Source organism: Orcinus orca, chromosome 3, assembly GCF_937001465.1.
Source record: "Orcinus orca chromosome 3, mOrcOrc1.1, whole genome shotgun sequence".
In the NCBI taxonomy this organism is placed as follows: domain Eukaryota; kingdom Metazoa; phylum Chordata; class Mammalia; order Artiodactyla; family Delphinidae; genus Orcinus; species Orcinus orca.
The window spans coordinates 2,293,239-2,400,758 of NC_064561.1; the positions used below are offsets into that span (position 1 = coordinate 2,293,239).

At 54.8% G+C, this 107,520-nt stretch overlaps 2 protein-coding genes and 2 long non-coding RNA genes across 21 annotated transcripts; 2 read left to right on the forward strand and 2 right to left on the reverse strand.

Annotated features, from left to right (window-relative positions):
* Positions 1–21,071: 21,071 nt before the first annotated feature.
* LOC125963879 (uncharacterized) lies at positions 21,072–27,703 on the forward strand. The gene is made up of 3 exons (XR_007476301.1): positions 21,072–21,140; positions 21,304–21,413; positions 27,228–27,703. It is a non-coding gene; the product is annotated as an uncharacterized LOC125963879 (long non-coding RNA).
* Positions 27,704–28,267: 564 nt separating this feature from the next.
* On the reverse strand, positions 28,268–78,289 carry CELF5 (CUGBP Elav-like family member 5). 10 transcript variants are annotated; one of them, XM_012539319.3, is made up of 13 exons: positions 77,933–78,289; positions 59,339–59,421; positions 45,701–45,752; positions 43,731–43,859; positions 42,173–42,252; positions 40,376–40,522; positions 39,477–39,618; positions 39,246–39,392; positions 37,679–37,741; positions 36,946–37,029; positions 34,201–34,344; positions 31,504–31,669; positions 28,268–30,161 (listed from the first exon to the last, which is right to left on the reverse strand). In XM_012539319.3, the coding sequence occupies exons 1-12, from the start codon at positions 78,189–78,191 to the stop codon at positions 31,542–31,544; spliced, it is 1,458 nt and encodes a 485-aa protein (XP_012394773.1). In that variant the 5' UTR covers positions 78,192–78,289; the 3' UTR covers positions 28,268–30,161; positions 31,504–31,541. The 10 variants fall into 10 exon arrangements, with proteins under 10 accessions (XP_012394773.1, XP_004286358.1, XP_033273428.1 ...); XM_004286310.4 differs by having other exon boundaries at positions 28,268–31,669; XM_033417537.2 differs by having other exon boundaries at positions 28,268–31,669; positions 45,704–45,752; positions 77,933–78,261.
* On the forward strand, positions 48,655–50,602 carry LOC125963878 (uncharacterized). Its single transcript, XR_007476300.1, has 3 exons — positions 48,655–48,910; positions 49,026–49,133; positions 50,447–50,602. It is a non-coding gene; the product is annotated as an uncharacterized LOC125963878 (long non-coding RNA).
* Positions 78,290–85,524: 7,235 nt separating the features above from the next.
* NCLN (nicalin) lies at positions 85,525–104,377 on the reverse strand. Of its 9 annotated transcripts, XR_004480286.2 has the most exons (17): positions 103,774–104,075; positions 98,450–98,640; positions 98,184–98,328; positions 97,280–97,372; positions 96,452–96,546; positions 95,545–95,625; positions 94,059–94,162; positions 92,954–93,042; positions 92,732–92,871; positions 92,311–92,489; positions 91,382–91,469; positions 91,269–91,307; positions 91,021–91,184; positions 90,079–90,132; positions 89,906–89,984; positions 86,854–86,991; positions 85,525–85,715 (listed from the first exon to the last, which is right to left on the reverse strand). XR_004480286.2 is itself a non-coding variant. In XM_033417536.2 (16 exons), exons 1-16 carry the CDS (start codon positions 103,955–103,957, stop codon positions 89,736–89,738), a joined length of 1,779 nt encoding a protein of 592 aa, XP_033273427.1. In that variant the 5' UTR covers positions 103,958–104,074; the 3' UTR covers positions 88,276–89,735. The 9 variants fall into 9 exon arrangements, 8 of the variants coding, with proteins under 8 accessions (XP_033273427.1, XP_033273426.1, XP_004286357.1 ...); XM_033417536.2 differs by lacking the exons at positions 85,525–85,715; positions 86,854–86,991 and adding an exon at positions 88,276–89,792 and having other exon boundaries at positions 91,021–91,181; positions 103,774–104,074; XM_033417535.2 differs by lacking the exons at positions 85,525–85,715; positions 86,854–86,991 and adding an exon at positions 88,276–89,792 and having other exon boundaries at positions 103,774–104,073.
* Positions 104,378–107,520: the final 3,143 nt, after the last annotated feature.

A 107,520-nucleotide genomic window follows, 5' to 3' on the forward strand; every position in this document is an offset into this window, starting at 1 on the left:
CCATGAGAAAACTCAGACTGGTTCCCTGGTTGATGTCACCTGCAGATGGATGCCCCCCAGATTAAAGACCTAAATGTGAAAGAAAAAACGGGAACATTGATAGAAGAACATGTAGGAAAAGAACTTTAGGACCTGGGGGTGAGAAAGAACTTCTTAAACAAAGCCTCAGAAACACAAGCCAGAAGGCAGAGGATGTGTGAATTCCATGACATTAAGATTAAAGATTTCTGTCCAGTCAAGGACACTAGGAACAGAGTGAATAGAGAGATGATGGGACAGGAGGAGAAATGGCAGGGCCAATACCTGGAGTATACAAGGAACTCCTACCCAGGGCTGCTGTATTGCATATTGCAGGGGAAGTCATTCTCACTCTAGTCTAATTGAGTTCTAAGACAACCCAGTGGGAATGTTTGCCCTGGAGGTGTGCAATACAGTGGCCCTGCTCCTCAAAACCATTACAAAATGATGACGCCCCTAGAGCAAAGTGGACAACGTGTGTGAACAGGTGACTTTCAGAGGGAAGCAGAAGTGGTCAACCCAGGAGCAATGCAGAGTAGCACAGCTGTATCACTTTATACCTGTCTGAGAGACAAAATGAGAAAGACGGATGATGCTGAGGGTTGCTGGGAACCCACCTGTGTGTGTGTGTGTGTGTGTGTGTGTGTGTGTGTGTGTGTGTGTGGACTGCGGCAGCCCCCTGGGAAGCATCCTGTCACTATCAGTTGACACAGGTAGGTACACACCTAACAGCAATGCTGCATCTATTCACCAGAAGGCACATATAGGAACGGCCATAGCAGCTTCACTCATAAAAACCCCAAAATAGAAACAACCAGAATGCCCATCCTTACTAGGACAGATGAAAAAAGTGAGGTATGTTCATACAATGGAATATTATACAGTAAGGAGAAAGAACCATCCACATTTATAACAGGGTACTACGAGTCAAATTGTATCCTCCCCAAATGCGTACACGGGAGTCCTAAAACCCAGGACCTCAGAATGTGACGGTACTTGGAGATGGGACCTTTACAGAGGTGATCAAGCTAAAAATGAGGTCATTAGGGTGGGCCTTAATCCAATAATGCCTGGTGTCCTTCTAAAAAGGGGAAATTTGGGCAGAGATGTGCACCCAGGGAGAGGCCGTGTGAACATGAAGACAGATGTCTACAAGCCAAGGAGGGGGATGTGGAACAGATTCTTCGACGTGGCCTCAGAAAGAACCAGCCCTGCGGACACCTTGATTTTGGACTTCTAGCCTCTAGAGCTGTGAGACAGCAAATTTCTGTGGCTCGAGACACCTGATTTGTGACATTTCTAACAGCCCCAGGAAATTAAGACATGGGTGTTGGCACGCTGTGGCCTATGGATCAAATTCAGCCTGGGATGGTTACATTTTGTGATCCCTCGTCTAAATGTTGCTGTGCAAGGATTGTGCAGATGCCGTTCACATTTGCATCAGTTGACTTTAAGTGAAGGACATGGCCCTCCAGGATGTGGGTGGGCCGCGTCAAATCAGTCGAAGGACTTAACTGCAAACACTGAGGTTTCCTGGTGAAGGAAGGAATTCTGCCTCGAAACTGTAACACAGAAGTCCTGCCTGAGTCTCCAGCCTGCCTGGCCTACAGATTTCAGGCTCAAGGCTGCAACACTGCCTCATAACTGAATTTCCAGCATGCTGGCCTACCTTACAAATTTCAGACTTGCCAGCTCCCACATGGCATGAGACAACTCCTTAAAATAATTATCTTTATTTCTACATCTATCTGTCTATGTCTATACACACACACACACCCTATTGGTTCTGCTTCTCTGGAGAGCCCTGACCAATACACAGCCCATCCCTGGCTATTATAAATAAAGTTTTATTGGCACACAGCCACACAGTCACTCATGCATCATCTTTCCAGGCATATTACCTATACATGCAACCTAACAAAATACATTTTCAATGACACATAGATGTAAAAAAGACACACGTTGAACACTTGAGACGTTTGCCTATGGAGGGACAGTAATAGGAAAAAAGGATAGAAATACAGAGGTAAATAAAACAAAACAAAAAAGGTGGGAAACAGAAAGGAAACCTTCAGTAACGTGCCAACGTGTATCAAAGCGTTAAGGCGGGTCTCCCGGTCATGTGCTGCCCTCTCGCGGGACCCATAAGCATTGCAGCCTTTATCACTTGGTTTCTCCTAAGAGATGGTTGCCCATCAACAGCCAAAGCAGCTTGTTAAGGACTGAAGTCAACTGCATGGATGCACACTTTTTAAAAAAAAAAAATTGTGGTAAAAGATGTATAACATAAAGTTTAACATGCTAACCATTTTTAAGTGCACAGCTCAGTGGCATTAAGCACATTCACATTGTCGTACAACCATCCCCACCACCCATCTCCAGAACTTTCTCATCCTCCCAAACTGAAACTCTGTTCCCTTTAAACACTGACGTCCCATCCTTCACCCCAGCCCCTGGTCCCCACCATCTACTTCCTGTCTCTATGGATTTGACTCCTCTAGGGACCTCACGTGAGTGGAATCAGACACTTTGTCCTTTTGCGTCTGGCTTTTTTCATTCACTATGATGTCTTCAAGGTTCATCCATGTTGGAGAGCATGTCAGAATTTCCTTCCTTTTTAAGACTGAATAATATATTTCATCATATGGGTGGACCACATTTTGTTTATCCATCATCTGTCGACGGACACTTGGGTTGCTTCCACCTTTTGGCTGTTGTGAATAATGCTGCTATGAACATGGGGTGTGCAAATAGTTCTTTGTGACTCTGCTTTTGATTCAGATGGGGATGCACCCAGGAGCGGAATTGCTGGGTCATATGGTGATTCTGTGTTTAAGTTTTTGAGGAACCACCATCCTGTTCTCTGCTGACCACGGTTTGTATAAATTAGTCTTCTCTTGAGGCTAATTTTGGTTGTTACCAGTGTTTGTTACCACAAACAATATGGTGCCAAATACCTTCACACACGTATCTCTGCAGACATGGAGGATATATTGCAAGAATTGGAAATGTGGTGTTGAAAGGTGTTTGCCGGGTTGGGGGGAAAGGTAAATTATGAGTTTGTGATTAACATATACACACTACAGGGACTTCCCTGGTGGTGCAGTGGTTAAGACTCTGCACTCCCAATGCAGGGGGCCCGGGTTTGATCCCTGGCCAGGAAACTAGATTCCACATGTGTGCCGCAACTAAGAGTTCGCACGTCGTAACTGAGGAGTTGGCGAGCCACAACTAAGGAGTCCGCCTGCTGCAACTAAGAAATCCGCCTGCTGCAACTAAGACCTGGTGCAACCAAATAAATAAATATTTTTTTAAAACCATATACACACTACTATGTATAAAATAGATAACCAACAAGGACCTACTGGATAGCACAGGGAACTAGACTCAATATTTTGTAATAACCTACAAGGAAAAAGAATCCGCAAAGGCCGCAGAGCAGCTAAGCCCGTGCACCACAACTACTGAGCCTGTGCTCTAGAGATGGCGAGCCACAACTACTGAGCCTGGGTGCCTAGAGCCCGTGCTCTGCAGTAAGATAAGCCAACCTCAAGGAGAAGCCTGAGCACCACAACTAGAGAAAGCCTTTGCACGGCAATGAAGACCCAACGCAGCCAAAAATAAATAAGTAAAATAAATTTAAAAAAAAAGAATCTGCAAAAGAATATATACATAACTGAATCACTTTGCTGTACACCTGAAACGAACACGACATTGTAAATCAACTATACTTCAATTAGAAAGAAATTTTTTTAAAGATGTTTGCACTTTAAACTTTGGCAGATGCTATAATACCAAATTGCCTCTAAAAAATGTATGTTCTCCCAAGTAATACACAAAAGAGCTTGCTTCCTTATTGACGTTTTGGGCTGGAGCATTCTTTGCTGGGGGAGGGGCAGGCATCCTGTGCATTGTCGGGTGTTGAACCCCATCCCCTGACCTCCTCCCGCTAGATCCTAGTAGCCTCCTCCCCTTAGTCATGACAATCAAAAATGTCTTAAGACATCGCAGAGTATCCTCTGGGGTCAAAATCACTCCTGGTTGAGAACCAGTGCCCCATGGCTTACAATGCAGCATACAAGAAAACTTTAGCTTTTTAGCAATCCAAACGATAGAAATCCCATTGTAGCTTTATTGTGAATGTCTCACCCTATAAGGTCAAACATCTTTTCACAGATTTTGAATCCATTTTTATTTCTTTCAGGTCTTTTCTGGGATGGTCCGTTCATATCCTTTGCATCTTTTTTCAGTTGGTCTTTTCTTGTTGATTTGTAGGCACTCTTTACATATTTGTTGTCTGGCAAAAATCTTTTGCAAGTATGTGCAAATATTTCTCTCACATTTGTTGTTGATTTTGGGGCCTTTTTGCCCTCCATGAAATTTTATTTTTTATGTAATAAAACATAACATTTCTTTTATGACTTCAGGGGACTTTGTGCTTGCTTAGAAAGGCCTTTCCACTCTGATCCTATAAACAGTTTCTCCCATATTTTCTTCTAGTACTTTTGTGTTTTAATTTTTTTATGGCTTCACTGTTGACCCATTTGTAATGGATATTGCTGAAAGATATAGTATAGGGAGGCAATTTAAGTTTTCTTCTCCGAGGCTTAAAAAATTGTCCTGCCCCCTCACAGGAGCCACCTGAAAGAGCTCCAATGTCAAAGCCAAAAAAATCAAAGCAAAAAAATGAATAATGCAGTACCAGATGATAAACTAGAACCTAACATTAACATGTCATCAGTCCATACTGATCATAATAAACGAATTAATAAATAAATAAATGGAGGAGACGAGAACAATCTCCCTTGCAGAAGAATTTTACATAATTCATGTAGCTATTCCTCCCTCCTGGAGGCGAGTCTAGGGGTGCTAGACTTAGTGACTGGCTTCCAAAGAAAAAAGCACGAAAAGGGGACAAGCGTAGCCTCACAGTGGGGAAAGCTGGTGGACCATCATAACCACGTGATCAAGGTTGACCTCAGGGTATAAACAGAATGAAAAGACAACCTATAGACTGGGAGAAAATATTTGCAAATGATGCGACCAACAAGGGCTTAATTTCCAAGATATACAAACGGCTCATACAACTCAATATCAAAAAAAAAAAGATGCTCAACATTGCTAATTATTAGAGAAATGCAAATCAAAACTACAATGAGGTATCACTTCACACTGGTCAGAATGGCCATCATCAAAAAGTCTACAAATAATAAATGCTGGAGAGGGTGTGGAGAAAAGGGAACCCTCCTACACTGTTGGTGGGAACGTAAGTTGGTGCAGCTGCTATGGAAAATGGGATGGAGGTTCCTTAAAAAGCTAAAAATAGAGTTGCCATGTGATCCAGCAATCCCACTCCTGGGCATATATCCGGAGAAAACTCTAATTAAAAAAGACACATGCACCCCAGTGTTCATAGCAGTACTATTTACAATAGTCAAGACATGGAAACAACCTAAATGTCAATTGACAGAGGAATGGATAAAGAAGGTGTGGTATATATAGACAATGGAATATTACTCAGCCATAAAATAATGAAATAATGCCATTTACAGCAACATGGATGGACCTAGAGATTATCATACTAAGTGAAGTAAGTCAGACAAAGACAGCTATCATATGATATCACATATATGTGGAATCTAAAAAATAATACAAATGAACTTGTTTACAAAACAGAAACAGACTCACAGACATAGAAAACAAACTTATGGTTACCAAAGGGGAAAGGCGAGGGGAGGGATAAATTACGAGTATGGGATTAACAGATACACACTACTATATATGAAATCGATAAACAACAAGGATTTACTGTATAGCACAGGGAACTATATTCAATACCCTGTAATAACCTATAATGAAAGAGAATCTGAAAAAGAATATATGAATAAATATGTAACTGAATCACTTTGCTGTACACCTGAAACTAACACAATATTGTAAATCAAACTACTGTTCAATTTTTTAAAAAAGGTTACCCTCAGGGTGATGTCGTGTGCACGTCAGGGACCCCTGATGGGGTGTAATGAGAAGGGCATTTCACCTCTGTGTCTTCCTCCCCAAAACCCCGGTCTAATCATGAGAAAATATGCAAGAAACCCGGATCAGGGAATGTTCTCAGGATGCCAGCCAGTCCTCCTCGACACAGTCAAGGTCATGATAAACAAGAAAGGACGGAGAAATTATCATAGCCCAGGGAGCCTAAGGAGGCATGATGACTAAACGCCATGTGGGATCCTGGAGCAAAAAGAGGGCATTAATAGAAAAAATGGTAAAACTCAGGTAGTGATGTTAAAAGACGGAGTTTACTTAATACTACTGCCCTGATGTTAATTTCTTTGTTGTGACAAATGTACAGCTGTTAAGAAAGATTTTCCCATCAGCGCAGTCGGGTGAGGGTACATGGGAATTCTCTGTTACCTTTGTGACTTTTCTCTAAAACTATACCAAAATAAATTTTGGAGTTTTTTTTCCTTAAAGCTGTCCTTCGATCAAAATTTATCGAAGAATCCGTCATTTCTCCACCAATTGGAAAAGTCCCCCAATATATCGAGGTCTATTTCTGCCCTCTGGATTTGTCTTATCTCGTATGTAACTGAATCTTAAAAACGGAAAGTAAAAAAAAAAAAAAGAGTGGCATCTTTTAAAATCATCATCAAGTCAGCCAGAGCAGGGCGAATAAAGGTGCTGAGCTTTGAGAGATGGGAGTTTGTGACTGCGCTGTCATGCACATTATTTGTGTGATGTTTATCTACTCGTTTGTTCATTTTTCAATAAACATTTATTCGGCACCTCCTGTGTGCCATGTCCTATGTGGAGCGCTGGGGACCCAGAGAAGGCCAGGGCAGAAATCCCTGCTCTCATTTGTGGTCCAGTGGGAGATACAGAATTACACAGAATATAATTGCAACTTGTGCTTGTTGCATTCAGGAGAAGAATGGGGGAGGGGTAAGGACAGAACAGCAGAAAGACCGGCTTTAGTTGGGAAGGGGGGGCTGTCCGAGGGCCATTTGGGCTGAGAACTGAAGAATGAGACAAAGCCAGTTTGGCCAAAGGATATGGAAGAGCATCTCGAGTGGAAGGCACAGCCTGTGCAAAGGCCCTGGGGCAGCACCGTGCCTGGTGTGTTGCAGGAACAGTGAGGAGGCCCGTGTGTCTGGAGCAGAGTGAGTGAGGGGGAGAGAGGGAGGAGGGAGGGCAGGGAGGGGACGGGGCGGGTCGTGCAGGGCCTTGTGGGCGGTGGGGAGGACTTGGGCTTTTACCCCAGGGAGGTGGGAGCCCTGGAGGGCTGTGGGCAGAGGAGGGAGGAGGACCTGCCTCGGGTGCTCACCTGCACCCTCTGGTGGTCCTTATGGGGAGGACAGACTGTGGAGACTAGGGTGGGAGCTGGGGGAATCAGGGCAGAAGGGATTGTCCTGGTCCAGGCACAACACAATGACGGTATCAGGTTAGTTTATCTAACTGTGGGCCTCAGTGACCCCATCCCTAAAATGGGATTGCCCAGCACATAGTAAATGTTCAGTAATTACCAGTTTGCCCTGAATAGCTCACTGAATCCTCCCAACAGTTCTATGAGGAAGGGGTTATTATCATCCCTGTTTTACAGATGAGGAAAATGAGGCACAGAGAGAGAAAGTGACTTACCCAAGGACACACAGCTGGTGAGTGGCAAAGTGAAGTTCTTGCTCTTAACATTATACATACAGGTGAGCAGGGCAGAGAGTAAATGATTGGAGGAGTTGATCTGGTCTGGGGAGGGCTTCCAGGAGGTGGTGCCATTGGGCCTGAGACTTAAAAGATGAGCTGAAACTACCAGGCACCCCCGCAGGAGGGATTGCAGGGCAGAGGCCCTGAGGGAGGACCCACCAGAATGCGGGGCCCAGGCTGGTCCATACCTAGAGCCCAGCACCATCTTTTTCCTGGATTCCCATCACGACCACCGTATGGCCCTTCCCCTCTCCCGGCAGCACTGTTTCCAGGGACCACCCCCTCCCTCTCCCTTTCAGATTGGGTGGCTCGGCGCTGATGCCCACCCCCAGCCACCTCCAGCTGGTAACAATCCCCAGAAAGGGGTCATTAAGTGGCCCAGCTGAGGCCGCCAATAACCAGCACACAGACACTATTTTAATTTTCCACTGATTTGTCTGCGGTGGGGCCCCCCAGAGCTGAGCCATGTGTGTGTGGAGAGGAGTATCTAGCCCCACAGCTGTCTGTGGAGAGTGAGGACAGAGGAGAGGATGTGGGGGGGCCTCACTGCGAGAGAGTTATGGGGCAACTGACATGGTTTCTGCCCCCCCCCCCCCCCCGCAAATCTCACTGGCCTGGCCCTCACCAGGCTGTGCTGGGCCCTTTTTCCTTCACACTCAGGGTAGCCACTTCTGTCTTCAGCCTCCACCCACCCATCTGTCCATTTATCCATCCAATCGTCCATATGTTCACCCACCCATCCCTCCACCCGTCTATCCATCCATCCACAATCCATCCATCCGTCCACCCACCCACCTATCCATCCACCCATCCACCCATCCAGCCATCCAACCACCCACCCACCCATCCATCCACAATCCATCCACCCATCCACCCATCCAGCCATCCAACCACCCACCCACCCATCCATCCACAATCCATCCATCCACCCACCCACCCACCTATCCATCCACCCATCCACCCATCCAGCCATCCATCCACCCACCCACCCATCCATCCACAAGCCATCCACCCATCTACCCACCCACTCGTCCATCCCTCTATCCTTCTATCTATCCCTCCCTGACCCTCTGTCCCTCCCTCCCATGGATAAGCAGTTACTGATCACGTGAGATGTACCATGCACCACTTTAGGCCCCAGTGGTTTTCTCCACACCTTACTCAGCATCCCCCCCAGGACATCCCCTAGGATCCCTAGACTCAGCCTCTTCCTGCCCCTCCCCCACCCCATGTCCCCACCTCGGGGACGATTTCACCGTCGCTCACCGCCCCCGAGGCTGGGATCGCAGCATCGGCCTCCCCTCCTCCCCTTTCCCTCTCCGCAGCCTGTGGGTCTTCACGTTCTGCCCATTCTCCCCCTCGGGCCTCTCCCCCATCCATCCTCAGGTCTCCTTTTCTACCATCTGGATCACCGTTTCACTCTCCTCCCAGCCCCCGTTCCCAATCCCACAGCTGCCTGAGATCTGGCCATGCCCCTCCCTACTCATTCACCCAGCATGGCTCCCTGCTGCCCGGGAGGGAAGGCCCAGCTCCCACCAGGGTCTGGCTTCACACTTCTCTCTCGCCTCCCTCTGCTACCTCACTCACCTCCTCCTGCCTTTAGCTCTGTCACACTCAGCACATTCCCACCGCCACACCTGTGTCTGCACAGTTCCTTCTGCCAGGAATGCCCTCACCACCGTCTCTCTGAGCTGAAAGCCTTAGCACCCCCAGGCTTGGCTGAAATGCCTCTTCCTCCAGGGAGCCCCGCCCCGGCCCCCGGCCAGGGCCCTCTCCCTGCTCCCTGAGTTTCCATCCAAAGACCAGGCACCGCCACCCTGTCTTTGGCTCTAGGCCTCGGGCTCTCGGAGCCTCTCAAGGCCACCAGGGGCGAAGGTGGACTGAAGCACCCTGTCATCAGCTTGTGTGGGGCTGGGGTGTGACACCCACTACCTGAGTGAAGTGACCTCCCCAGATAGCAGCCTCTCATGGATGACAGACAGAGGCTGGTCCTGAGGGTAAGCTCTTAACCACCGCATTATCCTGTCACGTCCCTTCGTCCTCATGCAGTGACCGTCCCTCTCCGAGCCTGTATCCCCATCTGTAAGATGGTGATCATGGCAGTTCCTTCTTCATAGGCTTGTTGGGAGGACTCCAAATGGCTATTATCTTGAGCTCTCGGCTCAGCACTGCAAATTTACAGTAGTTTGCTGTGTGACCTTGGGGAAAGTACTGTCCCTCTCTGAGCCATGGCTTTTCCTTCTCTTGACTTCTAGAATGAGCAGCAGCCCAGCTCTACCCTGCTCTTGGAGGGGCAGCCTCAGGAGCCCCCAGGGGAGGCTCTGAACACCCCATGTTTGCCTGCCCAGGAGAAGAAAGGATGGAAGAGAGGAAGGACTTCCAGAAGGTAGGAAAGTGCTGGGACCTGGAGCCGGGGTGGGGTGGGGAGCTGATGGGTGTGGTCAGGTACTGGTTGTGCCTCCGTTTCTCCGTCTGTAAAGTGGGGGGGCATGATGGTGACCCCTTCAGCCCTCTGTGCTGCCTGGGCCCCCCCCCTCCCTGGCCCTGCTTTCTGTGTCTCCCCAACTTTCTTCTCCGGGGTTCCCCGCCCTTCCCCTCCTCACCGCCGACATTCCCGGCCCGGGCGCTCTGGGAAACATTCCGTGGTTTGCAGCAGACTGTCCGGCTCCTCGGTCCCTCAGATGTGGGCAGAGTGGGCGGCGGCCGGGCGGGCGCGGGCCGGGGGCTGGGGAGACTATGTGCCCCCCAAATCCTACCCCAGCGCCGGGCACACGGCGGGGGAGGCAGCGGGTGGCACTCACAGACAGGCAGAGGGACCCCCTCGGCAGATGGGGGAGGCCCTCTCCTGCTCACAGCCCTCCCAGGGCTCCCTAGTGCCCCTGGAATAAAACCCCAAGTCCTCCCCACAAGCCCACAAGGCCCTGCACGACCTACCCCATCCCCTCCCTGCCCTCCCCTCCTCCCTCTCTCCCCCTCGCTCACTCTGCTCCAGACACACGGGCCTCCTGTCTGTTATTCCAACACGCCAGGCCCAGTCCTGCCCCAGGACCTTTGCACAGGCTGTGCTCACCACCTCCAGTCCTTTGGTCCCTGAGATTACTCAGGCTGCAACTCAGAGAGGCCTTCCCTGCCCACCCGGCTTCCTCCTCAGGCCCATTACCCGCCCCTTTAATGTCTTTGCAGACTTCCTCCCAATTTGGAATTCTCTCACGCATTTATTCATTTTCTCTCTAACTCCCTAACCCCCGACTGGACCATGAGCCCAAGAAGGGCAGGGCTGGGTCAGCCTAGCTCACAGCTGACATGTAATAGGCACTCGCTGAATAGGTGGAGTGGCCACGGAAGTTCTCCTGGAATCTAACCACAATCTCTCCTGCTCTAGCTGTGTGAGTATCACACAGTTCCTGACCTGGGCACAGCCCTTAACAGTTTGCCAGACACCTCCATGGTCATTGGCTCACTGGATTATCCCACAAAGACCCTGTAGGAGAAGAGGTTTTATTCTTCACGCACCCCTCCCCCATTTTACAGATGAGGAAACTGAGGCACCAAGAAGTGAGAGAATTTGCTCTTTGCACGAATGAACAGACACTGAATGAATGTAGCTGCATTATGACTTTGGAGGGCCCGATGCATTTGGCCTTCCTCCCTAAATAATAAAATTATTAAATATTATGTTTTCTGCTTGCGTTGGTATACATGTCAACCTAATTCAGGCTAGATGCATTGCTATATATTCATTATTATCACATTTTGCGTTCTTCTGGTTGTAAAATAAATAAATAAATAAATTTAAATATTTCTGAGGGCACTGAAAGTCCCATGGACCCTGGGCGCCGTGCCTCCAATGGCTGCAGGAGATGGGAGTCTGCCTGGGATTTGGAGGCTGAGGCTGGAATCTTTGGCCCCTACTCACACTTCCCTGTCCAGCCCCACATTTTGAATGCTGCCTGGGGGTCGCTCACTCACCTAGGGATCTTTGCTGCTCTGAGCATAAAGAGACCTTTTTAGAATGGCCTGGTCCTCTCTACTTCAAAGGATGGAATTCCCACCAAGCGGGGCTTGGATGCCTCCTGTGACGGTTGCCTCATTACCTTTCAGCCAGGGGGGTGATAGTCCTTACCAACGTTGAACTGACCCCTGCGGAGGCTGAGCTCTGCCCTCTGGGGTTGCACAGACCACATCCCCAGCTCCCACATCAGCTTCCTGTGCCCAAGGGCAGCCCCACCTGGGGACATTTGAGAACTGTCTGGCTGGGTCTGGCTGTTTCAGCTCTTGTGTTGGGGGCTCCATGTGGGTGGGGCTGGGGCTGATCTTCTGTGGGGGGGCCCAGATGACCCAGCTTGGGACTGAGCCCAGAGCAAGGTGATGACTTTAACCAAATTTTAACCAAATTTGCCCAGGCATCTTTTTAGGGCTGAAGCCCTGAATCTCTCAATCTTTCTCCACAGGCTGCTGAACCCCATCCTCTTTCCTCTTCTGGATATACCGCAGTTTGACACCTGTCCTTAGCTGATTAGTGGATCCATAACCTCCTCTGTACTGGGGCTTCTACCTCTCTTGATAAGACCTCAAGTTTGCACAGAACAATTCTCCTTGTCACAGACTGCTTGACATTCCCAGGACCCTGGAGAAAGGTGATGCGGAATCACTCTCTCACCTCTGACCTCTAGCCCCAGGCCTCTTCTCCAGTTCTCAGCTCTGCCCTCCACTTGCCCTGTGACTTTAAGCAAATCACGCCATTATCTGAGCTTCCAATTTAATCATCAGGTTCTTGCCTTTCTTCATCGGAAACCCACCCACTTCCCTCCACCCCCAGGCCCCCATCATGGCTGGCCTGGATGCTGCCCTGGCCTCCCCTTGGTACCAGCTGCCACGTCAGCCTCAGACTATCCCTTCTCCCCACAGAAGCCCAAGGGAGCTTTAAAGAATGTAAAGCAGGCCCCGCCCCTCCTCTGCCCACAGCCCTCCAGCATTCCCACCTCCCTCAGGGTAAAAGCCTGAGTCCTCCCCATGGCCCACACGGGCCTGCACGACCCTGCCCCGTGTCCCCTCCCTGCCCTCCCCTCCTCCCTCTCCCCCCCTCGCTCACTCTGCTCCAGACACACAGGCCTCCTGGCTGTTCCTCGAACACGCCAGGCCCCATCCTGCCCCAGGACCTTTGCATGGGCTGCGCCTTCTGGGGACGCTCTTCCCCCTTCTCTTCTAATGAATTCTGTCATCCATCTGCCAGGTCTCAGATGAGATGTCACCTCCTCAGTGAAGCCCTCCTAGATTGCCCAGCCTAACTCAAAGACCCCAGCTCCTTAGAACCCCTTCCACAATCATAATTAAGTCCGATTTTGTGCACTGATACTTTTATTTTCCGTCTCCCTCACTGCAACATCAGCCCCAAGAGGACCGTGGTCTTTGTCTGGGTCACTGCTGTGTCCTCAGCAGGAGAACAGGACTGGAGACACAGCAGGTGTTTAATCAATGTTGGCTAAATGAGGAATGAAAAATGAAACCAATGCGCGACGCTACTCAGGGATGTGGGAACATCTCTGTCCTCATGGACCCCAAAACCTTGATACTCTATAACTCCCGCTTCACCCAACCCACCTGAGTCACCTGAACCCCAGGGGCAGCAGTAATGAGGGGTCGTGGGAGGTCTTCCACCCAAGGCCCAGCTCTCCTCGGAGAACACTTGCTGAGAAGCCTGAGACGTCTAGGCCCCAAACCCATTTCCCTGATAGGGGAACCTGAGGAACACAGAGGGCGAGCCACTGGCCCAAGGTCACACAGCACACCCAGGTTCAGACCTAGAACTGGATAGGTAGGTAGAAGATTTCAGAGTTCCACTTTGGGCGGCAGGCCAGCTCCTGGAGGGACAGAGGGATGGATGGACGGCGGGGCAGACAATGGTGCACAGGCTTGTGGCTTCATACTGGCTGGAGAGCCTCAGACAGCAAACACCCAGCCCCCAGGTGCCACAGCCTGCCTTGCCCCAGAATGTCTTCTCTCCCATCAGCTGGGTCCCGACTCAGGGAACATGGCCATCCCCCTCGAAGCTTCCAGAAGGGTGCCCAGTCTTAAGGGTGGATGCTACAGGGCGCCCATTCCCTCCCCAGGGTCTGGGGGCACAGAAATGGGCAGAGATGTGGCCAGAGTCCCACAGCAGCTCAGTCTCCCGTCTCCTGTCTGTTAACCTGAGCCCCCCACCCAGCGTCCCTAGCCCCCAGACCTCGCTCTACTCAGAACTTCCTATCGTAGGCCCTGGGGCAACGGAGTCATGGCTACTGCAAGGTTTCAGATCCAGCTAACATACTGCAAACCTTCCCAGAGGACGGCCAGCCTCGGCACCCTCCTGGCCAGAGACACCGGCACATTCGGACTCTTAACCGCCTCTGGGCAGCCCTGGCCACGCTTCCAGGTGGGAGACTCCGGAATGGCTTTCTCTCCATTGTCTGGCCTTGGTTTCCTCGCTCCTGACCACCTCTCCTCCATTTCCAACTGCCCAGGGAGGGGTCACTGCTGCCGCCAACCACGTCTGAACCCCCTTCACAAATGTCCAAGCGTCCCCGAATCCGAGAGGCCAGAGAACGGGGCGAGAAGCCCTTTGGCTCCCCGCTGTCCCCTCCTGCCCCCCAAGACTTCCACCCGAGGCGCACCCGGCACTGGTGGGTGCCTTCGCACTCACCATCCACCACATCTTGGCCGTCATGTCGTAGCAGAGCTGCCATTTGACCGAGGTCTCGCCCGGCTTGCTGGACACCAGGGGCCCGGGCACCTCCATTCTTGGAAGGAGGCAAGGGCAGCCCGAGCTGCCTCACTCGGTCAGGAGCACAGGCTGGGCCGGCCGCCTAGGGTGCAGGTCCAGGGTCCAGACTTCCATAGCCCCGAGCGAGGGGCTTTCTCTGGGGGAGTCGGAAGAAGGTGCCGGGGACTCTCAGAGCTGGAGATCACAGGCTTGAGAGAGAGGGGGAGGGATGCAGATGCATTGGTCTGAAACACACCAGGCCGGTCTCTTGCAAGTGGCCACCCACAGCCCAAGGAGGCCGTCGCAGGCCGTGGAGTGTGTGTGTGTGTGTGTGTGTGTGTGTGTGTGTGTGTGTGTGAGAGAGAGCGGCCGGTACGTGGATTTGTGAATGAGCCTCTGATTGGGAATACCCCCCTCCCACCCCCGGAAGGCGTGTGGCTCGTCCTCCCCTTCCCCTGCTGATTCGCCTTCCCATCAACTCCATCAGGGAAAAAAGCTCGGGGGCCGGAGGGAGTTGGGGTGCGTGCAGCGGGGGGCCTCGACCCTCCCTCCCTCCTTCCCACCCACCCCTGTCTTGGATGCTGGCTGGGGAGGTGCCCAGGCCCCGAGGCCTCATTAACTCCAGGCGGGGCCCTGAAGCCAAGGCACAGCAGATGGTACGTTTTGAGAGGTGGGGAGAGAGGCACTCTCGGTGTACAAAGAGGGTGGCATCCGAGGGCCCTGGATTGTTGAGTCCTGGCTGTGTGATCTCGGACCAGTCCCTGGGCCTCTCTGGGCTTCACTCTCCCTGTCTTGAAGATGTCAGCTGACCACTGAGGACGTGGTACGGGTGGGGATGGGGGATGAGACAAAATGCAGACGTGCAGAGAAGGGGGTGGGATCATCATCTCACTTTTTTCCTTCCTTCTCCCAATTTCTGAGCAGAAGCAAGTCAGGCGGATTCTTTTGATCTCATCATCTAATGGTTGTTGTGCATTTATGGAGCGCCGAGGGTGTGCCTAAGCTCGATGAGAAGGGGCTGGTCCCTGCTCTGTGTGGGCTGATGCCCTGGCCCGACACTGGCAGTAGGAGAGACTGAAGGTGGACAGCAGGAAGGACCCCCTGGCCTGGCCAGGAGCTGCTGGGAGCTCTGATGTGGCAGCAGCGAGGTCTGGCCGGAGAGCGTGTGGCATCTGGTTTTCCACTGGGCTTTAAGCCTGCCAATTAGGAGTGGACAGAGGGAATGGGAGATGGTGGCAGTAGGACTGGACATGAATGGGGACCAAAGCTGACCCCTGTGGCATCGGGAGTGAGCACAGTGGCACGCTGGGAATGGCTGCCCCAGGCCCGCCCCTTCTGCTCTGCCACCAACCTGGGAGATTCTTCCTAAAACATGGCTCTGACGGGTTCTCTTTCCTGCCTACCACCCTCCATGCTCCCCAGGCCCCCACTGAGACTGGGCCTGGCTTCCTCCTGGTCCCCTCTGTCCGGCACACCCTTCCTCCTTTCGTCACCTGCGGACTCCTATGCATCCTTCAAAACCAGCCCAATATTCCCCACCTGTCCCTGAGGGTGAGAGATAGAGTCAGACAGAGATAAAGAGCAACAGAGACACTAAGAGAGAGAGACAGAGATGGAGAGACAGAGTGAGTGAGAGAGACAGAGAGACACCCAGCCGTGCCCTGTCCACCGTCTGGGCTACGCGTACACGCTCTTACCTCCCACCCTGAGAGGCTTGGACTATCAGCCACCGTTTTTTTTTTTAATACCTATTTATTTATTTGGCTGAGCCAGGTCTTAGTTGCTGCACGCGGGATCTTTGTTGCAACGTGCGGGATCTCTAGTTGCTGCATGCGAGATCTAGTTCCATGACCAGGGATCAAACCCGGGGCCCTCTGCACTGGGAGGGCGGAGTCTTAACCACTGGACCACCAGGGAAGTCCCTCAGCCACCTTTTTCTTGTTGGAAAGACATTGTGCAACCCATACCCTCTGGCCCTAGGTTCCAACCCTGAGCACACGGGACTGAGAGTTTCTGTGTCTGGCCTGGGGACTCCCAGAGGACAGGACCTGGGTCTGAGCCCTAGCTGGGACTCCCACACACAACAGGCTCCACAGATCCCTGACCAAGTGCAAGGGTGTGGATCCGATTTGATTATTCAGATCACTGTTATTAACAGCAACTGTTTCTTGACCACCTACTACAAGCCAGAAGCCGTGTAAGGTCAGTACAGACAGGAAAACGGAGGCTCCGAGAAGTTTAGTCACGAACCCAGGGACACACAGCAAGTAGAACTCACTTCTGTGATTTGGGGGGGATGCCGAACACCTACCCAGCTTCCACCCTCGCCTCCTTCGGGTCTCAGCTCAGATGACACCTCCTGAGGCGCCCGCCCAGCCCCCTGCTTAATAGTGCTTGCCACCACGCACATGCAGCCCCCTCCCAGCTTTATTTCCCTTAATCACTTTACTTATTGATTGTCTGTGGCCCCCAGCTGGAGGGGGGGGGATGTCAGCTTTTGTCTGTCTTCTTCACGGCTTTGGCCACAGTGTCCGGAACAGTGCCTGGCACAGAGTAGGCTCTCGGTAATCTATTTGTTGAAATGAATGAATGAGCGGGTCAGGGTTTTGCAAACATTGGCATTTCCTGTTGACTCTCCCCAAAGGCATTTTCCTCTTGGCACAAAAGCTGCAGGCCTGGCAAGGGGGGTGGGGAGGGGCAAGGGGCCGGGCATGGCTCTTGTGGCCCCAAGCGGGGCCACGCCTCGGCCAGCTTGCCCAGCTGAGGCCGGCAGGGCCCAGCCCAGCGGACGCGGTTCACCCACACGGAGGCCCCCGCCCCGTAACTATAATTTGCCTTAGTACCTTGTGATCGTAGGAGACCGTTGCCCCCACAGAGGTGCAGTGGGGGTCAGCCATTCAGACAGTGGGTCAGAGCCCCGTGGCGGAAGGCAGATGTAGGAGGTGGCTTTCAAACAGGAAGGGCGAGGGAAGGAGACTTCACAGGGAGAGCCAGGGAGAAACAGAGGGGCTGAGACAAAGAGAGACACAGAGAGACAGACAGAGAGACAGAACAAGAAAGGCCTAGAGACCCAGCCATGCCCTGTGCGACAGGGGAGCTGGTGAGGCTGCTGGGCACCCCTCCCCCCCCCACATCCGGTCGAGGGGCCTGACTCGTCAGCTATATCTCCATTCAAGGAAACTGAGACCCCTGCGGGCCAGCTGGATGCCCAAACCCTCAGTGGCAGCTGAGCTGGACCAGGGCCCAGTGAGGGTCCCCCCAGCACCTCCCCCACTTCCCACCCCCCAATCCCAGGGCCACTCTGAACCTCAGTTTCCCCAGATGCCAAAAGAGGAGGTTAGGTAGGAAAGCCCCCCTCAACCTCCTGCCACTCACAGACCACCCACCCCCTTTTGTCTGTGTCCGAGTATTACCGAACATTTTCCTTTCCATCCGACCATTTCTAGAAAAAGACTTGGATGTGTTTAAAGAGAAAAGTACAACTCACCACTACAGGCTGCCACCAGTCAAGGTCAGCTGAAAAGATAAATACAATAAAAATCCTCCCCAGTCCTGTCCAACTCTAAGCAGAAAACAAGCCTGAAGCCTGTTCTGTCTTTCCTAAAAAGATGATCAAGCATTAAAGAGGTGTTGTAGACGGGCTGGGAGCCCCCAAAGGCCATAGGACAAGATCAAATGATCTAACAAATGTGTAACTGGAATCTCAGAAGGACAAGGAAAAGTGGGCAGAAGGATATTTTGAGAGAGAATGGCCCAGCATTGGAAGCTCAGAGTCCTAACCACTGGACCACCAGGGGATTCCCTCAATTGACTTAAAAGAGAGAGAGAGAGAGAGAGAATGGCCCAATAATTTTCCAAAATTTAAGACACCGAATCACAGTTCCAAGAAGCTCAGAAAATACCAAATGGAATAAATATTCCCACAAATACATAGCCAGACATGTCATACTCAAAACGCAGAAATTTGAAAATGAAGAGAAAATTCTTGAAGGCAGCTGAGGAGAAAAAGACACATGGCTTACAGAGGGGCAAAGACAAGAATGATCACAGACTTAATTGTGAAAAAAAAAGGATGTCTTTAAAGTGCTGATAGCAAAAGACTGTCCACCCAGAAGCTTATACCCAGTGAAAATATCATTTGAATATGGAGGAGAAACAAAGGCTTTTCCAGCAAACAAAAGCTGAGGAAATTCATGATTAGCAAGACACCCATTTTAAATACAAAGACATAGATAAGACTAAAAGGACGGGGGAAATATACCAAGAAAATAGTCATTTAAAATATACTGGGGGGCTTCCCTGGTGGCGCAGTGGTTAAGAACCCGCCTGCCAATGCAGGGGACACGGGTTCGAGCCCTGTTTCGGGAAGATCTCACACGTCACGGAGCAACTAAACCCGTGCGCCACAACTACTGAGCCCGTGTGCCACAACTACTGAAGCCTGCGCGCCTAGAGCCCGTGCTCCGCAACAAGAGAAGCCACTGCAATGAGAAGCCTGCGCACTGCAACGAAGAGTAGCCCCCGCTCACCGAAACTAGAGGAAGCCCGCGCGCAGCCAAAAATAAAATAAATAAATAAATAAAATTTTAAAAGCAGACATCATAGCAAGGGACGTATATGATAAAAGGGCCAATTTACCCATCTTGAATGTGTATGCATCTCACCACATACAACCAGCAAACAATCCAACAATATACAGTCAAGACGCACAAAACAAAAACTGATAAAGATGAAAGGAAAAGTGACAGATCTACAATTATACTTGGAGACTTCAAACTATGCTCTCAGCAGTTGGTGGAAAAAGTAGACAGAAAATCTGCAAAGAACTAGAAGACCTTGATAACATTATCAACCAACTTGAAATGGCATTTCTAGAACACTCCACCCAACAACAGCAGAATATACATCCTTTTCAAGTTAACATGGGACCTTCAACAAGATAGACCATATTCTTTAATCATACGCACCAAGGTAGGTCATAAAATGAACCTTAAATTTAAGAAAAGTCAAATCATCCAAAGTATGTAACAAAATTAAACTATATATCAGTAACTATGTGAAAAAAAATCAGAAAGCTAAGTGAAAAAAATCTCCAAAGATTTGGAGATTAAACCATAAACTTCTTACTAACCTATATGGAAGAGCCATGAGAAAATACTTTTTATTCAATGAAAATGAAAATCAAAATTTGTGAGATGTAGCTAAAACAGTGCTTAGGAGAAAAATCATAGCATTAAATGCTTATATTATAAATTATATGAATGTACTTAATGTCATTGAGCTGTACTCCTAAAATGGTTAAAATGGTAAATTTTATGCTACATGTATTTAACTACAATTGGAAAAACCACAAGGGAGGAAAAAGTAACCTAACCGTGGGAGTGACGCCATCACCTTCGCATATTCCATTGGTTAGAGCAAGTCGCAGGCCCCTCCCACACTCAAGGGGAGGGTGTGACTCCCCAGTCTGGGCGCGGGGCAGATACGGAAGCTCTTTTCTCTGCACCGGACAGACCTTCCCAGCTCAGGACCTTTTTACCCGACCTCCAGCCCTGCACAATCTCTCCATCAGGTTTCCAGCTGGATTTCATCCTCCTACCATCGCACGACGTGACGCTCGCTCATGCCTTTCCTGTAGCCAAGAGTGCCCTCCTCTGGCTCTTGACCTTCATCCCTGTCTTTCCAGGCCCCACTCAAATGCCACCTCCCCCTGGAAACCTTCCATTACCACCAGAGGCCTTGACCTGGGGTTTGCTCAGGCATATTTCTTTCTTTGACTCTCAATTTCCCCATCTGTACAATGGATCCAATGATGTCCTCTTCGCGGCTTTGCTGTGAGGTCCCAATGCAATGTCACATGTCTCCAAGCCAGGGTTCTGGGCATGGGACATTCCTTCCTTCTTTCCTTCCTTCCTCAGACTTTTATTGAGCACCTGCTGTATGCCAGGTCCTGTACTGAGCTCTGGGGGACATAGCACAATCAAGGCAGACCCCAGATTCTCCCAAGGGGAATTCTGGGGGGCCCTGGCCTCATCTAAGCCACACCATTGCCCGCCTGGGAGCCGGCACAAGCCTCCTCTATTTACATAGTGGGCAGTTTGCTCTTCACACAACAGCCAGAGGGAAACCAGAAGATGCAGATGTGATTGTCTCACCTCTGCCTCCTATAAAACACTCCATGGCTCCCTATTGCCTTTGGGATAGAGACCAATATCTCTACCAGGTCTACAGGGCCTGTGATGCCTGAAAGTTAGCCCCCTGCTAACTTATCCCACCCCCACTCGCTGTGAGTGGAAAGGAGGTGATATCCAGGGAAAAGAGGGTTCTAGGCAAAGGGCTCAGCCAGTGCAAAGACTGAGGCAGAGCCATGCCTGGCATGGTGGAAGATCAGAGAAGAGGACAGTGTGTCTGGGGCAGAGTGAGCGAGGCGGAGAGAGGGAGGAGGGGAGGGCAGGGAGGGGACGGGGCAGGCCGTGCAGGGCCTTGTGGGCCGCGGGAAGGACTTGGGCTTTTACCCCCAGGGAGGTGGGACCCTGGAGGGCTGTGGGCAGAGGAGAGGCAGGGCGTGACTCAGGTGCTCACATGCGCCCCCTGGTGGCTGCTTCGGGGAGGACAGACGGGGGGGCGCCGGTGAGGACTGGAGCCGAGGGCCTGGATGGAGGGGACTGAGCTGGTCCAGGTGGGAGATCCTAGGGCTGCGTCAAGGGGAGGCAGAGGTGGGGGGAGAAGTGCGCAGATTTAAGATAGACTTTTGAAGGCAGAGGCGACAGGACTTCCTAATAGATTGGTTATGGAGTGAGCAAGCAAGAAGTCAAGGATAACATCAAGATATCTGTCCCCAGCACCTGGAAGGATGGAACTGCCATCTGCAGACATGGAGACGACGTGGGAGCAGCAGGGCTGGGGACCAGGAACAGTTTCGACCTAATGAACATCCGCCTGGAGATGTCAGGTGGATTCATAGATCTGGGGGGCTGGGCTCCTTTGAGGCTTGGATAGGGGGGCAGACAGGCAGAGAGAGTAGGCCCTTGTTCCCGTGGGCTGGCTGAGGGCCTAGGGCTCTTTTTGGACCCTGTCCCCAGAGCCCTCTACACACCCGCACACCCACCCACTCAGGGCCCGCTGTCTGGGCCCTGGAGCTGTCCGCGACCCCCGGTGCTGAAGCTCCAGCTCCAGGCAAGAACCCGGCGCTGGACAAGTGCCTGGCAGGGAGTGCGCGCGCCAAACGCATCCCTGACTTCACCCACGAAAGCAACACTCTTTCGGTGCTATTAGTCTGAGTTGGTTTCTATGCCTCGCACATCCCAACCTGTATTGTACAGACCCCCAAAGAGACGCAGGTGTGTGTCGCTCTAAATCTATTCCAGACTCCCTACTCTGTAGGAGGTTACTGCGCCTTTAAGTATCACTGACTGCGTCACTCCTGACGTCACAATCACCCAGGCTCCAAAGACAGGCCTGAGTTCAGGCTGTGGATTGGCTGATGGACTAATGAATATGTAGATAACCTCCACCTCTACCTCGTTCTGGTAGGCTCAGGAAAGAGGGGGCGGAGAGGAGGCGGGTCTAGGGCGGGGCGATGCGCTGGGGGCGTGGTCAGGGGGTGTTTGGGTGCGTTTTGTTCCCGGCTGTGTCTCCAGTAACTACCTACAGCAGCGCCCGGCAAACCGCAGGCGCTCAGTAAATGCCTGTTGACGTTCGAATCCAGTAGGAGTGATGTCCGAGAGTTCACGTTTCTGATTCGGGAGATCCTGTGTTGCCTTCTCTCAATGTTATATTATAATGACAACGGCTGTTATTCGTGTGCATTAATCTTCTTGATCGTATCAACAATCCTGGATGGTGCATAGTATTTTACAGATGAGGAAACTGAGGCTTGGAAAGAGAATGAGGTTGTTCAAGGGCACGCACACCTTGAATAGCTCAGCAAAAACTGAGGACCCAGATGTGAGCATGCCGGTCTCTGTCCTCGTGGCCCTCACGTCCGTCCAGTGACACCCTGTTTGACCACCACGTGCCCTGCTTGCATCCTCTGTGTAGCTTTGAGGCCAACCAGGCTGAAGGGCTCCCTGTTCTGTCACTAGGGCCCGGGTCATTCCCAACTCTACACCTTGGCCAGTACTGTTCCCTGTGCTCGGAAGATTACCTGTGCCTCCACCCCAACCCAGCGCCTCAGAACTCCAGGGTAGGAGGGTTTCCCGGCGTGGGAAACCGCACGTGCAATGGCCCGGCAGCTGGACCACATTCAATCCGGAGAGAGGAGGGGGCAGTAGGGAGGTGGGGCTGATCCCACAGGCTTTAAGGGACGGGCTAAGAAATTTGGGAAAGGTAGCTTTTATGTCCCAGGAGAGAGCCCAGGGATCTCCTCACCACCTCATCCAGCCCCCAGCGCGCGCGCGGCACACGTTGGGTGCTCAATATATGCTTGTGGCATTTCAAGTGAAGGCTCCAGTACTACTGAACGAAGGCGTGAGTCTCTGCTGCCCCCTGCTGGTGGCCAGCAGCGAAGCCTCTGGAAAGTGAATTTTCCGCGGGATTGATTTATTTTGACACTTCTGTAGTGCTTACTCTGGGCTTTGTAAATATTAACTCGTTCATCCCCACAACAGCCCTCAGAAGCGTGCCCGATTAGACTCATTTTCCAGAGGTGGGGGGGGACTGAGCTGAAGAGAGATCGGTCACTGGTCTCATAAATGTCATAACTGGGATTCAAACCGTGGGCGGTCTCCAGACTTAAGCTCAAGCTTCCAGACTTAAGCACTATGAGTTTAGGACATTTAGCGAGCAGATACTATGTGCTTGGCTCTAGGGAATAGAAGAGTAAATAAAACAGGACAGGCACCGATGACCTGCTATTTTAGTTACTGTAGCTTTATAATGGGTCTTACTGTTGTATAGGGTAGTGTGGCGCAGAGGTCCAGTGGGCAGGCTCTGCAACCAGCCACCCAACCTCTCTGTATTTCCATTATCTATCTGTGAACTAGATCCGACCACCTGGGGTTGCTGCGGTGATTAAATGAGTTAATCCTAATAACTAAAGCACTGGGAATAGTGCCTGGCACATAGTATATGCTCAATAAACAGTCATTCATTTTGGTACATTCCAGCCTTGCTTCGCTTACAATTCAATTATGCACATGAACTTGAGAATAGGTTTATCCACTTCCAAGGAAACTATTGCAAGGATCTGAACTGTGATGATGTTCAAGGTTCATCAGGGAGAGAACTGATCCTTTAAGATCGTGAGTTGCCCTGGGTACCTCCGTCATCCACTTCACCACTTGTCTGTTTTTTGGTTTTTTGTTTGTTGGTTGTTTTTTTAAAAAATGTATATCAGTAAAATGTTACCATTTTCTCTCTGCAGATTTTTCTGAGGTTTATTCCACGTACTTTGTAGTTTCTGTCGTTGTAGTTGATGAGGTTTTGCTGATGTGTTAGTTACCATTGCTGCATGATGAATTACCTTAAAACTTTGTGGCTTAAAACATTTATTATCTCAGTTTCAGAAATCTGGGGTGCTCAGCTGGGTCCTCTGCTTCAGGGTCTCCCACAGGCGGCAATCAAGGTGTTGTGCTGGGCTGGGGTCTCATCTGAAGGCTCGACTGAGGCAGGATCTGCTTCCAAGCCTATGTGGTTGCTGGTAGACTTCAGTTCCTCACTGGCTGTTGCCTGGAGGCTGCCCCACCCCATTCCTTGCTCTGAGGGTCTCTCCGAAGGGCAGTGGAGCAGTTGAGTTACATGTAGGTACTTTCCCCCAAATAACTCTCACACCTGTCTTTCCCATTCTTTCATCTTTTAAAAAAAAGTATTTAAACCTAATTATTAATTTCCTGAAAAATAAATATATTCACCTTGTAAAGACTGCAGCTGAGGTTCAACTCTGCTTAATCTTGGCCTCTAATTCTTCACTCCCCCCAAAGCCACCCCGTCGTCATTTTGGTGAATACACTTCTAGCCTTTTCTTTTTTTAAAATAAATTTATTTATTTACTTATTTAGTTTTGGCTGAATTAGGTCTTCATTGCTGTGTGCGGGCTTTCTCTAGTTGAGGCGAGCAGGGGCTACTCTTTGTTGTGGTGCGTGGGCTTCTCATTGCAGTGGCTTCTCTTGTTGTGGAGCACAGGCTCTAGGCACACGGGTTTCAGTAGTTGTGGCACATGGGCTCAGTAGTTATGGCACACGGGCTTATTTGTTCTGTGGCATGTGGGATCTTCCCGGACCAGGGCTTGAACCCGTTTCTCCTGCATTGGCACACGGATTCTTAACAACTGCACCACCAGGGAAGTCCACGTCTAGCCTTTCCTTCTCATTCTTTTTTTTTTTTTTAAGATTTTTTTTTTGATGTGGACCATTTTTAAAGTCTTTATTGAAATGGCTACAATATTGCTTCTGTTTTATGCTTTGGTTCCCTGCCCATGAGGGATGTGGGATCTCAGCTCCCTAACCAGGGATTAAACCCGCACGCCCTGCATTGGAAGGCGAAGTCTCAACCACTGGACCACCAGGGAAGTCCCATCTTCTCATTCTTACAATCATATACACGTCCTCAGAGAGAATGTTTTAAATATATGTATTCTTCTTTCTCTCTCTCTAGTTCTCTCACCACCACCACCACCCCCACATTGGATCACACTCTCTCTGGAGGAAGCCAGCTGCCACGTCATGAGCAGCCCTATGGCGAGGTCCACGTGGTGAGGAACTGAGGCCTCCGGCCAACAGCCATGGGAGGGAACCAGCTTGGAAGCAGCTCCTCCAGCCCCAGTCGAGCCTTCAGACGAGGCAGCCCTGGCTGATGTCTTGACTGTGACCTCCTGAGGGACCCTGAGCCAGAACCCCTCAGCTAATTTACTCCTGGATTCCTGACCCATAGAAACTGGGTGAAATAATAGATGTGTAGTGTTTTAAGCAGCTAAATTTTGGGGTGGGGGGTTAATTTGTTATGCAGCAACAGCTAACTGATATGCCCTGGGTGTCACTTAGCCTATTCCCCCTGTATGAACACCTACATGACAGCCTGGGCTCAGCCATCCCAAGCACAACCCTATTCTTCTCAGGTAGAATCTGTTTTGCACGGGTGCACATTCTAAATGTTTAATGACTCTGAGTTAAATTTATTTATGTACTTTTTTTTTTTTCATGCGCTGCAAGGCTTGAGGGATCTTAGTTCCCCAACCAGGGATCAAACCCAGGCCCCAGCAGTGAAAGCGCCAAGTCCTAACCACTGGACCGCCAGGGAATTCCCTGACTTTGAGTTAAATTTAAAAGCTTAAATTGGACTATCGCAAATAACAACTTGAATAACAATACATTCAAATTGAAGCCACCACACAGGACAGGGAATTGGGATAGTATAGTGGTTAAGAGACCAGCCTGAGAGCCTGGGTTCAATTACTGCTGTGCAGCCTCGGGGAGGTCACTTAACCTCTCTGGGCTTCAGTTTACTGGCTCATAAAGTGGGGCCATTAATAGGACATACCTCACAAGGCTGTGGCAGGTTGAGTTATGTCGTGTAAAATGTTGAGGCTAGTGTTGTCCGAGAGAACTTCCCAAGTGATGGATGTGTGACTCCTGAGCCCTTGAAATGTGGCTTAGTGTGACTGAGGAAGTGAAGTAATAATTTGATAAATGGATTGAAACGTAAATAGCCACAGGTGGCTAGTAGCTACTATATTGGATGACACAGGCTTGAAACAATGCTTGGCAAATAGTAAGTGCTTAATAAATGCTTGGTAGGAATATTATTCTGCCCATGTTCTCCAGAGTGCCAATTTACACCCCACCAGCAGCACAGAGGTCACCCAGGTATCCTCCTAACACCCCAACCTGATCACACCTCTCCCTTGCTCAAAATCCTCTGTAGCTCCGAACTGACATCAAGATAATGTCCCAGGGACTTCCCTGGCGGTCCAGTGGTTAGGGCTCCACGCTTCCACTGCAGGGGGCACGGGTTCGATCCTTGGCCAGGGAACTAAGATCCCGCATGCCACGTGGCACGGCCAAATAAAATAAAATAAAATAAAAATTCTCCCAGATTTGCTGGTCTCATTGTGATTACAACTTTTAGCGTACTTGAGAATTACTTTCTCTTGTGGGGATAGGGTACTTTTGATTTTTTGTCCCAAAGTACTTTCTCCTTGATTGAAACCTTGGGTGGGCGGGGACAAGGTCCGGCACACAGAAGGTGCTCAGTCGCAAAAGAACCTCTGTAACCCAGCCCCTGTCATCTCTGCATCCATCTCTTCACCCAGTGCTGTGGTCTTAGCCAATGATCCAATGACCACAACATGCCAAGCCTCTGAGCCTTTGCCCAGGCTGTTCCTTCCACCTGGAAAACCCTTCCAGGTGGACTCAGACTCACCTTTCCAGCTCCCACTCCAGATGGGCCTTGTTCTCTCTGCTGGAGCTGGAGCAAAGCACTTCCTGTCTCTGAGCCTCAGTCTCCTCAACTGTAAAATGGGATGAGTCCTTGGTAAGATTAAAAGACATCGTTTCTGCAAAGCCCCTGGCAGGATATTAAGTAGCTCATTAAATCGAGTGGTTAGTACCCCTCCCATGAATTTGGAAAGGCTCAGCTTTGGTGTGGCCATCCCCCCTACTCACACCCCTACTCCAGGATTTTACCCTGGAGCCCACGGTTCCCCGTCCCAGCTCTCAGGAATTTTTTTCTTTAGGACCTTTGAGGCTTTCACTGGGGTGGGGCAGGGGCCTCAAACTGCTCTGTTTTTTCAGCCAAAGCCACATCATCTCTTAGATCTTATCTCCTCCAGGTCTCACCTCTTTGGTACATTTCTGGGTCCTTGACTGTGTCAGGTCCAATGCGGGGATTTCTCCCTCAACATTCCAACTCAAATCTATTGTGTAACAAGTATTGGTGAGGATGCGCAGAAACAGGAACTCTCACGTGTTGCTGGTGGGAACACAGTTACCAGGACCCAGCAATTCCACTCCTAGGTATGTACCTGAGAGAACTGAAACGGATGTTCAGACAGAAACATGCACACGAATAATTACAGCAGCATGATTCACAATGGCCAAAAGGTGGAACCAAGGGCCCACACACTGGAACATCACTCAGCCATGAAAAGGAGAGAAGCCCTGACAGTCGCTACAACGTGGATGGACCCTGAGAACACAATGCTCAGTGAGAGAAGCCAGATACAGAAGGACACACAGGGTGTGATTCCACCGATGGGAAACGTCCAGAACAGGCCAATCTGCAGAGACAGAGAGTGGATTCATGGTTGTCAGGGGCTGGGGGAGGGGAACGGGGCGGGGGTGAGTGCTCATGGGGACGGAGCTTCTTTTTGAGGTGATGAAAACCTTCTGGAACTAGATAGGGGTGATGGTTGCACAACCTTGTGAATGTACTTAATACACTGAATTGTACACTTCGAAATGGTAAAAATGGTGAAATTTATGTTGCATGAATTTTTACCCCAATTGCAAAAATGTGTAATGAATAGTGAGTGTCCTTGAGGGCAGAGCCCAGAACCATCTGGTCACTGCTGCGTCCCTGGTGGCCAGCACAGGGTCAGGCACTCAGTAGCCGTTCAATAAACGTTTGTTGAATGAATGAATGAATGTGTGAATCAACAAACACAGGCACCGGCTCTTCTTGAAAAAGAACACTCCATTTCTTCAATGTCTGGATGAATCCGTCCGAATCCTGGCCATGGGAATGTCAGACCCTTTTCCTCCCGCACCCCTTCACTCTAAATCCGATTTATCTCTAGCCCAGGCACCCGATCTAGCCAGATGTACTTCGTCTTTTTCGACAAGAGAGGGCAAATGAGGGAGGACCCAGTCCTTTAGCAAGTAAAATTTTTATTAAATAAACTTTCAGTTTCTCCAGACCAAAGAGAGGCGTTTTGGACATGAAGATGAAGTCTGCAGCTTCTCACCTGAAACACGCCACAGTGACAGGGACCTCGAGATTCAAACCAAGTCAACCCAAAGTTCCCTCCAAGTCTTTTTCTCCTCTTTCTTTCTCTCTCTGTGTGCGTGTGTGTGTGGCGCGGTTTGTCTCCAAAAGTCGGTTTGCAAGTTGAAACTTCATGAAATTACTTGTAGCAGAAATAAAGTACATCGTACAAATCACGTAGGTCTTTGATGTGGAGTATAAAAATGGTATTTACAGCCGGTAAACATGGACCAGAGGACACACGCCACTGCACGCCAGCACGCACTCCTAAGCAGGCCTGGCGGGGGCTGGGCGGGACAGACACGGCCGAGGCCCCGCCACCCCTGAGCACACGCGCACGCACACGCAGACGCACAGGACACAGGCGCACTAGACAGGGTCTCGGAACAATTATCAAACTCTGGAATATCGAAACAGGTTGGTCAGAAGATATTTTTTCTTTTTCTTTTTTTTTTTCTTTTTTCTTTTTTTTTTTTGCTATTTCTTTTTTCTTTTTTTTCTGGGTCGGTCAACACATTTTGGTAGAAACAAAAGGGAATGCTTTGTTTTTCTTTTCAAAAAATTTTTTTTTCTTGAGTTTATGAAGTTCACTGGTGCCTCGTCTGGCGCGAGGCCCCACCGGATGTCCAAAAAACAAAAAACAAAAACAAAAAAAACCCGAACTTGACTCTGTGCTTCAAGGGGGGTTTTCACGGTTTGGGTAGCTATACAGAGGCACCCCACAGGATTTCCCTCCCCACCCCAACTAGGAAACAAAAATCCACTGTCGTTTGATTTTCCCCCCCATTTCTTTTCTTCTTTGTACCTGCTCAGAAAGATTAAAAAAACAAAAAAAACTTTGTAGAGGTATCTCCGGTGAAGGGATGCTGAGCCCGTGCAAGCTGGGCTTGTCCAGTGCACGTGGCGATCTTGGTCATGAGATTGTGAATTCCAGGCTGGTGATCCAAAGGCAGGGAGGGTGGCCGCCTACCCTTGGGAAGGGGCTCCAGGGGTGGGGGGCTCCCCCGACCCTGTCTGTCCCCGACGGAAAGCTAAGGGCTACTGGTCACATGAGTAAGGCTATGACTGGGGAGGGGAGAGGGTGGGAGAGGCCAAGGGGTCTGTTTTGTGCCTACAACTGGGGAAGGCAGGGCCCTGGAACGAAGGGGATGGGGGTTCCAGAAGCTGCAGCTAGGACCAGGGACACTGAAGCCGGCTGAGCCCACAGGCTCGCGAGAATCGTCGATGGCGGGGGGAGGGGGGTGTCAAAAGTCCTGGAGGTATATCGCGTTGGCTGATGATTCCCAGTGCTTGGCCAGCGCCCTGGTCTGACATGACAGCGGGAGGTGGGGGACACTGGGCTGCCCCGCCAGCCTCAGCCCTTCTGAGCGTCCCTGCTGAGTGACCGGCCCAGGGTCACCTTCTCTTGGATGGAAGGAAGTCGGAAAAGTTTGGTCCCTTGATCTATACTCAAAAAATATATATACTGTCTATAGCTCTATATATATATGCATATATATATATAGGAAAAGTTGCGATTTCATTTGGGGAAGCCACAAAGGTTGTGTGTGTGGGAGGAAGGTGGGAGCGAGGAAATCTCCCAGGAGGGGGCAGTGAACCCCTTGGCCCCCAACTCAGGAGTCCCCCGCAGACCATGAAGCCCCCTCCCCATTCCATGTGGCCTTGGGCAGCGTTTCACATTATGGGGAGGGGGTCGGGGGGAAGGGGGGGGCTGGTGTCCAAACTCAGTTGTAATTTACGTAAAAGTCCTGGATCGGTTGGAAGTGGGAAGGCCCCTCACCTGGCGGAGAAGGGAGGGGCGTTAGGGCGCGGCGCTGGGAGCGGGAGAGTCACGTCGGCCGACGACATCACCTCCCACCCACCCCCTGCCCTGGCCAGGCTGGGGTCTGGGAACCAAGGGCCCCCACCTTTGCAGAAAGAGTCCATTTCGGGGTCTGGAGGCTGACACACCCGGCTTGGAAGGGACCGAGGGTCGCCAAGCCCGTGTCCTCATCCGGCCACTGGGGACAAACATTTCTTTCTGCCTCCTCTTCCCAGCTCCCTGCCCCTGAAGCTCCACGAAGCGGTTCCCCGCCCCCATTTCTGTTCGTTCGTGGTGCTGGAAACAGTGTCTGGCGCACAGTAGGTGCTTAGTGAGGATTTGCTGTCAGCATGTTCAAAGCACGCCGAAATCCTGTTGTTGGCTTCTGGTGGCGGATTTCCGCGAGCGCGCCCCCGACGACCCACGACCCGGTGACTGAACACCCTCGAATCTGTGGGTGCTGCCCCGGCAGGGTCTGGGAGCGGCCCCTCACTGAGCACCTGCTTCGCACCAGACCCCAGAGGAGCCTCTGTGATGATGATGGTGACGGCGGTTAAGAGGAAAATATCAAAACGACTTATCCAGAGCTTTCCAGGTGGCTGGTCCTGGGCTCAGCCGGGAAAACACCGAGTGCCCCGTGAATCCGCCCCGCGACCCCTGGAAGAGGCCACAGGCACGGGCCCATTTCACAGATGAGGCTTGCCAAGGCTTGGGCTCACTTATAAGTTTCCCCATTGGCCCCTGAGGCTCACGGCTCATTCCCCAAAGAAGCGATGAGTTGACAGAGGTGTTCACTCTGATGGCACAAACACTCTTGGGGATTTGCTCATCTGTTCGAGGGGATTTCCGACACACACACCCCGCCGCATGCTGTCGGGTGGGGCAAATATTCCACTCTCCCATCAACCCACTGGGTATGAATTATGCCAAATGAAGAGCTCCCAGAGGGGCCCAGCTGAGAGAACAGATTCTTAGGACAGGACAGCAACACCTCCCCAGAGCCCGCCCCCACCCCAGACCAAGCCCCATCTCTCAGGTGAACTTTTTTTCATCCTTCAAAGCCTTCTCCAGGAAGGATTCCCTAACTACCCTCCCCAACCCCATCCTACTGCTCCGGTTCCAGCCCTGACCACGGGGGTGGGGGGTGGGGGGGGATTGGGGGTGTCTTCGTCCAGCTCTGTCCCCGTCAACCAAACCTGGGGGCTCCTTGTAGCCTCTTGCAGCATCCCCCCAGCCTCGGGAGGGTTTGGAGAATGAGGAGGGGGTGCGGACAAGACCGGGGTGGGGGCGGGAGCAGGGGCGGGGCCGCCTGGCGGCTCACCTGGGCCAAGCCCGCAGCCTCGGGGCGCTGTGGGCCGGTCAGTAGGGGTGTCCCGGATCTTTGGGCCGCTTCAGCTGCACTTTGAGCCTCTTCATGCCGATCTGAAAGCCGTTCATGGCCTGGATGGCGGTCTGCGCGCTGGCCGGGTTGTCAAAGCTCACGAAGCCTGCGGAGACCGGGGTGGACCCACTATGGAGGGCAACGCGGGCGTCCTCTGCTCGCTCCAGCGCTGCAGCCCTGGCTGCCCGGCTCGCGGGGTCCTGGGGGCGGCGGTGTGCGCTCGCAGGGGCAGACGGCCCAGGGAGGCGGGAGGGCTTCGCAGAGCACACACAGCAGCCCTGGCCTGGTTCTGACACGCGCTGGGCTTGCGCGCCTGCGGGACGGGGCGCTCGATCCTTACCTGGGCTCTGCTCTGCTGAGACTTCCCAACTGACGTGGGGGACAGGCTGGGTCTCTAGGGGCCCCGGGAGGGCCATGTTCTCCCTCCCCAGACCCCATGCCTGCCTCCTTCGAAGCTCTGGATGCCCACCCTGTGCCTCCTCTGAGATCTCTATCCATCTGGGGTCTTGTCTGCCCATGTGACTGTGTCTGTCTGTCTGTCCTTGTCTCTCTGTTTCTCTGTTTCTCTGTGTCTCTGTGTCTTTGTGTGTGTGTGTGTGTGTGTGTGTGTGTGTGTGTGTGTGTCTTTGTGTTTCTTCTCTCTGTTCCTCCCTTTCTGTCTCTTCTCTTTTGGTCTCTGTCTCTCTTTCCAGTCCCATTTCTCTGTTTCTCTCTGTCTTTGTGTGTGTGTGTGTGTGTCTTTGTGTTTCTTATCTCTGTTCCTCCCTTTCTGTCTCTTCTCTTTTGGTCTCTGTCTCTCTTTCCAGTCCCAGACCCCCCCTCACCCTGGGCCATCAGAAACACTCCAGCATCCCCCCACCCCCGCCTTAAGCTTCCACCAGCATGACACCCTCCACCTGGCCCTACTCCTGCCCCTCACATGTTGGTCCTCACAGACTTCCTGGGGGACTGTGCAGAGACCACAGGGGCTGGGGAAGTCCTCCAGGGGGAGAGGACTGCATGTGCGGGCATTTGGGGGCAGGATACCTGAGCTCCATGGGAGAGGCTGGGTGGGAGGTCATGCAGAGAGATGGTGGGGTCAGGGCTGAGGGGTCTGGCTGAGGCCCATGGGGAGCCATAGGGGAATCTGGAGCTGGGGTGGGTGGATGTCTTCACACCACCCACACCTCCCATTACATAGAGGAGGAAACTGAGGCTCAGAGAAGGCATGTGACCCCCTGACTGCTGAATGTGACAGAGTAGGTTTTCCTCCAGAAATTTCCTTCTTCTTCCTGGAAGCAGGATGTAGAGGAAAGAGCCTGGGCACTGGAGGGGGGGGGGGTGTCCCTAACTTGCTGTGTGACCTCAAGAATGTCGCTTGACCATTCTGTGCCTCTCTTTCCTCCCCATGTAAATTGGGATAATTTTTCCCTTTTATGGTTGGATAATGAGTATATACAGGAGGTGCTTAATAAATAGTCAAAAGTCGACCCTTCCAAGAGGACAGGGTGGGTTCAGAGCCCAGATTTTGGAGTCAAACAGACTGGTTCTAACCTAGGTTCTGCCTCTTTGCTGCCGTGTGACTTTGGACAAGTTACGTGCCTCTCTGAGCCTTAATGTCCTCTGTTTCTGGGGACAAGGAAGTTCTCCCCACAGCCCACAAGGCCCTGCACGACCTGCCCCGTCCCCTCCCTGCCCTCCCCCCTCCCTCTCACCCCCTCTCTCACTCTGCTCCAGCCACACGGGCCTCCTCGCTGTTGCTCCAACATGCCAGGCACTGTCCTGCCCCAGGGCCTTTGCACATGCGGTTCCCTCTGCCTAGAACACTCTTCTCCAGGACACCCCATGGCTGGCTCCTCATCATTCAGGTCTCAGTTGCAGTGTTGCCTCCTCCTTATCAGTCTGTATTTTCTCACCAGTTTCATTTTTGTCTATACCATTTATAACTCCCTGGCCTATATCCTATATTTGTTAATTTCCATCTCCTCCCCCTGGACCTGTGCTTTCCAATTTGGTCGGCAGCCACTGGCCATGGGTGGTTATTTCAACTGAAATTCATTAAAATTAAGTAAAAGAAAAAATTCAGTCCTTTGGTCACACTGGCCACATTTCAAGCACTCAGCAGCCGCATGGGGTGGTCGGCTCAGACAGCAGAGATGTAGAGCATTTCTGTCATCGGAGAAAGTTCTGCAGGCAGAGTGGCAGGACTGTGAGCTTTCAGAGGGCAGGGATTTTTGTTGGCTTCTTGCACTGCTGTGTGCCAGGCACAATGCTGAGCGGTGGCACACAGTAGGTGTACCATATGTCTATTTGTTGATGAATAAATGAACAAGGGAGTCTTAGAAATGCTGCATGGTGAGTGCTTGGCACACAGTAGGTGCTTAATAAGTGTTTACTGTGATTATAAATGTGACTCTTTTTTTTTTCTTTTCTTTTTTGGCCACACCGCTCGGCTTATGGGATCTTAATTCCCCCACCAGGGATTGAATCCGGCCCTTGGCAGTGAGAGTATGGAGTCCTAACCACTGGACCTCCAGGGATTCTTTTGGACCAGACCTGTCTCATGGCTGACCACACCCTCCCAACCCCCATTCCAGGGCGAGGGGCGCGTGGGACGGGGCTGGCAAGCAGGAGGGGGCACCCGCAGCAGGGACTCACCAAAACATTTGCTCTGGTTGGTGGCCCGATCCATAAACACCTTGGAGGAGATGATATTGCCGAAGGGCAGGAACATCTGCGTCAGCTCCGTGTCTCCAAACTCCTGGGGGAGGTGGTAGATAAACAGGTTACAGCCTTCGGGACCTGTAGGTGGGGGAGAGAAAGACATAAAGCCCCCAAGGAGAGGAGGCGGACCCCCGGGGGAGGGGCACGGGTCCGGAGCCCACATCTGAAATCTCCAGCTGTTGGGAGAGGGGTGCCCCGTGACACTCAGAAAGAAGAGGCATGGAAGTGGCAGGAAGGGGAAGGCCGGGAGCCCTAATCCCTTGTCTATAAAATCCCACACTCAGACACTCCAAACCTCTAATGATCCTCAGGCCCCAGAGAACTTATAAAATTCGTATGATCCCTACCCTCCACACCAAGATAAATTCTTCCATCCCAGACCCCAGATAATCCAAAAATCCCATACAACCCCAACCCCGGAAAATCCCTAAGCCTCCAACTCCTGGTCATTTATAGAAATCAGATCAACTGGGCGTAGGGTATACGGACACTCTGTACTGTCTTTGCAATAACTCCATAATTCTAAAACTGGTTTTAAAATGAAATATGCCTTTTTGAAAGTCTGATGATCACAGAATAAAATCAGACTAGTAATTGCCTGGTCCTAAACCCCAAATATCCAGATATTTTTCAAAACCTTGGACAACCCTCCAAACCTTGGATAATTTTCAAAACCTTGGATAATTTCAAAAATGATGCAAAGATAAAATCAAGTAAAATAGAGATTATTCTCTAGTCCCGAACCCCAGATATACTGAAACCGCCGGTAATTTTTAAATGATATGCTATATCAACCAGAAATAATTTTTTAAAGCACAGCTAACCCTCAGAATCATCCTCTCCCCCAGTAATCCCCAGTCATGGCTCATATAAGAACCATAAATAATAATAGCATTTTAAAACCTTGATTATCCAAAGTCATCAACAGTCCTCAAACCTGCCTCTAATCCAAAACCTACAGACAACCTTCTCCCAGGTCCCCCCACAAAAAGGTAGCCCTCAAACCACCGAGAATCCCCCCACCCTCACAATGAATATTCCCCACCCCAGAAAATACAAAATCCAAGATTACACATTCACATCCACATCCACCCTTATCTTCCTGATAGGGACCACAGTTCTGCTAACATGCTTCTGGTTGCTGTCGTTGTTGTTGTTTGTTTTTGTTTGTTTGGCCGTGCCCCGAGACTTGTGGGATCTTAGTTCCTCGACCAGGGATTGAACCTAGGGCCACGGCGGTGAAAGCACCGAATCCTAACCACTGGACCTCCAGGGAATTCCCTAACATGCTTGTTTTTAAAATGCAAGTGTGTTCCCATACAACTGATATGTTATGGAACAGTTTTGAGCAAACAAGAATTTTGTGTTTGTCTGTGTGCTATCTCATCTCCAAGAAACACTAGGTGAATGCAGAAAACCACACGCAGCTGCACCGAACCTCATAAGAAAGCAAAATGTGCACGCGCACGCACACACACACACACACACACACACACAGCTTCAACATCCAACTTTCTCAGTTCTCCAAGTATGTTATGAGCAGGGCCCATCCCCGTCTGGGGTTCCGACTCTCCGTCTGATTTCAGACAAGCCTTTCCATCACTTCAAGGTAACTCACATGCTGCAACCCCTCCGATGCCACTTCCCCCTGCAAACTTGCGGTCTTTTCCAAGATAAAGTACCAAATTTATTGTACTCTTCGGGTATCTCTAAACTATCTAACACGCATAAAACTGTGCTACTGTTTTCATTAGCATCTTATCTCTTTTCTTTTTTGGCACCTCACAGCCAACGTTTCTGAATGGTGTACCACGACCCCATTTCCCCCACGAGCCTTGTAGTTGGTATTGTGAGGTTCTGCAAACTCAGGTGACTTTCCAGAAAGCATACATCCTGTTACAGCAGCACGGACTGCATCGGGACCAGCTTTTCTCCACTGCACCCTGCCAGTGTTCCCCTTCCTGCAGGCCCAGGGCAAGGGAGAAATTGAACCGAGCCTCACAGAAATCAGTCTGCGGGCCAGGACACCCGCAAGCTTCCCAGGTCGTGGGGCGATTTGGGGCTTTTCTGGTTGGTTGCCTCTCCCCAGCCCCCACCCCCACCCCCACTAGATGGATGAAGGAGAGGAAGGGCCTCTCTGGCTGAGTGCCCACCATGTGTCAGGAACCGCCGCTGCTTACTCCACAGCAAGGGGAGTAAGGTGGTCGCCTGAGTGGCAGATGAGGAAACTGAGGCCCGGAGCAGTGAGGTGCCTTCCTTATGACGCTCACAAGTCAGAACTGGGTGGATTTGAATCCCGGTCCTCCGACTCCAGAATCTAACTCCTCGCCCCCTTGACTTTACTGAGGAAGCCTCATTTGCCCCGAGATACCTCACCATGCCACCCCCTAAATTCTCTCAAAAAAATTTCAGAGAATCATCCCGTTCTGGGTCACTGCTATCCCTACTGGGTCGGGACTAGCCCCATTCCCACTTTCCGGAGGAGGAGACTGAGGGTCAGAGAGGAAGAGTCAGTCGCCCCCTCAAACACCCATGGGCTACGCCGGGGCTTGAACCCAGGTCTGTCCGGACCCCAGGCCGAGCGGTTCCCCGAGGCCAGGCCGAGCCGGGGGTCCTGGAGGTGGAGGGGGGCGGTCAAAGGGCGGGGCTGGCGCCCAGGGGAGGTCGCGGCCCCCTCACCTTCTCGCTGCTGCTGCTGCAGGAGGGGCGGCGGCTGGGGGACGCTGTGCGCGATGGGCGTGATGGCCGCGGTGGGGTACATGGCTGCAGAGACCGGGAGCGAGACACAGGGCGGAGCGGGCATGAGGCCGCTGGGCAGCCGGTGCGCGTGGGGGCGGGGCTAAGACGTGAGGGGCGGGGTCACAGCTGAGGGTGGGGCCAAGACCGGGTCTAGGGAAGGCGGAGGGGTGTGGTCACATGGGAGAGACGGTCTGAGGGCAAGGCCAAGGACCCGTCTAGGGAAGAAGGAGGGCGCGTGGTCATTCGAGGACGGGTCTGGGAGGGGCGTGGTCGCATTGGAGGGAGGGGCCAAGGCAACAGGGAAGAGCAGAGTGGGCGTGGCCTGGCTGAGGGCGGGGCCAAGGCAGCCTTTAGAAGACAAGCCAGAGATCCGAGCGAGGCCCTGGCAGAGGCGGGGTCAGTCTGGGCAGGACATGAGGGGCGTTACCAAAGGCAGGTTATGAGGGGCAGGGCCAAATGTTGAAGAAAGGCGGGGCGTGGGGGAGGCCAAGAACTGGGATTGGGCCCAAAGTAGTAGGCACAGGCAGAAGAGGGAAGGTAGGATGAGAGGACGGCTCTGAGGGCAGGGACCATATCTAGGTGTGGCTAGGGGCGTGGCGTGGCTAGCCCAGGTAGGACGCCGGGGGCCGAGGGGCAGGGTCACGCGCGGGGCGGGGCCGCAATGCCTCCCTACCTGTGTACTGCTGTACTCCGGAGAAGGCGGGATGAAGGGTCTCGGCCACCGTCGGGCTCTGAGCTGCGGGGCAGACGGAGGGGCTGAGTGGGGCGGGGGCAGCAGAAGTCGTCCATCCACCCCGCAACACCCACCCCCAGCTTCACTTCTGCATAAACGTTTCACAGGTATGGAAACATTTTACAGGTGGGGAAACCAGCTGGCACAGGGCCGCTCAGGTAGGAAATGACAGAAGCCAAACTCGAATCCAGGTTTCTCAGACTCCAGAGAGGTTTAACAATCAACCCCAACTCTCTGTCCCCATCCTGACCCCCCTTGGTCCTCTCTTTTATTCTCTGGATTCTCCAGGACTCCAGGTCTCTGCTTTTGATCACCACCCATCCCCATCCCTTCCCTTTATCCCTCCCCACACCTTGATCATCAGACACCCTATGGATCCCCTACGTGGCTGTGACCTTCCGACGGTCCCTAGGGGAGGACACAGGGGTAGGGGAGAGCTTGTCTAGGCAACCAGAGCTGGAGAGTCTGGGGAAAATTGAGCAAAAAAATCTTGAATGGAGAGAGGTTGCTAGAAGATGGGGTGGTGATGGGGGAGAGGTAAGACAGTAAAGAGGTCGCATGAACGAATTACTTTATAGTGATGGAACAGTTCTGTATGTAGATTGTGGTGGTGGTTACATGAAACTATACCTGTGATAAAATGACATAGAACCACGCGCGCACACACACACACACACACACACACACACACACACAAGGTGCCTGTAAATAGTGAAGTCTGAGTAGGCTCTCCAACTCCCGTTGAGTTCATTGTACTGTACCAATGTCAGTTTCCTAGTTTTGACAACATACTGTGGTTACATAAGACGTTAGCATCCAGGGACGCTGGGTGAGGGGTACCAGGACCTCTCTATATTATTTTTGAAACTCCCCGTGAGCGCCAATCATTGCAAGGTAAGAATAAACAAATTCTCAGCGGTGGAAACGCAGATGACATACTTCACCTAAGCAAGGTGTGGGAAGATGTTTGCCTTGAAATTATGGTATAGGGTAGAGGAAAGTGAGACCTCTGCTTCAGGAGGGCAGAGCCCAGCCCAACAAATCAGTGCATGGCCAATATTGAATTAATGAATTAATGAGTGAATGAATGAATATGGGCACTGATATTTTCCCGAATGGTAACGATTACTAATGAAGATTGATGGTGCCATTCTTGGTACCAGGTGACGCGTTAGCATTTTACAGACTGACTGCCTCGTCAGTGCAATCTCATGAGATGACTGATGTTATCCGCCCCATTTCCCAGATGAGCAAACTGAGGCTCAGAGACTTAAAGAAACCTCCCAGGGCCACTGAACTGGAATTCGAACCCAGAAAGGTCTGGATGCAAAGTTTCTATGTTTAACCTCTTTCTCTGTGCCCACAGCTAGTATCTGTTCACCTGAGACTCCCTTTGTCCTGCCCCTTTGTTCCCTGGACACCAAGGCATAGGGACTCATGCTTGTCCCGGGGACACCCTCCCTGCCTCCTACCACTCTCCTCGGCCCCCAGGGACCACCCGAGTTACCTGGGTAGGGCACAAGGCCATTGGCATATACGGTTTCTAGGGCGGGGTGCCCGCCAGGGAAGGGCACAACACCTGCGAAGCCGTTGGTGATCGGAGCCACAAGGCCGGGCACGGCGGTGGTGCCGAGCAGCGGGGGCGAGTGCAGTCCTGGGGAGCGGAAGAGCGTCACGGGGAGCCTGATCCTGGCCCCGGCCCTGCCCACCCATCCATGGGTCCCTGGCGGACTCTCACCAGAGGCAGGGGCGATGGGTGTGGCGGGCAGCCCGTTAAGGCTGACGGCGCCGATCTGCTGGATGTGGCAGGGTGAGAAGGCCACGCCAGGGCTCAGGTAGCTGCCTGAGGTGGACAGGACCGTTGTCTGCTGCTGCATGAGCTGGGGGTGGAGAGGGAGTCAACGTGCACAGTCAAAGTGGCACCTGACCTGAGATCACGGCTCATGAGGTGGGGGGCGGGTCCTCCAGGAACTAGGGGGTCAGGCCGGGTGTCTTGGCTCAGGTCGGGGTCAGGGATCAGTTAGGAATTGGGGCTCAGCCTGGCATTAAGTCTCAGTGTAGGATCAGGGCCTAGACTAGGTTCCAGGCTCATTTAGGAATGAGAGCTCAGCCAGGGATTAGGGCTCAGTCTAAGATCAGGACTCAGTCTGGGACCAGGGCTCAGCCAATGTTGAACTCACTCAGGGTTGGGTCTCAGCTTGGAGTCAGCCAGGAGGTTTAGCTAGAATTCAGGCTAATCTAGATTTGGGGAACAGCTAGGATCTGGGGGTCAACTAAAGGTTGGATCTTCATTTGATGTTCACGCCGGGTGAGGGTTCAGGCTGGATGTAGGGGTTGAGTCTGGTGTCCTGTCAGTCCAGAGCTGGGGCTCAGCTTGGGCTCGGAGCAATAGTCCATGGTTGGGGGCTCAGCTGGGGTTGGGGTCAGGAAGCGGCCTGGATTTGGGGACTCAGCCACAGCCAGAATAAGGCCCTGAGTCAGAAAGACTGGGCCAGAGAAACAGAAAGATGGGCAAAGAGGCAGAAGCCCTAGACCGAGAATAGATGGAGAAAGAGAGTGAGACAGACTGAGCCAGATCCCCAGAGAAGTCTCAGAAGCCCTGCTGGAGACAGAAGTGTGTCTGCTGGGGTCACTCACAGCCTGGGCGTAGGCACTGTAGGGGCTGAAGGGCAGGGTGAGGGACGGCGTCAGGATGCCCAGCTGGCCCACCATCTGCTGCATGCGCCGCAGCGTCCGCTCCTTGTCCGTGTCAGCAAACTTGACCACCAGGCTGGAGGAGGCACCCTGCAGGGGCAGCCGCAAGCAGGGAGGGAAAGAAGGGGGGACGTAGCCGGGACTCTGGGGTCCCTTACGAGGGGTGTAGGGGTGTGGATAGCAGCAGCTGTCAGCCCCACCCTCGAAGTCCCAGGTGCCACAGTGAGGACAGTCTGGAAATCAGCATCCCAGGTCTCGCACTTGACCCTGCAGCCCCCTCGTGCGCACAAGTGGGGCGTCCGGGCGCGGGGGGCTGCATCTGGGGCATAGTGAGGACCCTGACTGTCAACCACACTCTCAAAATGGGTGGAGAATCCAACTGCTGGAAGGGAACAATGGGGGCCCGCGTGGAGGACCCTATAGCTGTCACCCATACCTGAGAACAGGTAAGGCTCCAACCATCAGAGAGGTTGAATACCTCCTCTGATGGAGAGCTCACTCCCTGTGCCGCCCACCAGCTCCATCACTGGACAGCTCGGAGCAGGAGAAAGCCTGACCTTCGGACGAGCTGACTCCTGCCCCTCTAAGGATTAAAACTGATGCCTGAGGACCCAGAGAGCAATAGAAGGAAGGATCTGAGACTGCCCTGCTCTTCACACCCATTTCCCAGAACAACAGAGAGTGGGTCCCCAAGGCCTGTCTTCCCCGTGGCAAATTTGGACATTTATGTACAGTGATGGTGGCTCCCAGGGCCACTTTCCTGGGAGGCAGGGCCACCCCCAACACCTGTGTGGTTCCCTCCAGGCTCTCACTGCTGCATGCCCACAGGCTCCCGGCTCCAGATTCGTCCCCACTCTGGCCCCACGGGGACATTTCCAAATGACCTGGTCCCTTCCCTCTGGGGCCCCCCATCACCCTAGGAGGAACCCCACGCTTCTCAGCCTTGAACTGCAGGCCCCTCCAGCCCCATCTCTCCCTGCTCCTCTGGGGCTCACACACATCTGCACACACTTACACATGCATTCTGCCCACACACTCACCATTGACACTCACACACACACATGCATACACTCCCAAATACGTGCACATATACTCACACACTCACGTGCACACAGTCACACATGTACACACGTGACTGCCTACATTCACATGCATGCTCACTCCACACACAGACATTTGCCTTCACACTCCTACAGATGTACACACATGCACTAGCTCCCCCCACATCACCCAGACACACACTCGCACATAAACACACATGTGCACTCAGATAATACTTGCACACGTGTGCTCACACGAACACACCCACTTAACACACTTGTGCATATGCAGTCACACGTGTGCACATGTGCGTATGCACCAGCGCACATGTGCACACGTATCCATACCCATTACACACACCTCGTGTGCACACTGACACCCACCTACTCACAACCACACGCTCACACACAGACATGCACACGTGCACACACCAACACACACAGTGGCCTGCGCGTACTTGCGTACGGGCAGCCACGTGCTGGCAGGACATCCATACACACTCCACACTTACTTGCAGGCTCACACACACAATCACACACATACATCCACCCATAACACCATCAGAGATTGCGCCTCTTCTCCCCACCATGACCTCTCTGAAGAAGGGCCAGGGGCTACCAGATGGCTGGGATGGTAAGGCCGGGCCCCCTTGCTCCTTTCCCACCCCTACCCCCATCGCCCAGGGCAACTCCGACTCACCGGCATGGTCTGGCTGCCATGCAGGGCGTGGATGGCCGCCTGAGCCTCCGTATGGGAGGAGAACTTCACGAAGGCACAGCCTGCTCCGAGAGAAGGGGAACGGGTGAGAGGCCACAGGAGAGGGGCTGACAGCCCTGCACGGCCGGTCAGCGTGGACACAGGCAGCCCAAAAGTCGGACATCCGAGAGACAGCCAGCCATTTGTTCAGACAGACAGCTGGACAAGGAAGGATCAGACAGTAAGACAAGCACACAGCCAGCCAGCCAGATAGCGGTTTGTCCAAGACCTCATCAGAGGGTGTGAGGAGGTGCACAGGTGGAGAGGCAGGCCCTGCCCATTAGAACAAGTGAAGGGGATGGGCTTAGAGAACGCCCGCTAGCCACCAATGCCATGAGATCCAGGGTTGTAATCAGATACGCAGAATTAGAGTGACAAACCATCAGACACAGACACAGAGAGATGCAGTCCTGTGGGCACACTCAGGCAGAGGTACACTCAGACCCAGACAGATACGCCCATGTGGCCAGAGTTGGATAGATGGGGATGAAAAGTCACCAGGCAAGGGGAGAATCAGGTGGACAGACAACCAGAGACCACCAGACACAGGCAAATCCAGACAGACGGTCATAGGCTACAGTTCCAGACAGAGAGAGGGCTATGGAAGAGCCAGGCAGATTTGGGGTAAGGGGGGTGAAAATGTTCCGGGACTAGATAGTGGTGACAGTTGTACAGTTTTGTGAATTTTGTGAAGCACTTCACTGTACACTTTAAAAGGGTGAATTTTACAGTATGTGATCATATCTCAATTACAAGAAAAGAGTCAGGCAAATAAACAGTCAGGGACCATCAGATACATTCAGTCCCAGTACGATAAAGTCGCCAGGGCAGAGACAGGCAAACTGAGACTCAGTCCCAGACAGATGAACCTCAACACGTAGAATCAGGTAGACGGAGACCACCAGGCACATGGATACCCAAACAGAAATAGCCATTTGGACACTCAGAAAGAGTGTCAGAGACTAAGAGACACAGGCGGAGTGATACTCAACCCTAGGTACATGCAGTAACGTGAGTAGACCGGAAAACAAGTTTCTGGAGATCATTAAACAATCATTCCTGCATGGTACAACCATACAGGAACGGTGGAGCAAGTAGGATCAGGCACAGGACATAGGCAAATCCAGACGGCAACAGCCCCATGGACAGAGTCAGGTGGAGACAGGCAGCCCCAGACGGACACGAGCACAAGAGTAGGACCGCGTAGGACTGGACAGTCTCTGCTCGCCCCGCCCCCCGGAGCCGGCCCCGCCCTCCCATGTGCCGCTACCGCCACCTGAGCGAGCCCCACCCTCTTGTGTACCTAGCGGGGCCCCATCCCTCCAGCCCGCTCTCCACGTGCTAGGCCCCGCCCACTGTGGGCCAGCCCCGCCCCACGATCCCGGCCCCGCCCCCTGGATCCCGCCGCGCTCTCCTGTGCCCGCTCCGCCCCGCCCCATCCCTCCAGCCCCGCCCCCCACAGCCCCGCCCCCAGCAGCCAGCCCCGCGCACGGCCCATCACCTTTGCTGCTGCCGTCGGGCCCCCGGAGCACGGTGCACTCGTCTATGACCCCGAAGGGCTGGAACAGCCGCAGCACGTCCTCCTCTGACTGCTGCTTGTTCAGCATCCCCACAAACAGCTTCCGGTCCCCTGTGGGCGGAGACACCACCTCAGACGAGTCCTAGGCTCCGGGAATTTTCTCCGTCCCTCCAGCAGAGAGTGGAGGTAGCAGGGCGTGGAGCAGGGCGCCTGGACCCCCCCTCCCCGGGCCCTCTTCTGCGCGTGTGAGGGAGGACACAGCCACGCGCTTTCCCTGCCTAGGTCTCTCCACCTTTCCACGTGCCTGCGAGGTCCCACCCATGCAGTGCCCCCTGCCTGGAATGCCTCTCTGTCCAACTTTTTCCACCCTCTGGGCAAAACGGCCTCTCCCTCCTATGCACTCAGAGTCCACACATAGTACCAGGGTTAGGAACTGCCTTGCCTGGCCCGGGTCCATGTCTGTCTGTCTGTCTGCCATCTAGATTTTCCAGGCAGGGGTGAGCGCTGAGGGCCCCTGCATCCTCACAGTGCCCAGAAGAGCTCCCTGCCCAACCTTGCCAGGGCTCAGGAGGGGCCAAGCAATCAACGTCTATTGAATGAATGAACAGTGTGTGGGCACAAGACCAGGTGCCTGGGGAGCCTGGGGTTGGCTTGGGGCCTGGCTGCAGGCCTGGCTGGGACCTGCCCAACTCTAAGGCCAGCGGCCAGTCTGGACCAGCCTCTCCCATGTGAGGTACCAGAACTCTGTCCCCCTCTCCCCCCGGGGGAATTGCACTGCTCCCCTGTAATCAGGAACACGGCAGCTTCCTCTTCCAGGAAGGGTGAGCTTGGTTACTATGGAAACCCGTTCTCTGGCAGCTGTCACTCATAGGGGTGGGAGGGAGGGAGAGACATATGAGGGAGAGAAAGAGGGACAGGGAGAGACTGAGAGACAGAGACAGGCAAAGAGAGACAGTAAGGGGCAAAGAGAGATACACAGAGAAGCACAAAGAGAACCAGAGAGATAGGAGGAGAGAAAAAGATTAGGAGAGAGAAACAGAGATGGAGGGAGAGGGAGAGAAGGAGAGAGAGAATAAGAGACAGAGAGACAGAGATGAAAACACGCAGATCCCCCCCCTCTAGTCCCTGACCCACAGTGGAAGCCAGGCTGGAGAGTGTGAAAACAGGCTCCCATTCCCGATGGGCTTTACCAGGATCCTACACATACACAGAAGTCCTAACAGCCCTACCCGCTACAGCACCTCCAAGGCTGGCTGCTCTCCCTCAGCCCCCCATCCACCTGAGATGGGGAGGGGGGTCAAAAATATCCGAGAATGACTAGCCTTGGATCCCACTGGGGACAGCCAAGCATCTCCCCATGGGCACACAGCCACCCAGAGGTCCAGCCTAATGCAGACACAGGGCCCAGCCTGCACACCCACGCGCCCAGCCGGGAACAGTCAAGCACACACGCTTGAACATATACACCCACGCAAAGCCCAGGCACGCAGATGTGCACACAGTCAGGCAGGCACCCCCACTGCACCTGCCAGAAACACACATGCACTTGGGCACACACTCGCATACATCTGCACACAGCCGTGCCCAGGAAGGCATGCTCATATACACACACCTGCACTTGCTCAGACATGCAAACATGCACACACACGCAGAGCCCAGAAACCAATCCATAGTCCTTCAGGGGCCCCATCCCCTCTGTGTTTGAAGATCCCCGTTATTGCACCCTGAGATGAGTGGGGTATTTCAAGTTCTAGGGGAAAGCAGCAGGACCTGGCCACGCCTCCCACTGCTGGGCCTGTGGCCCTGTGGTTAGGAGGAGGGGACACGGCCTCCCTACTCTCCCCCCCCACCCCAGGCTGGGCCTCTGCCTCTCCCACCACCTTTGTGCAAGGATTTCCCTCCTCCCATTCCTCTGCCAACCCGCAGCCTGGTGGCCACGGAGAGATGACAACTACCTCCTCGGCTTTCGCTGTCCGCAGGCTTCACCTGGATTGGCCGTGCCATCTGTGGAGAGAGGGGGGAGGGAGGTCAAGGTGGGCAGTGGGGGTAGCATGGGTGGGAGCTTCACCTGAGCTCTGCTGGGCACTCCTGTCCACCTCCCCAGCCTCAGCATCCCACCAACCTCTGGCAGCAACCAGCACCTCAGTCACACCAAGTGACACATGGTCCCACCTACAGGGCTTTGCTCTTGCTGCCTGGAAAACTCCCACTTTGCCTTCATAGCCCAGTAACAATAACCCTTCATCCAGGGAGTCTTCTTGCCTCCGCAAGTGTGATAGATTGTTTGCAAAGATGGCCCAACTCCTGCAGTCCCTGTATGTGACGTGATTTTGTGGTTCCTCTCATCAAGAACTGGAGTCTATTTCTCCACCTTTTGCTTTTGGACTTGGCCACGCGACTTGCTCTGACCAAGAGAATGTGGTGGAAGTGAAGTTGTGAGAGTTCCAAGCCTTGCCCTCAAGAGAAGTTGCCTTTTTGGAACCATGGAGGTTGCCAGGTGGACAAATCCAGGCGAGTTACTGGAAGACGGGAGATCTCATGCACAGAGATGCCCTGCTGACACACAACGCATGGGAGTCCTGGCTCAGCTAGCCTCAGTCGAGCCCCAGTTGACTGCAACTGCATGAATGACTCAGGACAAACCAGTAGAAGTGCCCAGCTAAGCCCAGCCTGAGCTTGTTAACCAACAGAATCATGAACAAATAAAATGGTTGGGGCAGTTTATTACTCAGCAGTAGCTGACTGATACACCAAGGCAGCTACTTTTAGCCAGCTCCCTGAGCCTCGAGTGGGGGGAACTGTCATACTTCAGTGGACTGGCCTGCAATCTGGACTTATTGTTCTGGACTCTGTCCCCCACTCCCAGCACTGAAAATGGAAGAAACCAGTGAACTGTTCAGTGGAAGAAATCCTTCTCTAACCCCCACTCCTGCAACTTACCCAGCCAGGGGTATCAGCTAATGCGAATATTTCAGAACAGATTTGAGGGATGTGGGGTTGGGTGGCATTTGCTTCTCTGTTGATTCTAGGACAGAATCTTCCTCCCAACCCGGTGCCTCTGGTGAACTCCTACTCATCCTTCAAAACCCAGCTCAAAAGTCCCCATGCAGGCAATCCTTCCACCTTTTTGGGTCCCTTCCTCCCTCTGCCTCAGGGCAGGAAGTGTCTATGTGTTGCTCTGTTTCCCTCCAGACTGAGACCATAACATCACAACCCCGCCCCTCAGGGCAGGGTACAGGAGAGAATCAGAGGAGTTTGCTGAACTGAACTGACGAGAAGGAAGTGGCCAACACCCACCAGCATAGAAAGGCACCTGGTCCCTCTGCACCAGGCCTGGGGTTGGAAAGAGTGCTGGTCCCAGCCCCCCTCCCAGGTCAGACAATCTCGGAGTAGATCCCCACAGCCATTCAGAGGTGCTTGATAAACATGTTTTTAAATCACAGTGCAGCTGCCCAGCAAGCTTTCAGAAAGATGCACAATTTTTACGCTGTTTTACAGATGTCAAAATCAAGGCCTGGAGAGGTTATTTTTCTGCTTCCCTTCCCCTTGGTGAGCCCCTCCCGCTCTGATACCCTCCCTCTTTCTGAGTGTGTGTCTGGGGCACATATGGGCCTCCTCAATGTGAACACAGCCTTGGGAGCCCCAGACCAGAGAAGCTTCTGTTTTCCCTACTTGGCCCCCACTTCCCCCAGCCCAATCTTCCTGCCACCCAGCCACACCCTCAGAGGAACCCTGACCACCTGGGAAAGGCCAAACCACATCCCCCTTCCCCCACCATACACACACACACACACACACACACACACACACATACACACACACACAGACACACACACACACACACACACACCCTGGGCCCTCTTCACCTGGGTGCCACACCCCTCTAGCTGGAGGCGGGAGGGGAGATTATTTCAACCCATGGGACCAGTTTCTGGGCTGAGGGCAGACTGAGGTGGTGAAGGGAGGTGGGGGGGATGGGGCACCTGGGCTCCAGCCTCCCGTTCCCCCACCCCTCTCACCCGCCTCCGCTGGCCCTCACCTCCCCCCCCCACCCCCAGCACCTTGGACAGATGAGGATGGGGTTGCCATGGCAACGCTGATTCACCACACGGAAGCTGGCAATTGTTGTTGCCATGGAAACCGCCTCTTAGGGGCGAGCCCAGCTCCTGCCTTGCACAAAAGAGATATTTAAATATAATCTTCTGGAGATGGATGAGCCGAGGGAGGGAGCGAGAGAGGGGGACCACAGGGAGGGAACCTGCCCCCATCACGGCATCCTCCATCCCCACCCCATTCTCGCGGCCTGGCTACCTGCTTCCCACCTCCCCCACCCGCTGCAGAGCCTGGGACCTTCCACCTCCGACTGGGAGGCCTCTTCCCCCTCCTGGGTCAGGTCGGCGGGGGGGTGGGGGGGTGGTCCTGGTCTGGCTCTGAGAAGCCAGGTGGGCAACCCCTTCCTCTCTAGTCGCCCACTCGAAAGCCAAGGCTGCGAGGCCCGGCCATCCACACCCCGCGGACCCGCGCCTCGCCTTACCCACCGGCCTGCAGACGCGCGCCAGGCTGGCATCCATGTGCCGCCTCCCGCTCGGCTGGCCCTGGGCGCACGGGCGCGCACACGCCGCACGCACACTCGGGCTCCGGGCTCCGCGCCTCGTTCTCCGCGCCCAACGCCCAGGCGATCCGCCCGCCAGAGGCCGGGCCCTGCGCGCGCTGCCCGCCCAAGCCGGGAGGAGGCGTGCCAGGGGAGAGCTGGGTCTCCCCCCCACCCCAACCCGCCCATCTGGCTCTGCCCACCTCCTACCGGCTCCCTCTCTCCATCTGTCCCACTGAGGTCTTTGCCGAGTGCCCTTCCTCCCTCCTCCACCTTCTCTGGCTCCCCATCACCGCACCCTTTCCCTGCCCCCTCCCTTCCTCTTTACACTTATTCAACAACATTCCCCTGTGCCTCATGCTGAGTAATTCTGCAGCCTCAGGGAGCACCCCACTAGTCTGGCAGAGGGGGAAACAGAGGCATATGCAGACACTTCCAGACTCATGGGGTCAGGGTTGGGGCAGAGGGAAGGATCAAGTGCTGGGAGAGCCTAGAGCCGAGAACAATGAAGAGCCAAAGGCTATCATCCTGGGGGTGCACTGAAGATGGAAAATCTGCAGTGGGTTTTGAAGTATGAATAGGAGTTGGTGGTGGGGCGGGGGGAGCATGTTGGAGCCATACCTACGTCCACTGATTCATTTAATCTCCAAACAACTTTATGAGATGGGAACATGCCCCTTTTACAGATAGCAAATCAGAAAGAGAGGGGAGAAAATCAGAAGCAGGGGTCAGACCTACTACCAGTTTCCTCGGGGGCCTCTGAAGACACAGCCATTCCTCCAGCCAAGGATCAGGTGGGATAGGGCTCTGGGTGGGCATACATTAAGTGGTTGGAATCCAGTTCTTGCTCTGCCACCTAGCTTTTGCTGAGTGACTTCAATCAAGCCATACACCACTGGGAAAACAGGGTCCCATATGTCTGACCTGTGTGTATTACAGATGGGGAAACTGAGGCCACTGTGGGGAGGAACTGTAGGAAGATTCTTCGGTAGACAGGCTGGGGCCCAAAATATTCTCCTGGATTTGCAAAGCTATGCCTTTAGATGTGGGGGCCCAGGGAAAGCCCCAACTGGGTGGTTTCTGGATGGTGAGGAAGGGAAGGAAGCAAAGTGGACCCCTATCTGGGCCGCCCGGGCTACCATTCCAGCCTCTTCCTCTCCCACCCGAGCCCCAGCCCAACCTCCAGACCAAGCCCCTCTCCTGGTCTAGATTCTGCCTTGGTTCCCTATTGCCCTTGGGGTAGAGTGACAGATCCTCATCCTGGCATTCGAGGCACATTTACTGCTCAGTCCCAGCCATTCCGGGCCCCTCCTCCTCCCACACCCCGAGGACACAGGGCTGGAATGCGCCCCTGTACACCCCATCCTCGCCCCACAAGCCCCTTGAATGCCACCCACCCCCGAAGCCTTCCCCTCCATCCCCATCTGCTTTGGTTGCTTTGCCCAGGCATTGCCTTGCTGGTGACACATCCCCCAACACACACACCGTCCCTCTTTGGGATGAACTCCTGAAGTCAGGGCTGGGGGGCTCTGGGAACTCCTCCCCAGAAAGACCCAGCATAGGGTCCACAAATGACAACTGAGATGAAACGAGACGAGACCTATGGTTTCCAGACTCCTGTCCTATGGGCAAGAGTGAGGCAGGCGTGCTGGGCACAGTGCCCTGCACGGGAAGTAACCCAAGAGCTCGTGCCAGGCATGTCTGCACTGTCCCCATTTCACGGGAGAAAACAGGCTCAGCAAGAGACATGACTGGCCAGAGTCCCACAGCTCGACTTGCCTGGGACCCTGCGTTCATTCACTCAGCATCTATTTGCCAAGTGTGTGCTCAGCATCTGGCCTGTGTCACCTCAAAGGACCCTCAAAACACTCCGCAAACCCACTCTACAGACTAGGAGACTGAGGTCTGGGGAAGCCAAATCATGAGACATTCGGCACTTTGGGGCCCCCCGGCCCATTCTCAGGGTTGGCTTGACTCTGAGCCGAGTCATGGGATATGGGGCTGGATCGAGCAAAGGGACCACTTCAGAGACCCCTGTGTGCACAGAAGGGGCTTCAGGAGGGGCCTGTGGGGGGACTCATAGCTGGACAAACTCATCCTTTTCCAGGGTGCTCAGATGAGCAGCAGGGCGGCCGCCAGGTCTGGGGCATCCCTCACCCACCAAGGCCTTCACGAAGAAAGAGATGGCATTGCCTCACATGGCCCAGCCCCTCACCGTCCAAGAGGCAGGAGCTGGACCTGTTGCCTGTTGTCGATGGAGGTGAGGGTATGAGGAGGGGAGGGGGGATCCCTTCCATCCGCAGGAACCCCGTCCTGGGGTTTGACAGCCAGCAAAGAACTCCTGCGGGAATCAGAGACATCTGCCCAGCGTGGATTCCAGGGTCCTGCGGTCCATTCTGGGTTCTATTCTGGGCTTCTGTTATTCAATGTAGGATCCTATTCCAGAGTGCTGAGATTTGATTAAACTGCGTCCCCCACGGACGCTGCTGTCATACTCGAGGAGAGAACTGGAAGTGAGAGTGGGTGGGTCACTCGCTGCAGAAAGCAGCGTTATGGGGGGTGGGGGCCTGGGCTCTGCCAGGGCACAGAGAGATGCACCGGGCCGGCAAACGACGGGGACCACCCCCCTCCTGGGTCATCAAGAGACAGAAAAACAGAAGCATCCGCTTTATACGACTCCTCCAACACACACACACGCACACACACGGGGACAGGAGAGATGGTGGCTGTCCGTCTCTAGCGCCGCAACCCAGCCCCGGCCTCCCCGCCCCCCGACTCGCGAGCGGTGCGCGCGGGTGTGCGCGGAGACGTGAGCCCGCGGGGTGGGCTTTCTCTTGCGGCCGGCCGAGGCTCCATCCTCTGGCGGAGACGCCTGGGAGGGGGCTCGGACGCCTGTGCTCCGCTGCCGCTGACAGGCAAGGGGGTCTCCTGCGCAGTAGCCCCCACGCCTCCTCGTGCGATCGGCAAGCAAGCCTCCAGCGCTTGTTCTGAAAGGCTGATTCCATTTCTGCGGGTGTTCTCAGGCAGGGAGGCTCACCCCCCACATCAGCTTCTTCGCTCATCAGAATTGGAAGATACACGTACTCAGGGATCGGAACTCCTGGGTATGCACCTGACCCAAACGTGGCACGTGTCCACCAAAGACAAAACACCGGCAATGATCTCTATGCCTTAAGAGCAAAACTAGAAACAACCCAAATGTCCACCAGCAGGAGAGTGGACGAATAAATGGTGTGTCGCAGCCATGGAATACCACACAGCGATGACAAAGTGCAAAGCGCTGAGGGGTGATGTTGAATCTCACGGGCGCGGTACCAGAAGAAAAGCAGGGGTTGGTTACCGTAAAAGTCAGGGCAGCAGCTCCTCCAACAGAAGAGAGGGGTTTGGGCTTGGGGACATGGGACGGGGTGGTGTCCAGGGTGCCAACTGTGTAGTGGTAACAGGGTGCTTGCTTTGTAATCAGTTGGGTTGCATGCACTTTTCTCTAAGTGTGCAGTATTTTTCAAATTTTAAGAAAAAAATTTTTAAGCCAGGCTCTACTCCCACAGAATGCTGCCCCAGTCAGGAGGTGGCCCCCAGGGGCCCCTCCGTCCCCAGGGTCCAGCCCCGAGCCACCTCCTTCTTCTTTATCAAACATCAGCCCGCACCTCCAGGGAGGAAGGGGGCCAGCTTGCAGGAACTGAGCCAGAGAAGCCAGAGGCTCAAGGTCTGTGGAGCTGGGTGGCTGGAGCTGCAGTCCTCACTCTGCTGGGTGACGTCAAACAAGTCCCTTCCTCTCTCTCACCACAGTCTCCCCACCTTTCAAATGGGGTGAGCAGCAGCCCTGGTGCCCCCCTGACATGGCAGATGGATGAGGTGCCCCGGCAGTGCTGGGAAACAGTGATAACCCTGGGGAAACTGAGGCCCAAGAAGAGAAGGGCATTGCTTGAGACTCCTCACCCATCCCCACTGTCAGCAGGTGTCAAAGAGAGACGGGGAACTCCCTAGCCTAGATGTATGATGACACTGCACCATGCTCCTGGTTCTAGAACATTGTAGCCTGCACTGTCTAATATGGTAGCTGACTCCCAGCCTAGAACATTCTAGGTCTGCACTGTCTAACATGGTAGCTGACCCCAAGTCTAGAACATTCTAGCCTGCACAGTCTAACACGGTAGCTGACCCCCAGCCTAGAACATTCCAGGTCTGCACTGTCTAATATGGTGGCTGAGCCCTGGTCTGGAACATTCTGGGTCTGGGCTCTCCGAAACAGTAGTTGATCCCTGATCTAGAATATTCTAGATTTGCACTGTCCAGTACGGTAGCCCTTAGCCACATGTAGACATTGGAAGTTTAAATTTACATCTATTAAAATTAAATAACATTAAAACTTCAGTTCCTGTGTCACTCTTGCCCCTTTTCAAGGGCTCCATAGCCACACGGAGCTAGTGGCCACCCTATTGGACAGCGCAGAGAGAACACTTCCACCTTCAAGTTCTGTTGGACAGCAATGGTCTATAATGGGGATTGGCAAACTACAGCGCTATTCGGGCCCCCAATCTGTTGTTGTCAATAAAGTTTTACTGGCACACAGCCATGCCCATTTGTTCACTTGTCATCTGTTACTGTTTTACACTTTGAGTAGATGTGACAGAGGCTGTATGGCCGGCAAAGCCATATATTTCTGCTTTACAGAAACAGCTGGCTGACCCTTGGCCTGGAACATTTTAGAACTATGCCATCCACTAGAGCAGCCGACAGCCACACGTGGCTACTGAGCACTTGAAATGTGGCTTGTGTGACCGAGAAACGGAACTGTGTTTAATTGTGTTCAGTTAAAATTAATATAGGACTTCCCTGGTGGCGCAGTGGTTAAGAATCTGCCTGCCAATGCAGGGGACACGGGTTCCATCCCTGCTCCGGGAAGATCCCACATGCCGCGCAGCAACTAAGCCCATGTGCCAGAACTACAGAGCCTGCGCTCTAGAGCCCGCGAGCCACAACTACTGAAGCCCACACACCTAGAGCCCGAGCTCCGCAACAAGAGAAGCCACCGCAATGAGAAGCCCGCACACTGCAATGAAGAGTAGCCCCCGCTCGCCGCAGCTAGAGAAAGCTGGCGTGCAGCAAGGAAGACCCAACGCAGCTAAAAATAAATAAATAAATTTATTTTTTTTTAAAAATTAATATAAAGGTAAATCTAAGTCTAAAACCTGTTACTAGCCGACTTCATTCTTGGAAAACCTTTAAGTATGTTTAGGACAATTTGGGCAAGTGAATCTATTTTTTCAACTGTCAATTTTATAAAATGCAAATCCAGATCAAGCATCTCTGATAACCACTGAGTGTCCCACTTGAGATGGACCAGAAGTGTGCAATCCACACACCGGATTTTGGAACACTTAGGATGAAAAAAAGGAATGTGAACTATCTCGTTAATAAGTTTTACGTGGGCTCTACTGACTGCCTCTTGATAGGATTTTGGAGATAGTGGGTTAAAATAAAAGATAGCATTAAAATTCATTTAAACTGTTTCTTTTTACTCATTAAATGATGCTCCTAGAAAAATCTAAATGCTATACATGGCTTGCATTCTATTTCTATTAGCACCGTTCTAGAACATTAACCGTCTCCTCATTCTCCTAAACAGGGTTTCTCAGCCTCAGCACTGTTGATCTGGGGCTGGGGAATTCTCCATCGTGGCGGGCCGTCCTGTGCACTGTAGGGTTTGGAGCAGCATCCCTGGCCTCTACCCACAAGACGCCAGCAGCATCTCCTGGTCATGACAACCACAAATGTCCCCAGACATTGCCCAGTGTCCCTGGGGGCAGTAAACTCGTCCGTCAGGCTCTCACATGTCCTTGCCCTCAGCAGGCCAGGCATGTTCCTGCTTCCAAGTCTTGGTATACCCCGTGCTCACACCACCCCCATCTGCCACAATCCTCCCCATTGCTCAAGACTCAGCTCAAATGCATCCCCCTCCAAGAAGCCACCCTGTTTGCCCTCCGCGAGGCCATCAACGCAGGTCACCTGGTTCTCCCTTGAGATGCTGCCCACAGTGACCCTTATATCTGGCTCTTCATTTTGTGGTCACCCCTTGTAGTGAGTTGAATGGCTGTCCTCCCTAAAAATATGTCCAAGTCCTAACCCCTGGAATCTGTGAGTGGGAACTTATTGGAAAAGGCATCTTTAGAGATGTAATTAAGTGATAGATCTGGACACGAGGTCATCCTGGATTTAGGTGAGCCTTAAATCCAATGACTGGTGTCCTCATAAGAGAAAGGCAGAGGGGCTTCCCTGGTGGCACAGTGGTTAAGAATCCGCCTGCCAGTGCAGGGGACACAGGTTCAAGCCCTGGTCCGGGAAGATCCCACATGCCGCAGAACAACTAAGCCCGTGCGCCACAACTACTGAGCCTGCGTTCTAGAGCCCGTGAGCCACAACTACTGAGCCTGCACTCTAGAGGCCGTGCTCCGCAACAAGAGAAGCCACTGGACTGAGAAGCCCATGCACCGCAACAAAGCGTAGCCCTTGCTTGCCGCAACTAGAGAAAGCCCGCACGCAGCAACAAAGACCCAACAGAGCCAAAAATAAATAAATTTATTTAAAAACAAAGAGAGAGAGAGAAAGGTACAGACTTCCGTGATGGCGCAGTGGTTAAGAATCTGCCTGCCAATGCAGGGGACACGGGTTCCATCCCTGGTCCGGGAAGATCCCACATGCCGAGGAGCAACTAAGCCCGTGTTCCACAACTACTGAAGCCCGCGTGCCTAGAGCCCATGCTCTGCAACAAGAGAAGCCATCACAATGAGAAGCTCACGCACCGCAACGAAGTGTAGCCCCTGCTCGCCGCAACTAGAGAAAGCCCGCATGCAGCAACAAAGACGGAGCGCAGCCAAAAATAATAAAAATAAAATTAATTAATTTAAAAAACAAAGACGCCTCGCTCCCAATGCAGGGGGCCCGGCTCCGATCCCTGGTCAGGGAACTAGATCCCACATGCATGCCGCAACTAAGAGTTTGCATGCCACAACTAAGGAGCCAGCGAGCCGCAACTAAGACCAGCCGCAACCAATGAATAAATAAATAAATAAATATTTTTTAAAAAGACAGAGCGAGAGAGAGAGAAAGGCAGAGGGAGGTGGGAGAGCTGAAGACACAGAGAAGAAAGCCACGTGATGACAGAGGCAGGGGTTGGAGGGATGCGTCTACAAGCCAAGGATTGCCAGCGACCACCAGAAGCTGGGAGACAGCCCGGGATAGAATCTCCCTGAGAGCCTGCAGAGGGAGGGCAGCCCTGCTGACAACTGGATCTTGGACTCTGGCTCCTGGAACTGGGAGACTGTAAGTTTCTGTTGCTTTAATACACCCAGTTTGTGGTGCCTTGTTAGAGTGGCCCTAGGAGACATCTACACCCCCGGATTTACTCCCATCCTGAAAGTCAGGGTCTGCCCTCAAGGGACCCCCAATCTAGGGGGAGACATAGGCAGACGCAGACACCCCCAGCCCCGAGGGGTCAGGGATAAACAGAGGGAGGAGATAACAGGGGTCGCCTTGAAAGCAGCGAAAGAGATTCTCCAGGTAGGAAGGCAGTTTCCCACACGTTCTCCACACGACCTAGAAGTTGGTGTTCTTTCTGGGTCCTTAGTATCTGGAGAGTGAGGAATTTCTAGGAACTAGGGGCTGCCGGAGACCAAAATATAAGAGCTTAACATCTCCAAAAATGGAATCTACTTTGTACCCACATTTTTTTTTTTTTTTTTGTGGTACGCGGGTCTCTCACTGCCGTGGCCTCTCCCGTTGCGGAGCACAGGCTCCAGATGCGCAGGCTCAGCGGCCATGGCTCACGGGCCCAGCCGCTCCGCAGCATGTGGGATCTTCCCGGACCGAGGCACAAACCCGTGTCCCCTGCATAGGCAGGCGGACTCTCAACCACTGTGCCACCAGGGAAGCCCTGTACCCACATTTGTTAACAACCCCCTCTCCAGCCTGGTCAGATGGACCTGGTGATGCCCATTTTGGAGACAAGGATGACTGAGCCTCTTAAGGAAAGATACTGTCAAGGTCACACAGGTTGGGAGGAGTGTAGCTGGGATGGGAACCCACAGGATCACAGAAGTGGGGGGAGGGGTGACAGATGGAGGAGAGGCTCTGGAGAGCAGGATGTGGGGATGGCAGGGCTGGGGGGGGATGGGGGAGGGAGGAGGAGAAACTTGTTCAAAGGGGATGCTGTGGCCAGTTTGAGCTCTGCTGAGTCTGGGGTGCCTGGGAGAGTCACCAGGGGGTGGTTTCTGCACACAGAGCTGGTGAGAGAAGTGCAGCATAGGTGCTCAATGAAAGTTTGCTGGTGGCTGGATAGATGGATGAAAGAACTCGATCCATGGGCTGGGAGAGTGAGCAGAGAGAGGAGGACAGAGAGCCCTGAGCCTGACACAGAGAAGGAACCCCGGGCAACTGGCATCTTTACATCCTGAAGAGGCCTCAGACCAGGGACCAGCCTGGAAAGAGGGGAGGGGCATACAGGGAGGGATGGCTCCTTGACTCCTGGCCCTTCCACCGTCTGCCAGAGCCCAGCTTTAGCCCCCAACACAGAGGGAACAGGCCCCTGAGGCCTCAGGCAGCCAAAGGCACTGGCTTTGGATCTCAGTGATCCCATCAGGAAAATGGGCGCAGGGGAATGGGGAAGAGGGACTTAGCTGATGGGGGTGGAGGGGAACTTCTAGGAATGTTGGCAAATCTCCATGTGGGTATTGATTTCTCTGAACAGAGAGTCAGAGCTTCCAACCAGGACCTGATGCCACAAAAAAAAAAAAAAAAAAAAAGGTCCACTGGATATGGAAGGATTGGGAAACAGCACTGGAGCTGTTGCTAGCATGGGGTCTGCAGTCAGACCATGAAGGTCATATCCCTGTTCTGCTGCTTGCTGGCTGCCAGAACTTGGACAAATCCACTACCAAACTTTGTCCCTCCAAGGTGTCCCTCCCCAAGGCCCCCTGGCTCCTGGCAAGTTGCCAGGACAGAATATGGCAGAAATGAGAGTGTGTCATTCTGAAAGGAAGCCATAAAAGGTGCCGTGGCTTCCTCCTGGCTCTCGCCTGCTCCGATCACATGCCCTGGGGGAAGCCAGCAGCCCTGTTGTGAGGCCCCTCCCTCAAGCAGCAGGCACCAGGGAGATGCCCACGGGGAGAGACGCTGAGGCCTCCAGCCAACAGTCGAGCTCTGGCTGACAACTTCACTGCCACCTCAGGAGAGACCCCAAAGCCAGGACCACACAGCAAACTCATGCCCCAATTCCTGACCCCTGGCAACTGTGAGATAACAAATGCTGATTTTTTTTTTTTTTTTTGCGGTACGCGGGCCTCTCACTGTTGTGGCGTCTCCCGTTGTGGAGCACAGGCTCCAGACGCACAGGCTCAGCGGCCGTGGCTCACGGGCCCAGCCGCTCCGCGGCATGTGGGATCTTCCCGGACCGGGGCACGAACCTGCGTCCCCTGCATCGGCAGGCGGACTCTCAACCACTGCGCCACCAGGGAAGCCCGAATGCTGATTTTTTGAAGCCACTACGTTGAGCAGTAATTTGTGGTGCATCAGGAGATAACTAATACAGTCCGTAGAACTCCACTGTGCCCCTTGACGCTAACCTGTATGGACGGACCTGCCCTCCAGTTTCCAGTTGATTTGGGGAGGTATTGACAGAAGGTCCAAGGGAGGGTGAAGAGTGAGTTCCGGATGGCGTTTATTCCACAGGCTCTAAGTCACCTTTGCAAGTCCTGTTCCTTCTGGCATGCCCTGCCTTCTCATCTTTCAAGTCTCTTCTCAAATGCCACCTACTCTGTGAATCCCTCCATGACCTTCTGTACAGTTTCACCCCATTATACTCTTCCGATGCTGAAGACCAGAGAGGTTGAGTTACTGGCTCACTGTCACACAGCAAAAACAGGTGGGAGCTAAATGAGGAGCCCACTGATGAGGCCACCAAAGTGTATGCTCTTGCCTCTGCCACTTCACCTTCCAAAGAGGGGCTCTTTGTTCTGCAAGATAAGGTTGAGACCACCCCCTCCCAAACATTGTGATGCTTGTTCAGAGTTGAGTTAAACCCATGCCACAGCTTCATGTCCCTGGCAGGCGAACCCCAGGTTGTCCACTGTCAGCCGTGCTGTGCCCATGCTCCCAGCAGTGATGGCATGATGCCACCAAAGCATCCGCTGAATCTTCTTGAGGCTGAAGGGTCCCTGAGATTTCTAGAGGGAAGGGGCGACACCCCCACCCCCGAACTCATGGGGGGTGCCACAGTTCTCACTGGAGACCTGGCTTGGCTGGCTCAGGGGGACCATCCATCCTTTGCTGGGGGCAGGGACCTCCTGCCCACCCAAAGAGGACAGGGCTGATAAGAGAGACCAGCAGGGACAGAGCCTGGGCCAGCTTTCCCTGGGGAGGAACTATTACATTAAGGGGCCATAGCTTCATTCGCTCCATAAGAACAAGGGGAAAGAGAACCCCTTCCCTTTTTATGGTGAGAAACAGGTAGGGTCTAGGCTCCTCCCTGAGGCCCACAGGCCCTGCACATCTGCCCCTCTCACCTCCCTGCCCTCCCCTCCTCCCTCTCTCCCCCTCGCTCATTCTGTTCCAGACACGTGGGCCTCCTCGCTGTTTCTCCAACACACCAGGCCCAGTCCTGCCCCAGGGCCTTTGCACAGGCTGTCCCTCTGCCCTGCCAAAATTTCCTCATCCTTCAGGTTTCAGTCCAATGACACTCGCATGCTAAGTCAGGTGCCCTTGTGCAGTATGTAGCCTGCACGCCACACAACAACCCTGATGTGAAGTATACAGCATGGGATGCAGTAGGCACACAAGAAATGCTCATTCTGGTGATTTCTGTCTCCCTGTTCCTTATGCCTCTTTCTGAGTCCAGAAGAACGTGGGCTTCACAGCTGATCCCAGGAAGGGCCTTAGCCTTCCCCAGGCCGAAAGCATCTCCTCCATGTGTTCCCTCCCTTCCCAGACAGCATCCAGGACTCACCCCGGGCAAGGTCTTCTGTTCGTGCAGGGCAGTCTGAGCTTTGATGGCGGAGTCCCTGGCACAGTAGGTGAGAAAGGCACAGCCTGGAGGGGAGACAAAAATGGGTGTTAGGAGAAAAGGATGCTGTATACCCATGTTCACAGCAGTATTATTCACAATACCCAAGAGGCAGAAACAACCCAAGCGTCCACTGACGGATGAATGGATAAACTAAACGTCGTCCACCTGTACAATGGAATATTACTCAGCTTTATAAAGGAAGGAAACGGGACTTCTCTGGCGGTCGTAGTTAAAACTCCATGCTCCCACTGCAGGGGCACAGGTTCGATCCCTGGTTGGGGAATTAGGATCCCACATGCCGCACGGCACAGCCAAATAGATAAATTAAAAGGAAGGAAATTCTGACACATGCTACAACATACATGAACCTTGAGGATGTTATGCTCAGTGAGAGAACCAGACACAGAAGGATACTGTGTGATCCCACTCACATGAGGTCCCCAGAGGAGTCACATCCATAGAGACAGGAAGTAGATGGTGGGGGCCAGGGGCTGGGGGAGGATGTGGGGAGTTAGTGTTTCATGGGGACAGAATTTCAGTTTGGGGAGATGAGAAAGTTCTGGAGGTGATGGTGGGGATGGTTACACAACAGTGGGAATGTACTTAATGCCACTGAATTGCACACTTAAAAATGGTTAAAATGGTCAACTTTATGTTATGTGTATTTAACCACAATAAAAGAAATTTAAGGAAAGAAGGAAAAATGATTAAGGTGGTAAATTTAATGTTATGTGTATTTTACTACAATTTAAAAAACAAAAAGAGAAAAGGAGGCTGGAGCCCCCTTTGGGTGTGGGGCAGTAGGAGTAGCTCAGCTCTCCCCTCCCACACGTACATTTCCCAAAGGGTGAGACAGGGAAAGGCAGAGAGGAGAATCAGCTGTTAATTAAATCCGTGGCTGATGCTAAAATGCGGGGCGAGGTGGGGGAGGGGAGAGGGGGCAGAGCTGCTGCCCCAGGGAGGAGGGTGGGGAGGGCACCAGCAGCCCCAAGGAGTCAGAAGAGGCCTCAACCCTGGAATGAGGAGCACAGTGACTCTGCCACTAACCAGCTTTGTGGCCTCGGATGGGACGCTGCCCCTGTGTGGGCCTCAGTTTCCCCCATCAGAGAGGATGGTCCGAGGGTGCGGTGGGATTGACCCACCAAGGGGCGGGGAGCGGCGCTACAAGGGGGGGGTGTGTGTGGCGTCAAAGGGCAGGGCCAATCAGGAGAGGCAAGGGGCGGGGCCGGCCCTAAAGTAGTCTAGACAGAGGGTGTGATTGGAGGAAGTCCTGAATGGGGGCGGGGGGTGAGAAGCTTGAGAGCCACAGGGACAAGAAAGGTTGAGAGACGGACACAGAAGAGGAGCGAGCAGAGGGAGGCGCCCAGAGAAAGGCCAATGAGATCAAAGATATTTTGAAAGATGTTTGCCCGAGGCGGGCTAGAGGATGCAGGCAAGTTCCCTGGGATGGACATAGGGATCCGGGCTCCAGCGCTGGGTTGCCTCTCTAACCCCTATGGACCTCAGTTTCACTGTCTGTGAAATGAGACCATGGTTGGCTGCTCTGATGCTGTCGAGTCCTGTGTCCTCCATGCCCAGCTCCCTCCCCATGGTCTCTCTGCCTTCCCCGAAGAGGACCCCCTGTGCAGAGCCCCTAGGAACAGCTCCGTGGGCAACACTTCCGCCCCAGGCTGGAGCTAATTAAAGCCGCATCCTGCTGGGCTGCGCTCACTACGCGGCTGCTCCCACCAGCTGGGCCTGGTGATGGGGAGGGGTCCCCGCCCCAGGCCTGAGAGGTGCCCTGCAGCCCTGGGGAAGGGGCACCAGGCAGAGCTGAGGACAGCTTCTAGCATTTAAAAAACATTTAAATGTGTTGGGAATGTAAAATTGTGCGGCCGCTGTGGAGAACACTTTGGCAGCTCCTAAAAAAAGTTAAACATAGAATTACCATAAGATCCAGCAATTCCACTTCTGGGTATATATCTCAAAAGAATTGAAAGCAGGGACTCGAAGAGATATTTGCACACCCGTGTTCATAGCAGCATTATTCACAACAGCCAAAAGGTGGAAACAACCCAGATATCCATCAACAGATAAACGGATAAGCAAAATGTGGTCCATCTATAAAAGGACCACAAAGGAAAGAAATTCTGACACCTGCTGCAACATGGATGAACCCTGAAGACCTGATGCTCAGTGAAATAAGCCAGACATAGAAGGACAAATACAGTATGATTCCACTCATAGGAGGACCCAGAGGAGTCAGATGCATAGCGACAGGAAGTAGATGGTGGGGGCCAGGGGCTGGGGGAGGGGGATGGGGAATCAGTGTTTAATGGGGACAGAGTTTCAGTTTGGGAAGATGAGAAAGTTCTGGAGATGATGGTGGGGATGGTTGCACAACAATGTGAATGTGCTTAATGCCACTGAGCTGTGCACTTAAAAATGGTTAAGTTGGTAAATTTTGTTATGTAATTTTACCAGAATAAAAACTTGTAATTGGGATATATTACAAACATCCCCTCTTTATAAATTTTGTGTGCTTATTCTTTTTTGATTATATTTGATGCCCATGTCTTCTTCCAATACATGCCTCATCTTTCTACTTTTTTTTTTTTTTTGGTGTTTCTATTTTCTGAATAGAATCTCCCAAGGTCTTCAGGGAAACGAGAAGCACTACGAAAATCGGCCATAAAGACTGAGAGAAATTAGGCATGATTGGCAAGAAACTGGGCTGCAGGGAGATGTAAAATAGGGGCAAAGCCCTTTCTCCTTGGGTCCTTTCTTGCCTGTGGAGCCCTATATGCAGAAGATGGAGTGTGCTGGCCCTAGAAGGGTAGGTGAGACCCCTGAATAACCTTCCATCAGCTTCTGGGTCTGGAAGGTTTGCAGCGAGAGAAAAAACCAAAACGAACACGCGAGCCGCTGTCCCTGGTACTGAAATGTTTCCCTGTTTTCTTGGCCCTATCTCTTCTCGGCCTCTTAGCTTCTCTTTTCTAATTGGTGAAAACGCGTCATGTTCACCAGTTTCTGGATAATAGAGCCTCGAATTTCAGGTTCTATTAGGGTTGAACTGTTTCCCTCCTCCCGTAAGCTCATATGTTGTTCTCCTAACCAACAGGACCTCAGAATGTGAACTTATTTGGAAATAGGGTCGTTGCAGATGCAATTAGTTGAGGTGAGGTCATAGTAGAGTAGGGTGGACCCTAATCCAATATGAGACTGGTACCCTTATAAAAGGGGAAGACTTGAACACAGAGACATGCACACAGGGAGAACGCCATGTGAACATGAAGGCAGAAATCTGGGGGATGTATGACAAGCCAAAGAACGGTAAGGACTGCCAGCACCACCAGAAGCTGGAAGACCTGCATCAGATTCTCCCTAATGGTCTCAGAAGGAGCCAGCCCCCGGGGCTTCCCTGGCGGTCCAGTGGTTAAGATTCCGCGCTCTCAATGCGGGGGGCACGGGTTTGATCCCTGGTCGGGGAACTAAGATCCCACATGCCACACAGTGCGGCCAAAAAAAAAAAAGAAAAAAAAAAAGAAGCCAACCCTGCTGACACCTTGATCTCAGACTTCTGGCCTGTTGGACTAGGAGAGATTACACTTCTGTTTTTTTAAGCCACCTGGTTTGCAGCACATTATTTCAGCAGCCTTAACGAATAAATACAGTTCCCAACAGACACAGACTTTTAGTGATGATGTTAATAAAGCTCCTTAGTTTTGTTTTTGTTTTTTGTGGTACGCGGGCCTCTCACCGTTGTGGCCTCTCCCGTTGTGGAGCACAGGCTCCGGACGCGCAGGCTCAGCGGCCATCGCTCACGGGCCCAGCCGCTCCGCGGCATGTGGGATCTTCCCAGACCGGGGCACGAACCCGTGTCCCCTGCATCGGCAGGCGGACTCTCAACCACTGCGCCACCAGGGAAGCCTTAAGCTCCTTAGTTTTTATTGCTAATAAGCTTATACTCAATACTGACTCATTTAATCGTCACAATAACCGCACAAAGGAGCTGTTGGCATTGTCCTCGTTTTACAGATGAGGGCTTGAGGTACAGAGAGCAGAAGTGACTTGCCCAAGGTCACACAGTGGAACACCCCAGGCAGTCAGGCACCTCGAACTGTGTGCTAACCACTAGGATACACTGCCTTGAGTTTGCATCTTTTCTAAAAATTTCCCCCAGAGCCTATGAGGGAAATAGGCCCCCCAGGCCTATGTGGAGGGTCACAGGCCCCTGCCTTAACTTTCCCTGCAAGGAACCTTAAAATAGTACCACCTTTCTGACAGAATGTGCTGCTGGATCAAATGTTGAAGACGCCATGGACCCCATTTCAATTTAGGGGGTCTGGTTTGCTGCATCCTAGTCCTAGAGGGACCCTCCCAGGGAAATCTCAGCCCAGCCAGTGCCCACAATAGGTGAGCCTCTCAGCAGATTCCAGCCCTGGCTACCCTCACCCTATACACCAGCCTCGTCAATGACAAGAGGGTGGGACCAGGTGTTCAGCAAAACACACTCCAAGCCCCGCGCTGGCCAAGCCCTGGGGTTCTGTAGAGGCGGGGCAGGTCAATAGGGCAGCCCCACCTCCAAGAACCAATAACCCAGAATGCTCAGTACTTGACAACCCCATGGTTCCCTTCACACCCACCCCCATTTTTCAAAGCCTGGACAAGAGCTGACCTCTCGACACCCCAGGTGGAGTAGGGACCAATGGGGGGATCCTTGGGAAACAAGAGATTTCCTCAATATATGAAAATTGTCTAACAACTAGATCCACCTCATCATGGCTCTCTTTGGAGGGAGGCAGTGCCCTGTCCCTGGAGGCAAGCAAGCAGAAGATCCCCTTCTTTACTGGGAAATCCTGAGGGTCCCTCCTCTTGACGAGATCCTCTGCTCTCTGCTCCAAGATCACAGCTTTTGGAATTTCATGACTTGAAGTTGTAATAATGACAGTAATAGTTGAAGTTCACTGAGTGCCAAGCATCTTATAGAGACATCACCCATATGAACCCTTCAAACCCTCAGCCTAGCCCAAGAGAATGGCACTATTGTATCTGTTTTCTCCCCATTTTAAGACGGGGACACGGAAACACCAGACATTGAGCTGTCACACAGCGACAGGTCCCAGAGGTGGAATTCGAACCCTGGAAGTCTAACTCCAGTCCCAGCCCTTCCGCACCACAATATTTCCCCTCTTATAACAGTAGTAGCAATAACAGCCGAATCATTGAACACTTAGGGCGTTCGCTGTCCTGGGTACCTGGCTCCACGCCCCTCTCTTCTCTGCAGGAATCCTATGAGGGAGGTGTTATGCACTGTATGGAGGAATTGACGTTCAGAGAGACAAAGTGACTTGCCTATGATTGCACAGCAGGTAAGGGGTGGAGCTGGAATTTGGAGCCAGGGGTATCTGATGTCATGGGCTTCACTCCCATCCACTGCACTTTTGGGGCTTTTGTCCCCGGGGTGTGGAGTGGCAGAGGCACCCAATTCTGCCATCTTCCCTGAACTCACTCCACACCTTTAGTATTTTAAGACCAACGTGGCCTTAAGAGCATCCATGAAAAGACCATTGTGGGCCACCTACAATCTAGTCTAGGCACCAACTGTTTGATGCACAGATAAACTGAACCATTAATACAGGCCTCCCAAACATGGAGACCCAGGCCGACCCCACAGAGCCTACGATGGTAGGGAGAAGAGTGTCCACCTTACAGGTGAGGAGACTGAGGTTCCCAGTGGCCCAGGTCACCCACAGATAGGACAGGGCTAGGACTTAAGCCCATACCTGCATGACACATGACACAGGGCTCTTCCCCCAGCCCTGGGGATGCTCCTCTCTGAGGAAGGGGGCAGAGGTGGCCATTGTCCCTCCATGGCAACAGGCCTCTGCTCAGCTGGGGTTCTGGAGACAATGCTTTGACTAATGGGTGATGCTAAGGCTCCAGGCTGGGTAGAGGCAGAGATAGACACTCCCCTGTGTGTTGTCAGCCTGGGGCAGAGGTGGGGACACGGGGCTAGGGAAGCCCAGAAGATGAGAAGCATCTCTGCGCACTGAATGCTGGTCCTCCCAGAAAAGATCCATCCACTCCAGGAACCTGGGAATGGGACCTTATTTGGAAAAAGGGTCTTTGCAGATGTAAGGATCTTGACATGAGATCATCCTGGACAACATGTGCGTCCCAAATCCAATGCCAAGTGTCCTTATACGAGACAGAAGAGGAGACACAGACAGAAGACAGGGGAATATGGAGGCAGACACTGGACGGATGCAGCCAGAAGCCAAGGGACGCCTGGAGCCCCCAGAAGCTGGAAGAGGCAGGAGGGACCCTCCCCTGGAGCCTCCAGAGGGAGCATAGCTTTGATTTCAGACTTCTGGCCTCCAGGACTGAGAGAGAATCTGTGATCGTTTGGAATGGCTACCCCAGGAAACTGGTACCGATGGGGACCCAGGAGCAGCAGCAGTTTGGAAGGAAGAGGTGGAACCCGGTTTGGGCCCTGCTGGATCTGAGGGTTTGGGGGTCTTCATGGGAAGGACCCCCGCAGGACTGACTAAAAATCCCCCAAGTGGTACCACTCATGTGCATGGAGCCAAGCCCTCATGCAGCTGCTCTCCCTGCCATCCCTGGATTCTCACACCATATATATATATATATATATATATTTTTTTTTTTCCGGTACGCGGGCCTCTCACTGTTGTGGCCTCTCCCGTTGCGGAGCACAGACTCCGGACGCGCAGGCTCAGCGGCCATGGCTCACGGGTCCAGCCGCTCCGCGGCATGTGGGATCCTCCTGGACCGGGGCACGAACCCGTGTCCCCTGCATCGGCAGGCGGACTCTCAACCACTGCGCCACCAGGGAAGCCCTCTCACACTATTTTTATCCTCATGTTACAGAGGAGTTAACCCAGGCTCAGAGATGCTGAGCAGCTTTCCTGAGGTCATACAGCAAGTCAGAAACAACCCCTGGTGCTAAACCCAAACTGGGGGTGGGTAAAGGGCTTCTGAGTTCCAGAAAATTCCAGAGCCTTGGGGAACAACTTAAGTCGCTGGAGCTTGTTACATTGATCTAATGAACTAAAAAAACTTTTAAAAATGAAAAGAGGGGCTTCCCTGGTGGCGCAGTGGTTGAGAGTCTGCCTGCCGATGCAGGGGACGCGGGTTCGTGACCCGGTCTGGGAAGATCCCACATGCCGCGGAGCGGCTGGGCCCGTGAGCCATGGCCGCTGAGCCTGCGCGTCCGGAGCCTGTGCTCCGCAACGGGAGAGGCCACAACAGTGAGAGGCCCGCGTATCGCAAAAAAAAAATGAAAAGAAAAACAATTTTTTTTTCCTTTTTACTATTCATAGTCCTTATGTTCATGCATAAGTCTGGGATTTTTGTCACTTCCCAGGCAGCTTGGTAGGTCTGGGGACTGACCCTGATGGACACTGGTCGTGTCCCTGGCTGCACCCTGACCCTGGACACACCCCACGCCTGGCATCTCAATGACTGCCTTTGTTTTTGTTTCTTTTAATATTTATTTATTTGGCTGTGCCGAGTCTTAGTTGAGGCATGCGGGATCTTTTAGTTGTGGCATGCAGGATCTAGTTCCCTGACCAGGGATCGAACCTGGTCCCCCTGCATTGGGAACACGGAGTCTTAACCATTGGACCGCCAGGGAAGTCCCTCGCTGACTACCTTTGAACTTGCCATTTTCTTGGTTCACACACCCTCACCCTCATCTTTGCCTGGCTCATTTCTCCTCAACCTGAAGGTCCCAACTGAGCCACTGCTCCTCGGGGAAGCCTCCCCAGCCCCAGCTGATGCTGGGTCAGGGGCGTGGAGACAGGTAGTGTCCCAGTCACTTATGTGTTCCCAGTGTCCAGCATCGGGCCCAGCACACAGCACATGCTCAATAAGAATTTGGCCACTGTTCCTGGTCCAGCCCCACCTGGACCAACTCAGTCCCCTACCCCCTGGTCCCCAGCTACGCCCTGGCGCCCACAGTCTGTCCTCCCCAGAGCAGCCACAAGGGGGCGCCTGTGACACCTGAGCCAGGCCCCGCCCCTCCACAACCCTCCAGAGCTCCCACCTCCCTGGGGTAAAAGCCCAAGTCCTCCCCGTGGCCCACAAGGCCCTGAACGACCTCCCCCTTCCCCTCCCTGCCCTCCCCGCTCCTCTCCCCCTTACTCACTCTGCTCCAGACACACGGGCCTCCCGCTGTTCCTCCAACACACCAGGCCCCGTCCTGCCCCAGGGCCTTTGCACAAGCTGTTCTGGGATGTATTTCCCCCAGATCTCTGCACAGTTCACCCTCTCACTTCCTTCAGGTCTTGGCTCAAATGTCACACCCTCAGTGAAACCTCCATGGAGCACCCTGTTTAAAACGACAGTCCTGGGACTTCCCTGGTGGCACAGTGGTTAAGAATCTGCCTGCCAGTGCAGGGGACATGCGTTTGATTCCCTGGTGTGGAAAGATCCCACATACCGCGGAGCTACTAAGCCCATACACCACAACTACCGAGCTTGTGCTCTAGAGCCCGCGAGGCACAACTACTGAGCCCACGCGCCTAGAACCCATGCTCTGCAACAAGAGAAGCCACCGCAATGAGTAGCCCTGGCTGGATGGAACTAGAGAAAGCCCGCGTGCAGCAACGAAGACCCAATGCAACCAGAAAAAAAACAAAAACATTCCTCAACCACCCCCCACCCTGTTCTATTTTTTCCTGTGCCTTTGTCACCATCTCAAATGGCACATAATTTTTTTTTCTGTCTCCCCCACTGAAATGCCACTTCCAAGAGGATGGAGGGAGTTTGTGTTTTGTTCAGTTTGGGGTCCCCAGAACTTACATAGTGCCAGGAACAGAGTAGGTGCTCAATAAATACTGACTGAATGACTTTGTTTCCAAACTGACCTGCTAATATCAAGACCACCTCCTGGAGGGCGGCGACTACACTTGATTCATTTTTCTCCCTCCCCCCGCCCCCCCCCATGCCCAGCATCAGGTCAGTCAATATTTCCTGAGCACCTGTCATGTGCCAGCTGTGCTGGGGAAACAAAAGCAGGAGAGACAGCCTTTTTCATTTCTCTCTGATCACCAACATCTCCTCCCCTCCCCAGCCAGGACTCCATCCATGACCGATTGTGCAAAGTCCTCGTCTCAAACCCCTCTGATCCCCACCCACCGCACAGTGGCACCCCAGGCTCAAGATCTTTCAATTCAGTGCTAATCAAGGGACTAAAGACGGGGAATTAACCCTGCCCGATGCCCTTCTGCTGTGTGATCTAGGGCCAGCCACTTTACTTCTCTGAGCCTCCACTTTCTCATCCATAAAATAATAATACCGTCCACTAAAGATTATAGGAGACATTCCCTTCTGCTGTGGCACCACCTCTCCACCACCCCCTGTCCCTGGTCACCCTCTCCACCTCCTTGTCCATCCTCTCATCCTGAAGCCATCCCCCACTTTGCTGAGAATAGCGGGGCTGATGGGCCCCTCCCTCTGCTTATAAACTCATTGCTTCCCGTCCAAGAGGGCAAGACTAGGACCCAGGGCTCACACTCCATCGGGCACACCGTCTCTGGGCTGCTGCTCCTTAGCCTCTGTTGCTCCCTCCTCCTCTGCCCCCACCTTACACACTGGGGCTTCTCAGGGCTCATCTGGACCCCCGACTTCCTGCCTACGGCCATGTTGACTCCTCCCACGGATTTAGTCGCCATCGCTGCACCAGTGATTCCCCCATCCGTGCACTCACCCATCCATCCATCCATCCATCCATTCATCCACCTGTCCATCCATCCATCCATCCATCCATACATACATACATCCATTATCCATTCATTTATCCTCTCGTTCACCTGCCCATCCTCATATCCATCCATCCATCCATCCGTTATCCATTTATTTATCATCCAGTACTTTATTCATCCATCCGTCATTCATTCATTTACCCATTCATCCATCCACACATCAAGTTATCCATACATACATACATACATCCGTGAATCCACCCACCCACCTGCTGTGTTTCAGGTGCTTTTCTAAGCACTCGAGACCTATCAGTGAACACAAAAGGCAGAAATATCCCATCTTAATAGGACTTCTAGTCTATTGGGAGGAGAGAAAAACCACTAAAATAAAAACTAAAATCTATGGTACATCAGAAGTTCTCATTTTCACAGAAAAAAAAGGGGGAAAGCAGGGAAGAAGGGTTTGGAGTGCTGGAGAGTGGCTGAGATTATAAATCATGTCTGCAGGATGGCTTCACTGAGAAGGTGACGTTTGCAGAGGATGAAGGAGGAGGCATGTGATTATTTGGGGGAAGTGTGGTCCAGGCAGAGGGCACAACCCATGCAAAGGCCCTGGGGCAGGACCGGGCCTGGCGTGTTGGAGGAACAGCGAGGAGGCCCGTGTGTCTGGAGCAGAGTCAGCGAGGATGTGAGGTGGGGAGAGGGAGGGTGACTCCATGGTTCTATCCTGAGCACCCTGAGGGCTTGTCTACATGACACCACACTGACCACTAACCGCTCAGGCCAGAATGTTGGTGTGATCCTAGATCGGGGTCCCCCCCTCGGCACTGCTGCCATCGGGGCCAGGTCATCCTCTGTGGGGGCCATCCTGGGTGCTGTAGGGTGTGGAGCAGCCTCCCTGGTCACCAGCCAAAGCCAGGACCCCCCCCAACTCATGACAACCACAGATGTCCCCAGACAACGCCCAGTGTCCCCCAGGGGGCAGGATCGCTCTGGGCGAGACACACCTCACTGGACCCCTTCCTCCTCACCTCCCCCCACCAAGAGATGACGATTTGACTTTTTAAATCACCACAAATCACCACCCTTAGGACCACTCAGCTGTGCTGACAACTTTCTCACAGCACATTGTGCTCCTCGTGGGCACAGGAGGTCTAGTTCACTCAAAGGTGGCACATAATAGGGACAAAAAAAAAAAAAAACAGTTGAGAGAGGGGGTGGGTAGGTAGGTGAAGAAATGACCTTGCAGCCCTACCCACCCACTTGGGGTAGCTCTAGATGACACCAAAACCCTTCCAATATAGACATTGCTATGATGAACGTGCTGTGTGTCCTTGGGGTGGTGCCCTCCCCTCTCTGAGCCTGCCTTTCCCCATAAGGTTGCTCAGGAGACCCCTAGTTGTGGTGGGAATGCCTTCTTGGGTCCCTCCTCCTAGCAGAGGGTCAGGGACAAGGACATAATGAGTGCCCCCTCCCCACCTCTCAGAAATGAAGACTCCACCCTTAAAGGCTGCTGGGAGAAGTAGGAGGACAGTTAGGGGAGGTCACAATCTACCCTACATGACATCTGCAGGCAACCCGCCATCTCTCAGGAGCCCCTCAGAGGAGCTGGGCTCAACCGTGGTGGCAGAAATCTTCGATGTTCGTCCAATACACCGGACCCCATCCTGCCCCAGGGCCTTTGCACATGCTGTGCTCACTACCTCCAGATTTTTGGGCCCTGAGACACACAGGCCATTATTCTCCCAACACAGCAAACTAATTCTGACCTTAGGGCCTTTGCACATGCCATGTCCTCTTCCTGGAATGCCTTTCCTTTGGGTTTAGAACAACAGCTTTCTCATCTGTAATGCAGGTCTCATCCCAAATATCACCTCCTGACATCTTCAGTCACTCAACGTCAGCTGTCACCCTCCAACACACATCTCATTTTACTTCCTCCAGAGCGACTCTCTCCTACCCAAATCTTATTCATCTGTTTGCTCACTTATTGTCAATCCCTCCTCCCCCTAGATTGCTTTGTGTCCCCCAGAGCCTAGCTCTGGCACATCCCAGAGACCTGACAGACAGTTGTTGACTATCTGGCTACCCAACCATTTACTGACACCAAGTATACGCAAGACACTACTGACAGTGATTGCATTAACCACATTCTATAAACTAATTCTAATTTTTACAACTACTCTGTAAGACGACTATTGATATTCTTTCTCTTTTACAAATGAGGACGCTAAGGCTAAGAAAAAAGATAAGGTGGTTTGTCCAAGATCACACAGAAATAAAAAGCAGAGCCAGGAACAGGAACCAAGCCTGTCCGGCTGCAAAGCTGATGGTCATTCCCATTCAGGTGGGGAGGAAGGTGGTAAATGTTGGAGGGGTGTCCACCAACCCAGCCAGCCAGCCATCCGTCCCTCTATCCATCCACTCACCCATCCATCCACCCCTCTACCCATGTATTCCTCCGTCCATCCATCCATCCATCCATCCATCTATTCATCCATCTATTTTCCCACCCACCCACCCATCCATCCATCAATCCATTCAGCCTTTCATCTGTCTACCCACTCTTTCATCCAGCAATGCACTCATACAGCCAAGTCACTGTCACCCATCCGTCCATTCATACCTAGAACTATCTACTCATGTATCCATCTATCCACCTGTTGACCAGCCCCCCCCAATCCAACCACTCCCTTACCTTCCCATCCTCTCATTCCCTTAGGCCCTTGTTCATGCACATGATCCACTTCAAAGTGGTGAACAAGACACAGTCCCTGCCGTCACAGAGCTTACATGTCAGTGATGATGACCGTGACCCCAGACCAACAGAGCTATTGCTAGGTCAGTGTCTTCCAAACCTAGCAGCCCCTCCCTCTGGCCCTGGACAAGGACAGCCAGCATCCCTGGATGGCTTTCATCCTGAGTCTATGTCTCCACAATCACATCTCTTTCTCTGACTCCTTTATTTCTCTTCCAAAGTGGGTCAAGTCTCAGGTTGGGAGGTGTGACACCTAGCTAGCTATACTGCTGTGTGACTTGAGTCTGGGTGTTGCCCGTCTCTGAGCCCCAATTCCTCACCTATCCATGTGGGGGAGGGGAACCTGGTTTTCTAAGAACCACTGCGACCTGAGCACATGTCTGCTTCTTTGTGACCCTCTTGTCCCGTAGTGTGAGCCTCGCCCCAAGGGGAAGCTTCTGTTGTACCCATCCAGGTGTGTAGGAAATGTGCATATACTGAACAAGGCTGGGAGGCTGGAAAGAGGCCAATGGTGGCCATGACAGTTAACAGGACATGAAGCTCCCTTTTCATGCAGGTCTGAGATCCTCCCCTGCTCCATATTCTTCCATGGCTCCCCAGTGTCCTCAGGAAGGAGTCCAAGCACAGTCCAGCATAAGAGGCTCTTCAGGGTCCAGCCCATGCCAACTCTCTGGCCTCACCTCCCATGCCTCACCTAATTCCTCCTCTACTCCATCTGTGCTCCTTCACTCCTCCAGGCCTTTGCAAACCCAGTTCCCTCTGTCCACATCCAGGAGAACAGAGACATCCACCTAGCTGACTCACTGCTTTTTTTCACACCCATAAAAGGGCCCAGAACAAAAAAAGTGCTCTGTGAATAAATACATGAAATGCTTTCTCCACCTGGCAAGCTCCTATTCAACCTTGAAAACCCCACTTCTAATGCCCCTCTGCCATGCAGCCAGAGTCCCCAGGCAGAGCCTTCAAATTCCTATCCAGTTCCCTCAACCCTGCATCCCCTCCCTTTCATACAACCCTGACCATTCCAGCTATAGGTGCCAATGTCTAGCTCTGTCTACCAATCAGAGGGGTCTCAGATCTCTCTTGCCTAGTACAAGGCAAGGCCCCAAAAGGCTTTCAGGAAGTGTTGGCTAAATTAGTGAGTGTGGTCCTACTGAGTGCTCCTAATGGCGAGGGTCTCATCTGCCAACATCAGGGGTGAAAGAGAGAGTCACCGGCCTATTTCAGAGACAGCTCGTGGGTCCACCCCCCATGCCAGAACTTCTCAGAGGAGCCCTGCCAGATATGCCCCATATCAGAAGGGAACCCTGGGGCTCCCAGGACTCTTTGCTGTTTTCCCACCAGGGCAAAAACTCTGTCTTTCCCCTGCTTGAACTTTCCCAGAGTCAGCATCAGCATTGCTCTGGGCCTTTGCACATACTCTACCAGGAACACCCTTCCCCGTCAACAGATCTTTCCCACCCTTCAGGTCTCAGCTTACTCGTATAATAAGCATGGCTCTGTGCCCAGCCCTGTGTCAAGAGCTTTAACCACCATTCCGGTCCTCACATCCCCCAACCCTCTCCGAGATGGGAGGTCCCGCTGGCCTCCCAACTCTATAGATAACAGCACTGAGGAGGCTGCGGCCTCCTCTGGGTTGTCCCCGCTGATGTGTTTCCACCATCGCAGCCCTGACATCAGTGCCTTGTAACCTCCTGGTTCCTCACTGTGTCCCCCACCATGTGGGATCTGGGGGTGGGAGGAGTCTGGGAGAGGATTTTTATCTGTTTGCCCAACACTGTATCCCGGGTCTAGGACAGGGCCTGGGACACAGCAGGTGCTCAATAAATGTTGGTCATAGGGGTAGATGGATTTACGGCTTGTTGACTCCATTGTGCCACATAGGGATTCCTATTTGCTCGGAATCTCAGCCCCGCACCAACGCCGGCACACAGTAGGCGCTCAATCAATGCCCTCAGCCTGAAGGAAGGCAGAAACGATGTCACAGTCACCCTCGGAAAAGCCTGTTAAACCCATCATCATGGGAAACTGAGGCACTGAGGGGGGTGTGCCTGGCTCGAAGCCGCACAGCCAGCCCTGGTGGCTCTCCCCAGCCCCCCGCCGCTGTCCCCTCCCTCCATCCCCCCCGCCAGGCAGCGCCTGCCGGCCGCCCAGCCCGCCGTCTCCCTGGGGCTGGCACGTCACACTCGGAATCTCACGCCTCAATCGCGGCGTGCTCCAGCCTCCCCCCAGCCGCCAGCCGAGCAGCTGGTGCTCCCATGGAAACCGTAGGCCCCGACCCGCCCCCTCCACCTGCACCGGCCCCCCTCACAACCTCCGCTTTAAGACAAATATTGTCATTAACATGCAAATATATATGTGATTACCACAAATGGGGGCCGCGCGGCAGCAGACGAGCCCTCTGGCAGGCGCCTGCCCCGGGCAGGTTGGGTATTAATATTCAGTCCGATCGGGAGAGGGACGGCCCGAGCCACACCAGGCACCTCGGGGGACCCCACGTGCACCCAGCGCCTTCGGAGGGAGGGTCCCAGAGGGGGCCTGTCCCCCAGCAGGTGACTGGAGGGGGTGATGACTGGACACTGGCCACTGGGAGACCTCTCGCCAGTGGGAGCCCCCCCAGTGCCTGGCCTGAGCCCCGGGCTGGGCTGGGAGCGCCGGGGGAGGCCTCCTTTCTCTGAATGGGGCGCCGATCTGGGCGGGGGGAAGGTCTCGTGGTCTCCCTGCCCCCCTTCTCCAGCTCTGCCCCACTCCCGCCCTCTCTCTGCCTCTTCCTGTGGAGGGGGGGGGTCTGGGGGCGGCTCCCTGGGTCTCTCCCTCTCTCCATCTCGGTGTATCTCTCTCCTTCTCTGCTCTTGCTGTGTCTCTCCACCTCTGTCTTCATCTCTCTCTCTTAAAAACAAAACACGCCAGCACCCAGGGGCCTGCCCTGTTCCTGAGGAATCTTCACTTCCCGCCCTGCCTTCTCCCCGCAACCCTGCCCCATCCCCAGAGCCCAAGGACCCGGCTGGACTCCCTGCCTTTCTCCTGATCCCAGCACGGCCCCGTAGAAAATGAGGTGCCCCTACCCTCCACCCTTGGCGATGGCTGTCAGATGTCACAGCCCCGCCCCCTCCCCCCCCCCACCGCGGTGTGGGGTGGTCCTCATCCTCAGCTTGGGGGACACTGTCGCTCCTTCATCACACAGATATACTTCTGCTTCCTCTGGCCTGGGAGGGAGACAGGTGGGTGACAGCTGGGGGGCAGCTCTGGTCGGTCCTTGGGACCAAGTATTTGCCCCTCCAGCCTCAGTTTCCCTTCTGGATGAAATGCACAGGTGCTCACAAGCCCATGGGAGTGATGATCCCTTCACTGGGCATCAAAACAGGCCCCCAAATGTGAAAATTAAGGGTGTGATGGTGATCGTAAGAATAATGCGATACTGGATCGTCCTTCTCCCGCTGGGTGCTGGGGTCACAGGGACCACAATGGGTGTTTTCACTTCACCCCACCCCGGCCCTTTCAGCTCCCCTGGTGCCCAGCCTCCGGCGGCCCAGAAAGCTCTCAGGGGATTTCTCTCCACAACCCGGCGTCCACACTCCCACCCCATGGCTCTCAGCCAGCACCCCCAGCAGGCACCCTGCACCCTGTAGGCTCCCCAGAAACGAAACCAGAGACATGTTGGCAGGAGGGGCCTGGAGCTCATCCCCACACCACAACCTCCCAGTCATCCTTCCACTTCCCTTTGGCTGAGGCCCAGAGAGGGGCAGCCACTGGCCAGACAGAGGTCACATAGCTGAGCCCCACAAACAGGCCTCAATCCCAGCTGCTGGCCTTCAGCTCCCCCCAGCTCCCACCCACAGGTAAGGTCCTGCCAGGCCCAGCATAGGTGGGATCAGGAGGGGGAACCATTCGGGTCCCGATGGTATTGGGGGAGGGGATAGAAGGGGAAGACCCCCACCCCCATACCCCCCAGGCCCTGCATCCAGGGCTCAGCCCGACCCAAGTCTCCTGCAAAGTGGAGGTTGAGGACCAGGTATCATGGACACCCAGCTTCCTAATTTTCACCCTCCAAGGAAAGATCGCAAATGGGAAACACCCTGAGATGCCCCCGATCCCAACATTCTCCGGCCAGAAAAAAATAATCCCACCCACATTCATGAGAGCCTGCTCTGTTAACAGCAGGTAAACTGAGGCTCTGACCAGGTGATAATCCAGCCACAGTTTCTCCCTCACCTTCCCACGCTGCGGGGGCAGCAGGGGTCTCCAGGGGAGATTTAAAAATGAGAAACGAGGGGAGGGCCACCAGGTGTCTCCTTCTCCCCGTACCCCATCTGTCTCCCTGACCCAGAGCTCACTGACAGCCTTTCAAGTCAACATTTGGGGGGGACCACGTGGACACTCCCCCACCCCACCAGAATCTTTCTAGAAAAGGGCCCTTCGGACACACCAGGGGGTGAGGGCTGTGGAAAGAGCCCTCCGTACAGCTGTGGACCCCTTAGCCTGGATGAGTGCAAGCACTCTGCCCTCCTAGGCCACAGGGAGAAGTTAGATTTTCCAGGCCCTTTTTTTTTTTTTTGGTGATGGTTGGATTTGAAAAGAGGTGGGGGATGGGAAGAGCTGCTTTCCTCCCCCAGGGTACCGGCTGGAGGGTCTAGCTGAAGTGGCAGGCCTGGGCTCCAACCCACCAGACCCTCCCTGTGGCCTGCCCCGACCCATCATTCATTGATTCATTCACTCGTTCATTCATCCATTCATTCAACAAACACGTATTCATGCTTACCATGCCCGCCACACTGAAGGGAGGACAGGCATGAATGGGGCCTGAAATAGGTCATGGGACCTGATCCATCCCCAAGACCCCTCCAGGGTCTCACCTGGGGTGTCAGCACAAAGCCTGTACCATCCCCACCCGCAGTCCCCAGCCCCTGCCGGAAGAACTGTCAGGGCCACCCCCATTCAGATACTGGGCCGTGATCAGAGCCCAGGGCTGGGGCCACAGTCCCTGGCACCCCCTCCCAGCATGCCATCAGAGAATCAGGTGGCAGGGAGGCGGGCAGGCCTCCTCACCCCACCTGCCTCCCCCGCTGGGCTCACAGGTCGCCCACGCCTCCTCATCCACCCCAGGATCTGGGCTCTGCCAGATGGACGGTCCAGGCTCATCGTCTTTGGCCTCAGCCTTCAACACACTGCTAACAGGCTTGGCCAGTTTTAACTTGAGCCAAAGGTGGAGGCGGCATTCAGGGTGGGGGGGGCCGTAGAGAAATGGAGGGGGGATGCTGCTCCAGACAGAGAGGGTGGGCAGGGGGGAGGGCAAACGGTAGCCTTTTAACCACCCGAGGCTGGTGCTCCCCCTGACTGGCTTAGCTGCCTGCACCCCAGCCCCCCACCCCGCTTTCTTTGTAGTTACCGATTAGCCCGGGATCCTGGGCATCCGTGTCCCCCGTGGCCGGCTGGACCTGCCCCACCGGCCTGGCTTTGTGAAAATGACCAAAGCAATGGAGTCCAGAGGTGCAAACTTCCCCGACGGGGCCTGGAGAGGCCGAATGAATGGGGAGGGGGGGCGGCAGGGAGGGGTGGCAGCGTTCAGGCAGCTCCCCGAGCAAAGGGGCAGGAAAGAGTGGGTGAGGGAGGGAGGAAGGGGTGGGGGTCTAGAGGGAATGAGAGGGAGAGGGAGGGAGAGAGAGAGAGAGAGAGAGAGAGAGAGAGAGAGAGAAGGAGAAGGATGCTGGGGGGGGAGGATGGGAGGTAGAGGGAGATGGGAGAGGAGAGAAAAGGAAAGAGAAGAGAGAGAGGGAGAGAGAGAGAGGGAGAGGGAGAGAGAATGCCGGAAGGTGGGGAGGGAGGGAGAGGGGGCGGAGGAGGGGAGGGGGCCAGCTCGGATCTGTCAGCTGCACCCCCAGAGGGGGGAGGAGGGGGTGGGTGGAACAGGGTTTGGGGGGGGAGAAATGATGCCGTGGCAGAGGCAAGCAGAGGGAGGAGGTGAGGAGAGGAGGGTTGGTGGGGGGGCGGTGGGGAGAAGATGCCGGAAGGTGGGGTGGGGAGGCCGAGGGAGGAGAGAGGAGGGGAGGGAGGGGGCCGAGTGCCCACCTTTGTGCATGCCCGTGTAGGGGTCTTTGAGCACCGTGAGCTCATAGATGCGGCCGAACTGCTCGAAGAGCGGCTTGAGGTCCTTCTCGTCCAGGTTGCGCGGGATCTGGCCCACGAAGAGCTTGATGGCGTCCAGGTCCTTCATGCCGTCGGGCTGCCCCCCGGGGGGCTCGGGGCCGCTGCTGCCCACTGGCGAGGGCCGCGGCTGCAGGAGCTGCTGCTGCTGCCGGCGCGCCTCGCTCTCCGTTAGGCGGGCCATGGCGGGCGAAGGCGGGCGGCGGGCGCGGGACCGAGCCGGCGGCGGCGGCGGCGGGCGGCGGGCGGACTCGCAGCTGGAGCGACGGACGCCGCCTCCCGCCTCTCTCCCGCCCCGTCCCCGCGCCCTCCTCCCTCCTCCGCGCGCCCGCTCGCTCCAGCATCAGGACCACAAAAGGGCGGCTCCGCAGCGGCCCCTGGCGGCCGGAGCGCGCCTCGCCGAGGCGGCGCCCCCCGCGCGCATCGCCCATCCAGCATCCCGCATCCCGCCTCCGCGCTCATCGCGCACCCCGAATCACGCATCCCACATCGCACTTGGCACATCCTGAATCCCACATCCCGCATCCCGGCGCCCAGTCTGGCCCGGTAAACTGAGTCCACCGGGCCCGTAGCCCCTGCTTTCTGGGTAGGTGACGGCGAAGCTTTAGGCAGGACAGACCAGGCCCCCAGGTGTCACGGGCTCCTCCCACTGATAACAGCAGGAAAAACACTAAAAGTAGCGCACAGTTCTATACGGTGCTTACTTGGCATTTACAGGGCTGTCCTTGGAATGTTTAAGTATACAATCATGAATAATAAGAGCAACAAGAAAGAACACTTTGATAATACTACGTGCTAGGCACTGCGCTCAGCACAGCTTTAAGTTTGTAACTTATGAAAGAGAAGTAGCAATCATTGTGTTATATCAACAGCAACACTTTCTGTCATACTTGCCATGTGCACATACTGTCCAAAATATTTCGAAGGATATGGATGCATTTGGGCCAAGTGCTCTATGGGCATCATGTCAACCCTGCTTAAAACTCCATCAAAACCACAAGGAGGTATCACCTCACACAGGTCGGAATGGCCATCATCAAAAAGCCTACAAACAGGGCTTCCCTGGTGGCGCAGTGGTTGAGAGTCCGCCTGCCGATGCAGGGGACATGGGTTCGTGCCCCCGTCCGGGAAGATCCCACGTGCCGCGGAGCGGCTGGGCCCGTGAGCCATGGCCGCTGAGCCTGTGCATCCGGAGCCTGTGCTCCGCAACAGGAGAGGCCGCGGCAGTGAGAGGCCTGCGTACCGCAAAAAAAAAAAAAAAAAAAAGCACCTACAAACAATAAATGCTGGAGAGGGTGTGAAGAGAAGGGAACCCTCCTACACTGTTGGTGGGAATGTAAATTGGTGCAGCCACTATGGAGAACAGTATGCAGGCTCCGCAAAAAACTAAAAATAGAGCTACCCTATGATCCAGCAATCCCACTACTGGGCATATATCTGGAGAAAACTCTAATTCGAAAAGATACATACACCCCAATGTTCACAGAAGCACCAGTTACAATAGCCAGGACATGGAAGCAACTTAAATGTCCATCAACAGATGAATGGATAAAGATATGTTGTATATATATATATATATATATATATTCTGGTGTGTGTGTATATATATATATATATATACACACACACACACACACAACAGAATACTATTCAGCCATAAAAAACAGAATGAAATAATGCCATTTGCAGCAACATGGATGGACCTAGAGATTATCATACTAAGTGAAGTGAGTCAGACAGAGAAAAATAAATATCATATGATATCACTTAGATGTGGAATGTAAAATAAATGATACAAACGAACTTATTTACAAAACAGAAATAGACTCACAGACATAGGAAACATACTTATGGTCACCAAAGGGGAAGAGGGTGGTATAAATTAGGACTTTGGGATTAACAGATACACACTACCACATATAAAAGAGATAAACAACAAGGACCCACTGTAGAGCATAGGAAACTATATTCAATACCTTGTAATAATCTGTAATGGAAAAGCATCTGAAAAAAGGGACTTCCCTCGTGGCACAGTGGTAAAGAAGCCGCCTGCCAATGCAGGGGACACGGGTTCGAGCCCTGGTACGGGAAGATCCCACATGCCGCGGAGCAACAGAGCCACAAGCCACAACTACTGAAGTCCGCGTGCCACAACTACTGAAGCCCACGTGCCTAGAGCCCGTGCTCCGCAATGAGAAGCACGCGAACCACAAGGAAGATTAGCCCCTGCTCGCCGCAACTAGAGAAAAACCTGCTCGCAGCAACAAATACCCAATGCAGCCATAAATAAATAAATAATATAATTAATAAATTTTAAGAAATATTTTTAAAAAGAATCTGAAAAAGAATACATATATATATAAAACCAAACCACTTCGCTGTACACCTGAAACTAACACAACACTGTAAATCAACTATACTTAAAAAAAAAAAAAACTCTCCAAAGATGTCCCAAAATTAAAACCCCAGTCCTTCCTGCAGCCCACAAGGCCATGCACAGCCTGCCCTGTCCCTTCCCTGCCCTCCCCTCCTCCCTCTCTCCCCCTCGCTCCCTCTGCTCCAGACACACGGGCCTCCTGGCTGTTCCTCCAACACACCAGGCACGGTCCTGCCCCAGGGCCTTTTCACGGGCTGTGCCTGAAATTCCCTTCCCCCAAATGGTGCATGGCCCACTTTTTCAATCTCCCATCACTTTCTCTGTCCACCTGATCGAAAATCGTTCAGCTACCATTACTTCCTTTCTCAGGCTTCCTTTTTCCTCCATAGCATTTATACTCATTTTAATTTAATTAATTTAATTCTAATTTGCTATATACTTACTTGTTTACTGATAAGCCACATAGCTCTTTCCAGGCGCCAGGCTCTGTGCTAAGTGCTTGACATGTATGAACTCATTTGATCCACACAGCAAATGCCTGGGGTGGGTACAGACAAATAAACCAGATATTTTACACTGTCATCAATGCAATGGAGGAAACAGAAGTGGAGGGACGGCTTTAGGAGGCAAATTCAGGGAAGACTTAGAGAGGATGGCCTTCAAGCAAAGATGAGAATGAAGCAGCAAGTGCAAAGGCCCTGAGGCAGGGTTGGAGAAACAGGGATCAGTGGCTGTAAGAGAAAGAGCACCACACAGCCACTGGGGGCAGTCTACCAACAAGGACTTCATTTTAAATTTATTTTCTTTGTTTTTATTGTAAAATAAAAACAGGATCAGTAACAGTGCCATACTGAGCCAAAGGAAACCTCAGTAATTCTGATTCTATTTAAAATGTTGACATTTTGTTCACCACGGATTTTTTCAGCATTATTTTTAGGTTTTTTTCAATTATTGCATTGGACTGCCCTGGTGGTGCAGTGGTTAGGAATCCACCTGCCAATGCAGGGGACACAGGTTTGAGCCCTGGTCTGGGAAGATCCCACATGCCACGGAGCAACTAAGCCCGTGCGCCACAACTACTGAAGCCCGCGCGCCTAGAGACCATGCTCTGCAACAAGAGAAGCCACCGCAATGAAAAGCCTGCGCACTGCAACAAAGAGTAGCCCCCGCTCGCTGCAACTAGAGAAAGTCCGTGCGCAGCAATGAAGACCCAACGCAGCCAAAAATAAATAAATAAAATAAATAAATTATAAAAATAAATAACACAACCCAGATCTTCAAATAAAAAGAAAAGAAAAAGTGCATTAAAATAATCTTTATCTTGATGATGTTTTTTGGCACCCCCCCCCTTAAACTTTGCTCCCCAGGCAAACTCACCCTCCTAGCAAACATAAGAGGTAAGTATTGTTCCCATACCCACTTTACAGAGGGGGAAACAGGCCCAGAGAGGTCAAGTCACTTGGGCAAAGTCACACAGTGAGAGTACTGGGATTTGAACCCAGCCAGCTGGACTCCAGAACCCACACGCTTCCCGTGATCCCACACCATCTTTCCCATGCTTTACACAGCCAAGCTTCCATTTCCTTATTTGCCAAGTGAGATTAAGTGGGTGAAGCCCCTGGCATGGATTCAGTGAGCTAACAGGTGAGCCTCAGCATAGCGCCTGGGACATCTTTATCATTCAATAAATGGCTATTATCATGACTGTTACCAGAAGCCACCTGCCCACCCCCAGACAGGAGCAGGACGTCAGGACTGGGGGAGGAGCAGAGCCCGGGTGAGGGGTCCAGAGTCCTCTTAGAACATTCCACCCCTTGGCCCTGCCCAGCCCCTGGTTCTCGGCTCAGCCCCAGGCTGGGCTTGTGGAGCCAGGCTGGAGACAGGCTCTGTCTCCATGGAGACAGGATGCTTGAAGCCCTGTGGCCCTCTGATGTGCTGGGAGAGTCATTTAAAAGAATAAAAATAAAACCCCACCAGCTCTCCTGTGAGTCAAAGAGGCATTTTTCTCAGCCTTTTTCTTCCACTGAGGGGAACAGCCCAGTCTAGCTTGAGTCTGACCTCCGGGAACTTAAATTCAGCATCCCACATCCTGAACAATACTCATCCCTGGAGTTTATTCCCTGACACACCTCAGCCGTATCAGGGAAAAGGTCATGGCAGAGAAAACTGAGGCTGTGCGCTTGAAAGCATCTGAAGCCCTCGAGGCCGACTCTCTGATTTATTATCAGCCAGAGGAAACCTTGTCACATTGGCATCATGGCAGGAGGCCCACGGTTTGGGCTGTTACTTAAAAGGCAATGAGGGTGGGAACAGAGCCTGTTGGGGGATCCGGGGCTGGGAGGTTTCTGGCAAGTTGCCTGGCTCTCTGGATCTGTCGTCAAAAACCTGCCCCAGGACCTTTGCACTTGCTTAGTGTTCATCTCCCAGAATAGGGTTTCTCAAAATAATTACCCAAACTTAAATAAATTTATCTTAAAGGAAAACTGTCTACATTTGGGATCAGGTCATTCTCTGTGGGTGGCTGAGCAGCATACTTGCCCCACCCACTCGGTGCCAGGAGCACCCCCAGTCGTGGCCACCACAGATGTCCCCAGACACGGCCCAGGGTCCCCTGGGGGCAGAACTGCCCCAGGTGAGAACTGCTGATGTGGACAGGTAAGGTGCTTACCTCAGCAGAGGGGCCAGGTTGGAGTCAGGGGGCAGAGTCCCAGCTGGCACCTCTCAGATGTGCATGAGACCACCTGGGCATTCTGCCAGGGACGGGGTTGCCTTTTGGGGTGATGGAATGTTCTGGAATTAGATAGAGGTGATGGATGCCCGTCTCTGTGCATGTACTAAAACCCACTGAACTATACACTTTAAAAGGGTAAATTTTATGGTATGTGAATATATCTCAATAAGTCTTTTTTTTAATTAAAAAAACCTGTCTGAAATTTTAATTTTTTAATTAAAAAAATTTTAATTTTTTAATTAAAAAATCCTGCCTGGGCATCCTTACCTGCAGATCCCGATCCTGCGGGTCTGAACTGCGGCCTGGGACTCTGCCTCCAGGTAAGGGCAGCAAAGTTATGAGGAGACATCCACTGCGTTCCCATCTTGACTTTTACTAGCAAGACTCTCATTTCATAGGGTGTGGGTGTGAAGAAGGCTGAGCCCACGAAGGGAAATGTCCTTTCTGAGTCCCTGCCTTGTCCCTCTCTGCTTGAGGGTTATTGGTGGCGGCGGAAAGGTCAGCCAGCGGGACAGAGTCAGCAAGTGGGGCAAGGGGCCCAGCCTGGAGCTGCCCTGTGCCGGTGGCCCCTTCCCTTCAGTGGTCTCTGCACAGCCAGCCTGAGTGTCTTCCTGGGTGATGGTCAGCCGCACCCCGTCCCCTTTGACCCTGGTGCCCTTTGGCTCTGCCCCCTCCATGCCTCGAAGACCCTCACTGCCCAGGCTGTGTACAGCTCTTCTGGCACATTCCAGGGGGTTGAAGCCCTAGGCCCATCCTACAAGGGCCTAGGGGCTCAGGATGCGTCCCCCAGAAACACTACACCGCAGTCCCCACCTGCCCCAGATGCCTGCCGCCTTCACACATCTAAGGACATAAAGCAGCCAGAGCTCTCCAGTTCTCGGTGCCTCCAACTCCACTGCCTTCCCTCGCTTGGGAAGGAGCTGCCCATCCACTTTCTTGCAGGGACCCCGGATCCTCCCCGGTCCCCACTATTTGGCTTCAGGGATGGGAAATGATTCCTCATTGGACCAACCCCTCCCTGTTCCCTCTTTCAGCAAACCCCACTCCCTGGACAGGACGGGGTCGGGGAGGGGGAGGTCTGAAGCACAGCTTGGCCAACCCTGAGAAAGCCTGGAGAAGGGGAAGGAAGGAAGGAGGGGCTGAGAACAGGAATAGAGATCCAGCCGTGGCCACCCAGGGGCCGTGGCCCCTTCCCCCCACCCTTTCGCCACAGGAGTGGACACCTGCCCCACAGGGCTTCCTGCCCTGGGAATTTGAGCTTGGGAACAAGAGGGGCTGGGTGCACACCATGTTGAACGCCGGAGTCGTCAGGGGTTTTATTTCCCCCCAAGTAAGAATGAGAAAGACAAGAATAAATTCCCGTTTCTGAATGAGCCAGCCTCAGTGTGATCCAGGCCCTTGCCATCAAAACCGCGTGGGTTTCTATATTGTAGGATTCCGTTTCTGTGAGGCGTCCAGACCAAGCAAATCCACAGAGGCAGAGAGTGGCTTCGTGGTTGCCAGCGGCTGGGGGAGGGGATGGGAGTGACTGCTCATGGGGACGGGGTTGCCTTTTGGGGTGATGGAATGTTCTGGAATTAGATAGGGGTGATGGATGCATGTCTCTGTGCACGTACTAAAACCCACTGAACTATACACTTTAAAAGGGTAAATTTTATGGTATGTGAATATATCTCAATAAGGCTTTTTTTTTTTAATTAAAAAAACCTGTCTGAATGCCAGCTGTGCCCTTTTGCCACGCGACCTCAAGGCAAGATGCTTCACCTGCCTGGATTTCCCTTTTGTTCTCTGTAAACTGGACATAAAAGCAGGTATGTGAGCCTGACCTGTACCTTTAGGAGGGATGGAAGGAGGGTCCCCGTTGGGCACCAGGGTCCTGGTTTCGGGCAGGAATCGTCAGTGGGCGCTGCTGACACCGTGGGGTGACCTGGAGGAGGAGTGGTATTTGCAGAGACTGAAGGATCTCCCTGCAAATTGCTTATTCATCACAAAGGGGGAAACAGTGACTCTCCGGTGAGATGCCCCGCAGACACTACATCACACTGCGCTCAGGAATGACACTCCCACTTCATTCACGGTTCCTGCAATGGCCCACCCGCCCCCTTTCCCCCCATCCCGGCTTGATTTCCTCTGGACCTGCTGCAGGTCAAACGGCGATTAAAATCAGCAGTAACTCTCAGAACTGAGACTGAAATGTCGAAAGAAGCCAAGGATGTATGTCCCCCGCAAAAGGACAACAGAGCCACCCTGCTCTGGTAGCGGCCAAAGTTTTCCCACGATGAGAAAGGAGAAAAACCAGAGGGCAGATTGGGGGCTGCAGATTTTCCTGGAAAGAGCCGTAAAGGTAAGCACTTGGGGGTTGGTGGGTCCCTGGTGAGAAAGTAACCATGGACCATACACAGTCTGGTGGGTGTGGCCGTGTGCCAATAAAGCTTTATTTACAAAGACAGGGAGCGGGCCGGACGCAGCCACAAGCTACAGTTCTCTGACCTCTGGTTAAACACGCTCCCTCCCAAGAGGCACCTATGAAGGCTTGCGATGGTATGTCCATCAGCAGGGTGCTGGGTGGGTAAGTTGTGGTGTCTTCTGAGGGTAGAATACTACACAGCAGGGAAAAGGGGTGTGGGGTGTAAGTGGGAGATGCCAAAACAAGAGTTAATGCAAGAGAGGGACGGCACAATGCCACCCATATAAGATGTGTAGGCCGCACACCAAGCAATGCTGAATATTGTCCCTGGATCCATAAATGTGCACGTGAACGTTTTTAAAAGAATGACAAAGTTACAGACAGTGGACGATGCCTCTGTGCAGAAGGGGGAGGGACCGAGGTGGTTTCATGGGACGCTCTTCCTGTTTTACAGCCTTAAAACAAAGACCCCTGGGAAGAGATCAAAGCCACTGGATGTGACCCCCTGGGGGTCCCTGTGGGGGGTGCAATGCCCTCGCTGGAGGACACCTTTGCCCAAACCGTTTGCTGCCGCCCAGGGTTGATGGGGACCTCGGGTGATGCTCATGGGCACTGAGGGAGCCCAAGGAATGTGGTCATCTTCATAACTGTCCCCTGGGAGCCAGTGACCTCTCCACATCTCTCCTCTCCTCAGCCCACCCCTCCCTACAGCTCCCCATCACACTGAGAGCAGAATGCAAACGCCCACCAACGTCCTGGGGGCCTCCCTGCCCTCCCCTCCTCCCTCTCTCCCCCTCCCTCACTCTGCTGCATACACACGGGCTTCCTCTTTGCTGTTCCTGCAACACGCCGGGCATGGTACTGCCCCAGGGCCTTTGCACGGGCTGTGCCCTCTGCCTGGACCACCGTCCTGTCATCCCGATTTCACTCAAGAGCCCCCTCATGTCCACCGGCCATTATTTTTATTTATCCGTCTTCCCCAGCGGACCGCGAGCCCCACGGTCTCCGTTTGGTGGCTGCGTCTGCAGGCCCCCGCACGGTACCTGGCATGTGGCGGGGAGGTGGGGAAATACTGGTTGACACCAGTCGAACAAGACTGATCTGTAGTGACCAGACCAGCGGGTGCCTGGGGAGGAGGAGGGCGGAGGGAGGGGGTGTAAGGGGAGCCGGGGGCGTTTGGGACGATGCACACACCACGCCCCCCATGTGGGATGGCTTCATGGGTGCCTGTCCACTGTGCCTATGGAGACAAACACTTAAATCATTTTTATACATGAACCTCAATTCCAGAACGAGGTTTCGGGTACATACGTGTACACACATCCACGTACCTGGGGGTGTGGGGACAGGATAAGGCTCCAGCATGTAGATGGTGGCCATCTCTGTCTGCCGGGCCGCTGTTGCGATTTTCCTTTTCTTGGCTACAGTCAATGGAACAGTTTTGTGGAAAACGAGGAAGAAATATCAACCTGTGTTGAAATGAGGAGATGAGGGACTGGCTTTGCCCCTGAGACGTGGGGAGTTTTACATGAGTCCGTGCTGGGGCCAGAGCCACCTTCCAGCCTCAGGACAGTGAGGGGCAGGGTGGGGGAGGGCAGTGGGGGGAGGAGAGTGGGGTCTGAGGAGAGGCAGCTGTGACCCTGACCCTAAGGGCGTCACTAAGGCAACTTGAGCAACCCCCTGCGGTCTGGCCCACACGGTCCCAGGAGCACCCTCCTAGCCCCTCCTCTGGGTTCGGGGAACCCAGCCCACTCCTCTCCTGTGCCCCCACCTGGACAAGCACAGTCCTCGGCGCCTGGCGCCGTCCGCTGTCTGTCCCCCCGCAGCCGCCAGCAGAGGGCGCCTGTGAGCACCTGAGTCAGGCCCCGCCCCCTCCTCTGCCCACAGCCCCCCAGGGTCCCACCTCCCTGGGATAAAGGATCCCACAGCCCCCTCCCTTGGCTCCCCCGATGCCTCGTCCAAATTGCACCCCCCGCACTGCCTCCGTCGCCTGTGGCTTCATGTCCCCGCAGCATACGTCTCTGTACTGTGTATCCTACCCCACCCCCAGAACCCAAGCTCCTGAGGGCAGGGCTTTGTTCAAGGCAGACCCTCGGGAGCTCCCAGGCCAGAGCAGAGAACCCGACGCCGGAACCCCTGCATTGAGCTGCACGGCGCACCACAGCCAAGCCAGGGCCTCCCCGTAGGGGGGCGGCGCCTGACCAGTGGGCGTGGCCTTCACACAGCCATTGCACCCTGCATCAGGTTGAATGGTGTCCCTCCAAATTTCACGTCCACGCAGAACTTCAGACTTATGGTCTTATGGAGGAATAGGGCCTTTGCAGATGTGATTTGCTGGCATGCAGTCCTGCCGGAGTAGGATGGACCCTAAACCCAAAGACACATCCTTATGAGAGAAGACAGAAAAGACGGCCACACGACACAGAGACCAGAAGCCGGGACAGACCTGGGATCCTCGCCCTCACAGCATCCAGAGCTGGGACACGACAAATCCCTGTTTTGAGACAGAGTTCGTGGTACAGCCACCGCAGGAAAGGAACATGGCCCGCTGTCCCATCAGCTCTGAGCTGGTTTTTACCCCCATTCTGCAGTGGGGAGTGGTGGCAGTCTCAGCTGGGGGCAGGAGGGATGCTGACCCTGCTCTCCATACGGGCACCAGGCCCCCCCACCCCCCGGGGAAACACAAACCACTTTCAGGTGGGCAGGACTGAACCCTGAGGCCCCAGCCCCCGACAAGACAGGACACGCAAGGCTGTCATTCATTATGGCTTTATTTCTGATCGTCCGGCCGCGTCCCACAAGCATCCTGACTCCAACTGGTCAGCTATCCTGACCATGCGCCCTGGGGAGGAAGGACGCTCACGCGGCAACCACAGCTCGTCCACAGCTCACACACTCACATGTGGGGAAGGATAGGATGGGCCAGGTGGGGCCGGGCCCATACCCGCCCCAGAGGTGGCGGGGCACTCGGTAAACAGTCTTTGGGGGAGATGGGCCACCGGGCAGGGAGAGGGTGGGATGAGACAGAGGACCTGCAGCCTCCACGCCTGCCCCTCCCAGGCCTGACAGGACGGTCCAGCCGAGCCAGGAGCCCCCAGGAACCCGTTCCCTCCAGTGAGCGTCGGGAGGCTTTGGGAGCGAGCCAGTCCCCAGCCCCTCCAGGCCCCTCAGAACTGGAAGGCAGGCAAGCCCTCCATGGTGGCCAGGAGGCCCCTGGAGTCCCCTCTCCTGGACCCTGGCCCCCCAGCACTCAACACTTAACTGACTGTATTGCTAATGAATCTGGGTCTCCCTGAGGTCAGTCCCAGCCCTGCCCCCTCCACCCCTTCCGAGCGGCTCAGGCCCCACCAGGCACCTGGTTTGTGGGGCTCAGGCCCAGACCCGCCCCCTCATGGTCGCAGGAAGAGCTGCTCCCATGGTCACGTCTCCTCCTGGGATGGGGGGGTGCCCACTCCCCCCAAAAGCATCCTCCTCCTTGCATATGAGGAAACCAAGGCCCAGGGAAAGGGGTAGAGGGGCCGCCCCCCACCCCGGGAGCTCCGCAGGGGGACAGGCTGAGCGCGGAGCCCCAAGAGTCCGGGGCAGGGGCAGGAGGGGCAGAGGCAGCGCGAAGCAGGGTGAGCAGCGCAAGGGCCCCTGGGGAGGCTGCCAGGTGTTCAAGGCGCCAGCCGCCCAAGGGGGCTCAGGGGAGTCGTGTCCCAGGGCCAGCTGGGTGAGGGCACAAGGCTGCGAGGGGGCGGCCAGAACCTGGGGACCCAGAGGCGGTGCCACCCTCTCCAGACGGGAGGGAAGGGAGTACCCGGGTCGACGGAGGGGGTGGGGACAGCCTCGAGGTCAGACGCAGAGCCAGCACGGGGGTGGCCTGGCCCTGACCCTGTTGGCCTGCGACCACCAGGTCCACGGTCAGCATCACGGGCGGGGGTGAGGCCGAGGCTGAGCACAGTTCCTCTTTCCTGGCGTGGCTTACGCGCCCCGAGGGCCACGGGGCCGACTCCAGGGCAGGGGCTCATCCACACGTCTGTCCCCGAGTCCGCGGCCAGGCCCCAGACCAGACAGACCTCCACCAGCGCTCCTCCGAGGGAGCTCAAAGGATAAACAAGAGAAAGAAGCCCCCAAATCCTCAAGAGCACACAGAAAAGCTCTGTAATTCGGGGTTACAGCCGCCGAGGCCGCAGGGCAAGGCCTGCCCTCCTGCCGGCGCCCAGCAGCCGCGTCACTGCGTCTTGGCCTTCAGCAGTCTCTGAACTGTTTTGTACAGGAGGTCGAAGTGCTGGGGGCAGCGGGAGGGCTCCAGTGAGGTCGGGCGACCCCGCCAACAGGAAGGCCCTCGGGCCGCCCAAGGGGTCTCCTGAGAGGCCGCGCGTTCCCCAGTCCCCTGCTCACCTGGACCGCCGTGTAGGCCATCCCGAGGTAGGCGCCGATGCAGACGGCCAGAAGCAGGTCGAAAATGGCCGGCTTGACCCTGGGGAGGGGAGGGGGCGGCGGGCTGGGTCAGCGGGCTGCTCCCCAGCTGTCCCGAGGACCCAGTCCCCTGGACGGTGACCCAGGGTGCTCACCTGTAGGCGTTCATCACCTGCTTCAGCTGGTCGTAGAAGACAAACTCAGGATCCCTGGTGAGAGAGCGCTTTCTCAGCAGGCTCACCCCGATAGCAGGGCCACCGGAGGTGCCACCAGCCTAGGAACGTGGTGGGGGAAGGGGGCACCCCAGGTGTGTGCCTGCACAAGGCTGCCACCGTCCCTCCTGGGGAAGGACCGTGCTTTATTCTCAACTAATGTCTTTCCTGTTGCTTTCTGGGGTATACTCTCTAAAACAAAGTGTGGTTACTGTGGAAATTATCTGGTCTGGGAAGTTTTTCTATAGAGGGAGAACGACCACAGCCTAGGAATTGGAGGCCCCCAGCTCCACAGCCGTGGGTCCACTCTGAGCCTCAGTTTCTTCTTCTATTCAAGAGCTTGCTCTCCCTGGAGCACCAAGAGTTGGGAGGAAGGTGGAGAGCCAGCGAGGGGCACCAAGCTTTCCGGGGGGTGTCTCCTGCCTATGGATCCCCCAGACACCCCTCCCCAGGCCTTGTTCAGCCCAACCAGGGAGCATGGGAGCCCTGAACAGAAAGAAGACAAAACTCCGGAGGCCTGCAGTGGGGAAGAGCATCCCGAGGGCAGGAGGGGACCTGGGGTATGAGTCACCCGAGGCCCAGAACACGAAAGGTCCACAAAGGGTAGCTGGGAGTATAGGGCTGCCACATAAAACACAGGGCTTCAGTTCTACGAGGACTGCAGATACAGAAGAAATGGGCTTTCAGTGTAAGTATATCCCAGACACTGAGTAGGCTATACTTACACTGAGACAATTGTGGTTCTGGAACTCGTTTAATGGGGCACCTGCACTTCTCACTTATCATTTTATTTTTCGTCCAGTGTTTCTGTCTGCTCCATCTGGCCCTGGGGGAAGGCCCCAGAAGAGCCCACCCGCTGGCTGGCGGGGCGGCGCCCGGCCTCACCGCTTGTCTGCCTTGACGTGGTGCGGCCTGACCTCCTTCAGGTAGTGGCCGAGGTGGTGCTGCAACGTGCTGAGGAACGTGCCGTCCTTGCCCACCAGCTGGGCGGCCCGCGGCTGGGCGGTCAGCCAGTCCATCACCGAGTCCAGCTGTTCCCGCTGGATCTGCTGCGGGGAAGCGACCGTGGTCACGGGACCCTGCCCCACCCCACCGGCCCCCCCCGCCCGCCTGCCTGCCCACCCGCACGTTACCATCTGCTCCGTGAAGACTGGCATGTCCGGGGGCGTCCCCTGCAGAGAGAGGAGAGCATGGGGCTGAGTCCAGAGCGGCCGGGCAGGTGGGGGGCCTGCAGGCGGGGGCTCACCTTCTCTGTCAGGTTGTAGATGACACGGGTCAGGGCCTCGGCGATCAGCCTCGTGTTTCGGGTCAGAGTTTTGGAGTCAACCCGGGACCTTCGAGGGCAAGTTTTAAAAACACATGTATCAGGAATTGGCATTGTTCATAATCGCCAAAAACCAAGAGCGAGCATATACCTGATAACGATAAAGACAAGCAGGGTGACGGCCCTCCAAGCAGACGGGCGCCCCCCACACTACAGGCTCCTCTCTGGGACGGGCCCGCCCCCGACGGGGCTGCCCTGCACCCAGGGCGCGCGGGCCGAGCCTGCGCCCTGTGGACGCGCGTCTGCCTCAGTGACTGGCGGCCCCGGGCCTATCTCCTCCTCTGGACCTTGGGGGAGGTCAGGACACCCACACCTCCACGGGCTGCTGAGGGTGGAGTTGCTGTAACGCCCTGTAGTGGGGGCAACAGTGTCCCCCAAATTCACGCCCACCCGGAACCTGGGAATGGGACCCGATTTGGAAGTAGGGTCTCCGCAGACGTTATTAGCTAAGATGTGATTGCACTAGAGTAGAGGGACCCGAAGTCCCACGGCTGGTGTCCCTGTAAGGAGGGGAATTTGGTCACAGGCACAAGGGAGAGGCCACGTGACCACGGAGGCGGGGACGGTGGCACGGCCACAAGCCCAGGGACACCAACGGCTGCCAGCAACACAGGACTGTAGAAGAGGAGCCTCAGAGGCAACACATCCCGACCTGAGTGAGCGTGGGCGTGGGGTGCGGGGCTGCCCCGGGAGGTACCCTGCCTCCCCCGCCCCAAGTCTTCCCTCCACTGAGCCACACCCTTCTCCTGGCTTGTGCCCCAATTCTAGCGCCACCTCCTCCAGGAAGCCTGCCGGATGCCCCAGGACCAGTGGATGCCCCGGCCCATGCCTGCTCCGATGGCGGTGCTCACCGCACGTCCATGATGCTGCTGCGCTGGCCGTCACGGTGGCTCTCCAGATGGGACAGGGTGAAGGCAGGCAGCCGGCGGATGGCGAAGCGCTCATGCTCCCAGGCCAGGATGTCCTCCGCCAGGTTGATCTTCTTGTGCACCATGGAGAACCGCACCTCAGGGAACTGGTGGGCGGCCACCTGCGAGGGGCACTGTCAGGCTCTGCCCGGTGCCCGCGGGCTGCGCCCCAACCTCGCCTGTCTCTGTGGCAGTGGTCCCTTGCGTCTGGCGGGTCCCAAGTCCCTCCCCGAACCTCCTGCTTCTGGAACCCAGGGAGAAGCCCACCTGCTCCCCTCCCCGGAAAACCCACCTGAGGCTCACCCGAGGCCCCAGGGTGCACGAAGCTCCCATGTCCCAGCCTTGCCTCCGGCGGGGCACCTACCGTCTCGAGCTCCCGCAGGAAGGAGTGCTGTAGCGTCCCCTCCCTGGGCGGCTTGGACACATGCAGGTGCAGGCTGTCCCCCCGGCCCAGGGTGTCCAGGCAGAGGACAAAGGCCACGTTGTCCTGGAGCAGGCTGGAATCTGAGTGCAGTGAGGGCTGGTGGGTGGAGGTGGGGGGAGTACCGGCGGCCCAGACCCCACCCTGGCCGCTGGGGCCGCTCACCTGTGTGGTCCAGATTGTCTTCTAACCAGCGCTTGGTGCCCTGGTAGTTGAACTTTCCTCCTCCAGACGCAAAGAACAGGAGGTTGTACCTAGCGGGAAGCAGTGGGGCGCCAGCGTTGACACGTGGGAGTCCAGGTCCCCGACAAGGAGGAAGTGGTTCCCCCCTGCCAAGTATGAAATCCAACCAGCCTTCAGGGCTGGGCCTCCCTATCCTGGCACTGCTGACATCGGGGCGTCCTGGGTGCTGTGGGGTATGCAGCAGCATCCCTGGCCCCCGCCCAATGGATGCCAGGAGTCCCCGAGTCATGATGATCACAATGTCCTCAGACATGGCCCAGTGTCCCCAGGGGGCTCCAGGTGAGAAGCACAGCTCTGTTGCCCCTCTGGCGAGAAGCATTGCTTCAGGGGCCTCTCTGAACTCTCGAAACCAGGAGAGACTGGGTGGACCAACCGGGAAATAAAAAGTGACAGGTGATTCAGCACCCCGTCCCTCGAGAAGGACTGAAGCCAGGGGTGTCGTGAAGGACCATGTCCCCGCGCCACCCCCGCCCCAGCCCCATCCATCCCGCCGTGGCCACGGCGATTCTCATAGAAGAGGGGAGACACCTGGAGGAAGAGAAGGCCACGTAAAGCTGGGACCGAGGAATCCATCACTGGTGGAACCTGGCAGCAGCAGGAAGGACCCTCCCCTGGAGTTTCAGGAGGAGGCATGGTCCTGCTGACACCCTGATCTCAACCTCCCCTCCCTGCCCAGGACGTAAGCACTCCTGCTGCTCAGGGCACCTGCATGCGTGGGGCCAGGCCTGGCAGCTCAGGGAGACTCGCTCGTCACTGGGCCCCTGCCGTCCCAGGGCAGCGTGGCATAAGGACGAGCGCCCACACCGGTGACGAGCTGTGCCCGGGGCCACAACGGGGAGACGCCAGCCTGAGAGACCGGCTCACAGGTATTTCTGCTTCTTGCCGTTGGAGTGTCCCTGGCTCTTCCGGGAGCGAGGGCAGCCCAACCTCCTGGGGAGGATTCCCAGGGGTGCACCCGGGAGGAGCTGGGCCCCACCACCTGATGCTGTGATTCCAGGGTCGGAACCGCCCTGCCCCCATCACTTACGCGGCGTGGGTGCGCTTGTAGGTATAGAGCCTGGAGAAGAGACGGGTGAGCTCCAGCAGCACAGAGATGCCACTTCCATTGGAGTCCGCGCCGTGCGACAGCCACTGCAGGTGTGCAGAGAGGAGGCCGAGGTCACCCCACGTCCACGTGTGGCGCCTCGCACCCCCCAACCCCCCTCCGCATCTCGCCCCCGGTCCACATCTCCAGCACAGCTGGGATCACCCGCCCTGCGCGGCCCAAACCCGAGACCGACGGTCCCTGGGTGCCGCCCGGCCCCCACGCACATGGGAAGCCCTGTGCGCAGCCTCCGTCCAGCCAGGGCATCTGCCCTGGGAGCTCCCTCCAGCTGGACCTCCAGCCTTCTGCCCCCCCGCGCTGTGAACACCACCCCCCCACCTGCCCCGACCCGGCGTCTGAGTCCTGCGCTCTAAGGCGACATTCCCCACGGGGAACGACTGGTTCTTGGAGAGAAAAAAACTGGGTTGTTTGCATGGCTTGGGACCCTCCCACAGTCACAGTGCACCAACTGACACACGACGCCGTTCAAGTTCACAGGGAGGGGCCCACAGGGTGCTCGGTGAGGGAAGCCAGACACAGAAGGACACACAGGCTGTGACCCCACTGAGGGAAAACGTCCAGGACAGGCCGATCCACAGACACCGAGAGTGGGTTCCTGGCTGTCAGGGGCTGGGGGAGGGGTGGGGTGACTTCATAGGGACGGGGCTTCTTTTGGGGGGATGGAACGCTCTGGAAACAGAAAGCGGTGATGTCTACACAATTTTGCGAATTCACTAAAAATCTCTGAATTGCGTGCTTTAAAAGGATGGATTTTATGTTATGGGAATCACATCTCAAAAATTTAAGAAAATTTCACAGGAAAGGGAAAACGAGGACACAGGTGTCTAAAAAGGCTCTGTGGGGGTGGATGATGAAAAGGGTGAGAAAGTGGCTGTGAGCCGACTGTCCAGGGCCGGCCTCTGGGCCCCAGTGTCCTCAAGGACAGCCTTGGCCTCCCAGGGGAGGCGGCCCGCAAGGCGCGGTCAGGGGTGCACGCCCGGCTGCAGGCCCTCCCAGCACCCACTGTCCGGTTCAGCCAGCTATTGGTTCTCCAGCAGGAACCTCCCACCCCAAAGTGCCGGGGGCTCTGAGGGCACAGCCCCGGGTGGCCTGCAGCCTGGAGGGACGCTGGCCAGGCAGGCCCTCGGGGGCGCCGGGGACCGGACTTCGGGGGCCCCCTGTCCCAACACTGTCTGTGCAGACGTGGGGTCCGCACGGGCACCTGCTCTCCTCCTGGGTCTGGGGTCTCAGCCATGCCGGGCCGAGGTGCCTGCATGACCGGCCCCCAGTGAGAACCCTGGGCTGGGTCTCGTGGGCCTCCCCGGGGACCGCCCCTCCCTCTGCTGTCACGTCTCGTTTGGGGGAGTGAAGCTTCACGATGACACCGGCCCCGCAGGGTGTTCACGGGGCCCTGAGGGCACGGACGTACCGGGGCCACCCCGAAGGCGTCGTAGTGGGCCACGATGACGATGGTGGGCAGGTCCTCTCCGCCCAGCCCGGTCAGCCGCCCCTGCAGAGGCACAGGCATGAAGGGGCAGCCGGCCCGAGGCCGTGGCCGCCCCCCACCCGGCGGCAGTGTTCTCGGCTTTGCCGGCTACACTGTGGACACGGGGGCGGGCGGGTGGCCGCGGGAAACCAGGCCCACCCTTCAAAGGCCGAGCCCTGCTGATGGCAGGCATGGCAAGGTCCTGACAGCGCAGGAAGAGCTCGGGGGGTCGGGGTCCGGCACCCTGGCCGGTCCTCCTGCGTAAACCGGCCCCCGGTCAAGTCCAGCAGGGAACAGTCGGGAAAGTCATCCTGTCAGGAGGAGGGCCCACGGGGCCGAGCCGGGGGCAGCATGTGCTGAGGCCCCACGCCCCTTACTCTCTGGACAGAGGGCAGCTCTGCAAGGCCTCAGCTGCGGCCTCCTTGTGGGGGGAAGGGAACAAAACCGCCAGAGGCTTTTTTTTTGGGGGGGCGGGTGCAGCGAGACAACCCCACGGGCGGCCCGTGGAGCTGACCCTGGTGGGGAGAGGCGAGGGGGAGGACTTGGACCTTGCTCTGGCCTGGATGCCTGCATACACCCACCCTCCCGGTGGGAGATTAGGCTTTAATTGCTGCCCAGAGCTCTGCTCTCCGCCTGCTCAGCCGAGCTCCCGCGATGTTACTGTTAGGGGAAGGGCCGGCCACTCGGGGAGGGGGCTCTCGGTGGGGCAGGGGTTGGGGGAAGAGGCAAGGCAGGGTGTGTGGCTGGAGGCCCATCTCTCCATAGGGCGGGCGGGCGGCCATCTGACCCGATTTCCCGGTCAGAGGCTCCCTCTAGTGGGGACGGGCAGTGAGGCACGCCGGGCACCCACCTCCACGCTGGTGATGAGCCAGTCGCTCACGGCCTTGCTCTGGACCCCGCTAGTGACCATCTGGAAGCCGTTGGCGGTGGCGGTGTGCAGCAGCACTGAGGACAGGGGCGGGGAGGGTCGGCCTGAGCCGGGGGTGCTTCCCGGACCAGAGCCGGCAGGCTCACCACCCCAGCACCCCAGACTCCAGGGGTTCAGTCTGAGGAAAAGCAGAACTGACTACACAGACTAGAACACAACGTGGTAACTGGACACGGAGAAGAAGCTGGGTGTCCAGTATAAGAGCCGGTGAAACAGTCACCCGGACACCACTGAGGCCGGTGAGGAGTGCGTACGCGCCCTCGCCCTGCAGGACCGTTCCTAAATCACGAAGGCGCGTGCACGACCTCTGACCCAGCTTCCCAAGGATCACTTCAGCAGTGACCCCAAAACAGGAGTTTCCCATCAGATGGCTCAGGACCCTCCAGCCCAGCCCCGAAAGCGAAGATGGCGTGAGAACTCAAAGTTTCATAAGAAGGAAAGTTCCATTCTGTCCTGAGCCTAGGTGAGGTGGTGCCCACCTCGCTCCACGTGAGCCAGTGGTCCACTGCGCCTGCCACTTTTTCACCTGGGGGCAGCGACTGCCCTAAAACGCCCATGAGCTCACCCTGTCTCAAGCCCTTCCGTTCTTTACACATTTAAAAATACAACAGTGGGAATTCCCTGGCGGTCCAGTGGGTAGGACTCCACGCTTTCACTGCCAAGGGCCCGGGGTTCAATCCCTGGTCGGGGAAGTAAGATCCTGCAAGCCGTGCGGTGCGGCCGAAAAACAACGACGACAATGACACAAACCACAATCGTGATGGCCATGGGAGGTGTCATCACTGGGGGAGCTGGGAGGGTGCCTCTCAGGAACCGTAGTATGTCTGCAACTTCTTATAAACCCTAGCGTTATTCCAAAACAAACAAGCTACGTCTAAGAAAGTGTTGTGATCCTGATCTATGATCTTACAATCTGTTTTTTCCATAACCAATGTAAAATAAGCACTTTCTCACACCCGATGCCGTTTCTTAACGGCTGCGTAATATTCCACCAGGCAGCTGACTCCTCCTCCTCCCCTCCGCTCTAACTAGAAATTAAGATCTTTCCAAAAACTCACTCTTGTGCTGCCACAGTGGACAAGGCCACTGTCCAGACTTTAATCCAGACGAGGGTTTGGCAAACCTTCGCTGTAAAGTGCTAGAGAGTCGAAATTTTCAGCTCTGTGGGCCAGTCTGTCACAGCCACTGAACTCTGCTACTGTAGTGTGAAAGCCCATAAGCCGCGTGAAACACTGGCTGTGTGCCGATAAAACTTTATTTGCACAAACAGGCGGCCGAGGGCCACAGTCTGCCACCCCCCAGTCTAGCATCCACGCAGCTAATAATCTGGCCAGGAGGAATGACCCTTCCTTTACAGCTTAAACACATACCCACAAACTGTTTCCCCAAGGAGCTGGGTGACTCCGCTGTGTGGACAAACCTGCCTGCCTTGCCCACTCTCACCAGCTTCCTTTTCCTACACCAGCGATTGGATCCTTTTGGCTCAATTCTTTGACCACTTTTGCTAGCTCACTCTCCCCCATGGCCCCCGGACCGGTCAAACAGCAGAGCTCCCGACTGCCAAGCTCACCGCAGCATCCCCCAACCCGGGAGAGGGGGTCCTGGAAACTGCACAGCGGGGCCCCTCTCCGCACACCCCCCGCCCTGAGCTCACCTTCGGCGGCTGAGGCGGAGCCCTGGGAGGTGGACGCAGCCTGCGTCTGCTCGTAGATGGACAGCAGGGCGTCGTCCTCCACGGCGAAGTACACGGGCACGATGGTCTCCATGGCCAGCATCTCGGGCTCGATCTCCATGAATTGCTGCGGGAGAGACAAATGTTCAGGCGGCTTCCGGCAGGGGGGCCCGGGGTTGCCCCTGGAGGGCTGGCACCGGGGACTGGACTGGATGGAGCCGGAGCCGGTGGGGCGGGGCGGGCCTCACCCGGATGACATCCTGCGGCACCGCAGCCATGGCCCGTGGCAGGATGATGACCACGGCACCGGCCGACTGGCGTAGGGCGCGCTGGTAGCGCTCGTACGAGAAGTCCAGCAGCCGCATGAGCACACAGCGCCGGCTCAGCACGTCCGCATCGATGGTGCGCGCCTCCGTGTTAAGCACCGCGTTCCGCGTGCCTGCAGGGAGTGGTCCCTCAGCTGGCCGCCCACCCACTCCAACCCCCGGCTCGCGGGGCCTTCCGAGAACTCAACGAAAACGAAGACCCTTCTCCTTGGACCAACCCCCCTACCCCTACATTCCTAAACCAGGGCTGGACCCACTGCTCTGGCACCCTCCCCCCGCCACTGCACCTCGGCCACAGTCATCCCTCAGAAAGTGACGTGGTCCCTGCCCACCCAGCCGCCCCGCGAAGATGTGCGGGCTGCCTGCCAGGCTGGGTGCTGTGCCCCCCCGCCCCATGTCCCTGCGGCAGCTCAGGGGCGGGTGCCCCCACCCCAGCCCACAGAGGCAGCCAGTAACCCCCCCAAGCCACCCACCTGGAAGGCAGGACCGTCAGCAGGAGCCCCGGGATTGGAACCCAGTCGGTCCTGCTCCCCCAGCCCTCCTCCCCTAGGTTCCCCGTGGCTCCCGGGACGCAGGGCCCCACAGGTGCCTCACGCCCTGCCCAGGGTGTCAGGAGACCCCCAGCACAGAGTCTAGTCCCCAGCAGAGGGAGCCCCCAGGCTACAGGACTGCCCCCCACAGTTGCCAATGACCTGAGGAAAACCAAACCCTGCCCTGGCTGACCTGATCAATGGCCCCCATCCCACCCTCCCCAGACCAGGGCCCCTCACAGCTCTAACACGGCCTTGTCCATGTCCCCGGGGCCCTTGCTATCTACTCCCCTAACTAGCTTGGGGGTTCCAGGGGTAGGGACCTCGTTCACCACAGTGCAAAGCCAGCATCGCCTGGTGACTCCCAGCTCAGCAGGCTCAGGACATGGAATGAACCAACGCCCGGTCTCCCCGAAGCCCCTCAGGAAGGGAAACACCAGGGTTTGTCCATCTTCTTCCAGTCAGGGCTGCACTGTTCCCCCTGGGCCGTCCTGGGTGCTGTGGGGTGTAGAGCAGCCTCCCTGGCCCCGCCCCCTCGATGCCAGGAGCCCCCTAGTCAGGGTAACCACAGATGATGCCAGACGTGGCCTGGTGTGCCCTGCGGGCAGGACCACCCGCGTTTCTCTCCTCTGGGAGCTCAAGAAAGGGCCAGAGCATCAGGGAGGGAGGGAGAGGCTGCTTCCGGCTTGGACCCCTCCCCGCTCACAAGCTTTTCCAGGCAGCTGCCCCCTCCCCGCCTGAGCAGAAGTAGGCTACAGCCAGGATTGCAGGGCGCTTTCCTAAGGCCAGCAGGTCCCCTCAGACACAGAGCACTGCTGTCCTGAGAGCTCTACTGGAGAAAGGCGCCGGGAAGCTGCGTGGACATTTCAGCGGAACGAGGAGGGGGCGCCAGCACCCACGGGTGCACGGCATGCAGCGGCGGGCCCTCGGGGCCATCCCTGGACTGATGGGAAAGGGGGCTCAGGCAGGCCCCCAGCTGCCAGGGCCACCAGCACCCAGGTGACAACGGCACACAGCGAGCCGAGACTGACCCAGGGTGCACAAAACAAGCAAACAAACCCTACTGCACACGGGGGCCAGACACGGCCCTTAGGGCCTCCAGCTGGAGACCCACACGGTGAGCGTCAAAATCACAACGCAGAGAAACAGGTCTGCTTCCCCCAGGGAGCCAGAGCGTGCTGCCTGGAGGTCAAGCCTGCCGGGCAAGGCGACACCTGTGCCCAGACGGACTCAGGCTCAGGGCCGGGAGCAAGGTCCCCACCGCTGCTTCCCAAGAATGTGCCGTCGGGAGAAGGGTGGCTTCCTACAGCTCATCCTGAGGGCTGGTCAGCGGGAGGGGCCCAGCAGAACACAGCAGGGACAGCGCCCCAGGTGGGAAAGGGCAGGGCTGTCTCAGGGGCGGGGTCTGTGACCAAGGAGCCAAGCTGGGCTGTGCGCCCCAGGCTGGGGGCTGTGTGCCTCTCCCCACCCCACCCCCCGGGGCCTTTCCTCTGCTTTAGGGCAACGTGGGAGCCTGGGAGGGCCTGGCGGGGGAGAGCAGCAAAAACCTTCAGGGGCCCCTGAAGCTCTGGGAATGCCGGACAGGCCCCTCCCCCGTGTCCCACGTGTCCCAGCCGCAGCCTCCCAGGAGCCCGCAGCCTCCCAGAGTCGGCTCGGATGTCACCTGTCACCTCGGGGTGGGGACACAGAGGACCGCCTGTGGAGCCTACAGAGACCGGCTTCCCAGGGGATGGGAAGGAGGGGGTGAGAGCGGAATCAAGTGGACGCCAGCCCCCTAAGTGCCCCCAGAGGCTGAGCGCCCCAAGAGCAGAGACCGTCTTTGCTGGCATGAGGCTGAAGCCAGCGCAGCCGCGGTCACCCCTGCGTCTGGGCGGGCGCTGGACACCTGGACGGAAGTCGCTGGTTCCCACAATGGGACCACACCTGGACAGAGGTCACAGACTTCTCTACCGAGGGCCCAGGGCCAGTCCTCTCTCCTTGCGGGTTGCACTGGTCCTTTGTAGCGCGAAGCCACCGACCAGCAAGGGGCGGAGAGCCCGTCCCCGTGCCCGGTGTGGGTGCCCACATCCCCACCTCCCAGGGCTGTTTCTGAGGGGACCAAGTGGGATGGGCACGAGCGGCCCAGCCCAGAAAGGCCAGAGTCCATTCGGGGGGCAGGGTGGGGGTCACACCCCAGCTCAAAGAGCACACGCCTCCCCTTCCCGGCACCCTGCCCGCCTGTTTCTCAACAGGAGCGAACAGGAAGTTGGGAAAGGAGGCCCAGAGCAAGGGTTACACCAGGAGGCAGGAGCTAAGGGACGCTGCAATCAGCAGTGACCCAGCAGACCAGCCCTCAGAGGCTCCGCAACCGGGGAGGAGCCGGAACTCCCTCTGCACCACCGGGCCTTCCCGAACTATCCCGCCAGTATCTCCCCAGGCAGCGGTGGGGACCTCACATCCCTGCCAACGGGGGACGCTGCCTGGTGTGATCTGGGTGGAGGTGTAGACGTGCGAGCTGAGACGGGTGGGCGCCCTGCCAGGCCCCTCCGCTCACCCCCGAGCCCACTCGGCATCCGGGTTTCTCACCATGAGCAACAAAGATGGGGGCCGGAAAGGAGGGCATGTGGGGTGGGGGGAGACACCGGGTCAGAAAAAAGAACGGGAAGGAATCCAGGAACAGGGGAAAGAACTCAGGTAAAGGAAGGGAAGAGGAAAGGAGGGCAGGGAGAAAGGAGAGAAGGTTCCCGAGGACCTGTGAGGGGAATGATGCAGTCAGGGAGCGGGTCTGCGCACCTGTCTGGGGCGGGGAGAGGGGGCCACAACTGCAAGCAGGCCAGCGCTGAGCAGGCGGTGGGGGAATCCGGGGCATCCAGGCTGCTGGATTACAGTTGCCCAAGGGTCCCGCAGTGGAGCTGGGTGTGCTGGGAGAGCTCCCGGCAAGGCTCCGAGTGCAGTGCGAGAGGGGACAGCGGAGTGACTGGGTGCGGGAAGGACTGCCGGGTTGACCTGGAGAGTTCTAGGATCCTGGACTGCAGGATCCTCTAGACCAGGACGGCAGCCGCTAGTCACACGTGGCTATTCAAGCTTATTACAATGAACCACCAAAAGGTGCTGAAGATCCCGTTCTTCCATTGCGTGAGCCACATCTCAAAAGACCACCTGTGACAGCACCGGCTGAAACCCTCTCCCCAGGGGGACGTCAACAACGCATACAAACTGCCCACTCGTTAGGGGCTCCTGGCCTTCCTCCCCACCGGTCGAGAGCCTGGGGTCTAGAGACATCACTGTAACCCCAGGTTCTCCCCCTCAGCACTGCTGACAATCTGGCCCAGGTCATTCTCTGGGAGAGGCCGTCCCAGGCGCTGTGGGGTGTGGGGCAGCACCCCTGGCCCTACCCCCTCGATGCCAGGAGCTCCCCAGTCATGACAACCCGATGGCATCACTCAGCGACCCCTGGGTTGACAACCACTGCACTGAACAGAAACGACATAACTCTGGGGTGATGAAGAATCTGAGGGGAATCTCCCGACACTGGGGCTCCCCAGGGGCCTGGCAGTGGCAGGGGATCCAGGGGGCTCAGGCTAGGCCTGATGTCCCAACAAGAGACGCTAATCCAAGAGAACCAGAGCTCAGACATGAGGGGACCAGGGGGACTGGGGAGGGCGGGCCTTGTCTTGTGGGGGCCTAAGGCACCGGGCTGGAAGAGAAACCAGAGGCTGGAAGAGAAACCAGAGGCCAGAAGGTTCTGGAACACCAGATACAGCAAGGCTGGGGAAAGAGAGGGAAATTCAGAATGACTTGGGCACTGGGGTCAGAACTTTGACAGATGAGGGAGCAGGGCCGGGGAACAGGAGCTGGGCAGGATCCAGCCGCGGGGACCTGAAATCCTGGAAAGAAGGAGCCAGGGTGGGCCGGTGTTGTTCCAGGAAGCTGAGGGGTGGGTATGCACCTAAGGGGGGAGCAAGAAATAGGTGCAAGGCATTCCAGGAGCCCAAAAGCAGGGGACTGAAAGATTAGCTAAGGAATTCTGAGGAACCTGGCTCATGAGTTGGGACCAGGGAGCAGAGCCTGGGGAGAGATGGGCCTTGACACGGAGCCAGGTTGGGGTCAGTGATCAGAGCTTCTTGAGCCCTAAAGAGGGTCAGAATGCAGACACTGGACAAAACACACCGGGGTGCCAGGAGCTGTGCAAGGGTGGCCAGCTCGGCCTGGCAGAACCGCGCTGAGAGGCTCCACTCCAAGTGAAGAAGACCCAAGGTTGGGGCTCTGTTCCAGTTGGGAATCAGAGAGAGAGGACCCAGGAGAAAAGGAGCAGGGACAGCTTGGCCTGAAGGTGGGAGGAAGCTCTGCGTTCTGGAGCATGTAGCCCTTGTCGGGGACGGGCCGGGGTGCTGTGGCAGCCAGCGCAGCGGGTCCCTGGGGCAGAGAGAGCTGGGGGCCTAGCGTCGGTCCAGGTATCCAGGCTCGGACTTGCCTGGGATCTGGGTAAGTGTCTGGCGGCCCAAGTGAGGTCTGCGGGCTGGACTCCTGCTGGACAGGTGGGACAGGCAGGTCCTGGGGCCCGGGGAGCAGAGACCGAACCGAGGGAGGGGGCATCCTGGCCGGCATAGGCCGGAGCCCCGGAGACGGGAGATGCTGAGCGGAAGGTCTGTTGCGGGGAGGCAAAAGTGGGGGAGGTCAGGAGCCCATGGGGAAAGCCCGGCCCCGGGGGGAGGCCAGGGGCCCGGGTCCACGCACCGTAGGGCTGTCCCTGCAGGTCGTACTGCTGCATGCGGTACACGGTGAACTCGTGCGCCGCGTCAGCGGCGGGCAGCGGCGGCGCCACGAGCAGCAGCACGGCGGGCAGGAAGACGATGAAGCCGAGCGGCAGGCAGGACGCCTTCAGCATGTTCTCCAGCACCTCTCCTGCTTCCTCCAGCATCCTGGCCGGCGGCGGGGCCGCGCGGGGCGGCGGCGGGGACGGGACGGCGGCAGCGGCGGCTCACGCGAACTCACCTAGGCATGAGTAGGTGCCGGGGTCCTGCGGGCGCCGCGCCGGGCAGCCCGCGCCCGCTCCGGGGTCCTGCGGGCACCGCCGAGGGCCGCCCGCCCGCCGCGCTGCCTGCTGGGAGTTGTAGTCCGACAGGCGCGCGCTGAGCCACCTGGGAGTTGTAGGCCTATTCCGTTACCCCCCGAGAAAAGAAGCTGTGGTGGACCGTTTGACTAAGGTTTCACATAAACCCCAAGTCAGAAAATACGGAGACTTAAAAATATATATATAATCGGCGGAACTTACTGAGGCCCTGTCTTTGCTGTGATAGAAGGTGGAGGGGGGAAGGGGGTTGTGCAGGACGTGACCTTGCGACCCGGAGGAAAGTTGGGAATAAGGAAGAGAGGGGCCGGCCTGATGCGCTAGGTCTCCTGGGAATTGTAGTCTCATTGAACAAGCACAAGGGGTCATGGGAGCTGAAGTCTTCCTGGCAGAAGTTCGGAAAAAAAATCACTTAAAACTCCCAAGAAATATAGATGTTAACACCATGAGGGCAAAGACTTGTGTCTGCTTTGTGCACTGATGTATTCCTCAGAGCTTAACACAAGGCCTGGCACACAGTGGGTGGTTTATATAATTTTTGGATAAAAGAAGGAAAGAAGAATCAAGAAATCATGACAGAAGTTTCCTAAAGGGATGTCGCAATGGATTATGGGACTTGTAGTCTGCAGCTTGGTGTTGTGCGGGGTTGGTGATATATTTATACTTAGGCGTATTTATATTTGGGACATACTCAGTAAAAAAAATAATATTCGTTCATCAGAAATTCAAATTTTACTGGGTGCCTTAAATTTGTATTTTCTAATCTGGCCCCCCTGAGAACCCAATTCTCTCTGGGCCAGTGGCCTTAAGGGGCATCGGTAACTCACGCCCCCTTGTACAGATGGGAAGACTGAGGCCAGAAGGTGCAGAGCACATGGCCCTAGCCCACAGGTTCTGATACCGTTGCCTAGGGAAGTGGGACTCCCTTCGGTCCCAAGTGAAAGGTGGCAGTTGTGTTAACAGCATGAGTTCAAGTCCCAGCTCCTCCACTTCCCAGCTGTGTGACCTTGGGCAAGTCGCTTCACCTCTCTAAGCCTCCATTTCCTCAGCTGCCAAATATGATGATAAATAATCAAACACTCTTTCCCGGCTCCCCAGGGGTGTGTGAGGATTCAATAAGATAATCCACGTGAATGCACTTAGAAAGGATGAGGCATACGTGAAGCGCTCAATAATACGAGCGCACCAAGCTCGTGCAGCCTCAGAGCTGCCGCATCCACTGTTCCTGCAAAACACTCGCGGGCCCCCTCCCACTTTCTGCATGGCTAGTTCCTTACTGAAATGATGTTGGACATTTCTCAGTTTGACGTTTGCCACCCCCAGCAAATTGTGACCTTTCCGCGGGCAGGTACCAGGTTGTTTATAGCTGCAACCCCATTGCCCAGAATAGAGCCTGACACACAGTTGTTGAGTGAATGAATGAATGAGTCATGAAAACACCAACACACCAGCCCCTCCCTTCCAGCTGTGTCCCTTGCTTCCAGCCATCCCCAGGCAGGTCCTAGGCATGAGGAGTCAGGAGTGGCTTGGCAGGGCAGGGAAAAGACTGAGAAATTCTGGCCCACATGGTCTTCATCAGCAAATGTTTATTACCTGCTTCTCCATCTACCCCCACTCTTCCAGGCCAGGCTATGAACAAGCAAAACATGCACACTCACCTAGAGATAAAGCAAGAAAGGGGCCTAAACTTGGCTCAGATAACGAGGCTTGGACTTTAGGGCTGCCCATTCCGCCTCCTCTCCTGAGCCTTTTTTTTCTGTCTGTAAAATGGGGAGGTTCAACTAATCCTGCTTTGTGGAGATGAAACCTTGGGGCAGCCCGAAGAATGAAATGGAACATTCATTCTGAGTTTTCCAAAGGAGAGAAGGAACTGGTATTCATTCCTTCATTCATTCATTTATTCATTCATTCATCAAAGAGGCAGTAACAGACGGGGATCCAGAAGTCACCTGTGGGGACTTCCCTGGCGGTCCAGGGGTTAATACTCCACGCTTCCACTGCAGGGGGCGTGGGTTTGATCCCTGGTCAGGGAACTAAGATCCCAGGAAACAAAAAAAAAAAGTCACCTGTCTGGGTTTGAATCCCAGCTCTGCCTCTTCCCAGTTGTGTGACCTTGTGTAAGCTACCTAACCTCTCTGGATCTTAGTTTCTCCATCTATAAAATGGAGTTATGATGGTACCTCCCTCCTGGAGATTTTCCAAGGATTAAATGAGTTAGTACAAAGGTGACTAGGATAACGTTGAGTGATATATAAGGCATTTTAAAATGTTGTCAGGGGGTTTCCCTGGTGGTGCAGTGGTTGAGAGTCCGCCTGCTGATGCAGGGGACACGGGTTCGTGCCCCGATCTGGGAAGATCCCACATGCCGCGGAGTGGCTGGGCCCGTGAGCCATGGCCACTGAGCCTGCACGTCCAGAGCCTGTGCTCCACAGCGGGAGAGGCCACAATGGTGAGTGGCCCGCGTACTGCAAAAAAAAAAAAAAAAAAATGTTGCCAAATGCAAGTTCCTGTGCCCAATGCATAGTGAGGACAAACAAACCAAAAGTTGGAGTTTGGAGCAGAGAAAGGTTTATTGCAGGGCCATGCAAGGAGACCAGTGTCTCATGCCCCATAAACCCCGACTCCCCAGAGGGTTTCAGCAAAGCACTTTTAAAGGCAAGTGAGAGAGGGACGTGGTTAGTTGCTGCAAACTTCTTGGTTTTGGAATCCTTTGTTCTTGCAGCTGTGCAGGTCAGGTCAGGTCAGGATGTTCCTGTAAACCTCCAACAAAACAAATGTTATTCCCTATTCTGAAACATTTTACCTCTATGTGAATGGACTCTTAAACGTCAGAGCCTTGAGAATAGGCTCACCTGCATATTTCAGGCTATAGGCAACATTCTTGTACAAAAGGTACAAAGCCACCATGACTAAGCACAGGCAACAGGGCAGAAAGGTTAAAGTAAAAGGAACAGGTCTAAAAAGGAGTCAGGGGCTTCCTCGGTGGTGCAGTGGTTGGGAGTCCACCTGCCGATGCAGGGGACACGGGTTTGTGCCCCGGTCTAGGAAGATCCCACATGCCGCGGAGCGGCTGGGCCCGTGAGCCATGGCCACTGAGCCTGCGCGTCCAGAGCCTGTGCTCCGCAGCGGGAGAGGCCACAACAGTGAGAGGCCCGCGTACCAAAAAAAAAAAAAAAATGAGTCAGATTTGTTCTTCCCTATTACAAAATCAGACACGTAAGTTTGAGGGCCTTTATATTCCTTGTCTTAACAACATCCCAGGAGGGCAGGGGATATCAATATCCTCATTTTACAGATGAGGAAACTGAAGCCCATGGTGAGCGGCAGAGCTGGGGAACGGTGATGCGTTACAGACACCTGAGCCACCTAAGAGCAGAAGTCAGGATTCATGGGAACAGTTTCATCGTAGTCAG

Coding starts and splice junctions, on each gene's coding strand:
- CELF5 (XM_012539319.3), bottom strand. CDS start 78,191: ATGGCCCGCCTAACGGAGAGCGAGGCGCGCCGGCAGCAGCAGCAGCTC. Junction 39,393..39,476: donor ACCCATCGCCCCTGCCTCTG/GTGAGAGTCCGC, acceptor TCCGCTCCCCAG/GACTGCACTCGCCCCCGCTG. Junction 34,345..36,945: donor GCAGCAGCAGCAGCGAGAAG/GTGAGGGGGCCG, acceptor CCCCACCTACAG/GTCCCGAAGGCTGTAACCTG.
- NCLN (XM_049707457.1), bottom strand. CDS start 103,957: ATGCTGGAGGAAGCAGGAGAGGTGCTGGAGAACATGCTGAAGGCGTCC. Junction 92,490..92,731: donor TCCTGCGGGAGCTCGAGACG/GTAGGTGCCCCG, acceptor TGCCCCTCGCAG/GTGGCCGCCCACCAGTTCCC. Junction 91,308..91,381: donor TCTACAACCTGACAGAGAAG/GTGAGCCCCCGC, acceptor CTCTCTCTGCAG/GGGACGCCCCCGGACATGCC.